Source organism: Mastigoproctus giganteus, chromosome 4 (genome assembly GCF_048544385.1).
Source record: "Mastigoproctus giganteus isolate SK-2022 chromosome 4, ASM4854438v1, whole genome shotgun sequence".
Classification (NCBI taxonomy): Eukaryota; Metazoa; Arthropoda; class Arachnida; order Uropygi; family Thelyphonidae; genus Mastigoproctus; species Mastigoproctus giganteus.
Window position 1 is genome coordinate 241,796,463 of NC_143578.1, and position 135,048 is coordinate 241,931,510.

Here is a 135,048-nt window from a genome sequence, read left to right on the forward strand (position 1 = left end):
CTGATTATCAGTCGTGATTCTTCATGCATTAAGAATCTGCAGATAAAAGAGCCACAAGCTGGTAGTGATCAAAGTGTGCTGAAGTGGGATTTACTCAAAGAGGTACCTACCATCAGGGGTAAAAAGAAAGGTTTTTGCTTGCTTAAATTTGCCTACGATGGTCTGAGACAGCATTTAAATTCTATAGGGTGGGACCAACTGATAATGTTACCAACAGCAAATTCAAAATGGAAAACATTCAGAGAATTTAACTTGGAAGCTGCTAGGCTTTGCATACCAACTAAGAAATATTGTTCAAGGTTTAGGCCTAAATGTATGTCAGATGAACCAATTAGACATGTGGCAGAGAAGAAAAATGCATGGGATACATATAAATTAATGGTTGACATGGAAGACTATGATAGATATAAGCTAGTCTATAACCAAGTCACAAAGGAGATTAGCAGGCAAAGGCATATTTTGAGGAATTCTAGGCAAAGGTTTCAAAGAAAAACAGCAAATAGTTTCTCAAAATCCCATATTTTAAGAAAACTCTTTACCTGTGTAAACTCTAGAGGAAAGGGATGAATCAGATTTGTCAACTGGATATTGATGGTTCAACTGTTGATGATGCTGCACAGGTGGCTAACAAACGAAATTGTATTTTGCATCTACATTCACACATGAGGAGTTATTCAGGGAGGGGGAATACCAGAGGTGAGTTCAACTCTGGCAGTGAGCTGGATGACTTTGTAATAACTGAGAGGAAAGTGGAGGAGAAATTGTTGAAGATAAACACAAGAAAGGCACCTGGGGTGGATGGGATCTATCCAGTTATATTAAAGTAGGCAACAATGGAAGTAAGCAAATCCTTAGCCATAATTATGACAGCTTCTTTGGACTCGGGGGAGGTACCCATGGATTGGAGATGTTCAAATGTGACCCCAATTCACAAAGGAGGATCTAAGGACAACACAAGTAATTATAGACCCGTTAGTTTAGCTTCTGTTCCAGGAATATAAATGGAGGCAATCGTTAAAGTACTGTAGGATCATCTAGATAAGACTTCAGTAATAGCTCAGACACAGCATGGTTTTTTTAAGGGAAAGTCTTCTCTGACCAATTTGATTGGATACTATGATTGGTCACAAAGGAACTGGTTGCAGAGAATAACTTTGATATCATATATTTGGATCTTAGAAAGGCTTTTGATACTGTTGCACATGGAAGACTGCTGCACAAATTGGAGCAGTGTGGAACTGGAGGCCAATAGGTGCAATGGATAAAGGGATGGTTGAGTGGGAGAAGACAGAGAGTGGTAATCAATGGACACTTCTCATCGTGGACTAATGTTATTAGTGATGTTCCTCAGGGTTCCGTGTTGGGTCCATTGTTGTTTTCTGTATTTAATAATAATATTGTTGATGGTATATCAAGCTTAATGTCCAACTTTGCATACGATACAAAGGTTGTCAGAGTTGTTAAGAACACTAATGACAGTACGCTGCTGCAACAGGATCTAGAAAAGTTGAGCAAATGGGCTGAGAGGTGGCAAATTAAGTTTAACCTTGACAAATGTAAAGTACTACATATGGAAAGCAGTAACCCCAGAGTAATGTATCAACTGTGTAGTACTGCACTGACAGTGACAGAGAATGAAAAGGACCTGGGAGTAATTGTGCAGGTAGTTATGAAGTTTTCTGGACAGTGCAGCCGGTCTACAAGAGTAGCTCATAGTGTCTTGTCAATGATATAGAGGAATTTTTCTAGCAGGGATAAGGAGGTGATTATCCCCTTATATAAGGCAATGGTCTGGTCGCGCTTTGAGTACTGTATACAGGTCTGGAGGCCTAATTTTAAGATGTATTTAGACCTGTTGGAACGAGTACAGAGAAGGGAAACAAGATTAGTGAATGGAACAAAGGGTTGCTCTTACGAAGAACGGCTTAAGTTTTGAAAATTACAGTGTCTGGAGACTACTCACCTGCGAGATGATCTGATTGAGGTGTATAAAGCGTTGAATGGTTTGAGCATGCTCAATGCTGATGGAATTCTTCCCCTTGAAGGAATAATCATTTGAGAGGGCATAAATTCAAATTGAGGAAAGACAGATGTAGGATAGATGTGCGGAATTTTGCTTTTAGCCGGCGGTTGGTTGGTTGGTGGAACAGACTTCCATCCTTTGTCGTGAAAGTTGATAGCCTAAATAAATTTAAGGCTGAGCTAGACATGTACTTGGAATGAACGGTGGGGTGAAATGGGAGTGTGTTTTTTTTTTTTTTTTTTTTGGCTGAATGCTGCATAAGCTTGTTTTCTTGCATCATATGCCTCTCCTAATGCTAATGCTAATTCTAATTTATTCCCCTTCAGGTTCATAATCTGAGCAAGCCGAAGAATCCCATCAAAATTTAGTGTGCTCAACCTATTCAAAGCCTTATACCCTTCAATCAGATCACCTCGCAGGTGCCTAGTCTCCAGACGCTGCAATTTTCAAATTTTAAACCTTTCTTGGTAAGTGCGCCAGCTGTGTTCCCCTCACCAATAATGTTGCCGTGCTATGTACACACTGAAGCAATTCTACATCCTTCCAAAAATGAGGCTTCCAGACCTGAACGCAATATTCAAGGCGTGGCCTTATACAAAAAAGGATAATGACTTCCTTTTCCCTACTAGCAAAATTCCTGTATATCATTGACAATACCCTATGACCTGCTCTGGCATCCTCTCTGCATTGCTCAAAAAACATCACATCTAACTGCACAATTACTCCAAGGTCTCTTTCGTTTTCCACCACCCTAAGTGCAGTAACCACAGTTGATACGTTTCTCTGTGATTACTTCTACCCATAAGCAGTACTTTTCATTTGTCAATGTTAAAATTCATTTGCCATTTCTCTGCCCATCTGCCCAAATTTTCTATAAATATTCAACATCAATATCATTGATAAATATTCAAAACAACAGTGTAACCAACACTGAACCTAGGGGGTACTCCAAGAAGAGCAGCCCGCATTGATTACCACTCTCTGTCGTCTCCCACTCAACCACCCTTTTATCCATTGTAGCAACTTACCCTTAGTACCATTCTGCCCCAATTTGTATTATAGCCTTTCATGCGCAACAGTGTCAAAAGCTTTCTGAAATCCAAGTATATGATATCAAAATTATTTTTGGCATCCAGTTCCTTTGTAACCAGATCAGATTATCAAATGAAATTTGTCAGACAACGCTTTCCCTTAACAAACCCAGGCTCTGTTTGAATTATTGCTGCAGTCTTGTCTAGATGATCATGCTTTGCTTCTTTGACCAGTGACTCCATTATTTTCCCTGGAACAGAAGATAAACTAACTGATCTGTAATTACTTTTGTCACCCTTAGATCTCCCTTTGTGAATTGGGGATACATTTGCACATCTCTAGTCCGTGGGGGACTTCCCTGAGTCCACGAATGCTCTCATAATTACGGCTAAGGGTTTGCTTACTCCTTCTGCCGCCCTTTAATATGACTGGATAGGTCCCATCCACCCCAGATGCCTTTCTTATGTTCAACTTCAACAATTTCTCCTACACTTTGCTCTCAGTTATTATAAAATCATTAAGCGCTCTGTTACAGTTTGATAAATTTTTAGCATTTTCCTAGCTTAAACCCTTTAAACGTTAAATGTTTAAACGCCTTAAACGTTTTATTGATTTTAAAACTTGAGGTTCGCTTGCAAAATCATGCAACCCTCGACAGTGGAGTAGGAGAGAGTTGCATGATTTACTCGCACCAGAAACCAACTAACTCATCTGAGTAATTAATGGGGGTACCCATCTTGAAATATTAAGAAATAGTTCATAAGAAAAACCTTCTTGAAAAGGTACAAACACGGGAGATACGACTGGTGAAAAAAGAATAACAAAGGGACATCCATATGAGGGAACAACTACGAAAAAGGAGGTTATGCAATCAGCGCCGGCCCCAAGCATGTTCAACCGGTTTTTTTTTTTTTTTTTTGAACAAGGCCCCACACCTAGTTCTGTAGAATAGAGCCCGGTGTAGAAATGGTCTAAATCAAAATATCATCTGCGTCTTTGCCGAATTTCTATCAAGATCCTACCGTCGTCTAAATGTCTAGTTACCCAACTTACCGTCACTCCAAGAGCACTTTCGCGAGTCGACTTGAAAATTACTCTGAGCGCATAGTTCATTCTCAATGTGTATATTTCGTTTGATTTCGAACATTTAAAATAATTTCGGTGAAAAGAAAAAAATTCCACGTAACTACGGATTATGAGAGACTTAACTGTAAACGCATTGTCCGAACCTCTGGTCTTTGGGCAATTGAGGCAGTTAGTTCTGCTGCTAAGCATGAATTAGGAGTCAAAGGGATTACCATTGTTCAACTTAGTGTTACTCTCAAAACCTATCCAACCGCCTGTCCATATACACACAGAAGTCGTGCTGGTCATCTGATTGGTTAACGTTTACCGGTATTCAACATGGCAGGCAAATAATTCATTTGAAATAAATGCAGTACACGAAATTGCAGACTTGTGTAATTTTCTTATTATCTGGATCGGTGCATCGTATTTATATTTCACAGTTACAAAATATCGTACTTTGTTTATATCATTATATTTCAATTTTTTTCTAGGTAAGCGATTTTTATAATGAAAAATATAACTGTGAAACTTATTTGTTAGCATATGCTTATAGCTTCGATTCTTTATACGATTTAAACTTTTTAGCATTGCTTTTATAAACATCACGAAACTTACCTCCTAATCCGTATGTTTAAAATATGATGAAGAAATTAAAATTGGAATTTTTTTCACGTTCTAATTTCTTTTTCTGAGGGAAAAAAGTGAACTCTTTTACTGTGATTTTAGAATTTAAAGTTCATTTCAGAATTTCAGAATTATTATTATTTTTTTTTGTTTGTTGTTTCATTGCATTATTTGTGAAATATGTTGTAATTCTTTTATTTTTCAATAAATTAATAATAATTATTTACGCCTTAAATTTTTAATCCAAATATTTTAGGCCGAAAATTTGATTTCGCTTACTGGCAGCATTAAGTCGCAGAGGCCCTGTGTTTTCTAAAATATTAAAATCACTATAAAGAATAAAAAGTCATTATTATTCTATGTATCATTTACTAAAGTGATGATATAAATGTGTAATATTTTAAAATACTTTTTTTCATTCCTTACCACAATCGACTGTTCGTATACTTTGTAGGTACACTGATAATTTTTAATAAATTAATATTTATAAAGACAAGAACATTTTTTATGCAAATAAATTACATGATATATATCTTTAATAATAACGGACACACACTTAATAATTTATGTAACATGAAAATATTGTATTTTCACCTTAATAGCTTTTAAATTAAATTAATTATTTTTAAATTTAATTATCTCTTAGTTACTGTAAAATTTGAAAAAATAAAAATTAAAAAATCACTATTACAAAAACACTCAGAATAAGTTTTGCACAGGGTCCCCGCATGTAATTCGTGAACAGGGTTCCACAAATTTTGCGGCAGATTGACATGGAAACTAGGCATCTGCAATAACGGATTAAAGCAGTCTAGGGCAACACGGGGGCACATATTTTTAGAATCCTTATTTTAAATGTTTTCCATATGCTCAAGCTCACAGTGTATTTTAATATGAATTGGACATGAAATATTGGAAGATAAAAATAGATGGATTAATCGATTTACACGCAATAAACGAAAAGAGCTATAAAATGCATTTTAAAGCTAAACCCGTTAAATACCCTCGACGATTCTCTTCTATAAGCAATATCAGTGATACCAAGCCTTCCTCCGTATCCATGGTGATCGTGGATCAACAGTTTTCTAGTTATGAAATCAAGGGCTGTTATTATAACCTTTGTTGTCATACCTAGATGTGATTCAGTTTCGCTTGTTAGTCAAATGGACCGAATTTCGGAAGAGTAATCATTCTGCAACAAATAAATTTGTAGGAAAATTACACCTAGAATACCAGTAGTGAACCGTGCCCATCATAAACACGAGTCGAAAAAGGAATTCACATCACACATATCAATTTATACCAGATGTCTCCTTTATTGCCAACAAGAAAATTCCCTATGGTTCTCGACATCTAAACATCATTTATCATGACCGGACATGGCTATTTTAACTCCAAACTCTTTCAGTTCAGAATAAGCAATGCCGATTCTTGCCTTTGTCTCCAAATCGAAGACTGGAACTACCTGCTCTATCACGGCCCTTTTTACACTGACCTACGGAAATCCCTACAAGACCGTATAAACACCTTCTCACCTGGCAAAGAAAAAGATCAAGTAGAACCTGCCTTACCCCTTGGACTCCTACAACAATTTGCTTCTAAATTATTTGCTAGAAGAAAACTTCTGTTGGTTAATCTCGCTTCGGCTTCAACTCCACCTGTATGGTGCCTCCAGCACCTCAATAATGTCGTCAGCCTCAACAGTGACTAGTGTCTTGCAAAGATAAATTATTGTCACCTTGAATAGCTCTTAGATCATTTTTTTGAAGATCCACCCCACATTGATCCAGTTTTTTTTTTTTTTTCTTTTATCCCTTCTTTTATCCTTTCTTTTATTGCTAACACCCACTGGTATATTACTACCTCCAGTGTATACGGGACTTCGCCCTCTTCAGGACAGACAAAGATTATAATGGTCTATCTACACTTAGCTAAGGACATATCTAGTTCTGGCCCACCTCCTCGTGGTGTAGACGGGCACCTGGTACGCTTTCAAGGAGATTGCCTGCTCGGTGGAAAAGTGTTCAGAAACAAGTGAACAACACAACATAAAATATACGCAAACGTAACACTACACGTTTGGGGCCATTCTATAGAGTGTTGTATCATCACAAAAACTGTTATATTATATTTAGACCACCCGAATAACTAAATTCATCTGTCGTGCTGTCTTATGTCTGTTAATTGCGTGTGTCCTATGGTCGATTTGTCTGTTTGCTGGAAGGAAAACCCCAGTTTCTGGGACAAAAACCTTGCTATCTAGGACTGAGACCGACTAACTCAGCCACGGAGTGAAACAGCCCATAAAAGTTCCTCGCGTCATTCACGGGATTCGAACCAGGGCTTTTTCCACCCGGTACGGGGAGAACGTCGACGATACCACTGTACAACCCGCGCAGGCCTTTCTATCATCACACAGAATGGCTGAGCCGCGCTCTTAGCACGCAGTACTAGATGGTACATGCCTTACATCATTGGGTGCAATGCCACCATGTTCCTTATCAGTGGCTTGAGGCAGAAAACCCATTTTTATTTACACTTTAAAGCAAAACCCCAGAAAAATCATCCCACCACCCCACCCTCTTGTACCCTGTTGTTTCAGTGAAAATTTTTCGAATTTTGTGCTATATGAGTCTCGTCCTTTGCGGTTATGATAGATATTAGGGCAAAACCAATATTTTAGAGAATGCTGGGAATCATCTCTGAACAAGTAAATACATCAGCTATGTTAGGGGTAGATAAGAATAGAACAGATGCATGTGTACACCAACGCCAGGAGTTTGGTAAATAAATTTGATGAATTTGAGATGTTGGTCAAAACATCAAAGGCAGATATTTTTGAGATATCAGAGACATGGCGTCACATAGATATAAGGAATGCAGAATTAAATTTGGTGAGTAAAATGTGTACGGAAAGGATAGACAGAATAGGAAGGGAGGAGGGGTTAGGCTATTAGTTTAAGAAACATATAAAATCTAAGGAAGTGCAGCCAGAGATAAGGGTGTACAGTTCAGTGTTGAGACAGTTTAGTGTGAAATCATGATCATCATCATCAGCCATTTTCAATCCACTGCAGGATTAAGGCCGTTCCAACAACTTTCCAGTGCCATCTGCTTTGTGCAATGCACATCCATTTATTACCCACGAACTCGTGAATTTTATCTCTCCATCTCCGTCTTTGTCTTCCAGGTTTTCTTCCAGCTCCTCTTGGGTACGATTCTGTTATTTTCTTAGTCCATCTGTCCATGCTGATGGGATTCTTCCTCTTGTTCAGATTACAAACCTAAGGAGACATGGATTCAAACTGAGGAAAGACATTTGTAGAACGGATGTGCGAAAGTTTGCTTTTAGCCAGCAGGTAGTTGATTGCTGGAATAAACTTCCATCTGTTGTTGTGGAAGTTGATAGCTTAAATAAATTCAAGGCACAACTAGACAAACATTTGGAATGAATGGATCAGTGAAATGGGAAGGGTTTTTTTATATATTTATTTATTTATATACATATATTTTTTGGCTGATGCTGTATAAGTTTGCTTTCTTGCATCATTAGCTTTAGTAGAGGTACATGATGCAAGAAAGCAAGTTTATAAAGGATCAGTCAAAAAAAAATCCCTTCCCATTTCACTGATCCATTCATTCCAAATGGTTGTCTAGTTCTGTTTTGAATTTATTTAAATAATCAAGTCACACAAAAACAGAAGAAATTTGTTCCAACAATCAACTACCCTCTGGCAAAAGGCAATTCCTTGCTCCACACACACACATAGGAGTCCGTCGGCGTATTGCACCAGTTATTTAGACTCATCCGACTAACACACTCGTTCCAGTCCTCCAGTTTCCAACCAGCATGTTATTGATACCACAGCATTCGCCATCGATGATGATCAGCGGTGAGGTGAGGAGAGGGTGTCTCTTGTGTTGTCTGTTGTGGAACCCAAGACATCTGAGTGTGCTACGCATCGTCATTTGGCATATTGGTCTTGCATTGTAATGTCAACTGCCGCACAGTGACCTGCCGTTGAGCTCGTAGAATGCGCTGCATCCTTCACTCACCGCGAACATCAACCTTATGTAATCCTTTACAGTTTTGTCGGCGGGAGTTGGTTTACCTGTTGGATATCATTCTTTGTACGCCTTAACCACTGTGGGCTGTGAGCAACCGATAAAACGTGTCGTTTCTGACATGGATTGTTCTTGTTGGTGGTTGGGTTTTAGGAGCATCGGCAACTAAAGCCATGTTGCTCCTTGTATATTGTTTGTATATTGCATGTGTTATGAGGTCAATATTCTGTTTGCTGGACGAAAAATCGGAGTTTCCAGGAGAAAAAAACCATGCAACCCTCACCTGAGACTGACTAACTCAGCCATGTTGTGAAAAAGACGCATAAAAATTCCTCCCGTCATGGACGGAATTCAAATTCAGGTCTTTTCGATCCTCCGATATGGAAGCATCCGACGCAAGAGCTCATTCCCTTTTGAAACTTCGTGATATCTTTACTACCTCCCATAACTTTATTACTTTGATTTCCAGACTAGATACAAATTCCACTGTTGTAGCGGGGGAAGCTTTTTGACTTTTTATAATGAGAGTTAAATGGCATAGTCCATTACAGAAGGGATGGTCACAATTCAGTGATCACTAAGAGTATAATCAGCGACAGCACTGATTATACACTTAATGATCACTGAATGAATAATATGGTCAATGAGATTCCAAGATCTCCAATAGAAGATAGGTATATTAAATTGTATTGTATATTATATATTGTATATTAAATATACAATATACAATTGTATATTAAATATAGACCAACTGATAGATTATAAAGAAGGCCCACCTTATGTTATGCTTATCTGTTATCCGCCTGTTATGCGCTTATAACTGTACCATACGGGATTAGTAGGTAGTCGCAGGACTTGATATATTTTCTGCCGAACTGCTGATGTAGCGAATCATGTTGATGGAAAAGCAGTTTAGAGTTGAACCAGATTTCAAGACCGCAATGCGCTGACAGTTTCTAGATGTTGTACCTTCAATAGTAGGGAAAATCAGAAGGCGATTTCTTCCAAGAAAATACATTATACTTTGATTGATTTGAGTTGATTAACAGGTTAAAATAAAAAGTAATTCACGGGACAGCCAGCTTTTTGGTTGTTATTTCTCTGAACTCGGAGTAGATCATAATGTGAGCGCAATAAAGTGATTATCGTGAAATTGTCAGTATAGGTGAAGAAGTCAAGTCTGTGATGAATGGGACCAGGTGCAGCTAATCCTTTAGCAGCTCTAAAATAACAAGTCTAAAATTGTAGAGAATGGGAGAATAAACGAATCTAAGATATATACACGTGTGAAAACCAAACGGTTTTCACACGTGTGTATATCTTAGATTTGAGAAAAGCAAATTCCACCAGGTCATATGAACAGCCCAGGGCCTAGATCTGAACTCCGAATCGAATACCTTTGGGACATGGTAAATTGCCATAGCCAATACGTCCAAACGGCACCAGGGGTTTCCCCCATCTCCGCGTAGTATACATTGTGGGTGTGGAACAGAACACTGTCAATGCCAGAGGTTTAAAAGTGTAGGGGTTTTGAATATGTGTAGTGTCGTGTACCGTTGTTCCTCTGGTCATTTAGCCGCTGGGCCCCTAATGGGTTCCAACGTTGTCCATACTCTGCCCCGTGGAGGCAGACCTGGTACACCAGTATTATAGTTATTTACTCTGGCAGATTCAGATTCTACCACCTAATTTCCTGAGATTTCAGTGTCTAGGACTTAAAAAAAAAAAACAAAAAAAAAACCGCTACAGATAGGGGTCAGCTAAAAGGATTACTGATTATGCAACTGATGTTATTAAGTTTTTGGGTGTAGGGCTCAGGCAATTTAGAGATAGTTCAGACGCTGGTTATAAGTTAGAGAAGAGGGAGGGAGACTGAAGGCAGGGGGGAAAATACAGAGATAAGGGGTCCATAGAGAAGATGACCCCCAAATGATTGGAGCAGGTCCATGCCCCACCAGAGGGAAAAGGGGGCAAGCGACCAGGGGGATAACCTCTCCCCTGCCTGGGTGGTGGAGAAAAAGAACCACGGAAGGTCACTGGGTCAGCACAGCTGCATAATATCACAACTAGTAACGAGTCTAAATCAGGAAGGTATAAAACAGTGTGCCATTTTGAGAAAACAGAGGTCCCATTTTAATTTGTAAAGAGTCTAAATCAGTAAGGTCCAAAACAGTGTTGTCATTCATGGAACACAGGTCCCATCCCAATAACGATGGTAGTCATTGACAGTCCAGCTTGAAATTGATTCAGCAGAGCTGCATAATATCACGGTTTGTAAATCAGGAAGGTCCAAAACAGTGTTGTCATTCATGGAACACAGGTCCCATCCCATTAACGATGGTAGTCGTTGACAGTCCAGCTTGAATTTGGGCAAGACGAGTTAATCAGGTGTACGTTCATTCCAGCGGTAGAGATCTTCTTGTGAAGAGCTCCTGGCAGTATTGCAAAAAAGGCCTTGTACTCTCTGTCGCTGTCCAACAGGTAATGCTCCTGGAGTTTTGGATTGAAGTTAATTCTGGTAATCAGAATTCAGCGAAGGTCCTCATACAAAGGGCAGTCATACATTAGGTGAGACCAACTCTCCAGCTCTTCACAATGGCAGAGGGGATCATCAATAATTCCAAGACTTGGGAGTTTGGCTCTGATGGATCCGTGACCTATTAGCATGAAAGTTGTGTACAGGCCGGGAGAGAACCATGAAGGAGACTTGGGATATACTTTGTTGATATGTGGAATAAATTTCCTAGTGATATCTCCTTTAGTAGAGTTAGCCCATTTATCTTGCCATATCTGCTGTAAATGGAGGCTAAGGCGTTTCTTTTCAGTAATCAAGTTATTAGTGGTATCAATGTGGTCCATGAACTTCACCGATGTGCATTTTGATAGTTGGTAGAGACGCCCGCAACGTATCACCTCCAGGTCCAAAGGAAAGGCGCCTGCTAACACCTGAAGGGTATGGATGCTGACAGTACGGCAGGCCCTGGTAATGGTGAGGAATATTTTATTATTATTATTATTATTATTATTATTATTATTATTTTAGGGTTACCCGTAATTAAATACATTAACCCGTATTTGTGTCTGTAAATTTCGTATGTTCTATGGTTGATTTGCCTGTTTTGCTGGACGAAAAAACCCCAGTAACTGGGGAGAAAAACCTTGCTATCTACGCCTGAGACCAACTAACTCAGCCACGGAGTGAAAAAAGCCCATTAAAGTTCTTCGCGTCATCGATGGGATTCGCGCAGACAATGGTGAGGAATATAAATCTTTGAATAATTTCGAGCTTCTTTCTGTTTACTGCTATTTTTGCTCTCGGATACCATATCCCTGCAGCGTATGTAATCGCCGGTAGAAATACTGCTTTGTAGAACAACGAGAGAGTGCGGCGGTTGAGGCCCCAATCCCGACGCGTAACTCTGGCGACCAAGGCAGTATAGTTCCTTAACTTTATTTGCAGGTGTTTCAAATGTGGGAGGAATGTAAGTCCTGAGTCCAGGATTATTCCTAGATATTTCAGTTCAGTAGTGAAACATATTGTGGTCTCGTTTATCTTGATTTGTGGACGTCTTCTGAAGGACCCTTTCAGTAAGATGGAATTAGTCGTCATTAAAGAGATTTGAAGATTATGATCCCTTGCCCAGTTTTGTAATATCAAGAGAGCCTGATTTGCAGAATTTTCTAGCTGCGCTCTGCAGTCTGCAGACACGGCCAGGATCAAATCATCTGCATAGGCCTGGGAGATAACTTCATTCAGGTTAGTGTTGAGGAAGTCATCAAGTACAACATTCCAAAGGAGCGGCCCCAGCACCAAGCCCTGGGGACAACTGCTGTAAATCTGGCGTTTGACTCTGCAGTATGGTGCATTGACAATTATTTCTCTGGTTGTGAGGTAGCTCTTATGGTGTTATAAAGGTTTCCGGGAAGACAGACACGTCTTAGTCGACTGAGGACGCTCGGCCACCAGAGTGAGTCGAACGCCCCAGCAAAGTCTAAGGCAATAATCAGGAAATATTTTCTATTGGAGTTTGTGGCAGTTGTAAGGATATTCTGGAGTATGTCAACTGTAGAGCATCCTTGTTTGAAACCATATTGGCTTGTAGGGGATAAATTTGCTGCATTATAATGTACTGTAATTCTATGTGTAGAAGGTATTCAAAAAGCTTGCTTAGCATAGATAACAAGGCAATCGGTCTATAAGAAGATGGGATTTCTGGAGGCTTGGTTGGGATTTTCAGAATCAGGCGTATGTTAGCTGTCTTCCAGTCGGATGGGAAGACTCCTGTCTGCAGGCAATGATTGAACAGGTCGAGGATGAGGTATGGGGAATGCTCCACAGTCTTCCTTATAATCTCTGGTTCAAGTAGGTCCGGTCCTGGACATTTATTGTTGCGGAGTCTATCAGTTGCGGTGTGCAGCTCCTCAATAATGAAGGGCGGCTCTTGATGTTCTGGACTGTATATACTGTTGTCCTGGCAGAGTTGTTGTTGTAGACTTGTACATGGGGCAGATCCATCAATATATTATTATTATTATTAGCCATAAGGTGCAAGGAAGCCTGAGGCTTATACTGCACCAGCCAAAAAAAAATTTGATTTACCCTGTGACCCAGAGAGAGAGAGAGAGAGAGAGAGAGAGAGAGAGAGAGAAATAAAAGGAAATCACAAAGAAAGAGAAGAATGATGATATCCAGCTCAGTACCCTGGGTGTGCCAAACCCAGATGTGAACCCCTGGGGTTAGATGTGAGCCCCTGGGGTTGTGCTATTGATGGATCTGTCCCATGAGATTGTTATGTTACCTTGAGGGGATTATTGTTGCTGTCATTACCTCCCCTCTTGGGAGTTTGTTAGTTGTGATTTTATAGACTACACCCCAGGGATTGGTGTTTCCAGTTGTGGAAACTAGTTATTTATTGCTGGCTGAGAGCCTCTACCTCTGCAGCTGGCCAGGACCGTCGCGCTCGTTGAAAGGCTCTTCTTCTGAAGTTGACCTTCCGCCGGAGGCGCTGGAGTTCTGGGCACCATCACGGGACAGCACCAGGGACGAGTTTCTTCCTAGGAATGGCATAGTTGTTAGCTTCTATAATTAAATTTGTGACTTTTCTCTGGTAGGCATCAGGATCAGTGGGATGGTAGTTATTAACTTGCAGCTGCTGGGCTAATGAGCGCAGCTTCTCCGCGAAAATGTCCCATTTTGCTCTGGAGATGACATACCTTTAAGGGGTGAATCTTGAAGTTAGGATTCTATACAAGGATCTTGTTATCTGGTATGTTATGGCCCTGTAGTCTGAGGTGGTCCAGGAATCCTGGACGGCCCAACCCACGATAAAGTTTGATATATTTCTCGTAGCCAAGGTGACATCAACTGTGAATTCCCACAGGGTATTACAAAAGGTGGGAAGGTTGTTCGGCCTGTTTAGAACAGTGAGCTGGGAATTTGCCAGAAGACTGTTCCGCAGGCTTTTTCTCCGTTGTAGGATGTGCTTGCCAATTTCCCACAGCTTCTCAGTTATGGTGTGGTGTGTTTGTCAGACAAGATTAGCTGTGGGCCAGACGGTCTCCGGCAAGAGCCAACACTACTATTTGTATCCAGAGAAACCTGGGTTTTATGAGTGCCTAGAGATTTTATATTAGGACAAAGATCTTGTGTTCTGACGACTTACCCGGATGGACATTGAGCAAGCTTGCAACATCGAAGATCGCGTTGTGTTTTACACCTTGGGCTCCTTTCTATATGATTGGGCTCCAAAGCGCCGCATTAACTATGGTTCTTCATCAGTAACCCGTTCAGAGAATCATGTGTCTACAGAGAATAATACCATGCAGAAACAGCAAATACAACATACTTTATTACAGCTAAACAAGATACACATACAATTAAGAGAAAGACATTGGTTAGGTATATAGTTCGGTAGAATCAGGCTTTACACCTTTGCATTTTTAGGCAACCGGTGACTTAATGTCGTTATAACATTCGGTCAGTAAAGTTTATTGTGTTCTTCATGTGGTTACATGGAATCCACTCTTGGCCGTTCTACATGTAACAGACAGAGATTGTAAAACATCAGTGAAACATGTAAGTTTAATGATGATAATTGTAATGTGACAATTATGGTGTCAGGTAGCTCTATCAATTAGATTCAATATGTTAAATAGAATAGCCACCATACTTAACATGCGTAAATGCCTATGAGAAGAGAGGTCTGTATAATAGAATACAAGAACAGGGTACATTTGCCTTTGGGCTGTTTAGTTCGGTTTATAATTAGACAATGAGGGTTGACTTACCAGAATTAATCTGCATAGCTTCCGGGGTCGTAGTTCCGGGGTAGTGATTCATAATCGGCCTCTTTGTCTCTCCTCTTCTTGTCTTTTTCCTCTCTTCTCTCACTTCTCCATCTTCTTCACATCAATGAACTCCGTGGTCTCTCAAGCGGCGATCGCACTCCTGCTTTCTCTGTCTCGCCTTCCTTTTTTCAGCGCTTCACGACCCACAACCCGAGTAACAGCAAGACAACCAAAAAACAACAACCCCTTTTACTCCCCTGTCTCCCGTATATATATCTGCCCTCTCCCTTTTTGCTTACCCCTCCTGCATTACTTTGGTTAGTTTCATCGGGTAGAACAACAACTTCGGGACTGTCCATTTCAGAGATCTGCTTCCATAAAATATTCGATTTATGAAGGTAGTAATGTCCTAACTTTATTTGGATAGGGTTGTGCTTCAGACTAGACAAAGGCGAGATGGACACAAAGTTCGTCCACTTCCACACAAGGGATTTACAAAATAACAAACACCCAGTGGATGTCTTATTCAGATTACACCAAAAGTGTCATTCGGAAGATGTACCTTCACATTTTCACTGGAGAGAATGTGAAGTTTTTGCTGTTTTTGTCAACAATGTGCCTCGACGCCTGTCCATTCCGATCGGACAAATGACCTCCGGCTGCAACGTAGCTGGCGCCCGGCGGAGGGCTGACGATCAAATTTCCCAGGGGGCTGATGATATGGATACATGCTGCCCAGGCTGTGCATAAATGAGGGATTTTGGTCACAGTTATGTCAGAGTTCCTAGTTGCTATTTCAGCCCCCCCTGGGCTGCAATAGCAACTAGGAACTTGAGTAGTTTTATATGTGAGGGGGTACCCCCTGACCTGATTTGCATAGGTGTATGGTTCCTGTAAGATCAGAATATCAAAGTTGTCTTCATCTGCCTTTATTCTTAGCTGTTCAGCTACAGCTTTTGCCCGTTGTGCATTTATTTGGAGTATGTTCAGAACGCTGGTGTTGTATGATTTAAGACGTTGGACCATAATCGGTATTTGATTGGTGTAAACTCTTCGCCTTTAAATATATCGGACATTTGTTGCCACGGACGGAGTGTTCGTGAGGCATTTTCTGTCCCTTGCAATTTGCACAGATGGGCAGTTTTTCTTTATTAGGGCACGTATTATAGTCGTGGCCCTTTTCAGCACAGTGGGCCACAAGTAGCAGCAGCCCGGGTGCAGGTGTGAGTGGTGTGCCCAAACCTGCAGCATTTAAAGCATTTGGGTACAGCCATGTGCTCTCTGAAGCAGTGACTGCCCCAGTTTATGAAAACTCTGTCTTGGTGAATGATTTTTGCCAAGCAATAGGGGAAATTTCAAAAATCCAGTTTACACTGTTTCCATTCCTAGACTTTGTAGGGTGCTTTGGAGTGATAATTTCCTACAGGTTGACGTCTGGGAGTGTTTTCTGGATATTTCTTCCATATAGCTCGTCCCGCAATTGAGTTGGGATGAGATCTTTGTTAACGTGAAAGACGATAATGGAGGGTCCTCTTTTCTTTGGTGGCACAGCTATGAGCCCAAGCATTGGTATCTTCGGGTTGTTCATAATATCAGCAGCTTCTTGGCCAGATTCAGTTTCTATGATTACCCCCACATTTCGGGTATTTCTAATTGACTTGATCCTAGTGTTTTGGAAGTCTGTGGTCAATTCTGTGATTACTGCCTGTTTTTTTTCCTCACTGATTTTTGTAGATTCTGGGTGTGTAGGCCTGAGGACAACCAAGTGTGGTTCCTTTATGAGAGTCTTCTTTCTTGTTATTGGTGCCTTATTTATGTTAGGTGAACTGGGTTTTGAATTCCTCAGCGCATCAGCATAAGAGCAGGAGCGCTGCTGGTTTTTTGATTTCCGCTCTACTTGATAGGTCTCTAACTTGGCCTGAGTCTTCTCGTTTTCAATGTGGGAATTTAGTAAAATGAGTTCCATCTTACCCCAGATTTGAATTATTTCTCCTCTGAGAGAAGTGGTGATTTGATTGTCCGATTTGGCCATTAGTGTTTCTATCTCTGACCTGAGGGAAAAAACTTGATCCATAATGGATCCCTCGAGGAGGGTGGACATATCAAAGATGATGCCAAGTAAATTCGCCTCTATTGGTTGGGTTGTCTCTGGTGGTGGTGGTTCATTGTAGTCCTTAGTACCATTCATAAGGACACCAATTCAACAATAATTTAATTCATATGTATAAATTATTTTGGATCTGCTGTTCCTCAGGTGCAAAATCTTTTATTTTGCTGCATTAATCACAGCTGCCACTTTTCTGATAATCCTTGACACTAAAGTGTCCTGAGGGAGCACTGCTTTATGCTGATTTTTAACCTTCTCCTAATCTTCAAATCATTCAAATTTTGTCATCACATCCTGTACTCTTTATGGTTGTCATGTAAGAAAATCAGAAACAACAGTGGCTCCAGAATTTATCCTTGGGAACCACGCTTTTAACCTTAGCCCTTCTGAAGAGTAACCATTAATTACAATCCTTTCCTTTCCTTCCTGTCGCGAAGCCACTTCCTATTCTATGCATCTCATATTCAGCACACACAAAGGTTAATTTTCCCAGAAAAGAGTAAGTTCTACACTCATCGGACAGACAGTACAAGTCAAAACCATGTCACGCATAGGTGAATGACCATTGACAATTTCCACATCAATTATCATATACCAAAACAAGTTATGCCAACCTTTCTAATTGAAATCATATTTATCTTCAGTTCATTACATCGATGGTCCTCGTGGGTAGCACAGTTGGTAGGATAGCCATCCTTCCCGACCTGGTGGTAAAGACCTGAGTTCCAATCCCGTTTTTATGGGATTGGAACTCAGGAATTTTTATGGGTGTTTCGCAACGTGGCTGGGTTAGACGAGCGTAGCACAGTTTTTTCCTCCCAAAAACTCGGATTTTTCGTCCAGCAGACAGAAAATCGACCTCAAAGCACACCCAATTTACAGATAATATGCAATGAGCAGCACAACCTTAGTCGCCGACGCTCCTAAAACCCAACAATAACACCAATGGGTTACTCTTAAATGTACTACTGTACAATATTAAAAATGGAACTCACTAATTATAAGCCATCGAAAACGATCGGGACTTTCGAACTTTTGATGGTTGTGAAAAATTTTGGCATAGTATTTTTATCTCATTATCCAAACTGATCATAGCTTCGAGATCAAAAACATCTCCAGTCAATAACGTGAAAATTTTTCATAGGAGTTGTTTTCACAACGTGGTTGAGTTAGCTCACCTTAGGAGAATTGCGTGCTTCATTTTTTTTTTTTTTTTTTTTTTTTATGCCCAGAAGCTCGGGTTTTCCGTCCGGACAAATCAAACAGACAAAATCGACCTCAGAATATACTCAATTTACAGACACAATACACTGGCGCCTCATATCCTTAGTTACTTTGGCGCTTAAGACACACACATTCTAAACTTAGTCTAGTTTGTCACATCCAGGTTAACATTGGTTAATTTTCTTTGGAAGTCTCGTGAGTTCAAAACGGATCCCTGAATAAATTACTATAATAAAAATGCAATTCGTACCTTTTTTTTTTAAATAAAATTTTCATATTTAATATATTCACGTGCCACTTTGCCATAGTCTACATACCACTGATGATATGATTACCACAGATTGAATTGAGAATCCCAAATCTATATAGCCGAGACCGCCTCCACGTTAAAATTAGCATTAGCATTAGTAGAAGCATATGCTGCAAGAAAGCAAGCTTATGCAGCATTAGCCCAAAAAAAAACCAAAAAAAAAACCCCTTATTTCACTCATCCACTCGCTCCAAATGTTGTCGAGTTCTGCCTTGAATCTATTTAAGCTATCAACTTCTACAACGACAGATGGAAGTTTGTTCCAGCAATCAACCACCTGCTGGCTAAAGGCAAACTTCCGCACATCTATTCTACCTCTGTCTTTCCTCAATTTGAATTTATGCCCTTTCAGGAGATTATTCTGAGCAAGAGGAAGAATCCCATCAGCATTGAGCATGCTCAAACCATTCAAGGCTTTATACACCTCTATCAGATCACCTCGCCGGTGCCTAGCCTTCAGACACTGTAATTTGCAAAACTTAAGCCTTTCTTCATAAGAGCAACCCTTTGTTCCGTTCACTAATCTTGTTGCCCTTCTCTGTACTCATTCCAGCAGTTCTACATCCTTCTTGAAATGAGCCCTCCAGACCTGTATACAGTATTCTAGGTGTGGCCTGACCATTGCCTTATATGATTATGCCAAATATGAATATGTTTATGACGAACTCAACCCTGTTCGTTGATGTTGATGACCTTCTGACACGGATAATTTGCAAATGTACTGTATATGGATAATGGGATTTCCTCTGTAGAGGAGGGAGGAGGAAATCAATAAAAAAAAATAGCCATTACCAGTTCATGGTACTAATTTACATATTGTTCACCATGGTCCATATCTAAATTTAGGTTATCTTTGGTTTCGCTCAATTAAAATATCGGTACTTCGAATCTATGAGATTAAAGATTGCGAAAAACTTTGAATCACAACCTGACGTAAAGTATCTGTTTGTAGTCTAATGAAAGTTAGCTTTTTCGCAAGAACTTCCTTCAGAGAAAGAGAGAGTCTATAAAGAAAGTGAGGACTTTAAACTTGAGTGTGTTGGCTTCGCTGTTGTAAATTCTTATTAGATTATGTTGTGCCGAGTGTCGATGTCCTGTTTATTTAGCGTGTGCATATTACCGGAAAGAATCTTTTATTTTTTCATTCATCACACGAGACATCGAGCGTGCAGGGCATGAAGGGCACCCGCTATTCACACAGATAACGTTCCGGAACGCTGATCTCATTGTGGCGCACGCACAACTGGTTTGGGGACACACGACGGAAGTGCCGATAAAAAACATCGCGACATCTGGCCATTTAAACGTTTCCTCCCAGCTGTTGAAGCATTCCCAAGAACTACCGTCACGCGATATTTTGTCAAATTATTCGGGAAAGAAGATGAAGGACTAGTGTCAGAAGGTCATCAACATTAAACGTGTATAATCTAGCAAACTGTGGTGGGAAAGCTGAAAAACTGATTATGGCCAGATCGTTGAAGCACAGTTTACAGCCGAAATTGAGATCTAGCGACATCAGAGTGACACAAGATGACAGTTTAATGTCTCCAATAACCTTTGCTGTTAGATGTCCCTAATAACATCTAATGTAGATGCCTCTCTGCAGATGTCTGTAATGATAACTAATCTCTGATCTGCTGTGGGACATTCACATTAGGGTCATCGCTTACACATAAGGACAACTCTAGCAAAGGGATGTCACATGTTTCTCCGAAAGCTTGGATTTTCACCTCGAAAAACAAGAAACCCCAATAGAATACGCTCAATTTAGAAACGTGATTTGTTGATGCTTCCTGGGCTTTAACTGTATTCGCACAAATTCTAAACTGCCCGAAAGATGTAAAAGAAGGCCGCAATGTTTGTCGATATTCACCCTGAGCGTCCACTTTATTAGGTACGCTACATTTTCATGAAATAGAGCGGTCTTTCAGTACTGTAACAGCATCATGCATTTGTGCCACGACATCTATCTGATCTGCTGTGGTAACGTAGCTGATTTGCGCTAGCATAGCGGTTATAATCACCGTCCTTCCCACGTAGTGTGCAAAACGTCTAGGTTCGTATCCCATCAAGGACGCGAAGAACTTTTACGGGACTTTTTCCATACCGTCGGTCTCAGGAGGAGATAAAAAAAAAAAAGTAAAGTGCAGCCATTATCAACCCACTGCAGGGTGGAAGCCTCCTCAACAATTCATGCTGAGGGAAATGGACCATAATCTGCCACGCTGGTCCAGTGCGGGTTGGCAGATCGACCGTATTCAGCAGTCAGGGGCTTGAACCCCGGTCTACTCAAAGAGCGTGTGCTACTGCACTCCCGCTCCTGCCCACTCGGCTACGGAGGCTACAGGAGGAGATAGCAAGGTCTTTTCTCTCGAAATACCGGGATTCTTTAATCCAGCAAAAACAAGCAAACCGACTTGAAAATGCATTCAATTTATGAACGTAATACACATGGGTTTATGAGTTTGGCTTTTCTGGTAACCCTAATCTGAACTTAATTACTGCTCATCAGGAAGTGCCTCCTCACTCTGAATATCATATTTTGGCAGAAATTTAGGACCCTCACTACTTCCACCAGTAACAGGACCACTTCTATCCTGCTGTCCACCCTCCCCCCAACCATAATAACTCATTCATATGGTGTCTCCATGCTAGTTCAACACGAAACATTACTCAAACATCCTTGGTACCTACAAACCGCCTACTTGCATATCAGAACAATGTGCACACACACCTTCTCATTTTGCATTTCTGCACATTAATTGATTCCAAAAAGTACCCAGGCACTTCTGATTTCATAGCCCATTGATAAACAAGTAACTCAGAGTGGTATACAAGGAAGGCGTACGACTACGAGCCACTCAAGTTTTGTTCTCGTCATGGCAAAAGAATCAGAAGATGTATCATGATCATCTGATTCTGAACAGTTATTGCGCAATGGCTTTTTTTTAATGGTTACGTCGTTTTGAATGGAAAAAATTTCAAAAATAATAAATAAGAACAGGCACATGTCTAGTAAATTTATTAGTATTAGGTACATGTTTGGCTACCTGTGTTTAATTTTTATTACTATTATTTTTTCCACTGAAAACTCCATAGCCATTTTTTAAAGTTCAGTAATTGCTCAGATTGGCCACAGACATAAAAAAAATATCATTTTTGGGTAACTTTAGCGTTTAACGTCTCTGTCTATACTCTAACCGTTCAGAATCAGAATCAGACAAATGTTTATGCGAAATATTTAAATAATTCATAATCATATATCGTATAAACACAAAACGCGAAGTGCAGTGACTTCTCGATAGATGGAGCTACCATCGGAAATCGATTTTTTTTTTTTTTTTCACTCAAAATTTTGAATGGATCCGTTGAATGCAACTGTTTAATTTTAGCTCGAAGATGGTTGTTGTGTGGCGATCAGCTATTTTTAAACAGTAATTTCGCTTTCACATTAATTAATGTTATTACTAAAGCCATAATTCGGTTGGTTTTGAGGCGCGTTTGCATATATGCATAAGCGCCTGTTGTCTTCACCATATCCGTCCTCATGTTATACAATACATTACTTTTGTAATGTATATAATTAATAAGTAATGTAAGTAATGTAATTAGATTGAGCGGCTAAGTTTCGAGAACGTAAAACCATAGAGTTTTAAATTATCTATAAATCTATAATCTAAATAATTAAATAAATCTTAATAAACTTTTAAAAAATTATTATTATTCTTAACATACTTCCAGTAAATCAGGTAATGTAATGCGTACATTACCTAAATTTTACTGGAAGTATGTTAGCAGTAGTATTAACTGGAGTTATTGTTATTATTATTTGGTTTTTAGGAGCATTAGCAACTAAGGCCATATTACTCCGGGATATGCGGTGGTCTTTCCCTGACCTTTCCGCATTCTCCGTATTTGGTGGTGACGGGCTCGAACCCCGGTCTAATCAAGAAGCATGTACTACGCACTGCTGCTCCTTCCCACCTGGCTACGGAGGCGCCATTAACTGGAGTAGTGGCATATGATGCAAGAAAACAACCTTACACAGCATCAGCCAAAAAAAAAAAAAAAAAACCACTTCTCATTTCACCTGTCCATTCCCTCCGATTATTTGTCCAGTTCTTCCTTGAATTTATTTAAACTATCAACTTCCACAACAACAGATGGAAGTTTTTGGCAGCAATCAACCACCTGCTGGATAAAGGTTAATTTTCGCTTATCTATTCTGTAACTGTCTTTCCTCAATTTGAATTTATGCTCCTCCTGTGTATAGTCGGAGCAAGAGGAAGAATCCCATCAGCACTAACCTTGCTCAGTCTCCAGACGCTGCAATTTGCAGAAACGAAGCCTTTCTTGGCAAGAACACCCCTTGTTCCAACAGCTCTACATCCTTCCTAAAATGAGGCCTCCAGACCTGTATGCAGTACTCAAGGTGTGGCTTGACCATTACCTTATACAAAGGAATAATCACTTCCTTATCCGAGCTAGCAAAATTCCTGTATATCATTGACAAGACCCCATGAGCTACTCTTCCCGCCTGTCTGCACTGCTCAGAAAACGTCATATCTGACTGCACAACTAATTCAGGTCTTTTTCGTTCTCCACTAACGCACAGTTGGTACATTACCCTGTAGTTACTGCTACCCATATGCAGTACTTTGCATTTGTCAATCATCTGTCATGTTATCTGATATTTAGACATTACTTTATGAGAAAAAGTTCAATAGATATCACATTTTTTGGGTCTGTTTTATTGGTCTCTAGAAAGTTTTTAAGATCAATCGTTGCCTCCCCCAACCCCCACACGCCACAGAAATTTATTCATATAAATAATTAGTATTATTATGTTTATTTCTCCTAAGAGACACCCGGTTACAGCCATTGACTTGGGGGGCGTAAGTATATATTCCATTATGTAACAGAAAATAATACTAATTTTACGTCATATGTAATGTAATAACTTGTAATCTGCTTAAGATTACAAGTTATTACATTACTCGTCTTTCTTTTTCTTCTGGTATAATTATCTCGGGCTTTTGGTGAATCCAGCCGTCCCGTTAAGATCTGAACTAGTTTCATTATATTATTTGTGGTGATTATTTGTCTCTAGGGTGTGACCTCTAGATTTAAGTATAAGCTCTTGAGATGGTGAAAGGCTTAACTGAAATTATGTTTAGTCATCTCAAGAGCTAGTATCGAATGAAAGCTTTGATTCGGCTTTCTAGAGCTGATGACCAGATTTGTGACGCATATAGGGGAACTGGCATAACACATCGATTGATGTACTGCTTCATTAAACTGAGGGTTTCTAACAGTGAGTTCTTGCCTGGTTGTCCAGAGCGCTGCGTATGGTTTCCTACGGATGTAAGCAAAGTGCGGAAGGAAGTTCAGCCCTTCATCCCAAATGAGTACAGTATACAGTATTTCGCGTATTACTGTAGAACGGAAAGTCTGATCGAGGCCAAATTTTCACCTATGTTCTTCTGTTTGTCCTTGGGAAAAATTTCAGGTCCAGTTACGATTTCACAGCCCTCGTTCCTTCCTCCCTAAAAATCGACATAAATGAAAATATGTTTTCGCAAAAGTCGACAAGAAAAATGCGATTTCGACCAAATTTTCAACGTATTTTGTTGGCCCATGTGATGGTTCTAAATTCAATTCATAGCATTGCCTTCCTAGTTTCCCCTACAGAAATAAATTTGGAGCAGAAGCTGATTCATTTCAAGCTTTCAATGCTACTTAGAATATTTCAGAAATCTTTGTAACACATTTTCATGTCGCTGGGTTGACCTTGACACCCTAATGCGAATTAATTAATGTAGTATTATCTAAATTGATATTATTAATTCATAATATTAATTAAATTATTTAGAATTTGATATGGATCTTATCTATTTAACAAATTTATTGTGTACTGAATACTGCTGTAACATGTAATCGTTAACAAAAAAAAAAAAAAAACGTTCGAAAGACATTTTGAAATTCAATGTAAGAATCGGTTTTCTTCTGTTCCTTTCTATTTCTCTTCTTGTCCAACTTCTAACATGGAGTTTCGGTGCTCCCAGCACAGACGAGTTGTTGGACTCTCACCAAAGTCCCTACGCATGCTGACACAAGATCTTCTCCTCCAAGCAACTTGACAGCCTAAGTCGTTTTTATTAATTCATAATAACAGGAAAGCTAAGGCAGATTATGAGAAGTCTCTGGCAAAGAATCAAAGATAAGCAACAAAGGCTTCTTTGCTGCTTATCTTTGCAAAAGGAAGGTTATCAATGGATTAACTGGTTGTTGATGATCCTGCTCAGATTGCTGACAAACTGAATTTTGTATTTTTCATGCACATTCACACATGAAGAACTTTTTAGGGACCGGGATGCAAGAAGTGAGTCAAAATCTAAAAGTGAGGTAAATTATATTGTGATAATTGAGAAGAAACTGTTTAAGAGGAATTGCTTAAGATAAATTTAAAAAATGCACCAGGAGTGGATAGGATCTAGCGAGTTAATTAAAGGAGGCAGAAAAAGACAAACAAAACTTTAGATTACGACAACATCCCTCGATTAGTGAAGATCCCTGTCGACTGGAGATGTACACAAAGAGAAGATCAAAAGGAGACATGAGTACTGTAATTACAGACCTATGAGCAAGACTTCCATTCCTGAGAAACTAATGAAGTTGCTGATTAAAGAAGTAGTGTAGGACCATCTATACAGGAATGTAGTTATACTATAGTCACAGCATGGATTTGTTAAGTGGAGACCTTGTGTGACCAATCTGATTGGATAATATGATGCAGTGACAAAGGAACTGAATGCAAAAAATAAATTTGACATCATATACTTAGATTTCAGAAAAGCTTTTGATAGCATTTGATAGCTTTTGATAGCATAAAATACTGCTGTATAAATTGGAGCAATATGGCATTAAGAAAGTTACTGCTATGAATAAAGAGTTGGCTGAGTGGGAGAAGACAGAATGGTTATTAATGGTCACTTTTTCTATTGGACTAATGTTGTTAGAGTCTCCAGGATTCAGTTTTGGGCCCACTGTTGTTTTCAATATTTATTAATGATATTGACGAAGGTATATCAAGCTTAACGTCTAAGTTTTCAGATGATAAGAAGGGTGGTACAGCAGGATGGTTAATCACATTAATCAGGATGTGCACTGCAACAAGATCTAGACAGATTTCGCAGATGAGCTGAGAAGTGGCAATTGAAGTTTAATATTAACAAATGCAAGATACTTCAAATAGGTAGCAGTAATCCCAGATTAACATAAAGCTGGGTGGTACTACACTCGGGGTAGTGGAAAATGAGAAAGACCTGCGGATAAATGTGCGGGTAAACCTCCGGGTTTGCGCTGTTCTCTGAGCAGCGCAAACAGGCTGCACTGGAAGCCTCATTTTATGAAGGATGTGGTCTTTTGTAATGGGTGCAGAGAAGAGTAAAGGTTAGTGAGGAGGATGAAAGGTTACTCTCACCAAGAAAAGGTTTAGTTTTGCAAATTGCAGTGCCTGCAGACTAGACACTTGTGAGTTCATCTGATTGAGATGTGTAAAGTTCTCAATGGATTGAGCAATCTAAATGCTGATAGCATTCTTCTTCTTGCTAAGACTGAACACATCGGGGAGGAATAAATTCACACTGAGGAAGAATGGCTGCAGATTATACAACCAGTAGCTGGTCGATTATGGAACAAACTTCCACCTGTTATAGAGGTGGATACTTTGAATAAATTCAAGGAAGAACTAGAAAAACTGTTAGAGGGGAACAGACAAGTGAAATGGAAGTATTGTCGGTTTTTTTTTTTTTTTTTTTGGCTGATGCTCTGATACTGCATAAGCTTGCTTTATTGTATCCTTTGTCACTACCATTATTATTTATAGTAGCGATCTTTATTATTAATAAATAATAATAATAAACTTTATTATTAATAAGTAATAATAAAGTTAATTATTATTCATAAATAATAATAAAGGGGCGCACACAATACGCAAAACATAGCACTACACTAATTTCTGGCCATTAAACAGAGTTTTGTATATCATCACAAAGAACCATGGTGGAGTTGAACTAATGTTTAGGGGCCGCCTTACATAACACACACACACACACACACACACACACACACACACACACACACACACACACACACACACAAAATAATAAAAAAATAATAATAAAGGGGCACGATGGCCCAGTGGGTACGACACTGGACTCTTGCCTGATAGACCAGGGCTCGAGTCCCGCTTTGGGGGAGGCGAACGCTTCCGCCAAAGGGAGGCCGGCATAATAATTATAATAATAAATTACAACAATAATAATAATAAACCATGTCGAAAATCGCTTCAGTGGACCTACCTCTGAAAGGTCGAAGAAATAATAATCATACTGCATTGAGTGTGGCGCAGGGTAAAGTTACCTGCGTTCAGGCTTCAGGCAGAGGGGCCGGCTCGAAAAGTCAGAGACCGTGTCTCAAGGAAGACAGTGGAGAAAGTGCACTGTCCCTCGTATGGCTACCACAAGGGAAGGGCAAGACCATCCAGCCCAACCAACTGACTGCTTCCTGCGCAACTAGTGACAACCCAGAAAGGAAGAAAAAGCCAACGCATGAAGTGGAGCATCGAAATGAATACGTTTATCATGCGAACATACTACGAAATTATCAACCTAGAGACCGATATGACAATGTACATGCTGAAATTACATGCCAAGTAGTGGGAACGATTCTTGGATATTCAGGTCACCGAACTGCGGATAGCGAACCTTTGACTTTGGTAACTCATTGGATACTGTCCAGCAAGGGAGTCAATATTCTTTGGAACTGGACTCTTTTGTTGGCAGTTCTAAATCCTTAATTTCTGTAGGTGACTTGTACATAACGTAGTGGTTCATTGCGGGATCGTTGATGTTTAGCAAATGCTGTTTGGCTCTCCAGTTTAAGAAATACATTTTAGGTGTAGGCTTGAAGTTGTGGAACGAAAGAAGAAATTAATTTTTTTTTTATTAAAGACGACTCCTGATTTTGTGGACAATTATTTCAGGAGTTTTGCGTTCCATGGATGATGGACTGAAATTTCGTGGGCCGTTTCTTTGGTCACAGTATTATTAAATCCGAGAAAATCGAAGCCGATTTTCTCGGGCTGATTCTTAGTAAGAAGGATAACAGGTAGACTGCCAGTTTTTGAAGGTCATTTGCACAGATTCTAAGTCAACTTCTCAAGCGATGGAGATCAGGAGCTTAAAAAAATACATCAGAGCAGATAAAATTGCTTCGTTGGTAGTTGAAAGGTTGGAAGACTGCTGTAAGCAAAATACTAGAGCATAGATCCTTGTGGGACAACACGAACATGAACCGGGCTGGCTTGTATTCCTGAGGAAATATACTTCTTGAGAAGATGTTTCTTTAGGAAGGTTAGCAAGTTGCTTTTAATGTGTAGTACTCCTTACAAAGGCTTAATGAATATAGAGATATACACAATACTTATGGTCAGATTTACAGAGATGCAGCAGCACAGTTACTTCAGGATTCCCGCAACCCTTATTTTAAGGCCTCTAAAAACAAGCATCTACATATGGCATTGAAAGTACTATGTTAAGAACCCAGTCAATTCCACAGACTTCAATCTCATTTGCAACCGAGGAAGAATACAGTACTGACTCGGGTGCACATGGGCATCTGTTTAGTATATAAATAAATAATCTGTTTTAGTATATCCTTCAGTTGTTAAGCGATAAAAGAGATATTCTAAAATTTAGCTATTGTGACGTCTGAAACACAGTAAAGCAATTTGTATATAGAGCAAATAATAAACAAAAATACAATTGCATTTTTTGCACATAACAAAAATAAAGTTGTACAGGGAAAAGGTCGGTACAACTTAGAGCTTACAATACCGGGATCCCGGTCATTTTTTTCCGGTATTGAAATACTGGTATTGATGCAAAAAATACCGGTTTCGCGGTACTAATTTAAATAAATAATTGTTTATAATTTAATCACATAAAGGCTATAAAATCACCTTTATGTGATTATGACATCGTTATCTCTACTAGAAAATGTTCGATAAATCATCGATAGGACACCATGCAACGTTACAACCTGTCCACAATTTTCGGACAACTTCATGTCTGACGGTATCGTAACTCCCACGTCCCATTCCTCCACTACTGACTTTAGTTCAACTTCACCAAGAGTATAAGTTATTTGCGGTTGCTGTTCCCCAGGTGTAAGACCTTGCATTTTGCTGAATTAAAGCACAGCTGCCACTTTTCTGACCATCCCGGAAGTCTATCTAGGTCACTCTGGAGATGCTCTGTTTGGCGGCGATCATTAACTACTCTACTGATCTTTACATTATCTGCAAGTCGCAAGAGCTGACGCCCTCCATCCCTTCATAGATGTCACTTAAGATAATTAAAAACAACAGTGGTCCCAATACTAATCCTTCGGGAACCCCACTTCTTACATTAATCCAATCTGAGGAATAACCATTTATCACAACCCTCTGCCTGGTGCCCTCAAGCCATCGTGCTATCCATCTAAGGATTTTCCTTATGATTCCAGCCTGCTTCAGCTTATAAAGTAATCACTCATGTGGGACTGAGTCAAATGCTTTGCTGAAATCCAAATAAACAATGTCGAAATTATTCCCAAAGTGCAGTTCTTGAGTAATCCTGTCAAAATAGCTAACCAGATTAATTAAACATGATTTTCCATTTACAAAACCATGCTGTGTATCCTACAGAATTCTATTTCCACCTAAATGATCCTGAATTCCACCCTTGATCATTGCCTCCATGATTTTCCCTACTACTGAAGTTAGACTGGCCGGTCGGTAATTTCCCGTTACACTCCTAGAACCGCTTTTATGTTCCAATTTGCACCAATCCAACGGAATCTCTCCTGAGACCAGTGATGCTCTCATAACTAGCCTTAATGGTTCAATGCACTCACTTGCCACCTCCTTTAAGATTATAGGGCATATGCCATCAACCACAGGAGCCTTACTCGCCTGAAGGCGCGAAAGTTCTCATTAAATAATCATTTGAAATTTCAACATCATTAATTACATTTTTTTCGACTTCACTTCCATAATATCTCAATTGACAGAAAGGGGTTTTTTTTAATGTAAATATCGATGCAAAGTAACTGTTTAATTCACCTGCAGCTTCAGCTATGTTATCTAATACTATCACGTCCATTGCATAAGGGTCCAATCTAATTTGCCCTTCTGTTCTTTGCATTTATATTCAAAAATACAGAGCAGAACAGAGCAGTCAAGAAGAATTCCTTAACTGCTCTGTTCTTTATTACCACTCTTTGTTCTCTCCCAGACTCAGTAAAGATACTATAGTGAAAATTATACTTCCCTTAATAAAAGGTCTTTCTCCTTCAGAAAATGATGAACATAATTCAACCATGGAAGACCAACATGGAACAGAACATCAAGTGTTCCGCTCCGAAATAAGAAATTGCCCAACTCCAATGAGATTTTAAAAGATGAACTTGAGTCGGAAATTAATTTTTGCTAAAAAAAGCTGAAAGCCTAGAAAATATGGACTGAGATCGTCTACGATTATCTCAATACCAGAATAGAATTCGAAAGGGCGTTTTCTGCCGCTAATCAAATATTGTATGTACCAATATTAGATCCGTTTTAAACGATCATACTATTTATTGCTTATGTTTGTTAATAGCTCACTTTATTCGGACAGGTAGTGTGGACGCTTAAACACAAGTAAACTTTGCAGTAACAATATGTATTTTTTTGTTTTTAGAATAACTGCAATTTAATGATTTTTCAGAATATTTATTATTGCAATAAAATATTATTTAAAACACGAATTCAAGTAATTACAGTACTTGTTTTTTCCTTTCTTTATTGCACCTAACTGTCATCAAAATTTATTAAGAAAAACGTTTGTTTTTGGAATACCGGTATCTCGGTTACATAAATTAAAAATACCGGTATTAAGATTTTGACCGGTATTGTAAGCCCTAGTACAATCACACTTGTTCCACGTAACGCTGCCTCTGGTTAAAAGTATTTTATCAGGGCCTTTTTGTTGATAACCGTATCAATCCAGAAACATTAGCATTAAATATTAAAAAATTAAAGAAAACTTCTTTGTTATTGAGGATCGTTGACCTAAAACGCAATCAAGAAATCATCTGAAATGCATGAGAGCGTTCTGAAGTCACGTGGTAGAGCAGACAACAGTAACACAGCTGTTCGCCGACGCGTTGACAACCGACCTTCACAATGCTGCCAGATCCCCCGTGCTGTGAGAATGAATGACACCCAAGATCGCCTTCAGTGTCGGGGAAGGGCCACGAGCGAAGGCTCGTGCCTAGTAAATACGACAGACATTCAAACAAATATAAACGCTCTTGTTCCAGCAGTGGTTGCGTGGTGCGTGTGTCTTGGCAAAGTTCAGCAGCGCGAGGTACCATGGGTAAGCTTCCTGCCGGAATGCTGTCAGAAGTACTGCGGTGTACACGAAGCAAACAGAAGTGATGGAAGCCAGCTGCTTTTACCTGGCCTCATCCGGGCCACCGTGAGAAACTTATTCTCTCTCTCTCTCCTCTTCTCACAACATTACAAGTAGCGACAGATTTACCAATAGGCACATAATAGTCAGGAAACTGCCTACAGGCGAACGTCTCTATTTTCGAATCTTATTCGGGTACGAACGTAAAAAGTTATCGAAATTGGGGGGGGGGGGGGGTACTGGCAGAGTTATATCTACGACCCAAATTACAACATACAATTGACAGAAAATGCATTCCAAAAATTCCCTGCAACATATCTTTTCAAATAATTTTGACACCTTTTTTTTTTTCTCATATAAAAGATAAATTCGATTCTTAAGGTCAAACACAAATTTAAAGTAGAAGTAATTTTTTTTTTGAAAAAAAAAAAAAGACCCAACTTGATCCGGTGTCATAAATATGTTGGCATCAAATCAAGATTTCTGAGAGTCGCCATTACTTCCTGGGTTAAAAAAACAGCAGTAGAGTTCTGGCAACTATAAAAATATCGTTGCAGACGTGCTGATTCCACTCAAACGAAAGAAATGGCAAACGGAATTAGGGGTCCCCCTAATTCTGTTGCTATTTTGCGTGTTGCACGTCCATTTAGATGGAATCATACGAATTCCTGAGACAATAAAATACATTGCGAGAGGCGACCGGTCGTGAATTACATAAATTACTTCAATACTGCATTACCTTGTTTCTATTCAGACACACATACAATACTTCTAAAGTCATTGAGACAGAGAAAGGGCTTTCTTCTTTAAACGGACCATACTGTATTTTTAATGAGGATTCTGAGTGAGAGTAGTTAACGTTATTGGCTTTATGGCGAATAGACATTTTAGACAATAACGTTCCAGCGTATTATGCCTGTACAAAGTGTACAAATTGTGTGCGTGTTCACCGGCCAATTTGCATATTGTACGAGCTTATTGTAAAAGTTAATTGGTCTCCTCTGCGATCAACGAACTACAACTCTGATTGAAGAGGCCTTACGTATTTTGTGGTTAGCGGCGAGAGTGCTTAGCACGCGTTCCTTGAGTGGACCGGGGGTTCAAGCCCGTGACTACTAAATACGATAAATATTTGTATTGACGATTTATTGTAAATTCTACTGACTTGGTTGTCGTGCCGGAGTATAAACAGAAATTTTAAGAACGAAAGTATAATTTTCTCAACAGCTGCTAATTGAGTTTTCCAAAATTTCGGCAGGGCAATGTATAAGCCTAGATTTATTGCCTAACCGGTGAGGGCCGATTTCTTTACTGCCTACACCTAAAATCAGGAACAGAAAGCAATCTTTCAGAGAAGTGTTTGACAACATTACACACTTCACATTTCATTGAGATCATTTTTTTGATGTTTCAAGAAAATTATCAACAAAGAAAGAAATCACAAATACATGTCGCTGATCTCTCTCTCGCTAGTGTGGAGTACTTCAAAATTTAGCTTTCTCTTTCTCCAAACTTTGCATTTACTTTGTTTTGCATGGTGGTCAGAAAATAATTTGACATATTGTTGTTCTCCAGGTCATCTCATCTCATCTCATCTAGGAAGACGAGCCGACCTGCTTAACACCCTCTGCCTTAAGGCTGTTCATTCTGTTTCCTGTTGGGGCTGAATAAATGAGATATCTTAAATTAATACAATATAGTCCTGTTTTATATTGATTGCAACATATATATATATAACTAGATCTATTTATATAGATAACTAGATTCCTTTTCGTGGTGATTGAAGAGGCCTTTCTTTGCAAACTTAAGTTCAGCCCACTTATGCGACTGATGCACGTGTCGGTCAAAGACGTCATCATAAAATGGCCACAAAAGACTTCGAAATACAGCAATAGAAGGCGAAAACCTCAAATCTTAGTCCGGATAAGGAGGACTGGCAAGTTCCAACATCTCTTCTTGCACCCTGGCGCCCCTCCCTCCCTTCTTTCGTATTCTGAGATCGACCCTGATTAGAGGTTACTCGGTGTTTTCTACAGGAAATTCAGTTCTTCCAGCAAACGGAGAAACTCCGAGAATGCACTGTGCAGTCGGTAATAGACCGCCTGAACCTGTTATTTAAGTCAATTTACGAAACATGACAGTAAAACGCATAATGGACCCAAATAAATGACCCAGTTGCAGAGATACGCTCTCTCCGTAATTAAACAAACGAATGTAGTACAAAATCTTTAATGCACGAGTTTTTAATTTAGCATAATGGCGTTATTCATAATGAATAATTCGCCATATTGGAATTATTCATCTGATCAGCGTGGCTCAAGGCAAAATACAAAAATCATGCAGTTGTGAAATTTTATTTTGGTTTGTATTTCATATTTTCGTTTAAAATATGAAATACAGAAAAAATATATATAATTCATTCATTATTTACTTCTGAAGAAACTTTACGCAACATTTTCACCACCAGCCCTACACATGACATTTTATTTGATTAGACCACCCCAACCTTCTCGCGTTTCCTAATTAGTGAATTGCTCCTTAAGGTAAATTTAATTTCTCCATCTTGTTTCAATATTTATCCTCAGAAGTGAGAATTCCCATGAATTCTCATAAATATTTTAATTGCTATTTTCAGTTTACAGATTGTTTAGAATGTCAGCTCAACTAGCAAAGAAACAAAAATGTTGAAATGAAGAGGGGCGTAGAATTTCAAGAATCTTGGAGTCAGAGATTTGGTATGATTACAGAACACAAAATGCATAATTTTATGTTCTGAAACACGAGGGCAGTTTTTTTAAAATACTTAGCCAATTTTGGCACGCGATTCCGCCAATTTTGTGTTGTGGGCACGCGATGGTAGTTTTTTTTTTTTAAAGATTTAGTCAATTTTGGCACGCACCCTTAAGAAGGTTCGTCATCCCTTACCTAGAAATTATGTTAGGCACAACTTCTTCCATTTGACCACTTTTCGTATTCTGATCGGTAGCGCTGATACTCGTACTACGCACTAGAAATTATGGTGAGAACCCCGGAACAAAAACTTTGTAGCTGCAACACACAACGTAACCCTAATAAACTAAACTTGATATTGTGCATGCAAGCGATACAACTCTGGCAGTTGTGAAAGGAAGCTACGGATTTCTTATTTCCAAGATCGTCAGAGACGTATTTAGAGTACCCTCCTACGCCGACCGACGCTGTCTACAAGCGCGTGTAACATGTGGAGCGTGCACGTAAGCTTCGCCCTTCCAAGCAGACGACAGCGCTTACCGAGCTTACAGGTGATTGAACATAAACGTTTTCGCTCGATAAATGTCTAATTTATAATATTTATTCCCTCCCGATTGTTTAGAATGTCTAGAATTAATTCCGTTAATAAAATAATTATTTAAGTCCTTATATATATATAATTATATAATGATAATAATTATTATTATTAATAATTATTTAAGTCCTTAAATAATTATGAAGCTTCGTATTAAAGTACGCCGTGTTGCGGAAATTATAGGCATAAGCGAGACAGTTTCATATTAAACGCGCATTAAAAATGTTTTTATAGATTTAAACTTTTTTAAGTTATTTAATTAAAAATAATAATTAGTTTTTAATTATTTCAACAGTACATTTACCAAATTTCACTTATGTATTTAGGAAGAGAGTGTTGGACGAGAGTGTGATTCCTTAATGGATATATTGGTAAGGAGGGAAACGTGCTTGTCAGTTTAACGTTTTCTTAGAATTTTAAGTGTGTGATTAGCTTTTCTTACCTTACCATATGTATCGCCTACTAATAGTACCTGAGCCGGAACAACGGCAAAAGAAGAAGTGGAGGGAACGCGTAAGTTTTTTTTTTTTCCCCGTTATTTTGTGTAGAATACTTATGACAAAATCCCCCTATAGAAATTGAGAGGGGACAATGGCATCTCAATTAGTTTTGGTTATTTCAGTAACCAAAACCGTGGAAAAGATTGTTAAAAAGTAATTTTTGTTTATGAATTCTTTTATTAGTTGTTTATCTTAATAAAATGTAGTCACAATTATTTAATTGAATGAATATGCTTCGTAAATAGAAATTAATAATCAGATTATTAATTTCTATTTGCAACCCCCTCCCCCCCACACAAGAATAATTTGCTTTCTTCTTTGGTATTACTGCTAATTGAATGGAAATTGCATTTCGAACTTATTAGTTTTTATTTTTGAACATTTGTATTCTGCTGCAAATGCTAATTAATCCGAGAGCTTGCCTCGCAATAGTAATGAAATCTAAATCCCGGAAATTAAAATACAGTACATATTTATAATCACCCCAGCCCCCAGTAATGACTCTTCTGCATCTATAAATGCTGTATTTAAATACAGTACTTATATACGCGGAGGTGGGCAAAGACATTATTATTATTATTAGCCATATGGTGCAAGGAAGCCTGAGGCTTATGCTGCACCGGCCAAAAAAAAAAATCCTGAGAAAGATAGAGGGGTAGAAAGGAATCACCAAGAAAGAGAAGAATGATGATATCCTTGTGAATCATTCCTCTGGTCGTTCTGAAGCGTAAAAGGAAAATTTATTTATTTACTTTGTGATCAGGAGAGGATTTGTAAAATTTTTAGTACTGCTTTAGCAGACTCCGAAAATTTACAAAAATTCGTACACCTACTCCTCGTAGGTATTCGTGTGCGATCTTCTGGGGATCATGGAAATTAAATAATGACTCTTTTTGAACTTTGGTATATTGAATGAATTGTAGAATTTCTTAGGATACCGATTTAATTGACTCAAATTAATAGCGTAGCATATTTTTTACGGTACTCACCTTTTTGTATAATCTGCAGTTGATGCTTAAGATAGGGTGGCTGCTAATTTGAATTTAAAATTGGGATTAATATGGATAAATTTTGAAAACAGTTTAAAATATACCCAAGGAAATAGAAGTACACATCTTCGTCCTTGGTTGTCAAAGAATTTAAGATTGAAATTATGGAATTATAACTGTGAACCGAGGGTATACTTTGGTATATTTAAAAAGAAAAAAAAAATGATATTCTTGCATAATTTTATCATTATGCAGGAATGTCTTCCCTCCCTCTGTCTTTTTACGCCCATAAGTTATTTCTGCGTACGCTCCCGTTTCCTGTAACTGAGGAAATTGTCACTTCCTCTATTATTTGAAAGATTCAGACATTATTGAGCGGATATTATTGGTCGCTTATAGCATTTATTTTTGTCATGGCTGAACAAGGAAATTCAAGCTGCTACTTCCAGGGTAAACTTGATCGTTTGGAGAGGGGAGAGATTTCCGACATGAAATTTTAAACTTGAAGATATTATTATTAGCCATATAGTGTAAGGAAGCCTGAGGCTTTTGCTGCACCAGCCAAAAAAAAAAACAAAAAAGAGAGAATTTCTGAGTTAGTATTAGTATTAGTAACGGCCGTATGGTGCAAGAAAGCCTATGGCTTATGCTGCACCAGCCAAAAAAAAAAAAAAAAATCCGAACAAAACAATGATAAAAACAAAAATTAAATAAATAAATAAATAATAATAATTAATAAATAAATAAAAATAATAAAATGAAATTAAAAATTAAATAAAAATGAAATTAAAAATTAAATAAAAAGGAAATTAATCCTATCATCCTATGCGCTTCCCTTACCCCCGAAAGTACTATCCAGATGACCTTTGAATTTCCCCAAACTGTCGGCCTCTACCACCCATGAGGGCAACTTATTCCAGTAATTTATAACTCGCTGGCTAAAATAAAACTTCCTGCAGTCCAATCTAAACATTTCCCCGCGTAACTTGAATTTATGTCCCCTAGTTCTAGCATCGTTTATAATCTTGAAAATTTTGTCCTCATTCATTTTACTGATGCCTCTCAGAGCCTTAAACACCTCAATCAAATCTCCCCTAAGGTGTCTAGTTTCCAAACTCTGCAACCCACATATTCGAAGTCTTTCTTCATATGGACGCCCTTTTGCCGATCTCACCAGGCGAGTTACCCTTCTTTGCACCCTTTCAAGAAGCTCGATGTCTTTCTTTAGGTGCGGTCTCCATACTTGAACACAGTATTCCAAGTGTGGTCTAACATAGGCCTTATATAATGGGATTATCACGTCCCTATCTCTACTTGCAAAAGTTCGATAGATCATCGATAGGACACCATGGGCCTTCCTTGCAACCTGTTTACAATGCTCAGAGAATTTCATGTCTGACCGTATCGTAACACCCAAGTCCCTTTCCTCCAGTACTGGGTTTAGTTGAACTCCACCAAGTGAATAGGTTATTTTGGGATTACTGTTTCCCAGGTGTAATACCTTACACTTTGTTGGATTAAAGCACAGCTGCCATTTTTCTGACCATTCTTGAAGTCTATCTAGGTCTCTCTGAAGAAGCCCAGCTTGACAGTGATCATTAACTACTCTACCAATTTTAACATCATCTGCAAATTTAGACATCACGCCCTCTATCCCTTCATCAATGTCGTTTATGAAAATTAAAAACAACAGTGGTCCTAATACTGATCCTTGGGGAACCCCACTTCTTACATCAACCCAATCTGAGGAATAGCCATTTATCACAACCCTCTGCCTCCTGCCCTGAAGCCATCCTTCTATCCATCTAAGGATTTTTCCAGTGATTCCAACCTGTTCCAGCTTATAAAGCAACCGCTCATGTGGGACTGAGTCAAAAGCTTTGCTGAAATCTAAATAAACAATGTCGAAATTATTCCCTAAATCCAGCTCGTGAGTGACCCTTTCGAAATAGCGAACCAGATTTGTTAAACATGATTTTCCCTTTACAAAACCATGCTGAGTATCCTTGAGAATTTCAATTCGATCTAAATGATCCTGAATTCCACCCTTGATCAATGCCTCCATGATTTTCCCTACTACTGAAGTCAGACTGACAGGTCGATAATTTCCCACTTCACTTTTAGAGCCACCCTTATGTATGGGAGATACATTTGCACTTTTCCAATCCAAGGGAATCTCCCCAGAGTCTAGTGATGCTCGCATAACCAGCCTCAGTGGTTCAATGCACTCGCTTGCCGCCTCTCTCAAGATTATAGGGTATATTCCATCAACTCCAGGAGCCTTACTAGTCTGTAGGCTTGAAAGTTTTTTCATTAGATAATCTTGCGAAATTTCAATATCATTAATTACATATTTTTTAACTTCGCTCCCACAATTTCCCATTGTCACAAAAGGCTTTTCATTTGTAAATATCGATGCAAAATAACTGAGTTCATCTGCAACGGCAGCTGGTGTATTTATTACTATCCCCTTTCCCTTACGTAAAGGTCCGATCTGGTTTGTCCTGCTCTTCTTGGCATTTATATATGTGAAGAATTCTTTATCCCCCCTCTTTGCTCTGTTTGCTAGTGATTTCTCATAAACTGCCTTTGCCTGTCGAACCTTTTCTGTGGCTCTATTACACATCACCTTGTAGCTGTTATAGGCTTCAGTACTTTTTAATGCTCTGTAACCTTTCCATGCCACCTTTTTCTGCTCAAGTAATGCGGCAACTTCACTATTCATCCAACTTGGAACCCTTCTCGTGGAGTATTTTTTTAATGGTATATACGCATTCAAGGCATCGGTGATTAATGTTTTAAAAGTGTACCACAGTTCAAATGTATTCATTCTCTGCGCGATATCTACCCAGTTAATAGAGGCCATGTAGTACCTTAAGGCATCGTAATTTCCTTTTCTGAAATTAAAACCCATTCCTTTGCCTTTTACTTCTGCTACCTCTCTCGTCATCATCCACCGTAGAACTCCGTGATCACTTCCTGCTACTGGTTCCTCTACTGTCAGCCCTGTTATGTCATCTGATTCATGTGTGATGATGAGGTCTAGGATATTCTTTTCTCTAGTACTTTCCCTGACATGTTGATACAAATAACAGTCATCTAGTTGATTTAAAAATTTTGTTCCCCATGTCGAGTTTCCTTCCCATTTACTCCAATCAATTAGAGGCAAATTGAAATCACCCATAATAAGACATTGACGCTTACTTGCCCATTCCATTTGCATGTAGAGGCTTTTGTCATAGTCTTCACAATCACCTGGTCTGTAGATTACTCCTACTCGCATTGTACCTTTGTTTCCAACTATCTCACACCATACAGACTCTATACTAGCATGTGAAATGTCTGAATCTGGGAAAGCTATCGTCGCACTCAGGCTGCTTCTGATAAGAAGCATTACCCCACCACCCCTTCTATCTACTCTATCCTTCCTAAATACATTATACAAGCCGTACTGAAACTCATCATCCCCAATTTCCGGGTGGCACCACGTCTCTGTAAGCCCTATTATGTCCGCGTTACTTGTTTTAACCAGCAGTTCGAATTCGCTCATTTTATTGACGACACTTCTAACGTTACTGTATAAACAATTAAGATTTACTGTTCTTGTATATTTAACAACCCTAACACAACCCTTGAAGTTTTTTAGGCTCTCTTCCCTGATATTAGCTACCTGCTCACTTGAAACGTCTTTGGCCCCAGAACATCTAGATAATACGTCCAGTTCGGGTAACAGATAAGAACTCTAAGAGTTAACAGATAAGAGTTACCCAGAGAGAGACAGAGTCAGAAGGGCATCACAAAGAAAGAGAAGAATGATGGTATCCTGCTCTGGACCCTGGGTGTGCCAAGTCAATATTCACCAGATGTGAGCCCCTAGGGTTCGCAATTCTTAATGAAAAACACGTGCTCACTTTTCTTCTAAGAAGTTTGACCCGTTTATTGGGGAGCTGTCAATCATGATGACGGAAAACCAATGAGAGATTGCTGAGTTTGATTGGCAGCAAAGGGACAAGTTGCTGAATACTGGAAAACTAGTTTCCGGTGAAAGGAAGCCAAGGCGTATTATTTATTGATCAGCGTGATCATGTCTGGTGTGATCTAAATGTCCACTATGTTTCTACAACATATTAGTGGAACGGAATAAGGAGATGATTATTCCTTTTTATAAGGTAATGGTCAGGACACACCTTGAATACTGCACTCAGGTCTGAAGGCCTCGTTTTAGGAAGGATGAATTGCTAGAACTAGAACAGAGAGGGGGGGCAACAAGAATGGTGAGGGGAATAAAGGCTTAAATTGTGCAAATTGCAGCGTCTGGAGACTAGGCACCTGCGAGGTGATCTGATTGAAGTGTACCGGTTAGGTTATGTTAGTAAGGCCTTGAATGGTTTGATAATATCTTCAAGTACAAGGCCTTGTATGGCTTGAGCAAGCTCAGTGCTGATGGGATTCTTCTGGTTGCTCAGATTACGAACCTGAAGGAGCATAAATTGAAACTATGTATATATTAAGTGCATCATTAATACACAGCCATTTCTGAATAAACAGAATATTTATAAGGCGGCATCGTTTTAAGTTATATCTCATATTGTGAATACCTTCACAACGAGTTGCCATGATATTGCACTACTTCGAATAAGTAACGCTCCACTTAAGGAGAAGACTAATGTTACTTATTCTCAGATAGGAGTGGAAGAGGAAAAGAAACGGTGTAGAAGAATGAAAGGGACAGTAACTCCTTCAACTCAAACTCCTCGAATAGGCAACGCTTCCCCAGTTGAGAAGGCTGTTGTTACCTATTCTTGGAAACTCCTGACATTATCAGGGTCCCCCTGGTGCCGTTTCAGGGCTATTTGGCCCTTCTTCGGTGGATGGGTAGGTACCCAAGTGATTCAATGATGGCAAAACAGTTATGAAACGGTGCCGTCTGGATGGTGGTACCTATCTGAGAATAAGTAACATTAGTCTTCTCCTTAGGTGACATGGACATGTGGACATGTGTTTTTGTAAAGGGCGGCTCCTAGAACGTGAGTTCAACTCCGCCTCGTATCTCTGTGAAGAACAGTATCACTACAAATGGGCCAGATGTGTGTGACGTCGGTTTGTGTGTATTATGTGTGTTCTGTTGTTATGTTCTGACCGCTTGGCTACCCAGAAGCATCAGTCACCTGGACAGATGATTCTGGGTACTCGTCCACACCACGGGAAGGTGGGCCAGTCCCAATGGAGCACGTACTGTCTCGATACGAGACTCTGAACCACCTGATGTTGCCAAAAGGTGGGCCAGATTTCTCTGGGGGCCCACTCCAGAGAGGGAAAAAAATAATAATAATAAAAAATAAATAAATAAAATAAAAATTAAACTAAAAACAGAAACAAAATGTATTTCCCGTGGTGAAAAAAAAAAAAAAAATAGAAAAATAAAAAATAATAATAATAAATAAATAAATTAAAAAAAAATAATAATAAATAAATAAAAAAAATAAAAAATATAATAATAAAATAAATAATTAAATAAAATAAGAAAAATAAAATAAATTCCCTCTGATGGGGGGGAAAAAAAAAAAAAAGAGCTGTCTGGCACCAATGATAGTCCACATCCCAGTTGTCAGAACAGAGCACGAGTTAAAAAAAAAAAAAAAAAAAAAAAATGAAGCTAAGTAAATGAAAAAAAAAATAATAATTAAAGAATAATTAAATAATTTTAATCCCACAGTGAAGAGGAAGATGTAAGTCGGGGTGCCAGCAGAGAGAGAGTAAGAGGGGAAAAAAAAATGTGAGAGTGGTTATCTATCCTGCACAGAGGGAAAAAGAAGAAAAGGTGAGCCAAGGCTGCTCCTAGTTCCAGGGCAGGACCCGGAAACAGTGCAGAATGCAGGTTTGAGGAAAAATAAAAAAGAATAAATAAAAATAATAATAAAATAAAAATAATTAAAGAATAAATAAATAATTTTAATCCCACACCCTGGCTACAGTGAAGAGAGAGATGTAAATCGGGTGCCAGCAGAGAGAGAATGAAAAAAAAAAAAAAAAAAAATGGGAGAGTGGTTATCTATCCTGCACAGAGTGGGAAAGAAGAAAAGGTGAGCCAAAGCTGCTCCTAGTTTCAGGGCAGGACCCGGAAACAATGCAGAACGGAGGTTAGGAAAAAAAAAAAAAAATAGTCAGTAGAAGGGGTGACTTTCAGTTGGCACTGGAATTGTTAATGATCGGCATTTCCACGTCGGTGATTGACGATCAGTGTCCTCCTCCAGGCAAATACCTCAGCTGCAAAGGTCTGGAAGGCTTCGAGGTTGTTTTGGGTACATATCAGTTGATGCAGATCTCCTGGATCTTATTCTGGAGACGGTTTCTGATGTCGTTGTAATGTACACACTCCAGAAGCAAGTGTTTCCAACTTTCACTTTGTCCGCAAAAGCAGTAGGGAGTGTCGATGAGTCCCAGTGTATGCAGTTTCTCATTTAGAGAACCGTGTCCGGTAAGGAGAAAGGATGATTCGAGGCTGAGGGAGAACCATCAGGCGTTATTTTTAGTGATTGCGAAGGTTACCTCCGGAAGAAAACTCCGAGTTTCAACCCCTACAGTAGAAGAATCCCATCTGGTCTGCCATACATTGAAGAGTTTATTGAGACATCGAGATTTCTCCTGCTTTATATCTGTAGTTAGTGAGAGTTCTATATCCAGGATCGTTGCCGGAATACCTTTTTTTAATTCGATAGCAGAGCCCCTTGTAGATTGTGTAAAGGTCGAGAGGGAGGGTGCCTGCTATAACTTGGAGAGCTGCTGTAGAGACTGTACGGCAGATTCGATGGGTCGCCAGTAACATAGCTCTTTGTATAGAGTTTAGCTTTTCTTTCATCTTAATGATGGGAACTCTGTGAAACCAGACCCCGGCAGCATAGGTTACTATTAGGAGAAAGACAGCTTTATAATAAAGAAGAAGGGTTCGTTTTGATAGTCCCCACTCACTTCTTGAGATCCGTATAATTGCGGCGGAGAACTTTTGGGTCTTGGAACTCAGATGCTGTAGATGGGGGAAGAAAGACAGACGGTTGTCTATTACTACTCCCAGGACTTTTGTCTGTTCTACGAAGGTTAGCTGGGTTCCGTTGATTTTGACCTGGGGAGGCCTTCGCAAGTCGAGTCGGTTTTTAAACACCATCATCTTAGTTTTGGCAGGGTTGATTTGCAATTTGTTGATTGTTCTCCAGGTAGAGAGATGGTTGAGTACTCGCTGTGCTGTGGATTCGAGGGCTGCTCTGGAATGACCAGCGACCACGATGGTGAGGTCGTCGGCGAATGCTATGATTTTCGTTTTTTCAAAACTGTTACTGAGCCAGCTCTGGAGCACCATATTCCACACCAAGGGCTCCAGGACAGAGCCCTGGGGACACCCACGGTGGATGGGTTTAAGGACTTTGTGATATTTTGACTTAACTACTATTGTACGTTGTGAGAAGTAGCTTCTGAACAGCCAGTAAAGATTGTTTGGACATTCTGCTGTGCGAAGACGTTCCAGTGCACTTTCCCACCATACATTATCGAAGGCCCCCTCGAAGTCAATAAACAGAGCGAGTTCATATTTGGATTGCGAAGTTTCCAGATGCAGGATCAAATCAGAGAGGGCATCTTCACATGATCTGCCATGGGTGAATCCATATTGGGCTGGTGAAATCATACCTTTGGAGAGAAAGAGATTCTTGATTCGGATGGCCATTAGTCTTTCCAAGGTCTTGCCCAAGTTTGCCAGCAGGGCAATTGGTCTGTATGAACGAGGGTTTGTTATTGGTTTATTTGGTTTTGGTATTAGGCGGAGAAGTGCAACCTTCCAGGGCTGGGGGAACTTTGATTTTTGGAGGCATTTATTGTACAATAATAGAAGATGTTCTGGCTTTAATTTGTGAAATCTAATGATGAAGGCATATTCAATTAAATCCAGTCCCGGGCACTTTTTCGTATTTACTTTTTTGAGGACCTGATTCAATTCCAGACCGGTGAAGGGTTCAGCTTGGGTCTGTGTTATATATTTGGAATTCTTCTTCCGGATACTTTTGTGTTCCGGCAAGTCATTCTGAGGGTTGTCGTCTGGGAAGAGCTTATTTATGATGGCACTGACAGTCAGTCCAGTTAGTGGTTTCATTTTGATCAGCCTGGACAGTGCCATAGAGGTGAATATAGTGTGCATAGTGTTAGGGTCGGGCGCCACCTGTGGTTTCCCACATCTGCGCCATATGTACACTGTGAAGAAATACAGAACACTGTAAATGCCAGAAAAAGTGTAGTGTGTTGAATGTGTAGTTTTGTGTTGGGTTCTGTTGTATGTCCTGGCATTTGGCCGCAGGGCCCCTGGTGGAACCCCACGTTGCCCGCACACACCACTAGGAGGTAGCCAGGCTGCCCATTATTCTCTGGCAGGTCTCCGTCAGAGTCGCCTGAGCTTCCTGAACGGAGACCAATTAAAAAAAAAATAAAATAAAAAAAAAAAAATAATAAATAATAAATAAAATAAATAAATAAAAAAAATAAAAATAAATAAAAAAATAAAATAATAAATAAAAAAAAATAATAATAATAAAATAAAAAATTAATAAAAAAAATAAATAAATAAAAAAAATAATAAAATAAAAAAAATAAAAAAAAATAATAAAAAAAATAAATTAAATTAAAAAAATAATAATAATAATAAAATAAAATAAAAAGTATATAAATAATAAAAATAAATAAAATATAAGGTAGAGTGCGGCAGTACAGGGTGTACGGAAGAAGATGGGGGATGAAAGTAAGAGTAAGGGGATGTAGGTAAGGGCATCCCATAAATTGACAGTGGAGCATATGCCCCACCAGGAGAAAAGGGGAGGGGATAACTCCAGAAGGGTAGAAAAACCACTCAGCGAGAGTGCTGAGTGTGACTTATATTTTGCGGTGGAGTGGTCAAGACCACTGGAGCCTACCAAACCATATGGAAAGTTAGCAGGTAATCCTACTTTGGATGTTCCAGGGTTAGCAAGTCGATACTGGTAAAACAGTCAAGTACAGATTTTTTTTTATTTCGAGTTTGAGTAAGTCCTTTACAAGTTTCTATCCCTGGCTTGAGTTGGTTGTAGAGTCCTACGCCTAGAAAAGAGGTTCTGTACGTACTCCGTTAATGATTTATAATATTGTTCTTCAGAAATCAGCAGGTGCTCCTGTCCTTGAGGTATGTGTTGTAGCCTGGTGTACAGTGTTCCTCGAAGATCGTTATAAATTGGGCAGTTATAAAGAAGATGGTCCCAATCTTCAATTTCTCCACATGTACAGTAGGGGTTATTGATGATTCCCAAGGTAGTCAACTTATGATTTATAGAGCCGTGTCCAGTTATAATATATGTACAGTAGAGGCCAGGAGAGAACCAAGGCGGCGACTTTGGATAAACTAGTTTGACATCCGGGATGAATTTCTTAGTTATTAGGCCCTTGTCCGTCTCCTCCCATCTTGTCTGCCAGATTTGTAGTAGCATGGCAGCTAGTTTTTTCTTTTCTTGCTTGCAGTCAGTGCGGGTGTCGATGGTATGTCCAAAGATGGTAGCTGGGATTCCCCGCGACAGGCAGTAGTGCAATCCTCGACGGATAACCTCCAAGTCAAGGGGGAGGACACCTGCAAGAACCTGTAGGGCCGGAGAACTTACTGTGCAACAGGCCCTGGTAATGGCAAGCAGTATACTTCGCTGAATTGTTTCCAGTTTGCTTTTATTGCGAACAATTATTGCTCTATGGTACCAAATCCCAGATCCGTATGTAATAACAGGGAGGAATATAGTGTTATACAGGAGTTTGAGTGTTCTCCGGTTCAGACCCCAGTCACACCTGCTTACTCGGACGATTAAGGCTGCATAATTTCTGATTTTTACTTGAAGGTATGAGAGGTGTGGGAAGAAGGAGAGCTTTGAATCCAGGATGATACCCAGGTGTTTTAGGGAAGTTACCAGCTTGATGGTTTTTCCTTGTACCTTGATCTGAGGTGGCCTTGATATTTGTAGGGTGCCTTTGAGAAGTATGGATTGTGTCTTCTGTGGAGAAATCCGGAGCTTGTGTAGAGTTGCCCAGTCCTGTAAGATCTGTAGTGCCTGATTTCCAGCGGCCTCGAGAGCTGCTCTGGTGTCCGCTGCGATGGAGATGGTAATATCATCTGCGAATGCTTGGATAGTAACAGAGCCCAGATCCAGATCAAGTAACTCATCAAGGACGATGTTCCAGAGGAACGGGCCGAGGACCGAACCCTGTGGGCAGCCTCTGTAGATAGATTTGGTGAGCTTCTGGTATGGTGAGGAAATGGTGATCTTCCTGTTGGAAAGGTAACTTTCTATACACCTGTATAAGTTGGCTGGTATGCGTGCCAATCTTAGCCTGCGAAGAATGCTTGGCCACCAGAGCATGTCAAAGGCCCCGGCAAAGTCAATGGTTATGAGGAGAAAGTACTTGTAATTAGTGTTGGCTGCAGCTTGGGTTATTTGGTAGAGAGCATCCTCTGTGCAGCGTCCTGGGCGAAATCCATACTGTGAATTGGATTGTAGGCCAGCTTCTGTGTAGTGTGTTAGGAGTCTGGTATGGAGGAGGCGTTCAAGTAGTTTGCTCAATGTGGACAAGAGGGCAATGGGTCGGTATGAGTTAGGCTGTTCTGGAGGCTTCGATGGATTTTTCAGTATTAACTTTAATTCAGCTATTTTCCAGCTTTCTGGGAAGGATCCCTGGGTTAGGCATTTATTGAACAGGTTAAGCAGAAATTGGGGATTTACCTGGGCGACCTTTTTTAGTATTTCTGGTTCAATGCGATCTAATCCTGGGGATTTTTTATCCTTCATTTTGCCAAGGGCTTGCTGCAGTTCTTCAGTGTTAAATTCTTCCTCCACAGAGTCAATGTGGTAATTGTCATTATCTATACAAATTTGCTGCTGTTGTGTTGTGAGATGATCGGCGTCGCCGCCATAGAGGTGAAGCGTTACTTATTCCAAGTAGTGCAATATCATGGCAACTTGTTGTGAAGGTATTCACAATATATGATATAACTTAAAACGATGCCGCCTTATAAATATTCCATTTATTCAGAAATGGCTGTGTATTAATGATGCTATTGCACTTAATATATACATAGTCTAAATTTGCTCGCAGCTTGAGGCTTTAGCCCTAAATGCATCTTAGCATAAATTGAAATTGAGGAAAGACAGTTGCAGAATAGAAGTGCGGAAATCTGCATTTGGCCAGCGAGTAGTTGATTGATGGAACAAACTTCCATCTGTCATTGTCGAAGTTGATAGCTTAAACAGTTCAAAGAAGAACTGGATAAACTTTTGGAGCGAATGGATGGGTCTAATGAGAAGCGGTTTTTTTTTTTTTTTTTTTTTTTTTGACTGAGGCTGTATAAGCTTGCTTTCTTGCATCCTATGCCTATGCTAATGTGAGTCCTGTTAAGTTTGCAACTGTTTAGCAAGTACTGAGCCCAGACTTGGACGCAGTACTCAAGATGTAGCCTTATACAAAGGGATAATCACCTCCTTGTCTCTGCTAGCAAAATTCCTAAATATCATTGACAAAACTCCATGACCTGCCCTGGCAGCCTATCTGCACTGCTCCGAGAACTTAATATCCGACTGCCAAAGAACTGGGGGTAATTGTGCAGTTGAATATGAATTTCTCTGAGCAGTGCAGACGGGTTGCCAGAGCAGGGCAAGGAGTTTTTAATTTTACATGTTTTTGTTCAAAACAAAGGAGGTTGCGTACAGTTGCATTTATCATCAACAGTTTTTGTTAAGGAAAAAAAAGAGTAGGATGTAGAATTATGTTTTGGTACGTATATTGTGTGTGTCGGCATCAGAAGTTCAGAAAACACTACATTAGACATTGCAGCACTGACCGAACGTGGGGAGTGATGAATTGGGCTACATAGTCCAGGCACCGGATTGCTTGGGCTGTGTAGCCCAATTCAAGCGGGTGTGGTGAATGCCCAAGAACAGTACAACGGTGAAATTTAGTAGATGGTTGAAAAATACATGCACCTGTTTTGCATGGTTTGACTTGTCCATTTGGTGAATTGTCAGTTCTTTGGGGAGAAGCTGATTGTACTAGTTTAGTACATCTGCGACCATGGCCATATTGTGCCTTAACATGTCTATAAATTGTGAGTGTTCTGTGTTCGGTTTGCTAGATGAAAAACCAGAGTTTCCGGGAGAAAAAATTGCTACCCTAGCCTGAGACCGACTAACTTATCCATATTGTGAAAAGGACCCATAAAAATTCCTGCGTTATTGACGGGATTCAAACTCTGTTCTTTTCCATCCTGTATGGGGAGGACGGTGACTATACGAACTGTGCTACCCAAGGGCTTGGAGAGGAGCCGTATTGGTAACACCGAAACATTACTATATATCACGGTCGTGAGAACAGCAATTTGAGGTGAATAATGGGGCGATTCCTTGGGTGTTGAGCTCCCATATGTGATGATGGGATTTGCTTGTCACTTCCGGGTCCGACAATAGAATACCTTTTGGGATATTTTGGAAAATTTCAGAGCAATCCAGAACAAGAAGGCCTAATTGAATCAGAGAACTGGCTGCAGCCTTGCTGGAGAAGCAGAGCGAGATTACGGTGTCCACAGTAGGAAGTATTCTTCAGAAGTTGATACTGTATTCAATGGTCGTACTCAATATATATAATGTTGTAAGGCAGTGTATATTTAATATTGTAGTAGAGATATTCATTTTAATTAGAAAATGACCAAAAGAATTAAATTAGTTTACATCGAAAGCGAGAAATTTCCTAATTGACTTAAATGGTTTTCTTTTTTTATGAGACCATTTCGACACAAATGATTATACTTCTCGGTATTAAAGCATACTGTAGTATGCTTTAATTCTGTAGTTGTGATTTGACTTGTAGTCAAATCACAACTACAGAAAGTCAAAAAAGACCTGTAGACTAGCCATTTCACTACTCTAGGAGTGCAGTCAGCATTGCAGCAATTAGCCTGCTTTAAATGAACTCTCCCTAATCTTCCTTTCTCTCGTTTTAATGGCGTTCGGTGGGATTCGGATCAGGACTCTGGGAGGGTCATTCGTGATTATGAAACTGGTTATGGATTGCTTTCTGCACTATAACCGATGGCCCCTCTTGAAACCCTAGAAGCCATCCTACAGCACAATATTTCCTGGAAATTTTGTTAGGACAATGCGCTGGTATTTCGGTTTCTCTGAACACTCTTCGCGCTCGTTTTTTATCTCTTGTGGATTGCCAATGTCACGTTTATTACAGGCACCTTCGGAGATAATGTAACCCTCCTCCCTCAACTGAAAAGATTGTCATCTTTTCGGTTTTCTTTTGAGGACCGTTGAAAACTTGTTTTCAGCAGTTTACCCCCAACTGAGTGTTGGTGTAACTGTTGCGTTGCTCTTCCGTCTCTTCACAGCATCCGGCACGGCGCTGACTGCTGCTGCTGACCCTTTTCGCAGTTTTATAGTTCTTTCGTCATCCGCTAGGCTTGCATCGTTCTGCTTCGGGAGTGGTGATGGTGATTACTTTTGCAACGGTAGTGGTGATCACGAGATTTGCTGTAGTGTGATGATAACACGCTTAGAATCTTATTTAATGTATTAAAGCGTACAATTGGTCTGCTAGGGTGCCGACCCTCATTGCGCTATGCTTTCGTTCCAAATAATGCAAATTTTTATTCAATGCGTTTAATGTAAGTGCGGCACCCGAATGGGAATTCATATCCTCTGTGCTGGCGTGTGATGAGAGGAAATCTAAGCCACGTAAGGATGGTTGCCGAATAGATGTGCGTGAATTTGCTTTCCGTCAGCGGGTGGTTGATTCTTGGAAATAACTTTCACCCGCTGTTGTGGAAGTGGGTAATTTTTAGTTCTCCCTTGAATAATTTCAAGGAAGAACTAGACAAACTGTTAAAAGGGATGGACGGGTTATGTGTGAATTTTTTTTGCCGATTCTGTATAAGCTTGCTTCTTTTTAAAAGCAAGTGTGGTTTGCTTTTAAAAAGCAAACTTGTAACTTTCTGTGACATCCCAAGGACTCTCACGTTGTGAGTATGGGTTTGGCACACCCAAGGTCCTGAGCTGAATATCTTGGTGATCTCCATCTCTCTCAGGGTATTTTTTTTTTTTTGGCTGGTGCAGTAAGCCTGAGGCTTCCTTGCGCCATACAACTAATAACAATAAAATGACTAATAATAATAAAACATTACACAAACCGCAATGATTGTGTAATGTTCTGTTCCATTTAGCAACCACCAGGGGAGCTGCCTCCAGGTTTCCGTCCCTGCAACAAGAAGACGGGCTACTAAAAAAAAATCCCGCACTGTCACAAAGGGTAGCAGAGTTGCGGAACTGTTTGCGGACAAAAACTTTGGGGGGAATCTTGCTATCCTCGCCTGAGACCAACTAAAAGCCTACAAGTTCTTTGCGTCGTTAAGATGGGATTCGAATCCCATCTTAATGACGAAATTTCATTCGAAATTACGAGGCAATTATTTACAGTACCTTTACAAAAGTAAATGTTCGACAGTGATTTTGTTGCTTTTTTTTCACTTTTTATAGGATATTATTTCTTAATTATAGTATTAAATCTCTTTTCATCTTCTGTATCCGAGTAGTTTCATCAAGGGTGCTCCCGTTCTATAGTTGAAGTAAACTGTGGACTTCAGAGAGGCTATTCACTCTGTATTGCTAATGAATTAAAAAAGGTTGACTGCGTTCTTTGGGAAGAAATTCTTTAGACAGCAGAGGTGGACAGTAGAGAATGTAACTATAGGTACGGGATGCCATTACTGCGTCCAGCATGTGGAGTAGAGATAAATCCTTGAATTCTTGGGGGTCATTCACACCGATAAGCGTCTTACCTTTTTTAAATCATGAGCTAACTTCGACAGCTTCCCCAACACTCCCTCGCCGTGTTGTCATGGATGCTATGTGAACTCTCCAGGGACTGATATTTAGGTTGGTATGTAAAGCAGCCCTGTAGATTGTGAATGGGTTGCCCGTGTTCCTATTCGTACAACGCATGGTCCAGTATGTACTGCCAGGAATCTGTTTACATACGATAGCGGAGTAGAAGACCAGATTGGTGATGCGTATGGTGCACTTGGTTGTAGGCACTTCTTGACATGGCTCCCAACTACATCGACGTTGAGTAATCCTGTCAGTTGTCGAATTGCCCACATCGCCGAGTAAGTCTTCGTTTTCACTTTCTTTATCTGCAATCCATTGTGAGAGGCTCTGGTGTCATTTTTGACTCTTTCGAAAGGTGACTTGAGCTGATTTAGCCGCAGACCTATTTGCAGTAGATGGGCTACAAGGCTGCTAATCAGGACACAGACTTGCTGATTTACGAAGTGAGTCTGTTCAGTGTCTTTCAATGTTATATATAATTTGGGGTCGTCCACATATGACGAAAAATCAGCGTATCGTGCGAGGAAAGGTTCAAGGGTAGTGGCATGTCTGTTTGTAGTTTAATTAAAGAAGATAGTATGGCTGAGTTATATACATCTCTTTAGGACAGTAAGCTTCTGGTATAAGAGTAGTAGGGGCAAATGATCCAAAAAAGAGAGCGTTTACAGCATCAGCCAAGGAAAAAGCCAACACTTCCCATTCCATCTGTCCATCCCTTTTAACAGTTTATCTAGTTTTTCCTTGAATTCATTTAAACTACTCACCTCACAACACCAGTAGATGGGAGTTTGTTCTAAAAATCAACCATCAGCTGGCTGAAGGCAAATTTCTACGCATCTGTCCTTCAGTTTGGATTTGCATCCCCTTATGTGTAGTCTGAGCAAGAGGGAAAAACATCATCAGCATTTATCTTGCTCAATCCTTTCAAAGCCTTAAGCATCTCAATCTGATCACCTGCAAGGTGATCAGATTCAGGTGTTTAAGGCTTTGCAGAATCCAGACCTGAAACCTTTCCTGGTAAATGACAGTGCCACCTGTTAAGAGCACTCATTTCCTCCCTTTACTATTCTCGTTGTATATTCTCTGCAGCCTAACCACTGCTTTGTACTTTTTTTTTTTTTTTTTTTATTAGGGTCACCTGGATTCAGCCACGGAGTGAAAAAAACGCCCATAAAAGTTCCACGCGTCATCGACGAGATTCGAACCTGGGCCTTTGCACATAGTGTAGGGAGGACGGTAACGATATCACTGTGCTACCCACGCAGACAATACTGCTTTCTGCAATGGGATAATCAGCCCTTATCCCAGCCTCAAAGTTCCTACATATCAGCGAACTGCCCTCGCTGCCTGTCTGCACTGCTCGGAGAAAGTCATATCTGACCTGACAGTTACCCTCGGGTCTTTTTCATTCTCTACTACCCTCAGCCCAACTTAGCAATTAATCAAGTATGTAGGACGGTTTCAACGAATGTCCTTCAGGTGATAGCTGGGGTGTTACCCCTGGATTTGCATGTGATATATAGAGGGATGGTGTATCATTTAAAGAAGGGTAGGGAAGTTAGCTTTATGGGAATAACTTCTAATACATATGTTAATATGAAAATTGAGATAAAAAGAATATTAAATGGCAATGTAGGTGGAACGATAGTACGACTGGTCTAGTCACCAAATACTTTTTGCCAGATGTTCGCTATTTGTCATTAAACAAAAAATTAGATTGGTTTTTCCCAGCTATGACGGCTTATTTTATACTGACAGGGCATGGATCATTAAAGGCAAAACAGTTTCAGTTGGGTATCCTGAGCTGGATATCATCATTCTTCTCTTTCTTGGTGATTCCTTTCTTCTCTCTCTCTCTCTCTCTCTCTCTCTCTCTCTCTCTCTCTCTCTCTCTCTCTCTCTCAGGGTAATAGGGATTTTTTTTTTTTTTGGCCGGTGCAGCATAAGCCTCAGGCTTCCTTGCACCATATGGTTAATAATAATAATAATAATAATAGCGACTGATAGTTTTTGTATTTGTGGGATTGAAGAAGATTGGAAATATGTATTATTGGGCTGTAATCTGTATACTGAAGAAAGATCTTTTGTTGTTTAAAACAGTTTTAATAAGTAATGTTAATGAGTTACTTGTTTGTCTCAGATAGATTTTAATGTTTTTCAACATTTTTGTCTTAGTGTCTTTAGAAAAAGACGACGACAATTGCTGAAAGCTACTCAGTAATGTCCCAGTCTTTTTTTTTTCCGTTCTCGTACCCATGATTTTTTTTTTTTTAGTTATTTTTGATATTACCTTTTTATATATATATATATATTTTTTTTTTTTTTTTTTTTTGATTAATTATTTTATATATATAAAAATTTATTTATATATATATGTGTCACAAAATAAAAATAGATGTAGAAGTTATTAATCACAAAATGCCAAGCCTAGTTGAAGAGAAAAAAGAGAGAAAGAATGTTAAGAACCTAAAAAAAAAAAGAATCATTAAGTAGAATTAATGCCGAATTAACAGGCTGATCATATGTACAAAAGCTGAAAGAAAAAGAGGGGAGGATAATAGAGATAAAAATTGGTACATAGATCAGGTATTTCATCAGGGGGCTACACCTGATCATGTGCCAAACACTGTTTTTGTTGAAAAACATTAAATCTATCTCTGTCTGAGACAAACAAGTGTAATTCATTAACATTACTTATTAAAACTGTTTGAAACAACAAAGATCTTTCTTCAGTATACAGAAGAAACACTGTTTCTGTTAATTCGGAATTAATTCAGACTTAATTCTACTTAATAATATATATATTTTTTTTATAGGTTCTTAACATTCTTTCTCTTTTTTTTCTCTTCAACTAGGCTTGGCATTTTGTGATTAATAACTTCTCCATCTATTTTTATTTTACTTTCATTTGTGACACTTATTTATATACATGTATCCTGTTTTGCTGCTTGGCGCATTCGGGTACACGTACTGTTCCCCCCCCCCCTTCCACTTTTTTTTCATATATATATATATACTGTGTGTGTGTGTGTGTGTGTGTGTGTGTGTGTATTTTTTTTTTTTTTTTTTTTGCTGGTACTCAGGATTGGGCACTTTCAGTGCGGGATTTGCTGGCATCCACTGGTATAGCACACCTGCAGGTGGATGCGTGATTTTGTGCTATAGCACAGACTATTGGAACAGGCCTGGCTTTACATGACGTCGAACGTGCGCCGGGAATTGGCTGTCCAGGAGGTCCAGGGACAGCTGCTCCCTGGTGGCAATACTGCTGTATTGTAGTGTAAAGTGTGTTTAGGGTCAAGCGGCACCAGGGGTTTCCCCCATCTTCGCGTAGTTTACATTGTGGGTGAACCAGTTGACTGGAAAAGCCAGAGATTTAAAAGTGTATGGACTTTGTATATATTTGATGCCTTGTACCGTTGTTCATCTGGTCATTTAGCCGCCAGACCCCTACTGAGGCCCGACGTTGTCCCACTTTGCCTCCGTGGAGGCAGACCAGGTACTCACTAGTATATAGTTCACTCTGGCAGGTCCTGCCACCTAATTTCCTAAGATTTCAGTGGCTAGGACCTTTAAAAAAAAAAAAAAAAATCGCGTACGCGTCGCGGGGAGCGCTAGAAGTCCAAAATTTTGGGCAAAATTAATTTAGATTGGTGATTTTAGATTGTGTGGGGCGTGTTCACGTTGCTATCAGATAGAGTGGGATGAAGGCTGAAGACTGGGGGGGGGGGGGGGCAAATAGACAGAAATATGGAGCCGAAAGGGAAGGCAACTCCAGTTTACAGTAGGCCATGCCCCACCAACCAGAGGGAAGAAATAGGGTGGCAGGGTGTAGTGTAGTGTGTGTGTTAATACCATGTCAGGCCCATTGAACAGGGATTATTTCCTCACAGAGACATTAGGTGGAGATAGGCATATGCCTAGGGGGCGCCATAAAGAGGGAACATATACATACCCTGAGTATGGTACCACACAGTTGGTAAGTTGATCTGGGATTACTGGTACCATATACTGTAATTTGAATTTGTCAACTTGAAACTTACTTTGCTCAGACCATCTGCCTAATTTGCTAGATCCAGCAAATATTCTTGCAGTAGCGCATTGTGATTAACAACCCCGCCACGTTTACGTGTTCCACGACTACCCATAACAGAAATTGAACTCGCTGACACTTTGCTTTACAACTACTGCATATTCCAATAGAAGCAGTACAAGAGTCTTTCACCTCTGCTTGCGGCTCTGGTTAATCTATTGCTCTGTGTTTTCCCATCTCCACACTAACAGTTTTCCAACCCGCTTATCATTGCTTCGATAGCATCAGCAAGTATTCCTGCGCCCTTCCTATTCAAGTGTATCCCATCCCTTTAAAAACAGTCTATCCTGTTAACAAGCACAGACCACGCCGAGAAAATTTCTACCCCACGAGCCTTGAAGATCCGCTCCAGGGCGAATTGATTCACAAGGCTCTCAAAACATACAGTATTCCCTCCTGTCGTCGTGTGTGGACAGAATTGCAGACACTTTCACAATTCTAATTTGTGGCTTTTTCCTAACATTGCGAGAGATTGTGCAAGGCTTAAGGGGCAGAATTTTTCTCACCCTGGTCTGTGCTTGTTAACAGGGGAGACTGCTTCTACAGGGATGGGATACCCTTAAATAGAAAGGGTGTAAGAATATTTGCTGATGCTATCGAGGCAGTGTTAGGTGTGTCGGAAAACTGCTAGCTTGGCGGGATACAAGGACTAATAGATTATCAGTAGCCACTGACAGAGGTGAAAGTGATTCTTGCACTACTTCTATTGAAATGCAATTGAGCAGCAGCCTGGAAAGCAAGGCAATGGGGATTTCCAGGACTGCCGGGAGTTCATAGTGAAACAGGTAAATACATGGGCTGTTAGGATAACTAAGGGTAGAAACAGGTGCATACTTGCATGTACACTAATGCTAGGAGTATAGTTAATAAATTCGATGTGCTTGAAGTGCTAGTCAAGACATCAAAAGCAGATATTCTTGGGATATCAGAGACATGGTGTCACACAGACATAAGCGGTGCAGAACTAGAATTTGGAGAATACAATGTGTACAGAAAGGTTAGACAGGACAGAAAGGGAGGAGAGGTTATGCTGTTAGTTAAGAAACATAAAATCTGAGGAAGTGCATCCAATTGATGTTGGTGGACAAGGCAATATTGAGTCGGTTTGGTGTGACATAAGCACTGGGAAAGGAAAAATGAGAGTAGGTGTATGTTAGAGGCCAAATGAATCTGATGAGCAATTGTGCAGAGAAATAGTGGCCCAGTAAATCAGAGCGTCTTATAATGGGGATTTTAATTTCCCAGATATTGACTGGAATTTGTGGGTTGGTTGGTCACTCACACACTAGCAAGGCTTTTGTGGATTTATTCGATCATTGCTTTCTACAGCAGCATGTTCGGAAGGCAACTAGAGGGAGAAATACTGTTGATCTGATTATCAGTAGTGATTCTTCATGCATCAAGAATCTGCAGATAAAGGAACCACTAGGTGGCAGTGATCAGTGTGCTGAAGTGGGATTTACTCAAAGAGGTAACTGTCAAGGGTAAAGGGAAGGGTTTTTGCTTTCGTAAAGGCGACCAGTGAGATCTGTGACAGTATATAAATTCTATACGGTGGGACCAACTGATGATGTTACCAACTGCAGATTCAAAATGGGAAGCATTCAAAGAATTAATCTATCTGGGAAGCTACTTGGCTTTTCATACCAACAAAGAAATATTGTTCAAGATTTAGTCCTAACGGGATGTCAGATGAACTAATTAGACATATGACAGAGAAGAAAAATGTATGGGATACATATAAATTAACAGGTGACACATAAGTCTATGATAGATATAAGCTGGTCTGTAACCAAGTTACAAAGGAGGTTAGGCAGGCGAAGGCACATTACGAGATATCTTTACCAAAGGATGCAAAGAATTCTTTACTTATATAAACTCTAGAAGGAAGTGGATGAATCAGATTGGTCCACTTGATATCGATTGCTCAACTTTTGATGATCCTGCTCAGGTAGCTAACAAACTAAATGAATATTTTGCATCGACATTCACACATGAGGAGTTATTCAGGGAGGGAAATGCCAGAGGTGTATTCAACTCTGGCAGTAAGCTAGATGATCTTGTAATAACTGAGAGTAAAGTGGAGGAGAAATTGTTGAAGATAAACATAAGAAAGGCACCTGGGATGAATAGAATCTATCTAGCCATATTAAAGGAGGCTGCAAAGGAAGTAAGCAAACCCTTAGCCATAATTATGAGAGCTTCCTTGGACTCAGGTAGGTACCCATGGACTGGAGATCTGCAAATGTGACCCCAATCCACAAAGAAGGATCAAAGGGAGACACAGGTAATTACAAACTTGTTAGTTTAACTTCTGTTCCAGGGAACCTAATGGAGGCACTAGTGAAAGAAGCATTGCAGGATCATCTAGACAAGACTTCAGTTATAGCTCGGACAGCATGGGTTTGTTAAGGGGAAGTCTTGTCTAACAAATTTGATTGGATGCTATGATGCAGTCACAAAGAAACTGGATGCAAAAAACAACTTTGACATCATATATTTGGATCTTAGAAAGGCCTTTGATACTGTTGCACCTGGAAGACTTCTGCACAAATTGGAACAGTGTGGCATTGGAGGCAAATTGCTGCTATGGATAAAGGGATGACTGAGTGGGAGAAGACAGAGTGGTAATCAATGGACACTGCTCCGTGGACTAATGTTATTAGGAGAGTCCCTCAGGGTTCAGTGTTGGGTCCATTGTTGTGTTCTGTATTTATAAATGATATTGATGATGGTATATCAGGCTTAATGTCCAAGTATGCAGAAGTCGGCAGGGTTGTTAATGACAATACACTGCTGCAACAGGATCTATAAAAGTTGACCAGATGTGCTGAAAGGTGGCAAATGAAGTTTAACCTTGACAAATGTAAAGTACTACATACGGGAAGTAGTAATCCCAGAGTAACGTATCAAGTCTGGTACCACACTGACAGTGGTAGTGAATGAAAAGGACCTGGAGGTAATTGTGCAGGCAGATATGAAGTTTTCTGATCAGCGCAGACGGTCTGCAAGAGTAGCTCATGGTATCTTGTCAGTGATATACAGGAATTTTGCTAACAGGGATAAGGAGGTGATTATCCCATTTATAAGGCAATGGTCAAGCCACACCATGAGTACTGTATACAGGTCTGAAGGCCTCATTTTAAGAAGGATGTAGAGCTGTTGGAACGAGTACAGAGAAGGGCAACAAGATTAGTGAATGGAACAAAGGGTTGCTCTTACGAAGAAAGGCTTAAATTTTGCAAATTACAGAATTACAGATTGTCTGGAAACTAGGCACCTGCGAGGTGATCTGATTGAGGTGTATAAAGCTTTTAATGGTTTGAGCATGTTCAATGCTGATGGGATTCTTCCTCTTGCTCAGAATAATCGCCTGTGAGGGCATAAATTCAAATTGAGGAAAAACGGTTGTTGGATAAATGTGTGGAAGTTTGCCTTTAGCCAGCGGGTGGTTGATTGCTGGAACAAACTTCCATCTGTCGTTGTAGAAGTTGATAGCTTAAATAGATTCAAGGCAGAACTTGACAAACATTTGGAGCGAGTGGATGGATGAAATAAGGGGTGTATTGTGTTTTTTTTTTTTTTTTATTTTTTTTAGCTGATGCTATATAAGCTTGTTTTCTTGCATCATGTGTCCTTGTTAATGCTATACTTGTTAAGGAATCCTATGATCTCCTACTCTTAATATTATTTAGTGCTAGCGTGAACAACAATATCGCCTTTTGTGCTCTTAAGAGATGGTATCTGCTCTACAAAGCCATCTACTTCAGCCTTCTGATCCTATTCGACCTGTCCTTTTTGCACAATATATTTACTTTTTTTTTTTTTTTTTTTTAAATTGAATCATAATAAGAGTTCTTGTACATTTGCATAATTTCCAAAAACTGGGATAAAATCTGTGCTTCGTTCAATCTGGAGAATAACTGTAAAGTGCTTGAGCGGATAGATCAGTAACGAGGACAGCCTTCCAGTAAATGAAGTAAATGTTAAGCGTGACAGGATCTGCATTGGGAAGAATTTTTCCCCCCAATAATAAAAATATATGCAATATTATTATGTCCAATTCTCAGTCTTGCAGGTATCACTTTCTTTCGTCTGAATCCGGAGAACCAGAGCTTTGGATCTTGTTTTTATCTGGTAAAGTTTGTTGGTATTACTTTACCAGATCTACTTTGGGGTTCTGTTGGTCTTTGTTGCTTACGTTCACTATCTAAACGATGAAATCCTCTATACTGGAAGTGAGACGAACTAAAGTTTAAACAATGTCATCCAACAGTTCTGTAAACTCTTCTACTTTGGAGCTGACATCTACGATTCTATTATTCTTGATGACTTGCTCAATTGCGATGCGCATTGAAATAAATGGTGGCTTCTGGCAAGAGGTTCTGACTCTTCTGTACCTTTGTTCGACTCCTCAGTGAGGACATGTTTGCGTTGATCATTCTATGGATAAATGTAGAAGATACATCATTTGGTTCAATTATATACACTTACACTCAGTAATAACTCCAACTATGACCACTCTCTCTGTAATGGTCTGTGCCGAACAGCATATAAAAACCGAACAGCTTCCTACGCTAGAGCAGTGGTAATTTGCATCTAGTCGAGCAAGTCAAAATGATAAAATGGCAGTTATGGTACGTAGTAAAGATATCACAGAGTTTCAAAAAGGAGTGATTGTGGGTTGCTTCCATATTGAAAATGATACCTCTCGTTGGTTACTCACAGTCCGCTGTGGTTAAGGTGCACAAAGAATAGTAGTAGTGGCATGTGATGCAACAAAGCAAGTGTATGAGCTTATGCAGCATCAGCCAAAAAAAAAAAAAATCGCACCATTCCCTCCAAATGCCTGTCCAGTTCCTCCTTAAATTTATTCAACCTATCAACTTCCACAACGACAGATGGAAGTTTGTTCCAGCAATTAACCACCCGCTGGCTAAAGGCAAATTTCCGCACATCTGTCTTTTCTTAATTTGAATTTATGCCCCCTTAGGTTCGTAATCTGAACAAGTGGAAGGATCCCATTAGAATTCAGCGTGCTCAACCCATTCAAGGCCTTATACACTTCAGTCAGATCACCGTGCAGGTGCCTAGTCTCCAGCCACAGCAATTTGCAGAACTTAAGCCTCTCTTGGTAAGAGGATCCCTTCATTCCCCTCACCAATCTTGTTGCCCTTCTCTGTACACGCTCAAGTAAATCTACATCCTTCCTAAAATGAGGCCTCCAGACCTGTACGCAGTACTCAAGGCGTGGGCTGACCATTGCCTTATACAGAGGGAAAATCGCCTCCTTCTCCCTGCTAGCAAAATTCCTATATATCATTGACAAAACCCCATGACCTGCCCTGTCAGCCTGTCTGAATTGCTCAGAAAACTTCATAACTGACTGCACAATTACTCCCAGGTCTTTCATTTTCTACCACCTTAAGTGTAGTACCACACAGTTGGTATGTTTCTCTGGGGTTACTTCTACCCATATGCAGTACTTTGCATTTGTCAAGGTTAAACTTCAGTTGCCACTTCTTAGACCATCTGCCCAAATTATCTAGATCCTATTGCATAGTACACTACCATTACTGTCATTAACAACCCTGCCAACCTTTGTATCATCTGCAAACTCGACATTAAGCCTGATATACCTTCATCAATATCATTGATAAATATATAAAACAACAGTGGGCCCAACACCGAACCCTGTGGGACTCCACTAATAACATTAGTCCACGAAGAGCAACACCCATTGATTACCACCCTCTGTCTTCTCCCACTTAACCCTCCTTTTATCCATTGTAGCAACTTACCCTTAATACCATTCTGCTCCAATTTGTACAATAGTCTTTCATGCGCAACAGTGTCAAAAACTTTCCTGAAATCCAAATATATGATATCAAAATATATGAATGGTGTACAACGGGTGAAACTTTCTCCCATAGACAGAACTGTAAAGAATTATGAAAGGTAGATGTTCGTGGTGAGTGAAGAGTGCATTCCATTCCAAGAGCTCAACGGTAAGTCACTGTTGACATCCCAATACAATATGCGGAATGCAAGACCAATATCCCAGATGATGATACGTCGCACACGCTGAGACGAATGACGTTCCACAGCAGACGACCCAAGAGCCACCCTCTCGTTACCGCTGGTTATCGTCGACGAGTGCTGTTGACACTACAGCGAATACTTTAGTGTCAACGGCACTCTGGTTTGACAGTGGAGGACTGGAACGAGTGTGTTGGTCGGATGAATCCAAATGCGGAGTGCAGCACGCCGACGGACTCTGGGTATAGCGCAAGCAACACGAGTCCATGGACCCATCGTCCATGGTGCACACTATCACCGTGTGACGGTAGTGTTTTTTTTTTTTTTTTTTTTAATATGGGGCATAATTTTCTGGCAAGAACTAGGATCCCTGGTGCGTACGGACCAACGTTTCACTGCTTAGTATATGATTGTATAAATGGCGTTCACCAGGGTTTCCCCTATACGTTCAAGAAGGAGAGATACCTTAAAAGTGATTGCTGGGTGGTTACTGTTTGTGTAGTCAGTATGTATGGTCCAATCAGAGATCCTCGAGGACATGGCGGACATTGAAATGGTTAAATCAATGTTTGATTCTTCGTGGACGGTTGGGAAAGTTGTGCAGATTTAAATTGTAAGTGAATGAAAATTCCTCGAAAACCCTACCTCTGTTGTCCAAGACACTGCTGAAGCATAAGAAAGATTTTGAGTTTGAATCAGTTGTAATTATTAAGTATGTGGGATTTAAAATAGCAAACACCTGTTCTAGATATCTTTGTGATAAATTAATATCTGCTGATGGTGGACAATATAGTGACAGTAAGTAGAACGAGAAAGTTGATGTAGAGAATAAAATACAGGTGGAATTTTGATTACACAAGCCAGAGATAACAGTGATATCCAGCTTGTTGTTGAATATGATGGCAGATTTAGGATCTGTTGCAGAGGACTGGATGATTTTTGTAGTCATGGGATAACCTTGGATGATTGCCCATAAAATGTACTTAGAGACATAAGGTTCCTGAATGCATGTAATATCAAATAAATTTTCCGTTGCAATGAGCCTGATCTCATCAGCAACGCATCTAGAGTGTTGTGCATTGATCTGCATGATTGTAAGTTAGAAGGGACAGTCTGGTTTACACTTATAACATTGTAATTAAGACGATTGTACGTATATATCATTGTATGTCTATATGTTCAAGAAGAAAATTTTTATCGTTTTCTCCAGGATTGCACGGCACATTCCTGCTATCGAATTATGGCAGCATTAACAGTAAACTGTTTAAACAGACTGTCTCCTACTGCACTTTGTCTGTCTGGGGCTGAAGAGAACGAGGATCATATCTTATTTGATTGTCTCTACTATTTGGACTATAGACAAGAACTTCAACTTGCTGCAGGACACTTCGCTAGTGAAAATAAATCTTTACTTGTTCGGTCTCAGATTGCATTTGTTGTTCTTTTGACTCTTTGTACCTCAGGGTTGGTGTACAGAAAAGTGACTAACTACGAGTTCACACAGTGATTGCTTGTATTAAGATGGTAACAATGTTATTGTTATATATTAGAACTATTGGACTTCTACTGCCCCTGAAGATTCTACTTTTTGTTCCCTGGTAATGCTACTCTATTGGCATTATCCTTTTGGACGTATTGTTTGGTGAACTGTTGAAGCCAACTAAGACTTGATATTGATTGTACATATATTTGTTAATCATGAATCTTTCCCTATTAATAGTTTGATGGGGTGAAATTTGATCCATAATATTTGGACTTTTTCCTCAACAAAGAAAAGAATGTCTCGAAGAGCTTTCTCTGTTTGTAGATTCCGATACCAGGATGGGACTTTTGATAAGATGCCTGGCGCTCGTCACGATAACAGCAGAACAGAGCACAAAATTTACACATACATGACCGGTACACAAGCCTCACCAGAAGTTTAAAAGTGGCTAATGGGGGAAACCCTGGGGTCCGCAACAACTATACTTAATACGCCGAAGTACTTGGCATAGGCCAAAGCTGGTTGTATAAATGTAGTATGGGTCTGTAAGTGTTGTGCTAGCACAACACTATCACTTGGCGACTTCGCAGCCTGGGGGGAGGCAGACACCTGGTCGGTTGTCCCCTGCCTCCCAGCCACGTGAGGCTCGCCAGGAACTATAATCCAGGACTGGTTTCGCATGCAACTTTCCAGAAAAGTCTAAAAGAAAGATTGAACAGAGGAGGAAATAGTTGTTGGTGAAGTGGGGGAAATGGAGGGGGAAGTAGATAGATGGGTAGGGGACAAAAGAAAGAGATCCCCTAGAAAAGTAGTGGTTACTAATTCATGGAAGAAAGTAAATGCGAAAGTTTCTGCAGTGGCGTCCTGTTTTTAATCTCACCCCAGTGATGGGTGTAGTGTGTTTAATGTCAAACGGCACAAGGAGTTCCTCCCCATTTCGGCGTAGTATATATTGTAGGTGTGAAACAGAATCACAGTCAATGCCAGAGGTTTAAAGGTGTATGGATTTTGTATATGTGTAGTGTCGTGTACCGTTGTTCCTCTGGTCATTTAGCCACTGGGCCCCTATTAGGTATGTTCGGGGTCTGACGGCACCTGGGATTTCTCCCATCTCCGCGTATGTTCTCTGTATCGGACAAGCCAGAGATTTAAGTGTGTGGGATATGTACTGTGTAGTTTGTGCCCATTGTTCGTCCGGCCTGTTAGCCGCCGGGTCCCTAGTGAGACCCGACGTTACCAATACCCACCACAGGGATTCCGGCTGGGTGTTACCAATATTTGTACTCTGGCTGGTCTTGCCACTTACTTTCCTGGGATTTCAGTGGCTAGGACCAAAAAAAAAAAAAAAAAAAAAAAAAAAAAATCGAGGTTGATATTAGTGATACTTAACAAGTTGGGAAGAAGGGAGAGGAGGAGACAGAAACCAGTCTCGTCTTCCCCCCCCCCTCCCTGCCTGGGGGTGGGGTTTTAAAGGGAACCGGATTAGAGTACCCAGTTCAGATCGTCAATGCCATGTTGTGTAGATTCCGGTAGTATGGTCAAACTGCCCATCCTGCTTCGGGGGGTGGGATATGTTAGCTGACATTGGGGGGGAGAGAGAAACACTTCATTCATAATCTGCATTCTCACTCTACTTACATTCTATATTTTTATACTTTTTCTTATATATAAAAAACCTAATTGTTATTTTTATTATGATATTTTTAATTTTATTTATTTTTTATATATACAGTGGGGGCCCCAACATCCGATGGCAACTCGTTCCGCAATACCCATCGTATGTTGAAAATATTGAAAGTTGAAACCAATATACATTGAGTCCCTGTGATTCGTTCCTCAAAAACACACAAAATAGGTATTTCTTATATGTTATACTTCATTTTTACATTAAAAATGAGTGTTTCATAAAGATTATTTAATAAATAGTTAAAAAAACATCTTAAAATAAAAAAACAAACAATATATTAATAAACAATACCTTAGACTTGAAGTGCCAAGCTGATGAAATCAATGGTGGTGGGACAATCAAACGTCAGGAGGCTTTTGTGGCTACTGTAAAAAGTGGACTATTTTTGACAACTCTTTTGTGGCTTCCTGAAGTAAGAAATTACTTCATCTTCCATTTGCCCATCATGAGTTCAGTGTTTTTTTTACCACTTCTCTTAAACGGTCCCAACAAGAAATGACACTCTTCAAGTGACTTTTTTTTTTTTTTTTGGGTGTCTGTTTCTTCCTCTTTCTCTCCAATATCACCCTCCGTAATTTTCTCCATGTCTTGTAGTTTCTCTATTGTTAGCTCACCCCCATGACGTCAATACAGGGGCTAACATCTGGTGAGTATGGGTTTGGCACACCCTCGGGTCCTGAGCTGGATATCATGATTCTTCTCTTTCTTGGTAATTCCCTTCCCTAGAGAAAGAGAGAGAGAGAGAAGTTCTCTCTCTTTCTCTATCAGAGTAACTTAATTTTTTTTTTTTTTTTTTGGCTGGTGCAGCATAAGTCTTAGGCTTCCTTGTACCATATGGCTAGTAATAATAACAATAATGCCCTCCACATCCTCTTCGCCATCCTCCAGACCCATTGATTTACCAAGAGTGATATCATTTGTCAAGGCACCACCATCATCAGCCATTTTTAATCCACTGCAGGATGAAAGCCTCTCCAGCAACTTTCCAGTTCTTTCTGTTTTGTGCAATGGCCATCCATTTGCTACCCACAAACTCATGAATTTCATCTGTCCATCTCCGTCGTTATCTTCTAGCTCCTCTTGGCTACCATTCAGTTATTTTCTTAGTCCATCTATCATCTTATATTGGCGCCTCCGTAGCCAGGTGGGAAGGAGCAGCAGTGCGTAGCACATGCTTCTTGATTTAGACCGGGGTTCGAGCCCGTCACCACCAAATACGGAGGATGCGGAAAGGTCAGGGAATGACCACCGCATATCCCGGAGCAATATGGCCTTAGTTGCTAATGCTCCTAAAAAAAAAAAAAAAAAAAACCAAACCAAATCATCTTATCTTCACGCTATGTGTCCTGCCCAAGATCGTTTTAGTTTTGATAAGACTGTCCTTTACTTGAGTTTGCTGCCTAATCCATGTGTTTCTCTTCTTATCTAACAGTCTAATTCCCAATATAATTCATTCCATTCTTCGCTGTGTGGTTTTCAGCTTCTTTTCCATTCTTTTGGTGAGTGCCCAAGTTTCACTTCCATAAGTCATGGTGGGGAGTATTCATTGGCTCATTGCTCCTCAGTATGTGACTATATTTCCTGAATGCTATCCTTAATGCTATCATTTCCTGAATGCTATCCTTAATGCTATCATTTCCTGAATGCTATCATTACTTTTGTTTTAGCCATATTCATCTTTAGTCCAAAATCCTTACCACGATGCCAAAGAACTAATGGAAAATCTTAATCATTAAGATTACGATTTTTCATTAATTCTGTGGTATCGTGGCTTATGACCACAATATCAACTGCAAATCGTAAATGGTTTAGGTTCTCTCCATTCACATTGATCCTTACTTCGATCAGTCTGATCTTCTGAAAGCTTCCTCAAGGGCAGCAGTAAACAACTTTGGGTATATTGTGTCTCCTAGTCGAACTCTTTTCCTAATTTTAAATTTGCTACTATCTTTGTCTAGTCTAATAAAGGAGGTTGCGTTCTCATATATTTTCTTCAAAATATATAGGATATTTATGCCTTGTCTTTCCAGTGCCCGAAACATTGCCTTATGCTGTATGGAGTCAAATGCCAGGCATAATGGTGTTTTTATATTCATTTGCTTTCTCCATTAGCTGTGATATTACGTGAAGGTGATCCATAGTTGAGAATCCTGTCCTAAAGCCAGCTTGCTCTTTCGGTTGATCCTCATCAAGTATTCTTTCTAATCTGTTAATGAATGTGAACAACTTGTAGATGTGGGATAACAAGCTAATTGGTCTATAATTTCCAATTTCTGATTTATCTCCCTTCTTATGCAGACTATGATTGCATTATTCCACTCCTCAGGCATCACACCGTTTGTAATGCATTTTGTGAATAGTCTTGCCAGTTTTTGTGCCATGTCTCTTCCTCCCAATTTTAACAACTCTACAGTAACATCATCTTCCCCTGGAGCTTTCCGATACTTCATTTTCTTCAAAGCATGTTCTGCCTCATCAGGAAGGATATCGGGTATGTTGTATGTTACTAATTTGCGATCCATCTTTCCCACTACTGGCATCATCCCTTCGCTCCTTGTATAATTATCTATAGTAGTATTCTGCCATTTGAATTATGCCTTCTCTGCGATTTATAAGTACACCATCGCTATTCTTCAGTTTCAGTATAATTTTTCTTTCTGTATTATTACTCATGGCTGCTGATTTGAGTCCTTTGGTTTTCCTTAATGCTTGTTCTACTTTTCTTCTGTTAAATCTTTTATGTCCTCTCTTAGTCTCTTTCTAATGGCTATGCATAACTCAGTATACTCAATTTTCTCCTTGTCAATGTTTATCTTGCTCTTCACTTGGCATCTTCGGTTCATCACGACAAGTGTTTCTTGACTAATTTTCTTCTTTGGATTTCTTTTCACCTATAGGTTTCTTGGGCTTTATCACTTTCAGAAAGTTGTAATATTCCTCATCGATATCTTGGTCCTGAGCAGTCTGCGGAAGTTCAGACTTGTTAAGTTCCAGTACATACTGCTTTTTCTCCTCTTCTGTTATCTCAAAGACCGTATTATTTACTCGAGTCAGTTTTTTTTCCTTTTCTTACATCAAGGCACCATCTTCAAATCAGTCCAAGTTTTTTTTTATGGATGGTTATAGGTCAGATGTTTTTCCAGGCTGAATTTAAGCACCTTGTGGAAACATTATTCCAAGAACTTACAATCAGCCTCACACAGTCCAGCATGTTGAACTTCGACCTCAAAATCTTTGAGGGCGACAGCATTTTCACCAGAGTTTGCTGCAAAGCAACTTTCGAACATTTTTGTGGAGTAGATTTTCTTTAAGTTTGAAATCACTTGCTGGTTTGGTTGAAGAAGAGGAGTGGTGTTGGGTGGCAAAAATTTGACTTGAACAAAGTCAAATTACGCCTCAAGAGATTTGAACAAGGTTGGGATTATAGCCTGGCGCATTATCGAGCAGGAGCAGTGCCTTCACAGGAAACTTATTTTATTCAAGATAACGCTTCACTGAAGGACAGAAAACTTCAAGCTCCCATTCATTGAAGACATAAATCTGTAACCCAGGCCTTATTACTGCGCCAAAATACTCACAGCATGTCTTTGTCGACCTTTGTTTAAATACCCTGGGGGGTATTAGTGCGATAAACAAGCAAATGCTTCAGCTTAAAATCTCAAGAGGCATTGGCACCCAACAAGACAGTGAGCCTATGTTTCATAGACTTATGCCTAGGTGAACTAGCCTCATCCTTAGTGGTGTAAGTTCTCCTGGGCATTCGCTTCCAGAAGAGGCCGATTTCGTCAGTGTTAAAAGCCTGCTGGGGAAGGTCAACAAATTCAATTTTAAAGGTCTCGGCTGCTTTTTTATTTTTTTTTTATCAGCACTGGATGCGTCCCCATGCATTTCAACACTTTTGATATTTGCTGTTTTTTTGAAGCGCTCGAACCAGCCTCCGATGGCTTTAAAGTCTTCAAAGCGCACAGCACTGCCACTGGTTGATGGAGCTTAAAGGTTCAGATCGTCATAGATCTGAAACCCCGGTCTACTCAAAGAGCGTGTGCTACTGCACTCCCGCACCTGCCCACTCGGCTACGGAGGCATTCCAGATAACTAATTCTTAAATCGATAAAATGTTTAAGAGATAGAATTAAAGAGTAAAAAATAGATAAGATATTTGAAGGTTAAATAAACAGGATAGGATATGGCAAATGCACTGAAGCGCGCAAAGCAGCAGCAAATATAAAAATATGACAAAGATGATGGTTGTACGAAACGTCCGGAAATCCTCAGACCAAAAAGGAAGAAAGCTGAAAATGTAGAACTTTCAAATAAAAAAAAAATGTAGTAACATTTAAAATAAAAAATCAAGTAACGGCAGCCTACATCAGATAAAGGCGGAAAAAATATTTTTCTTTATTTTTATTTGTCATCTTTCTTATAATATGCGTATACTTACATTTGCATCCATTGCTGCTGCTTTGCGCGCTTCGTTGCATTTGCCATATCCTGTCCTGTTTATTTAACCTTCAAATATCTTATCTATTTTTACTTTTTAATTCTATCTCTTAAATATTTTATAAATTTAAGAATTAGTTATCTGCTGCTTTGCGCGATACTGTTCTTAAAAATACACCTAATTTATGTTTTTCAGTCTTTTGATGGTCTTGTTTGTAACTCTGTTTGGCCTTTAATCTATAGTTAATCTACTCTTTTCCTTGTGGCCTTTAGTGTTAATAGCATTGGCATTTTTTATTATTATTATTATTTTATATATATATATATATATATATATATATAAGCTAAAATAGGATATTTGCCAGCAGCATGGCGAACCAGTAGAGTGAAAAAGAACTCAACCAAATACAATAACAGAAAATATATAGGGGTGGGTATAAAGAAGAGTAGTGTTGAAGCAACGTTCCAAAATAATTATGGTGAAAATTAAGCCAATTAAAAAAAATTTAGCGGCGCCCCCTAGTGGACACCCGTTTCCGAATTATGTGAAATCTCACTAAGGTGGAAACGTGGACCAACAAAGTTACGTGACCAAATAAATTGAAATAATTAATAACGACAGGATAGGATCAACAATAAAAGGCATTTGAGCATAAACTGAGGAACTCCATCGGCACCGGATGAGGCCGTACGTGCTAAGCTATTAATTTCGTCAATCAGCTGGTATTTGGTAAGTTGAACAGAATTTAAGGAGTCTGTCGAAATCGGATTGATTGGCCCATTGGTGTAGTGGAGTCTGGCTGAGCGGCGAACCTAGTTACGTGGTCGAGCCAACTGCTCAGATTGAGTGAGTCAACGGCGTCCTCTGGTTGGCTTCTATAGAAGGGCTTCCCCTTATTTATGGTATCCTCTAGGTGAAGTTTTATTACCTCCCTCTTTTTCCTAACGAAAAGCGCCCTAGCTCGGGAGAAGGCAGTTCAGTCCGAGGGTGAGCCGGAGTTTTTCCACTTTTATGCAAATTCTGTTTAACGTGTAAGCTTTCAGAGACTTGGATTTCACCAGGCCTTTGAATACTCTGTGATGATTAGTTTCTTCGTTGCAGCATAAAGAGAAACAGTGGCTATCCATCTTGTCGTCAGGTCAATCCCGAGTTCGGAGTCGCAGTTCTCAAGGATATCCCATGGGATTGCTTGAGCCGCATAAACGCACTTTTCAGGATTGAGGTATTTGGCCGCTGTAATTGTTTTGGTTGTGACTTTCACTTCTACCAGAAGTGATGGGCATTTCTATTTGCACAGAGAGAATGATGGGCTTATGATCAGACTGTATGTTACTTATAGGGTTTTGATTAGCCACACAATTTGCGGACACGAACGCGAGGTCTAATATGCTTTCGCCCTTTGTGGGTGGTGGCTGACCAGTTTAAGACCTAATATACCTAGACGCTGACTGTCTCCTCTCGAGGTTCCCCTGAGTATTCAGGAGATTGAAATCTCCACACACGACGTGTTTCAGTGATGAATGGAGAAGGTTAAGCAGCCAATTGAGGAGTTCATCAACAACTACTTATGCGTTTGGAACTGGTGGGATATACTCTGGCTGTTGTTGTTTTTAGGTTTTACTCTAACTAGAACTGCCTCGAAAGAGTGAGTGGAGGATAGAAAATACCTGCTCATTGAAAAAAATTTAAACTCCTCCAGTTTTCTCTAGACGTGCACACCATCTGATACCTTGCAGGCCAAGTAGAGGAAAGTGTCTTCTTCATTAGGGTCAAGCCAGGTTTCTGCGAAGCAAACCACATCCATTGAACTGGATAGCAAGAGCTTCTCAACTTCATTCAATTTATTCCTCATGGATCGTACATTTTGGAATAGGAGTTGGAATGAAGCTGTTCTCTTTACCGTGACGAGGGATGTACCGGTCTAATCCGTCTGTGATGCGTCGCTGGTCTTCAATATGTTGAGACAATGACAGGGATCGTAAAATCCGGGGAAAGAGATGACAGAGATTTTGGGTAATTTTCAATCTCATCATTTTCAATTACCGTTGGGAGCCCCCTTTCTGTGGGTACATTAAGGGCGAAGCATGGATTTACCATGTTTTTTTTTTTTTTTTCTACGGCCATTCTCATGTAGATCAGTTGGGTTGTTATTGGATAATACCCTTTGGGACACCGTTCGCTTAGATAACAGCCACTATTTGCCTAGGAAGCGACTCCATTAGATGTCCATAGGAGATCTGCAGCCATGCTACCTGCAAGGCTTTCAAAAGTGTCGGTTGCGTGTCCATACGCTGCACTTCCCTTTCCAAAACATCCCACAGGTGTTCAATTGCACTGATGTTGAAGCCTTGGAGGCCAATCAAGGTGGATGCTATCTTCACCATGTTCCTTGAACCACTTGTGCACAGTCCAGGCTCTACTGGCAGCTCGATGATGCTCTCATAAGAGCTGCCAGTAGACCTCATCAGTGAAACTTCGGTCTATACGCAATAGAAGTACCAGTTCTTCTTGCCAGAAAAACATGCCCCATATTAAGCAACTATGGCCACCTGCTTGGGCTGTATCCGACCAACACTTGTTCCTGTCCTCCAGTGTCCAACCAGCATGTTATTGACACGACAGCATTCGCCGTCGATGATGATCAGCGGTGAGGAGAAGGTGTCTCTTGGGTCGTCTTCTGTGAATCTAGCCACGTTGTGAAAAAGGACCGTGAAAATTCCTCATGCCATCGACGAGACTCTAACTCGGGTCTTTTCCACCCAGTGGGGAGGACAGTGATTCTACCAACTGTGCTACCCACGAGGGCCTTTCTGAAAGAGCTAAATGTAAAATTTAGTAAAAATCAATGTAGTGGGAGTCGAATTATTATATTGCGGATGGATGGACACAGAAATAATAATTATCAGATTTCTATTGGTTCGATTTGAATGGGATTTAGAAGGACTCGGAGTTGTAAAATTTGCTCTTTTAGAACTTTTGTAATAGAGCAAATATTAAATTTTATAAAAATCCATCCATTATGGTTGAAGGCAATTTAAGCTAAAAATTTGAGAGAGAGAACGAGAACTACGTCTATCCACACCAAAGATGTTTTATTTTATGTGAAAACTTTGACGAAAATCAAAATCTTTTTAAAATTGAGCAGTTGAACCGAAGTTATGAACGATGTAACGTGTCACGCCGGCTACTTACTCCACCGAACTAACTTTAGTGACTGAATTAGTCATTAACCAAATTATTATTTTAGGGTGACCCTAAAAATACGTAAACCCATATACGTATTTTTTCTGTAAATTGCGTATGTTCTCTGGTCGATTTGCCTGTTTTGCTAGACGAAAAACCCCAGTTTCTGGGGAGAAAAACCTTGCTATCTACTCCTGAGACCGACTAACTCAGCCACGAAGTGAAAAAAGCCCAATAAAGTTCCTCGCTTCATCGATGGGATTCGAACTCGGGCTTTTTTCACCGGGTGTGGGGAGGACTGTAACGATATCACTGTGCTACCGCGAATTAGAGAAATCGGCGTAAAATTTAGGAAGTGACGTCACTTCCGTCGCGCATTTTCGTTACCAATCGGTTTTACTTCAGTGGAAAATTTAGTAGGTGCCGCCAAAGATGTTTTCATATATTTACATTGATATGGGCTGGTGCGTTTCGCAAAGTTTCATTAAATTCACAGTTATGTGGTGTACACTGAGTGGACAGAAATCATGGGATACGTACCTAGTAATGGGTAGGCCCATCTTTCTCCCGGATAACGGCAGTCACACGGCGAGGCATTGAGTCCACTAATTCACGAAAGCGTTCCGCAGAATTTCCATCCATGCTTGCTGCATTGCTGTCCATAATTCCGTCGCATTTCTGGTTGGAGGATCCAAAGCTCAAACGGACCTTTCCACAGCATCCCAAAGATGCTCCACAGGGTTCATGTCCGGTGAACGGGGTGGCAATTCCATGGTGGTAAAACCGGCAGAATGCTCTTCGAACAATGGTCTAGTTGGCATGGCTCTGTGGTTAAGCCATTGTCCTGCTGGAAGAGTTCATTGACCTGTGGGTGCACGATTACCATGAAGGGATGTAGATGGTCTACAAGAATGGACACGTAACCTGGACAGTTGAGAGATGCGTCTGGACGTACCACATGTCCTAACGTGTGCCAGTTGAACATGCCTCAGACCATTACCGACCGATCACCTGCCGGAGAGTTCCTTGTTGACATGAGTGATGCATAGGTTAGTGTGGTTTCTGTCAGACACGCACCCTCCCGTCAGCTCGAAATGACTGGAAACGGGACTCATCGAACCAGGAGACCCGTCCCAATCATCCAATGTCTAGTGCCGATGTTCTTTCGCCCAGTTCAGGCATAAAGTTCTGTGTCGTGGTGTTAGCAATGGGACTCTGGTGCGTCGGTGGTTCCCATGACCTATTGCAGCTAATGATCGCCTGATGGTCTTGGTGGAGACGTTTCTGGCACCTCCCTCGTTTAAGTTGGCGGTGATTTGTGCCACCGTCGCTCTCCGGTTGGCTGAAATAATGAGAGGTCGACGACCACGTTCATCCACCACCTTTCTCCGCCCACAGCGCTGTCCACCATAAGATGTTATTTTATGGTGTATTCCCGATACACGCTTGATAATGTCGAACGGGAATAGTGCAATTTCTGTACCACATCCGCGAAGAGTGACCCATGCTTTGGGCACCCACTATCATCCCTCTTTCAAAGTCAGTTAACTTACGACGTTTATCCATATTGACATCTAATTACTGTCTACGTAAATGCAGTGTACCTATGTACCTGCCAAGCGGTGGATTTTTCCACTAGCGAGAGGGGTGACAGCTTTGCTTTCCCAGGAACCAGGCATTTCACGAATTCTGCCCTTTCAGTGTATATGACTGTACAAACGAACTGTGTCTATAGTTCCCTAATCGTTGATAGAATGATTCCCTTCCCACATAGGATGGAAAAGACCCGAGTTCGATTTCCGTCGATGACGTGAAGAATTTTTATGGTCATTGTGAAAAATGTGGATGTTGTTGTTATTTGGTTTTTAGGAGCATTAGCAACTAAGGCCATATTGCTCCGGGAATATGCGGTGGTCATTCCCTGACCTTTTCGCATCCACCGTATTTGGTGGTGACGGGCTCGAACCCCGGTCTAATCAAGAAGCGTGTGACGCACTGCTGCTCCTTCCCACCTGGCTACGGAGGCGCCACAATGTGGATGAGTTAGTTGGGCTCAGCCGTAGATAGCAAGGTCCCCCCCCCCAGAAACTGGAGTTTTTTCGTCTAGCGAAAAAGGCAAATCGACCGCGGACGGCACGCAATTTACAGACAATATATAAGAAGTAATTTGGCCTTAGTCGCTGATGCTCCTAAAAATCTTACACACTGAATACTCCTCGAAACCTAGTTAGTAATTTTTATTATTGCAGAGCTACACTTCAATACGTTGTAAAAGCGTCCATCGTTCTACTACCGAAGCATTATTACGCCAGAAAATAATCTTAATTTCGCAGTTAACAACACACTTGCTTTCAGACCTCAGAACACCAATTTCCATTAAATTGGACAACCAGTCCACATTCGGAGCTTCAGCCAATCTCAATTTTCCTCCCTTTCCAAATTTGCGCCTTTTTCATTTTAATCCTTCAGTGTCGGGTGGGTTTTTTTTTTTTTTTTCCCTTATGTAATTTCATAATAGGTGTTCTTTTTGATATATTCAGGGGCATTATGAACTGATTTTAAGTTTCTGGGGGAAAAATACGACCATAAATAATCATCTAATATTCAATATTGGTAGGATATTTCTATCGAGCACGATGCTGAATATTTTATGAATGACGATATAAATATTGAATATATATACAGACTATGATTATTTTATCAGTAAGTAGATAATTATTTATAAAAGGTTCATAATGAATAAGCTAATGTTACTAATACTTATTAGTATCTCATGTGCATTGAACACTGAGTGAAGATATTGGTTTCGATGATATGCGTACTTTAATTTTTTTTAAATTTATGTATGTAAAATGGGAGTAGAATTCTAACGCGATTAGTCACATGAATGACCATTGTCCTCCAGACCCATTTATGGGCAAATTATTTAGAAAACCAACCGCTAAATGACCTTGATTCACACAGAAACAATAAATCAGCTTAAGTTAGCAAGGTATTAAGAGCTGCAATGCAATTACTGTTTATTGGCATCAATTTAAAAATCTATGGATGATTGCTGTTATACAGAGACTACTGAAGAGTTAACGTTGAGTACATCTTCCTTTCTCTATAGCGTTCACTGGTTAGCCATTCATATTGGACGCTGGAAATCCTTCTTTTAGGAAGATTTTCATGTTTTGAGTGGATAGATGAAAGCACTCAGTGGCATACTTTGGTAATTACTGGAGGCTTACTAATCTAACTAATCTAGCAGCTTTGATAAAGGTTGCTAAAAATAATTCAGCAGAATACCCAAGGGGAAGTATATTCCAGGTGGACAGTTCAAATGTAGAAACAACGTTAGGAAAAAAGTCTCCACTTAGGATTAAATTCGAAAGTGTCTACAATTCTGCCCAGACAATAGGATGGAGTACACATTGAGGGCCATGCCAATCAACGTGGCGCTTAAGAAACGGTGCAAGGCTCACGCAGTTGATTTTTCTCATTGTGGTCTGTGCTTGCTAACAGAAGAGACTGTTTTTATAGGGATGGGATACGCTTAAATAAAAGTGGCGCAAAAATTTATGCAGTGATAGGTGGATCGGAACACTGATAGCTTGGAGGGATGGGGAAATCACTTTCGCCTCAGTCACAGCCAGAGATGAAAGTGATTCTTGCACTGCTTCTATTGGAACATGAAGCAGCCTGGAAAGAAAGAAAGGTATCGGGGCTTTCGAGCCCTGCTTTAAGTCATCAGGAAATAACAACAGGTCCGGGTATATTTCCGTGTTCACTAATGCTAGGAGCATAGCAAACGAATTTTATGAATTAAGTACCTGATAACTCCATCAGATGCAGACGTTGTAAGGATATCGGAGACAGTGTCAGTCAGAAGTAAGGGATGCAGAGTTTGAATATCGGTAGTATAATGTATATATAAAGAACAGACAGGACAGGTTATGCTCTTTGTTAAGAAGCTATCCTTCTTAACAAAGTCTACATAGGTGGCCAGTCAGTTTCGTGTGACCATAAGCACTGGGAAAACAATTCCAGACGGTGACTAGAATTCGTGGGTTGGTCACTCCCACACTAGCAATACCTTTTGTAGATTTCTTGGATGACTGTTTTCTACAGCAGCATGTTAGAGAGGCGACAAGAAGAGTCTGATCTTGATCTGGTTATCAGCAGCGATTCTTCGTGCAAAAAAAAAAAAAAAAAAAAAAATTGCAGGTAAAATACCCACTGGGTGGCAGTGATCATAGCGTACTGATGTGGATAGACATAACTACTGACAATGAGGGGTTTTTTGCTTTCGTAATTGTATATACGGTGGTCTCAAACAGTTTTAAATTCTATGCAGTGGGAATACTAATAATGTTACCAACAGCAAATTATAAATGGGAAGCATTCGGGGAAGTAATCATAGAAGCAACTTGCCCTTTCAGACGAATTGAGAAATACCATTCCAGGCTTAGACCTAAATGGATATCAGATGAAATGAGACTTTTGGCTGAGAAGAAAATTGCATGGCGTGCATGTAAATATCAGGTGATAAAGAAGCCTGTGGAAGATATAAAGTAGTCTTCAATGAAGTCACAAAGGAGGTTAGGCAAGTTAAGACAGATTACAAGAAATCTTTATTTGAAGAAAAGCAGCAAAGTTGACTTCATTGAATCGCAATCGTCCACTTGATGTCGTTGGTCTCTGTTGGTGATCCTGCCCAGGTCGATACCAAACTGAATAGTTACTTTGTATCTGTATTCATACGTGAAGAATTCTTTAGGGAAGGAGATGCCAGAAGCCTATGAAACTCTAACTGGAAGCGAAATTGTTGATGCTTAACATAAAAAAAAAAAAGCTCCTGAAGTGGATTGGATCTAACCAATTATTCAGTAGACTGTCAAAAAAAAAATCGGCACCCCAATAACGGAACATTCGAGCTAATGGCACATTGAGATCGGGCTTTTACACACAGCGCAGATGTCTCAGGGGCTCCCATCTGGTGAGTATGGGCTTGGCACACCCAGGGTCTTGAGCTGGATATCATCATTCTTCTCTTTCTTGGTTATTCCCTTCTGTTTCTGACTCTTGTTTTGCTCGCGCTCGCTCTCTCTCTCTCTCTCTCTCTCTCTCTCGCGAAAAAAGAAAATGGCAAGTCACGTGATCACTGTATTTGTTTATGATCGACATTTTTTAAAGTTAATTTTGTAGTGATTAATTTTGTAACGAATTATACCGCTGTTTTACGTTTATTTCAAATTAAAACTATGGCTCCTAAAGTTAATAAACCTCATACAGAGAAGTAAAGAACAACATTATGACAAGAAAGGAACAAGAACGTTAAAGCTTAGTGACAAATTTGATATAATCCAAACTATTACATTAGGGTCACCCGGAAAGTTAATTCATATACCTGTATGTATTGTGCTTGTAAATTGCGTGTGTTCTCTGGTTGACTTGCCTGTTTTGCTGGACGAATAACCCCAGTTTTGTTGGGGGGGGGAAACCTTGCCATCTACGCCTGAGACCGACTAACTCAGCCACGGAATAAAAAAAAAAAAAAGCTCACAATTTCCTCGCGTCATCGACGAGATTCAAATCCGGCCTTTTCCACCCACCGAACGATGGGGGGTGGGGGGGAAGGACAGTGACGATACCATTGTGTTACCGCGCAGACTAAACTTGATATAATAAAGAAATTAGAACGGGGCGTTAGCAGGTGTGTATTGATGACAGAATATAACATTGGATCATCAACATGTTTATGCTTTTTGTGTGCAGTTAATAAAATTGGATTCTTAATCTCTCCATTTCTTATTTAACCTCATTATTTCTGCATTAAATGTATCAAAAATAAAACTTTCTAGATAACAGAAAAATCGAAATAACGGCACCTTGAATCTCCAAAGGTGCCGTGAGTCTGAAAAGGAGCAAAGGAGGTAAGCAAACCCTTAGCCAAAATTATGAGAGTTTGTTTGGATTCAGGAGAGGTCTCTGTGGAACTGGAGGTGTGTGTGTATCCCCAATTCACAAAGGGAGTGTGAAATTGACACGAGTAATTACAGACTTGCCAGCTTAACCTCTAGTCCCGGGAAATAATAAATAAATAAATTTTCTGTTTATTTATTTCGTATGACGTGGTCAATACACGAAGGAACCAGGTTTTTTCTTGCTTCCTTCATGTATCGTGGCCGGGATATCCAACCAACCGGTTGGTTCGGCATCATCGTGATATCCAGCCCGAGGCGGGAATCGAACCCGCGACCTTTGGGTTGCCAGGCAGGCACTTTACCTACCCGGCTAGCCCGGTCGGCAATTTTTCTGTTTATACTCCGGGACGATCAAACGGTCAGAGGAATTCACAAGATAGAAGAATACAAGAAACAGCACCGTATTCAGCAGTCAAGGGTTTGAATCACGGTCACTCAAGGCACGTGTACTTATGCACCGCGCGCTTGACCACGAGGCTACGGCGGCCTTTTTTTAACCAATGATTCCTAATGGAATCATTGGTTAAACAAGGTAGTAATGCAGGACCATCCATCTGTAGCGGAATGCAATTGTACTAATTTGTGTTAAATGGGTCAGCACGATTGCTGTTCTTGAGAACAAGAAAAAAAATAATAAATAATAGTAATAAAATAAATCTTAACTGTAAAAACTGAACCTAATTTGTAAATATTTCCCCCCCCCCTATCTTGATTTGTTTGTGACAGATTATGCACGCTTAAAATTTCGAAATGAACTTATGTTAAGTTCCTGTACTGCTACATCGATATCGTTCCATTTTCAGTGCAACAGCTTTCATTTACTTTTCCTCTTTTCTTTGTTTTGTTTACTATATAACATTTTCTTTAGAGACAAGGTTGTTTTTTTTTTTTTTACCCTATTACGAAAAATCTTGAATTCGATTAAACATCTAATTTAAAAAAAAAAACTAAAATATGAATATCGGTTTAGGGTCTGTTCACAAATATATACACTGATGAGCCAAAACATTATGACCACCTACCTAATATGATGTTGATCCTCCACTTGCAGCCAAAACAGCTCGTACCCGGCGAAGCATGGACGCTACAAGATTTCTAAATGTCTTGTGGTATCTGATACCAACACGTAACCAGCAGATCCTTCAACTCCTGTAAGGTCCGTGGTTGAGACGCCGCAGATCGTAGTTGCTGTTCCAACACAAACCACAGATGCTCGATGGGATTGATGTCTGAGGAATTTGGAGGCCAGGGCAATACCTAGACGTCTTCCTCATTCTGTGAACCAGTCTCGAACAATCCGGGCTGTGTGGCATGGCGCATTATCCTGCTGAAAGACTGAACTGCCAGAAGGGAAGCTCATTGCTATGAATGGGTGTACCTGGTCAGCAATGATGTTTAGGTGTGGACATGTGTTTATGTAAGGGGCGGCTCCTAGAACGTCAGTTCAACTCCGCCTCGTATCTCTTTGAAGAGTAGTATCATTACAAATGGGCCAGATATATGTGTGACGTCGGTTTGTGTGTATTATGTGTGTTGTTATGTTCTGGCCACTTGGCTACCCAGAAGCATCAATCACCTGGACAGATGATTCTGGGTACTCGTCCACACCACGGGAAGGTGGGTCAGTTCCAGTAGATGGGACACCTATGGTCTCAGAGTATGAGACAAAAAAAAAAAAAAAATCCTTCTCTGGGGCCCACTCAAAAAAAAAGAAAAGAAAAAGGAACCCGAAAGGAAGAGAAAGAAATGAATAAAAATAATTACCTAAGCAAAATAAAAAAAAAATAATAAATAAATAAAATAAATATTTATACTAAGTGTGTGTGTGTGTGTGTATATATGTGTGTATATATATTTATTTATTTATTTATTTTATTTTTATTTTTTTTCGTATAGTTTAAGAACAATTAGTAAAATGTATTTCATATCGGATAAGCTGGTAGTTACTTAACCCTATAATAGCCATAACTGGTCCACGAGGTAAAACCTAGTAAAGGATAATCATTAGTCAAAGCAAAAGTAAAAATAAAACTTAATCAACATAATAATAATATATATCAAGTCAATTGTAGATAATAGGACACATTGAAAGGGACTTTATCAAGGGCTAACCCTCTCAATATGTCCGCTACAATTAACCCGGCTATCAGTTTCTGATATCATCTGCCTGTTTAACACAGTCAAAAGGTAATTCATGCGATAAATAGATCAGTGTAGTTAAAGTTAGACAATAATTTTGTTGTTAACAGGTATACCAAAAGGGGAAAAACCAAGGGGGGGAGAGAGAGAGAGAGATAAAGAAACGAGTAGATCTTCCAGTTGTGCAACCAGTAAGAATGGCAGCATAAAAACACTTCGGTGCCTCCAGCCAGATGGATTTGATCAACCTCGTATCACTGGAATCCACTGGATGTTTAGGTAGGTGGTAGACGTTAGAGTGCCTGGCACATGGATGACTGCATCCAGGGTATCCCAGCAGAACATCGCCCAAAGCAATGACACCGCCACCAGCAGCTTTTTTTTTTTTCCGTCCCACGTTGCATCCAATCGCCATCACTTCCCCAGGTAAATGACACACATGTACTCGACCGTCCACATGGTGCAACGGGAAACTTGATTTATCGGACCAGTCGACCTTCTTCCAATCACTCAAGTTCAGTTTCGATGCTCGCGTGTCCATTGTCGCCGTGCCCATAGACGCTGTCGCCGGTGAACTGTGGTTAGCAGTTCGCAGGCGACATGGGCACTCAGAATGGCCTGCGACCACGCAGCCCCATTTTCAGCGGGGTTCGATGTATTGTGTGTTGTGACACATTATTCCCGTCACCAGCATTCCAATTACCGGCGATTTGCGCCACGTCTCCCTTCTGTTGCCACGTACCATCCAGGAAAGCCTTCGATCATCGATGAGCCGTGGACGTCCAACACCTCGGCGGCGGTTCGTGGATTTTCCCTCCTCGGACCACTTTCGGTAGGTACTAACTTATGCTGGTGGGATGCTCACGGCTGACCGTGAGCATCCCACCAGAAGTGCCGTTTCGGATATGCTCTGACCCAGTCGTCTGACAATTTGCCCTTTGTCAAACTCGCTTAAGTCCGTTGCCTTTCCCATCTGAAGAACAAGAGTAACACTGATTAACGGAGCTCGGTATCAGGTGTTTTTTTTTTCTACCGTGTCCCGACCCGCGCACGGTCCGTAGTTCACCCGCTGTTGCTTATATTTGCATAACGATGCTGTTGCTCATCGGTGTATAAGTAGTATTGCTACATTATTTCACTTTAATATTGACTTAAACAGTGACAGAAACTCTAAATCCTTCTTCCTCCCGAGAAATTCGGCCCACATGGTGGAAAACAACTTTTTTTTTTTTTTCCTTTGGAACATATTTTTAAACAATAGCTTTTTTTTTTTTTTTTTTTTTTCCCATTGTAAAATCAACTAACTGGAAATATTATCACTTTGAAAATTCAAACCAAAACATTTGATGAAGCAAACCCGATAAACCCGAAAAAACAACTTCGTCTAACTTGTTAAGTATGAATTAAAAACAAATTCGTTTTTAATAACCCTATATTTATCAGAAAAAAACTTTAGTGAATGACTTTGTATCAGTTTCTTCCCTTCGCTCGTATTCGTAGAATACTTCAACAAGAAATCCCATTTCTGAACACTGTCAAAGTGATTGTAATCTTTGTTGATATAGTAAAGAGTGATTCTTGCCCAAGTACTTCCACCGATATGGCCTACCTGAAATTTAATTAGGCAGTTAAATACTGCCTGTTTTATTTCAGATAGACTGCCCTTCATCTGACAGGATTCGAATTCCAACTTCTCCAAAGTACTGAAAAGTGGTCAACTCAATACGGTCACGTACCGAACACAATTACTCTTATGTGAACTGCTGATGGTGTCCTTACTCTTTCGTAGATTACCAACGGTAGAGTACCAAAAAAAAAATAAATAAAAAAAAAAAATATATATATATATATATATATGCAAAATGAACATTTTATTTTCTGTGTTTCAATGTAGAACAAGCTTCCGAGTTACTATTATCTGATCTGCTTAGGGCCACATGGTGTGTCCTAGAGCCGCACTTCAAAAAATAATGTAATTAATGCAACTGAATCTCTGCCGGGAGCTGTCACAGACCCTTGCCAATTTACGCGTCCTAGACAATTGTCTAACTTAACAGATATTTATTTAAAGTATACCCAGTAAAATAAAATAAAATAAAATATTTCCAGAAGCTTTCGGAACTCGTGTCCCTTTCTCAACTGACAGAATTTTTGAATACATTACAAGCAAAGTGTGGCACGTTACTCATTCGTCATTGTTGTAGCACGGACGTGTGCTGCCTTGCGCCAGTGATCATCCATCAATAAAACGGTTGTCTCCAGGATTGGATGTATACGCATGCCTTTCTGGCGATTTAATGCCTTAGGGTTGTTCATTATGTTTAGTGACTCTAGCCATAGGCGGTGGCGAAAGTGTCGCGCGTGGTCCACTATCTCAAAGTCGCGCTTGGGGTCAAGATCGTGGTTGGTAGCCCAAAAATGTTCTGCAAGCGCGGACTGGTCAGTTTCGGCAAGCCGGATTGCTCTGTCGTGTTCCGTGAGGCGATCCTGGAGACGTCTCGATGTCTCACCTACGTAGCAACTGTTACAGGCCCTACAGGTGATACGGTACACTACATTGCTGCGTAAGACAGGTGTGACAGGGGTCTTCACACTGGAGACAAGTGAACGTAGGTTCCTACCTGGTAATTGTAAACATTTGATGTTGTAACTTCTCAGGATCTTCGAGATACGTCCTGACACTCCTGGATAGTACGGAATGTAGGCGGATGATATGCCGACTTGCTTCGGAGGTCTTGGGTTGGAAGTAAGTTCTTGTGCCTGTAACAAGCATCTGTTTAGTACATGGGATGGATAACCGCATCTGGTTAAGTCCGCCTTCACACGGGAGATCTCGTTACGTCTAATTGTGTCGGTGCTGGAATGGCTCCAGGCCCTGGAGAACAGGGTGCGGGCAGTGCTATTGAGATGGCTTGGAGCGTGGCCGGACCCGTAGTTGGTGAATTGACCGCACCACATGGGTTTGCGGTATACTGAGGTCTCTAGATGTGGGCCTACGCGATGCACTAGCACGTCCAGAAACGGGAGCGAACCGTCCACCTCTGATTCTACGGTAAACTTGATGAAATTGGATAGAGAGTTGAGGTATTCTAGTAGTACCGTTTCAGAACCACGTGGTATTATGGTAAAAATATCGTCGACATATCTACACCACGTTGTAATAGGTGTAGGTGGGTTCTGGTGTATCTGCTTCTCCAGATCTTCCATGGCGATGTTAGCTACTACGGAACTGACAGGGGCACCCATAGCAGTGCCATGTACTTGTTTGTAGAGTGAGTCTTCAAAGGTGAAGATGCTGCTAGAGAGGCATAGGTTGAGGGCGGTACAGATGTCATCAGTGGATAGTGACGTCCTGGATTGGAGGCTTAAGTCGCTCTCAAGGAGCCTTCTGGCGCAGTGCACGGCCTGTTGGACGGGAATCGAGGTGAATAAAGAAACCACGTCAAATGATGCCATGACAGAGTTATCAGGGATTGAAATGTCCTTAATGGTGTTAATGAATTCACTGCTGTTTTTAACGGTGTGAGATGTATTACCTATAAGAGGCGAGAGGAGGCTCGCGATGTGTTTGGACAGTTCATACGTTGGGGCACTGCAGCAAGACACTATAGGTCTGAGAGGAATACCCGGTTTATGGATCTTTGGTAATCCGTAGAATTGTACGGATTACCAAAGATCCATAAACCGGGTATTCCTCTCAGACCTATAGTGTCTTGCTGCAGTGCCCCAACGTATGAACTGTCCAAACACATCGCGAGCCTCCTCTCGCCTCTTATAGGTAATACATCTCACACCGTTAAAAACAGCAGTGAATTCATTAACACCATTAAGGACATTTCAATCCCTGATAACTCTGTCATGGCATCATTTGACGTGGTTTCTTTATTCACCTCGATTCCCGTCCAACAGGCCGTGCACTGCGCCAGAAGGCTCCTTGAGAGCGACTTAAGCCTCCAATCCAGGACGTCACTATCCACTGATGACATCTGTACCGCCCTCAACCTATGCCTCTCTAGCAGCATCTTCACCTTTGAAGACTCACTCTACAAACAAGTACATGGCACTGCTATGGGTGCCCCTGTCAGTTCCGTAGTAGCTAACATCGCCATGGAAGATCTGGAGAAGCAGATACACCAGAACCCACCTACACCTATTACAACGTGGTGTAGATATGTCGACGATATTTTTACCATAATACCACGTGGTTCTGAAACGGTACTACTAGAATACCTCAACTCTCTATCCAATTTCATCAAGTTTACCGTAGAATCAGAGGTGGACGGTTCGCTCCCGTTTCTGGACGTGCTAGTGCATCGCGTAGGCCCACATCTAGAGACCTCAGTATACCGCAAACCCATGTGGTGCGGTCAATTCACCAACTACGGGTCCGGCCACGCTCCAAGCCATCTCAATAGCACTGCCCGCACCCTGTTCTCCAGGGCCTGGAGCCATTCCAGCACCGACACAATTAGACGTAACGAGATCTCCCGTGTGAAGGCGGACTTAACCAGATGCGGTTATCCATCCCATGTACTAAACAGATGCTTGTTACAGGCACAAGAACTTACTTCCAACCCAAGACCTCCGAAGCAAGTCGGCATATCATCCGCCTACATTCCGTACTATCCAGGAGTGTCAGGACGTATCTCGAAGATCCTGAGAAGTTACAACATCAAATGTGTACAATTACCAGGTAGGAACCTACGTTCACTTGTCTCCAGTGTGAAGACCCCTGTCACACCTGTCTTACGCAGCAATGTAGTGTACCGTATCACCTGTAGGGCCTGTAACAGTTGCTACGTAGGTGAGACATCGAGACGTCTCCAGGATCGCCTCACGGAACACGACAGAGCAATCCGGCTTGCCGAAACTGACCAGTCCGCGCTTGCAGAACATTTTTGGGCTACCAACCACGATCTTGACCCCAAGCGCGACTTTGAGATAGTGGACCACGCGCGACACTTTCGCCACCGCCTATGGCTAGAGTCACTAAACATAATGAACAACCCTAAGGCATTAAATCGCCAGAAAGGCATGCGTATACATCCAATCCTGGAGACAACCGTTTTATTGATGGATGATCACTGGCGCAAGGCAGCACACGTCCGTGCTACAACAATGACGAATGAGTAACGTGCCACACTTTGCTTGTAATGTATTCAAAAATTCTGTCAGTTGAGAAAGGGACACGAGTTCCGAAAGCTTCTGGAAATATTTTATTTTATTTTATTTTACTGGGTATACTTTAAATAAATATCTGTTAAACTATGGACCCCAGTACTCCAGGCCCATTTGTCACAATTGTCTAACTTGTTAAGTATGAATTTGGCCTTGGATCTACTGACAAGATAGTCGGAAAGCTTTCTTTCATATTGAGGAACGAATATATGAAGCAGAAGCTGATTACTTTATATAATTTCATAAATACTCTACTTGATCTTGATTTTTTCCCCTCTTCTAGGGGTTCCGATAGTTTTCATAATAGTTAAATCGGCTGTGGCCTTATTGCTTCCATTGCATAATATTAGAGCTTCCAACTTAGATATGCACGCATACTACTATGAAGTGGAACGCGTGGAGAAAAATGTAGCAGTTAGCGTTTAAAATAATGTAATTTTTTTGTGCAACTATTTATTTATTATTATTTTTTCCAAATCGGAACTCCAATTTTTAAAAACTTGGATCTCCAAGGCTTACAGAATGCGAATAAAATATTCGCTGCTGGAGTTGCATGTTCAACCATGAGTAACAGAGAAAAGAAGAGAGAAGGGAAAAAAAAAACTTTAACTCGAAGCAGTCAAAATAAAATTAATTTTGTAACTTCAACTCAAAAGAGCATTCGTAAAGAAATACTTGCATTCGACCTTCTCTCATTTCATAATTTAGGCTTTTGAAAATTCAGAATCTTTACTCGAAGAAATGCACGTTATCAATCTTTGATGTTCACTTTCCACGCTAAGTTGGAAGCCTGGGATACACCCACTAACGTTCCTCTCCTACCGCACCAGCTGTCAGTTGTCCCGACACATAAACATTCCTTCTCAGCACTACCTATTTCGAGAGGTAGGGACAGAAGATGGAGTTGATTCATTGAATTGGTGCCGCTCTTCCGGAAGATGTACGCATGCATGCGTCTTTCATTAGCAGGTGAGATTGCAACTTTTAATCAGCCCCTGTCTCCTTGTAGTAACGTTTTGTAAGTGGAACTGAATGAATAGTATTATTAGCGCATCCTTTTCAGCTTCTCACCGAATTTCTGTTGGTTAATAAGAATAACAAGTCACTGGCTCAGAGGTTTCCAGATCGCTTAGAGGTTTTCAGTAACGTCTAAATTTAGCTGTGCGGTCTGCTTGAAGGCCGCCAGTACGGCAGTCTCACATGTGTCACCGAACGCATAGGAATACATTCCTAGGAAGATGGCAGCTTCTGGGAAAGATAATTCTTCTCACACACGTACTATCAGAAGGGTTCTAACTAAGGTAAAGTAGATATTTATGCACCCGATATACGCTTTTTGATTTTTTAAAAAAGAGCAGTTTATCCAGTGAATATTAAAATCGGCACTAAAGGTATATCAAATGGAAAATAACTTTAAAAATTTATAAAAAATCGCGCCAGACATTTCGGGTCCCCAAAATACAAGATACAAAGTTTTAATGGAAAAACTCGGTAGGTGGACAGTTTGTATATTACCAATAAAAACATTTGAAAAAAAATATTTCCCGAAAAGCGCTCACCTCACTTGTGAAAGTTAGTTTATAGCAAAAGATGTCTTTAGATAATACGCGTTAACGCGGAATCAGGTTTGAGTGATTGATACGTATTTCGGATAGAGTGATAAAGTTATCCATCTTTTCCTTACGTGCGTGCCTGGACCAGTTACATTTGCTAAAGATGCTCTTCTGTTTTTCCTAGATATCCCATGAATCCGTTCGAAGAGTGAGCTCGCCAGAACGAAGCGGTAACAACATGGCAACGGACGGACGTTACATGGATTATAATCGCACTTCTTTTCGTTCGTCCAATGTGTCACAGTCGGATAATTCGGACAGACTATTTCATCGTGCCGATTCAGTTCCTCATGTTACGAACAGACTGATCGAAATGTTAGATCACATCGAGAAGAGAGTGGAAATGTTCAGAGAACACGCTTGTGCCATGGAGCAAGAAAGAGATTCCTTGCTATCAATGATCACCACAATCCAGACAAATAAGGACTTGCGGCTAGTTAGCGAAGGTAAGCGTGTTTGTGAACCTTCTACGGTGTATTTTCTCTAAAATGCAACGTTACTTCTTTATTTATCCGAGGAATTTTTCCTATATGTGCCCTGCTTAGTGGTTATCGTTTGCTTCACGTGTGAAGTGAGAGGGGGAAATGTGTATTATTATTTCCAGTTTACTTTTTAAGCTTTTTGTTTTTTTTTTATTTTTTTGTTAGCCAGGTAAGGTAATTTTAGCATTTTGTCGGCTCTCTATGATATATGTATATTATGTGTGCCAAAACAGCTACCGGCATTAATTGATCATCTAATGATAATTATCACAAGCCGACGTCACACACATTCCTCTGCTGATAAACTGGTGATATTAATGCGGACTCGTGAGAACGTCAGAGCAAAAAAAAAAAAAAAAAAAAAAATCTTCCAGTAACAGTTTTATTTATTTATTTTTTTAAATTCATGAATACCTATTTTGTGAAGTCCTGATTTATTCATGATCTTGTATAAAGTGGCTTGTATAAACCACTTGAAATTTTGTTATCGGAGGTAGAGGTGTGCTGCCAAAACTGACTAGCGTTTCACATGTGTAGCTGTCATTTGCATTTTTTTAAACCTCCTTTCTTTTTACATAGTCCTTTATTGTATTTTATTATTTAGAAAAAATACGATAGAAAAGAATTTAATCAATGGTAGTATAAATGTAATACGAAAGCAATGCAAAATAAATTGTTAGGGAGACCCTGGTGGCTAAAGCAGTCTCTTTAGGGGAGAAAAAATCAACATTTATTTTGATCATAGGGTCGGGGGGGGGTATAGCCCCTACCCAGGACCATCTCTGACATTCATAACACATGTTCATATATCGAGTAGCCTCTCAGAATGGTAAAGGTTTTCCCCAAGAGCATCAGCTTTGGGATGTGCCAAATGAGTAGTATAAAAAAATATATACACTGATGTATGTTTTGAATGAGATTGAAGAGCAGCTTTTGATAATAATCAGATTCTTTTCCAAACATAAATGACTAAAGCAATATTTAAAAAAAAAAAAAAAATGATTTTTTTTTTTTATCATACCTGTGAATTCCTCTACTATAAAAATGTTCATACAATGCTGGATGTGCTTGCCAAACAGGTTTAGCTAGGGGTGCTTTTTGGGGGCTTGCATATTCCCCTTGTTAACTTTTGGGGAATATCCAAACCCCTTATTAAAATTAGTGTGGAAAAATTTAGCAAAATATTTTAAGCAGGGATAGACTTCAGCTGAAATTCTTGATTGAGCCCCCATGTCAACAAATTGACTAGGCACCTCCGTAGCCAGGTGGGAAGGAGCAGCAGTGCGTAGCACACGCTTCTTGATTAGGCTGGGGTTCGAGCCAGTCACCACCAAATATGGAGGATGCGGAAAGGTCAGGGAATGACAACCGCATATCCCGGAGCAATATGGCCTTAGTTGCTAATGCTCCTAAAAAACAGCCGACCGGGCTAGCCGAGTGGGTAAAGTACCTGCCCAGCAACCCAAAGGTCGCGGGTTCGATTCCTGCCTCGGGCTTGGATCAAAGTACTGCAAAAACCTTGGGAGGTGCAATATGGCCACAGAAGCCGATGCGCCAACAACTACCAAATCAATCAATCCTAAAAAACAAAACAAACAAATTGACAGCACACCATCTGGCTTAGGCAGCTCTCAAGATGAAAGCTATGCCCATCTTGGGCACCAAGGATGGCCAGTTTTAATGAGATTTACTTCTGAACCTGAGGCAAGGCTCATAGCATTACACTTGGACCAGTAGAAAATATAAAATTTGTCCATAAAAAATTAAGTGTTTTGCTGTTTAAATGTTGTTAACAGTAATTCAGTAAGAGCTGCATTATGCAATTCAAACCCAGTCAAATTGGGGAGAATTCTTTAACTTAAGGTTGTGATGAGTTTCACACATAATAGATATACAATTAAAGCACTTTACTTGCAAATTGTTTATGCCTTTATTTATTATAGCAAGAGTTTGAAACCTAATCAGTAATTCTCTTGAACATGTTTTTAAAAATATGAGTGGCAAAATATCTTGATGCAGACAGTTTGGACTGGCTGTGGTCCAGTGGTTAGCATGTGTAGTCAGAAGTAAGAAGGCTGTGCGTTTGATTCTGTATGCTGTCACGAAAGACGTACTATGATGCTGGAAGTGTGGCTGTCCTTAATTACTCAATTTAGCATTAATAGAGGCATATGATGCAAGAAACCAAGCTTATACTTCATCAGCCAAAAAAAATCTTCCCATTTCACCTATCTGTTCACTCCAAATGTCTAGTTCTGCCTTAAATTTATTTAAGCTGTCAACTTCCACAAATTGATTGCTGGAACAGATGAAAGTTTGTTCCAGCAATTAACCGCCCACTGGCTAAAGGCAAATTTCTGCACATCTATTTTACAACTGTCTTTCCTCAATTGAAATTTATGTCCCCTCAGGTGAATAATCTGAGCAAGATGAAGAATTGCATCATCATTAAGCTTACTCAAACCATTCAAAGCCTTATACACCTCAATCAGATCATCTTGCAGGTGCCTAGTCTCTAAACCAGTGGTTCTCAAACATTTTTAATGTGAAGGCACCCTAAATCCATTGTGAAAAATGCCTGGCACCCCAGCACCAGGTGCAGTGGGTACTGGCAGAATATTTTGTAAGGTGGTGTTGTTTCAAATACAGTGTACACGATGGACGGCTTGGCTGTTCTGTATATGTAGGTGTATGTACATAAACACTGCGATATTGTCAGCAATTATTTCATGACGACTTCTAATTTACACAGTTGCATAAAATTCAACGACTTTTGTAGCAACGGCCACGATGTAAGCCAATGCTAAATTTGACGTCGCGGCACCCCTATAAAGAGTAAGTGGCACTCACTTTGAGAACCACTGCTCTAGACACTGCAATTTCCAGAAATTAAGCCTTTCTTGGTGACAGCAACCCTTTCTTCCATTAACCAATCATCTCATTACACTTCTCTGTACTCGTTCCAGCAGCTCTACATCCTTCATAAAATGAGGCCTCCAAACCTGCATGCAGAACTCAAGGTGTGCCCTGACCATTGCCTTATACATGGGGATAATCACCTCCTTATCCCTATATATCATTGACAAGACACCATGGAGCTACTCTTGCAGCTTGTTTGCACTGTTCAGAAAACTTCACACCTGACTACACAATTATTCCTCCCCCAGGTCTTTTTCATTGTCTAGTGCAGCATTTCCCAAACTTTTAGTCATGGTACACTTTTGATCTCACAACATATTCACGGAACACTTCATCTCTCCAATATATTCATGGAACACTTGGAAAACAAGTTTAGTCAAAGAACTGTTGCCAATATTTTATTACATACTTATTACATTATATTACACTGAATCACGAGCATCTTTATTTCCAACATATGTAAAGCCGAAATTTAAATAACTGTCATCATACTTTCGTTTGGTCTTTCATTAGTTGGTTCCTGTTTTTTTCACTTCAGATTTCTGGGGAACAAAATGCTGGATTTTTCATCCTCACTTTGAAGTGTGACAATATTGTGTTCATTTTCATCGACTGCAGTTGTGCTACTAGAAGTACTTTGCTTCTTGTTTTAAAGTTCCTTTTTTCAACCACAAACCCATGGTCATTTATTTTAATAATAATGTTTCGAAATACTAATAATTATCAAAAATAAAATTTATACAAGGAAGTGAGTTTAGTTATGATATTGGTTTGCTTCCTCCTCTCCTTCAACTTGTGTACTCCAGGCTAAATGGCATACATGCCATACTAGATCACTACATTGCTACCTTTTCGTAGGTGTCATTACCTCTATGCATACTTCTTTATACTTCGCAACTGAGATGGCATATTGTATTACCTACCCGCCCACTGATGACGAAGCCAAAAAGCTTCGAAACGATCGTCTGGGTGGTGGTACGCTGAAAATAAATAACAGTAGTCTTCTCTACTAGAGAAGCATTATTTATTTGAAGTAATTCAATAGTAGCTATCTTGTTGTGAAGGCAACCACATTATGAGATACAATTAAAGCGATGCCTTCTATGCTACAATCGTAGCTCAAATATATGGGTTAACTATGGTGTATTTACACCGATATTATATAGTTAATTATCAAAACCCATAAGGATTATGCCTAGTGAATTTAATTTTCCAAATACTTCTTTATGCAAAGCCCGCCAAAATAAAGTGTTCCGAGGTCTGTTTGATTATAAATCTATGCCAGTATATTAATAACAGAAAAAAAAATTGTTATAATGATATTAAGTGGTGTATGCTACAAATATGCAAAATTTATTTATTTTTTAAAAATTATTAATTAGATTTTTCGTGGCACACTTGTTCACATCTCATGGAACACAGTTTAAGAAACTCTGGTCTAGTGCCCTGAGTGTAGTACCATACAATTGGCACTTTACTCTGGGGTTACTGCTTCCCATATGCAGTACTTTACAGTTGTGAATGTTAAACTTCAGTTGTTAAACTTGGACATTAATCCTGATATACCTTCGTCAATATCATTGATAAATACAGAAAACAATGGTCCGAACCCTGGGGGACTTCGCTAATAACATTGGTCCACAAAGAGCAGTTGATTACCACTCTTGTCTTCTCCCAATCGACCATCCCTTTATCCATAGCAGCAGTTTGCCCTTAATGCCATACAGCTCCAATTTGTACAGTTCCATGTGCAGCAGTATCAAAAGCTCTCGTGATATCCAAGTATATGATATCAAAATTATATTTTGCATCCAGTTCCTTTTGTGACCACATCATAGTATCCAATTAAATTGGTCGGACAAGATTTGCCCTTAACAAACCTGTGCTGTGTCTGAACTATAACTGTAGTTTTGTCTAGATGATCCTGCAGTGCTTCTTTAACCATTGGCTCCACAATTTTCCTAGAACAGAAGTTAAACTACCATGTTTATAATTACTTGTGTTACATGTTTATAATTACTTGTGTCACCTATAATTACTTGTGTCACCCCATTTTGTGAATTGGGGATACAATTGCACATCTGCAGTTCATGGGGACCTCTTATGAGTCCAAGGAAGTTCTCATAATTATGGCTACTGGTTTGCTTACTTCCTTTGCTGCCTCCTTTAATATAACTGGATAGATCCCATCCACTCCAGGTGCCTTATGTTCAATTTCAACAACTTATTCTCCAGTTTTCTCTCAGTTATTACAAAATCCTTTAGCTCCCTGCTAGAGTTTGATAAACTTATGGCATTCTCCTCCCTAAATAACTTGTCATATGTGGATGCAAAATACTCATTCAGTTTGTCCACTACCTGAGTAGGATCATCTACAGTGAAACCATCGATATCAAGTGGACCAATCTGATTCCTCCCCTTCCTGAGTTTACCTAGGAAGTCTTTTTTGCATCCTTTGCCAAAGATTTTTTTTAATCTACCTTCACTTACCTAACCTCCTTTGTGACTTTATTACAGAATTTCTTATATCTACCATAATCCTCAGTGTCACCTGATAATTTATACATTTCGGCCTTGGCCAGAAGCATTTATTTATCATAAATCTTGAAAATGACTAAATTTATTTTAATTCCTTATACTAATTCTACCCTGCATTTGTGAATGTTGAACTTCAACTGCTATTTCTCAGCCCATAGGCCTAATTTTTCTAGCTCTTGTTGCAACAGCATACCTTCATTACTGTCATTAACCCCCCCCCTGCCAATCTTTGTAACATCTGTATACTTAGACATTAAGCCTGATATATCTCATAAATAAATACAGTAAACAGCAATAGGCCCAGTACCAAACACTTCGTGGACTAATGTTATTAGTCAACAAAGGGCAGTGTCCTAATATAATCTTTTCCCACTCTAATCATCCATAGCAGTAATTTCCCTTAATGCCACATTGCACCAATTTGTACAGCAGTTTGTTATCAAAAGCTTTCCCAAAATCCAAGTATATGATATCAGAATTATTTTTTGCATCCAGTTCCTTTTGTTACTGGATCTCAGTATCCAGTTAAATTGGTTAGACAAGATTACCCCTTGATAAACCCATTTTGTGACTAAAGTATAACTGCACTTCTGTCAAGACGGTCCTGCATTGACTTCATTATTTTCCTTGGAACAGAAGTTAGGCTAAGATCTGTAATTACTCATGCCACTCTTTGATCCCCATTTGCAAACTGGGGATACATTTACTAATCTCCAGTCTATGGTGTTTTCCCCCTGAATCCAAGGATGCTCTCATAAATATGGCTAAGGGTTTGCTTACCTCCTTTGCTGCCGCTCTTAATAGAATTGGATAGTTTACATTCACTCCAGGTGCCTTTTTATGTTTAACTTCAACAGTTTCTCTGCTACTTTGCTCTTGGTTATCACAAAATAGTTTAGTTTTCTGTTATAGTTATGTGTGAATATAGATGCAGAATACATATTCAGTCTGTCAGCAACCTGAGCAGGATCATCCATAATTAAACCATTGACATCAAGTGGGACAATGATTCATCCACCTTCCTTCTACTGTTCATATAAGTAAAGAAGTCTGCTGCTTTTCTTGGCATTCTTTGCTAGAGACTTCTTGTAATCTACCTTGACTTGCCTAACCACCTTTTAATTTGATTGCAGACTAGTTTATATCTACCACAGGCTTCTGTCTTCTGATAATTTATATGCATCACGTGCATTTTTCTTCTTTGCCACTTATCTCAATAGTTCCTCTGACATCTATTTAGGCCTTGCGCTGTATTTTTTAGTTGGTATGAAAAGCCTATTAGCTTCTAAGATTATTTCCCTGAATGCTTCCCATTTAGAATTTGCTGATGGTAACATCATCAGGAGGTCCCACTGTATTCTTATGAAAGCAAAAATCCTTCCCTTTACCCTTGATGGTAGGTGCATGTCTAAGTAAATCCCACATCATCGTAGAACTGCCACCTTGCCACCTAGTTGTTCATTTATCTGTGGATCCTTAATGCACAAAGAATCACTATAATCAGATCAGTAGTCTCTCACTCCCTCATGCTGTTGTATAAAACAGTCATCTAATAAATCCACAAAAGTTGTGTGGATTTATTAGTTCTAATCAAGATCTGGAAAGTTAAAATCCCCTGTTATAAGACAGTCTGATTTACTGCCCCATTTTATTTCTCTGCACAGTTGTTCTTTGTACTCATCAGTCATTTGGTTAATTAACACTCCAACTGTCATTTTTGCTTTCCCTGTGCTTATATTACACCAAACTAACCCATAATTGCACTAGCCATGTCACTGGATGCCCTCCTTAGATTTAGTGCTTTTTATAACTCCTGTCCTTTATGTATATGCTTCCAAAAATTCAAATTCTGCATCCCTTATATCTGAGTGACACCACATCTCTGATATCATCATGTCTGCATTTGATTCACTTGTAGAGACATCTATGAGAATGTTTAGATATGTAGAAGCTAATGTTATATAAATAATACCAATAACAGATTAAGGTTCATGATATGATGTCAGATAAAGGTTGATTCCTTTTCCAAATAACGCATAATGGCCTTTAGCTACCATTGCACCGTAAAACCTCCAACAACCTATTCCAAAAATTTGATCTAAAATTCTTGTTGGAGCTTCAACCTCTCCCCCATATTCAAAATGCCTGCTAACTTGTGTGCTTGGATGATGAATGTTAATTTATTTATTTATTTTTTTTTTTTCCCTTCAGTGAACCTCGTCTGCTTTCCTTTTACACTAAAAGAACAATAAATTCATAAGATGTTCTGAGGGCAGCATTTTTTTTCAAATGAGGGTGAGGATAAAGCTTGGGATACAAACCTAAATAACTTCAAGGGGTGTGTCAAGGTAGTAAACTATAGAAGATTACTTAGTCTTAACTACAGCAGTGTTAGGAGTGTTGTCAATAAAATGGCTGAATTTGAATTCCTGGTTAGAACAACTAATGCTGATATAACAGGGCTAACAGAAACATGGTGCCACCCAGAAATTAGGGGTAATGAATTCCAATATGGTATGTATAATGTATTTAGGGAAGACAGAAGGGGTGGAGGGGTCATGCTTATCAAAAGAAGCAGCCTGAGTACAGAAAGAGCTTTTGCTAGGTCTGAAGTTATGCTTGCCAGCATAGAATCAGTGGTGTATGTTAGAAACAAAGGTATAATGAGAGTGGGAGTTATCTACAGAGACCAGAAGATTATAAAGAATATAACAAGTCTTTACATGCAGATGGAATGGGCAAGCCAGTGTGAATATCTTATGGGCGGACTTTAATCTGCCCCAGATTGATTGGAATAAGTGGGAGGGGAAACTATCACCATGGGGCAAAATTTTTTAAAAAATAAACTAGATGATTATTTGTACCAGCATGTTAGAGAAAGTACTAGGGGTGAGAATATTCTTGACCTCATCACTACTAATGAATCAGATGACATCAGAGTTTAAATTACAGGAACTATTGCAATTGTCAGTTGGAACCACAAATTTAAACATACACCAACCGTTTATAACTGATTTAATAATAAAATAAAATAAAATGATACAAAAGACTGTAAAATAATATTTACAAAAATGATTATTTACAACAAAAATAAAATACTTTATTTTATTTATATAAAATTAATATTAATTTTATATTTTAATGCATTAAAATATAAATTTAAAATCGATAAAAACACTATTAAAGCTTTTGGAGGTGTCTGCCTTCTTCCTCAGCAATAATGAAATTTAAGCGACACATCCTTATGAAGGATGTGTCGCTTAAATTTTAAAAGGAGACAGCAAAGGAACTAAGCAAATCCTTGGCCATAATTATGAGAGCATTCTTGGACTCGGATAAAGTCCCCACGGACTGGAGATGTGCGAATGTATCCCTAATTCGCAAAAGGGGATTGAAGGGTGACGCGAGTAATTATAGACCAGTCAGTTTAACTTCTGTTCCGGGTAAAATAATGGAGCCACTAGCTAAAGATGCATTGCAGGATCATCTAGACCAGTGGTTCTCAATGGGAGCCATATGTTCCCCCAGTGGGCCATTACTTATTTCTCAGGGGCCACAGGTAAAAGTCGTTAAATCTGAGGGCCATGGAAACTTAAGTGGGCCACGAAAAGTTCACTTCTAAAATTAAAATTATTAATGATATAAGAAAGAAATTAGTGAGATCATTGCTGATCTCACTAAACTAAGGGACAATAATATTATTGTAATATTTTTTGTTAGGAGCATAATTGTATATTGTGAATAAACAAAATATAAGTAAAATTTATTGTAAATAAAGATTGTAGCTAATAAACCCCATTTTTATTATTAATATTCCTTATATTATAAACAAATACATGTTATAAATAAAAAGTGCAGTGATAAAGTACATATTTATTATAAATATTACATTTATTATAATTAAACAATATGAGGAGTGGAACCACAGAGGTGAATGAAACTCAGTGGGCCACGAGCATAAAACTGTTGAGAACTACTGATCTAGACAAGACTGCAGCAATAATTCAGACAGCATGGGTTTGATACTGTTGCACATGGAAGACTACTTAGATAGTATGAATCAGAGCTGTAATACTCAATATGTTCTACGTTGATAATAATATTAGTAAATTAATAAGAGGAGTTTACCTCAATATAGTACGTGGAACACTTCCGTATGATACCCTCCAGAAATTAAAACGGAAAAAACGAAAAAAATCGACAACTTACCGGTACATTAAAGTAAAATATAAATAATTAAAGTAAAATATAAATAATTAAATAATCAATTTAACACAATTCAAAATCAATTCAAAACAATTAAAATTCAAAATAACGCAATTAAAAGAATCTAACGAAAATATTCAAAACGATTTTCCTTCCTGAAGCTGACAATGCTTTTCGACCGACTGTCGTCGGTCGAAAAGCATTGTCAGCTGAAAAGAATTTTTCATTCCTGTGATCACGACAGTCGGTCAAAGCATTGTCAGCTTCAGGAAGGAAAATCGTTTTGAATATTTTCGTTAGATTCTTTTAATTGCGTTAATTTGAATTTTAATTGTTTTGAATTGTGTTAAATTGATTATTTAATTATTTATATTTTACTTTAATGTACCGGTAAGTTGTCGTTTTTTCCGTTTTAATTTCTGGAGGGTATCATACGGAAGTGTTCCACGTACTATATTGAGGTAAACTCCTCTTATTAATTTACTAATGGAAGACTACTGTACAAATTGGAGCAGAATGGTATTAAATGTAAGTTTCTACAATGGATAAAAGGGTGGTTGAGTGGGAGAAGACAGAGTGGAAATCAGTGGACACTGCTCTTCGTGGACTAATGTTTTTAGTGGAGTCCCACAGGGTTTGGTGTTGGGCTCACTTTTGTTTTGTATATTTATCAATGATATTGATGAAGGTATATCAGACTTAGTGTTGCAGATAATACAAAGGTTGGTAGGGTTGTTAATGGCAGTGTGCTACTGCAACAGGATCTAGAAAATTTTGGGTAGATGGGCTGAGAAGTGACAACTGAAGTTTAACATTGACCAATGCAAAGTACTGCATATAGTAGAAGTAACCCCAGAGGAACGTACCAGCATTGTGATTACTACACTTAGGGTGGTAGAAAATGAAAGAGACCTGGGAGTAATTGTGCAGTCAGATATGAAGTTTTCTGAGAAATACAGACAGGCTGCCAGAGCAGGTCATGAGGGTTTGTCAATGATATACAGGAATTTTGCTAGCAGGGAATAGGTGATTATCCCTTTGTATAAGGCAATGGTCAGACCACATCTTGAGTACTGTATACAGGTCTAGAGGAAGGATGTAGATTTGTTTGAGCATGTACAGAGAAGGGCAAGATTGGTGAGGGGAATGAAGAGGTCCTTTTACCAAGAGAGGCTTAAGTTCTGTAAAATGCAGTGGCTGGAGACTAGGCACGTGTGAGGTGATATGATTGAGGTATATAAGGCCTTGAATGGGTTGCACATGCTGAATTCTGATGGGATTCTTCTGATTGTTCAGATTACAAACATAAGGGGGCAATAAATTCAAATTGAGGAAAAACAGCTGTAGAATAGATATGCAGAAATTTGCCTTTAGCCATTGGGTGGTTTGTTCCATCAACAACAGATGGAACAAACTTCCATGTGTCGTTGTGGAAGTTGATATCTTAAATGAATTTAAGGAGGAACTGGACAAACAACCCCAGGAGTTCACATCTGGTGAGTATGGGCTTGGCACACCCAGGGTCCTGAGCTGGATATCATCATTCTTCTCTTTTTTTGGTGATTCCCTCCTACTTTCTACTTCTCTCTCTCTCTCTCTCTCTCTCTGTCTCTCTCTCTCTCTCTCTCTGGGTGATTCAGAATTTTTTTTTTTTTTTTTGGCTGATACTACATAAGCTCATACACTTGCTTTCTTGTATCACATGCCACTATTACTGTAACTATGTGAATAACCTTCAATAGTTCTTTATATAATTTAATAATTCCATCCACAGCTAATAAGAGTTGCTCTAATAGGTCTGACAGGAACATAGGAGAAAATCAAATGGATATGACTAGCTGACACCTTTGTCACTGTAGTAGTATAAATTGACAGATAAAGTTGAAATAAATTCCTATATGATTCTATAGATAAAAGTTTGGAAAAAATGTGGGAATTTAAATTTATTGCTAAAAATAAGCCCTTGTTATAGAGTTAATTGCATACATAATTATAGTTATGCTGTATTATTTTATTAAAAATATGTATTATTTTATGGGGAGGATTATCATAATGACATAAGTAGATAAATCTATGGAGAATGCATAAGTGAAATATGTTACATATACAGGGTGTTTCAGTTAAACGTTTCAGAACTTCTAAGAGGGGTAGGGTACATCCTGACAACTCGAAATCATATAGCAATGTGGGGTCGGAAATGCTTTCCTGAAGCGGTGTTGTACACAGAAGCACCATAAAAAGAAAAGAGACCGTAAGTGAGAAATCGTTTTAATAATACATGAAAAGAAGCAAAAGGTACATGGATTAAAGTAAGTGTTCGAAGTTTCTTCCACGGGCTACAATGCACGCCTCACATCTCCGACGCATGGACATCCGAACATTCTGGAATACTCCAGGCGAATTTCGAATTTCTTGAACAAGAACGCCAAGTTAGTAGGATGGATGATTACACGAACGCAGAGTTAGCCGATATGCATTTGGCGTACGGGGCTGCAAATTGTAGTGGGCCAGCCGCACAGCGTTTGTACGCGGAACGATATCCGACGAGGCGTATTCCCAGTCATAATTTCTTTGCAAGACTGCACCAGAGGTTAGCTGAGAGAGGTTCATTTGAAAGAGCTGACAGGGACAGGGTAAGAACAGCACGGACTCCAGCCGTCGAACAGAATGTGCTGCAGCATGTACAGGGGAATCCAAGAACGAGAACACGAAGTCTAGCAAACGCAGTCGGGGTTTCCCATTGCAGCGTCTGGAGGATTCTCCGAGAACAAGACATGCATCCGTTTCACGTGCAGCGTGTCCAGACACAGCAACCGGAGGATTATGCACCTCGTATTGCTTTCGCACAGTGGTACCTTGGAAAATGTGCTACAAATCCCCTTTTTCCTGCTGAAGTGTTGTTTTCCGATGAGGCATCCTTCACAAGGGAAGGAATTTTCAACACGCATAACGACCATATCTGGGCGGTCGAGAACCCGCATGCAATACGACGTCGTGCAGCACAGATTCGACTTTCGGTCAATGTACGGGCCGGTATTATGGGAGATCACCTCATCGGACCTTACCTGTTACCGTGTCGTCTAACCGGACCTATCTACTTTATCTTTCTGCAGCAAGTATTGCCACAACTTTTGAGAGATGAACAGATTTCTGCATCGACGCAACAGACAATGTGGTTCCAACACGATGGAGCCCCTGCCCATTATAGCGGAGTTGTTCGTAACTACCTGGATGTCACATTTGGTCAACAGTGGATCGGACGTGGTGGTCCCGTGCGTTGGCCTGCTCGGTCACCCGACCTATCATGTCTTAATTTTTATTTCTGGGGTCATATGAAATCGCTAGTTTATGACACCCCTGTTGACAATGCTGAGGAGCTGGTTGCAAGAATCGCAGTAGCTGCCGAAGAAATTCGAAATTCGCCTGGAGTATTCCAGAATGTTCGGATGTCCATGCGTCGGAGATGTGAGGCGTGCATTGTAGCCCGTGGAAGAAACTTCGAACACTTACTTTAATCCATGTACCTTTTGCTTCTTTTCATGTATTATTAAAAGTAAGTGTTCGAAGTTTCTTCGAACACTTACTTTTAATAATTTTTCTCACTTACGGTCTCTTTTCTTTATGGTGCTTCTGTGTACAACACCGCTTCAGGAAAGCATTTCCGACCCCACATTGCTATATGATTTCGAGTTGTCAGGATGTACCCTACCCCTCTTAGAAGTTTTGAAACGTTTAACTGAAACACCCTGTATACATAGATCATATACACGACTGGATCAACATCCAAATTGAAAGGAAAAAACAACAATAAGGGGTTCTATTTCTGTAATGATTAATATGCATTGGAAAAATCAACGTTGTGGTTATATAACAAAATATAATAGAAATTAAGAAGTTTCCAATTTATATAATGCGCATAGTGCACATTGAGTATCGTTAACCTGACAGAGAATGAAGAATATAACATAATCGTAGTTTTATATAGTAACAATTCTTATTATTTCGATTGTATCAAATGCCCTAAAATAGAACCGATAAAACAGTCTGTCAGTGTACTGTATTCCTTTTTTCATACTAGTAGACAGATGTCTTGGTAATGTGTTGTAGTAGAAATGGCAAATGATATAAGAAAGCAAGCTTATATAGCATCAGCCAAAAAAAAAACCAGTTCACCCATCTGTATGTACTCTCCAAGGATTTGTCTAGCTCTCCCCTGAATTTATTTAACCCATCCACTTCCACAACAACAGATACTGTTAACCACCCTGCCAACTTTTGTATCACTTGCAACCTTAGACATTAAGCCTGATATACCTTCCACATCATTGATAAATATTGAAAACAATGGAACCAGCACTGAACCTTGGGGAACTCCACTACTAGCATTAGTCCACAAAGAGCAGTGCCTATTGATAACCACTTGCTGTCTTCTTCCACTTAACCATCCCTTTATCCATAGCAGTAACTTGCCCTTAAATGCCACATTGTCCCAGTTTGTATAGCAGTCTTATGTGTAACAGTATCAAAAGCCTTCCTGAAATCCAAGTGTATAATGTCAAAATTATTTTTTTCATCCAGTTCCTTGGTCACTGCTCATAGTAATGTCAGATTGGTTAGACAAGACTGCCCCTTGATAAATCCATGCTGTGGTTGCAGAATTTAAAAACTGTCCGAGGCCCTTGCAATCACCCTTATGAAAACAGTGAACTTCCATTTACCCTTGACAGTAGTTATGCCTTTTAATTAAATTCCACCTTAAAAACACTCACTGCAAACCAGTGAGTGTTTAACTGCAGATTAGTAATAAATGTAAAATCAGTGCTGATAACCAGATCAAGAATATTGCTTCCTTATTGTTACTCTCTAACATGCTACTGTAGAAAACAATCATCCAAGAAATCTATAAAAGTTGTGCTAGTTGTGTGAGTGACCAGCCCACAAATTGCAGTCAACTTGTGGAAAAGTTAGTCCTCCATTATGAGACATTCTGATTTCTGGCTCACTCTATTTTCCTGTATAGCTGTTTGGTAGATGCATCACAGTCATTTGGGCTATAATAGGATCCTACTCTCAATTTTGTTTTCCCAGTGCTTATATCACATCAAACTGACTCTGCTTTTTAACTAAGGAAACATCCAGTTGAAATGGATGGACAGTGCAATGTTGAGTCAATTTGGCATGACATAAGCACTGGGAAAACAAAATTGAGAGTAGGAGTGTGTTTTAGGCCTACTGACCCTGATGAATACAATGAACAGCTGTACAGAGAAATAGCGTGGGCCAGTATATCAGATCATCTTTATAATGGGGGATTTTAATTTCTCAGATGTGACTGACAATTACAACTATTTAAGGACTACAATTTAGTATGTTAAGTTAAAGGTAAAACAAAAAAAAAAAAAAAAATAATAATTATTTCAAAAATTTATTTCATCATTTATATATATGCTCCAAAAGATAGCATTGACTGGAATTTTTGGGTTGGGCACTTGCACACCAACAAGACTTCTGTGGATTTATTCGATGATTGTTTTCTACAGCAGCATGTTTGAGAGGCAGCCAGAGGGAGTAATACTCTTGATCTGATTATCAGCAGTGATTATTCATACATTAAGAATCTGCAGGTAAAGGAACAACTAGGTGGCAGTGATCACAGTGTACTTATGTAGGATCTTACTCAAAGATGTAACCACCATCAGGGGTAAAGAGCAGGGTTTTTGCTTTTGTAAAGGTGACTACAGTGGTCTCAGACAGTTTTTAAATTCTATACTGTGGGACCAACTGATGATGTTACCAACAGCAAATCCTAAATGGGAAGAATTCATGGAATTAATCTTGGAAGCTACTAGGCTTTTCATGTCAACTAAGAAATACTGTTCAAGGTTTAGGCTTAAGTGGATGTCAGATGAACTAATGAGACTCATTGCAGAAAAGAAAAGTGAATGGGATGCACACATATATATATATATATATATATGTATAAATAAATAAAAATAAATATATTTTTATTTATTTATTTTTTTTTTTGTATAGTTTAAGTACAATTAGTAAAATAGGTAAGATATATTTCGTATAGGATAAGCTGGTAGCTACTTAACCCTATAATAGCCATAACTGGTCCACGAGGCCAAACCTAGTAAAGGATGATCATTAGTCAAAGCAAAAGTAAAAATAAAACAATTAATAAACATAATAATAATATATATCAAGTCAATTATAGGTAATAGGACACATCGAAAGGGACTTTATTGAGGGCTAACCCTTTCAATATGTCCCCTACAATTAACCCGGCTATCAGTTTCTGATATCATATGCCTGTTTAACACGGTCAAAAGGTAATTCATGTGCCCTATTACCTATAATTGACTTGATATATATTATTATGTTTATTAATTGTTTTACTTTTGCTTTGACTAAGGATCATCCTTTACTAGGTTTGGCCTCGTGGACCTGTTATGGCTATTATAGGGTTAAGTAGCTACCAGCTTATCCTATATGAAATATATCTTATCTATTTTACTAATTATACTTAAACTATACAAAAATATATAATAAGACTGATGTAATGTTCTATCTAGATATGTATAGATGGCATTAATTAGTTCTTGTTTAGTTAACTTTACATAAGTTATTAATTTTCTATATTTTATATACACACACACACACACACACACACACACACACACACACACACACACACACACAGAAATAATCTAACCTACGTGACTGGCAATTACAACTACTTAAGGACATACAATTTAGTATGTTAAGTTAAAGTTAAAAAAAAAAACCCCAATTATTTAAAAAATTATTTCATCATTTATATATGTGCTCCAACAGATGGCATATTATCAGATATACATAAGCCTATGGTAGTTATAAGCTAGTCTGTAATTAAGACACAAAGGAAGTCAGGCAAGCAAAGGCAGACTACAAGAAATCTTTGGCAAAGGATGCAAAGAGGAACAGGAAGGACTTCTATACTTATGTAAAATCTAGGAGAGGATGAATCAGATTGGTCCACTTGATATCAATGGTTTGTCTGTTGATCCTGCTCAGGTAGGTGACAAACTGAATGAGTATTTTGCATCCACATTCAGACATGAGGAGTTATTTACGGAAGAGAAGGCCAGAAGTTTATCAAACTGTAACAGGGAGCTAAAGGATTTTATAATAATTGAGAGCAAAGTGAAGGAGAAATTGTTGAAGTTAAACATAGTCACCAGGGGTGGATGAGATCTATCCCGTTATATTAAAGGAGGCAGCAAAGGAAGTAAGCACACTCCTAGTTATTATGAGAGCATCCTTGGACTTAGATGAGGTGGACACAGACTGGAAATGTGCTACTGTAACCCCAATTCACAAAGGGAATCAAAGGATGACACGAGTAATTACAAACCTGTTAGTTTAACTTCTGTTCCATGGAAAATAATGGAGTCTCTGTTTAAAGAAGCACTGCAAGTTCATCTATACAAGACTGCAGTTATAGTTCAGACACAGCATAGATTTGTTAAGGAAAAGTCTCTTGTCTGATCAATATGATTGGATACGATGATGTGGTCACAAAGGAACTGGATGCAAAAAATAATTTTGATATCATACTTGGATTTCAGGAAAGCTTTTGATACTGTTGCACATGGAGGACTAATGTAAAAATTGGAGCAGTATGGCATTAAGGGCAAGTTGCTGCTATGGATAAAGGGATGGTTGAGTGGGAGAAGACAGAGTGGTAATAAATGGACACTGCTCTTCGTGGAGTAATGTTATTAGTGGAATTCCTCAGTGTTCAGTGTTGGGTCCATTGTTGTTGTTTTGTATATTTATCAGATGATACAAATGTTGACAGGATTGTTAATGACAGTATGTGGGTTCAGCTGAGAAGTTGTGACTGAAGATTGAACATTGACAAATACAAAGTACTGCATATGGGTAGCATTAACCCCAGAGAAATGTACCAACTGTGTGGTGTTACATTCGGGCATCTCACCTATTCACTCCAAAATTCTAGACAGACTTTTGGAGTGAATAGGTGGAGGAAATGATAAGGGTGGTTTTTTTTTTTTTTTTTTGCTGGTGCCTTACAAGCTTGCTCAGAGTAGTGTTGAATGAAAGAGACTCGGGGTAATTGTGCAGTCAGATATGAAGTTTTCTGAGTAGTGCAGACAGGCTGCAAGAGCAAGTCATGGGGTCTGGTGAATGACATACAGGAATTTTGCTAGCAGGGATAAGATGGTGATTATTCCCTTGTATAAGGTAATGGTCAGGCCATACCTTGAGTACTGCGTACAGGTCTGGAGACCTCATTTTATGAACGATGTAAAGCTGCTGAATGAATACATTGGAGGCAATGGGATTGGCGAGCGAAGCAAATGGTTTTTCTTATGAAGTTTAAGTTCTGCAAATTGCAACGTCTGGAGACTAGGCACCTGCAAGGTGATCTGATTACGGTTTACAAGGCTTCGAATGGTGTGAGCAAATTTAATGTTGATGGGATTCTTCCTCTTGCTGAGGGAGCATAAATTCAAGTTGAGGAAAGACAGTTGTAGAGTAGATGTGTGGAAATTTGCCTTTAGCCAGCGCATGGTTGATTGCTGGAACAAGCTTCCATCAGTCGTTGAAGTTGACATCTTAAATAAATTCAGGGCAGAATTAGACCAACTTTTTGAGTGAATAGGTGGATGAAATGATAAGGTTTTTTTTTTTTTTTTTGCTGATGCTGTACAAGCTTGTGTTTTTTCATCATATGCTATCTAAGAGCATAACTTCTCACCTGTTTGTTCTTCCTGTTTACATTGTAATCCTGATATTTCAAATTCAGCATCACTTATGTCTGAGTTATCAAATGCAGAGACACTGTCTCTGCATTTGATAACTTAACTGCTTCAAACTGATCACGTTTATTCACAATGCTGCTGGCATTGTGAATAAACATCAGTGTATGTGCAAGTATACATGCACATTTCTTACTCTTAGGTGCCTAACACAGCCCATGTATTCATTTTTTTCCATGATGACCCACAGCAGGGCCTGAAATCCCAAAAATCTTGCTTTCCAGGTTGCTGCATTTTCCAATAGAAACAGTGCAAGAATCACCTTCACCTCTGCCTGCAGCTCTGTTTAATCTATTATCCCGTGTATCCCCCCCTCCCAAGCTAGCAGTTTTCTGAACCACATATCACACTGCCTTGATAGCATCAGTAAATATTCTTGCAACCTTTCTATTTAAGTGTATCCCATCCCTGTAGAAGCAGTCTCTCCTGTTAACAAGCACAGACTAAGCTGTGAAAAATCTACCACAGGAGTCTTGCATATTCTCTTCAGGGCTGAATTGATTGACTGGGCTCTCAACATGTACTCCCTCCTATCTTTTCTGGGCGACTTGCAGACACTTTCAAATTCAATCCTAACTTGCAGATTTTTTCCAGCATTGCCCTGTATTTGCTAAGTAAGTCCTCACATCTACTGTTAATATTAGTTCCAAGGTGTTAATATTAGTTCCAACATTATCACCTTTTGTGCCCTTAAAAGATTATATATGCTCTACAATGTCATCTACTTTTGCCCTGGTCCTATTCTATCTATCCTTTTTGCACAATATATTTCCTGTTTCCCCTCTACAAATAGTAGCACAGCAGTTCCCAAACTACTGAGATTTACGGACCCCTTCAAAAATCAAAACAAGCTTGCCAATCCCTTTCAAAAAAGTTTGCTTCTATGAATTTTACCATATGCAGAGGATATACTATGCTTATTACTCTAACTCTAGAGGGTAGAGGGGGGGGTGGCATATTTACATATATTTGGCAAATATATAATAAAATTGTAAGTATTGCCTAAGAATCAAATATTAATAAATTTATTTTTTAATTTTCAGTAAATATTTTAATAATATGTTAAACCCTCTATTTAACTGACTAATAAGGGAGAAGGGGTGTCCATTAATGCCGAAAGTCCGTTAAATCGAATGTAACCTGGGAGGGGAATTTTTTATTGTTCTTAATGTAAAAATTGTACAGTACTGTACTGTACAATATAAAATTATGTTGCAATTTGGCCTTTGATTTATGGATATTAGAAACAGTTTTTTTTTTTTTTTTATGCCGTAAATTTTGCAAACACTTGCTACTGAGACACCTTGTTCTAATTTCTCAATTAACTCTAATTTCTGTGCCACATTTAAGTTCACTTGCTTTCTTTTAACTCCTCTATCACTTGATGCCATTTTTTTAAATTGTAAGGATTGCAAAATTATTTAATAAATCAAGTCACAATTCAGAAATCACAAAAATACTCTGTATACGAGACTGAAACAAAGAGTCGGTAGACCTGCAGTCACATTCAGCTTGCAAGTCATTGCCTGCTCTTATCTGTAATCTGAGAAAACAGCTATTTGAACACGCTTTCAGAAAGAATAAAACACATTTCCTGACTACAATTTCCTGAATTTGATTATAAAAATAAGTAGGTAATTATCAAAACAATAATGGAAATAGGTAAATATTATTAATTTTAATTAATAATAACACTAAAATTTTGTATAACTTAAAAATAATATGGTTGAGATTAATAATGCACACAAATGTATTATTATTTGTACCGTCTGTGAAATCCATTATATCCAGGGTCCGTTAAATCGAGGGTTTACTGTATTTTTTTTTTTTTTTTTTTTTTCATTCAATATTTCAAAAACCAGAAGGTATACACTTTTTGCCTTAAAAAAAATCCAGAGGATATATGGTGTATACCCTCCACTACAGCCCTTTAGAAGCAGTGCAAGAATCACCTTGCACTGCTTTATTACTTTGATGATAAATAAAGTGCATGTGTGTACACACTTTATTTATCATCAATTTGCTATACATAGAATGAATAATTTGAAATACGTATACAATTATATATACTAATCGTATCAAAAATAGGTAATGTTCTATAACGAAATTCATTGTGATTCTATCAGTAATTTTTTAAGAAAATTAAACGTTTCTGAATGTTTCCCAGACCCTCTGTAACTGGTCCATGGACCCCCAGGGGTCTGCAGATCCCAATTTGGGAAATGCTAGAGTAGTGGACAATGATGCCTTCTGAGATGTGGGGGGGGGGATGTTTATGGTAAAGCACTAATTTCACTAAGAAAGAGAAAAAAAACTATATCTCTTCAACTAGATTATATATATATATATAGGATTTAGGACAAAAAGCATCAGACTGCGAGAATTGTTTACTCTCAAAAGATGTAGCCTGACCATTGCCTCTCATAAGGCACCTCTGTAGCCAGGTGAGCAGGAGCAGCAGTGCATAGCACACGCTTCTTGATTAGACCGGGGTTCGATCCCGTGACCACCAAATACAGAGGTGCGGAAAGGTCAGGGAATGACCACTGCATATCCCTGGAGCAATATGGCCTTAGTTGCTAATGCTCCTAAAAACCAAATTACAAACAAACAAACAGCTTCTCATAAGTTAGTGCAATAACATCATTTATATTACACAGTAAACCAACAAAAGTTGTGCAGTGGTATTATTACATAATTTCATTGTGAAATAAATAATAGAGATGACTATTCTAATAGAGATGACTATTCACTGATAGAGATGACTATTGTTACTTATTCTCAGGGAGTACCACCACCCAGACAGCCATTTCAGTGCTATTTCCCCACATTGGTGAGTGGGTAGATACCCCAATGGTGGTAGTACTCACTGAGGATAAGTAACCATAGTCTTCTCTACTGGAGAAGCATTACTTATTTGAGGTATAATGAGATAAGCAACTTGTGAAGGAATTAATGATATGAGATTAGCTGTATTGTGCATCATATGCCTTAGTAGAGGCATATGATGCAAGAAGGTAAGCTTTTTTTAGCATCACTCAAAAAAAAACCTTTCTCATTTCACCCATCCACTCGCTCCAGATGTTTGTCTAGTTCGGCCTTGAATCTATTTAAGCTATCGCTTATACAACAACAGATGGAAGTTTGTTCCAACTTCCGCACATCTATCCTACAACTGTCTTTCCTCAATTTGAATTTGTGCCCTCTCAGGTGATTATTCTGAGCAAGAGGAAGAATCCCATCAGCATTGAGCTTGCTCAAACCATTCAAGGCCTTATACACCTCAGTCAGATCATCTCTCAGATGCCTAGTCTCCAGATGCTGCAATTTATAGAACTTAAGCTCATCTTCATAACAGCAACCCTTCATTCCACTCGCTAATCTCGCTGCCCTTCTCTGTACTTGTTCTAGTAGCTCCTAATTTTGCCTAAAATGAGGCCTCCAGACCTGTATGCAGTACTCAAGATGTAGCCTGACCATTGCCCTATACAAGGGGATAATCACCTTCTTATCCTTGCTACCAAAATTACTATATATCATTGACAAGACTCTGAGCTACTATTGTAGCTTGTCTGCACTGCTCAGAAAACGTCATGACTGCACAATTCCCCCAGGTCTTTTTCATTCTCCGCTATCCTGAGTGTAGTACTGCACAATTGGTATGTTACTCTAGGGTTACTGCTACCCATATGCGGTACTTTGCATTTGTTAATGTTAAACTTCAGTTGCCACCTCTCAAGCCATTTGCTCAACTTTTCTAGATCCTGTTGCAGTAGGGTACTGTCCTTACTATCATTAACAACCCTGCCAACCTTTGTATCATCTGCAAACTTGGACATTAAGCCTGATATACCTTTATCAATATCATTGATAAATACAGAAAACAACGAGCCCAACACCGACACCTGGGGAACTCCACTAATAACATTAGTCCATGAAGAGCAATATCCATTGATTTGCACTCTGTCTTGTCCCACTCAACCATCCTTTTATCCATTGTAGCAACTTCCCTTTAATGCCATACTGCTCCAACTTGTACAGTAGTCTACAATGTGCAACAGTATCAGAAGCTTTCCTAAAATCCAAGTATACAATATAAAAATTATCTTTTGCATCCAGTTCCTTTGTGACCATGTGCTGTGAGGTGTTATGTAATGTTGGCACAACTTCAGTTGGTTTACTGTTCAGAAATGATGCTATTGATAGCAATCAATTATTCAAAGTGGGGTACAATAAAAGTGTTGCTAACATAAGGGGTAAGATTTCAGAGTTTGTAATCCTACTATCATATTCTCTAGCAGGTGCTATATTTACTTTCTTCAATATATTTAATTAGAAGTAAATTTTTATAAACAGGACTTATTTGAGACTGATTACTGTAGCTTTCTACTTTCTTCCTTGTCTCTGCTCAGCCAGATACGCAATAAAAATACATCGCTGAAGCACTGATTACATAGAATTCTCAAAAGTATTTGCCTCTAAGAAGGAACAAGTTGCCATATTTGTTAATCACAGCTTATTTGGTTGTAAACATGACTATTTTTATTATGAAATTACATTTAGAATAGCGAAAACAGTATCTAAAGAAACACTTTATATATACAAACATGATATAATACTCACAATATTCTGAAAGGTATATTGAAAATATTTACATCTTATATAGAATTATGAAATAAATCAAGAAATGGGGAGGTGGTAATAATAACAGTAAGGCTTCTGACAGTGAGTAATGTGCATTTCATTTGTACAATTTCTTTATACACAAAACCCAAACAGTTTAAAAGGTTCACTTGTTGAAGGCCATGGAGTCTTCACTGGATGGTGAAGAGGCAACCTGCTTTGTTCCACCCATCTTTTGAGATGGGCAAAAGTTATTCTGGATCTGTGGATGTAGAGTTTGAGTAGGCTTCTGTTCTGCAGATAAAATCAACAACACAATTCTACTTTATGGACATTTAAGATGTAAGTGTAATGAAGTGAGCATACTCCTTTCTGAATCAACTCTTATTGATGTAACATGTGGAGGCTTTGTGCATCTGAGCTCTTTTTGTTGCCGACCATGGTGCTACTATTATATTGGAGGATATACTAAAAGTCACGCTAATGTTATTCTAACAGATATATTTAATTTTGTTTTACTGTTTTCGGTGTATAAAATGCACCAATCATGCCAGCTAGAGGATTAATAGAGCAAGGTCATCAGAATGTATACATACTGTTTAAATTTGCAGATGATACAAAGGTTGGCAGGGTTAATGACAGTAAGGATAGTATGCTACTGAAACAGTAACTAGAAAAGTTAGGCAGATGAGCTGAGAAGTGGTGACTGAAGTTTAACATTGACATGCAAAGTACTGCATATGGGTAGCAGTAACCCAAGAGAAAAGTATCAACTGTGTGGTACTACACTCAGGGAGGTAGAGAATGAAAAAGACCTGGGGATAATTGTGCTGCCAGAGCAGGTCATGGAGTTTTGTCAATGATATATATAGGAATTTTGCTAGCAGAGACAAGGAGGTGATTATCCCTTTGTATAAGGCAATGGTCAGGCCACACCTTGATTACTGCATACAGATCTGGAGGCCTTATTTTAGGAAGGATGTAGAGTTGTTGGAAAGAGTACAAAGAAGGGCAACAAGATTGGTGAGAGGAACAAAGGGGTGTTCTTACAAAGAAAGGCTTAAGTGCTGCAAGTTGCACCATCTGGAGACTAGGCACTTGCGAGGTGATCTGATTGAGGTGTATAAGGGTTTGAGCAGAGCTGTACCATCAGTGCTGATGGTACACTTCTGCTTGCTCAGATTAAGAACCTGAGGGGGAATACATTCAAATTGAGGAAAAGCAGTTGTAGAATAGATGTATGGAAGTTTGCCTTTAGCCAGCAAGTAGTTGATTGCTGGAACAGACTTCCATCTGTTGTTGTGGAAGTTGATTAGCCTTAAATAAATTTAAGGTTGAACTAGACAAACACTTGGAGTGACAGGATGGGTGAAATGGGAAGGTTTTTTTTCTTTTTGGCTGATGCTGTATAAGCTTGCTTTCTTGCATCATATGCCTCAACTAATGCTAATGCTAGTCTTCAGCTGATAAAGTATATCACAAGCATCCAAAATCTGACTGATTTTTGTCAGATTTTAATTGCTTTTGTTTTTCAAATTTTAAAATAATTTGCCATGACATTTAGTTAGTGCATTTCATCATTACTACATAGTTATTATTTTTTTTTTTTAGACAAACTGAAGTTTATACATTGGCATCATTATTGTTACACCTCACATTGTGAAATCCTTCACAAGTTGCTCTCTTTATACTTCAAATAAGTAATACTCCAGTTCAATGCCGCCACTCAGGCAGCACTATTTTGAAGCTTTTGGTTTCTCATCAGTGAGTGGATAGGTACCAGTGGTAAGGGTTGACAACCCAGTTATGACTTATTTATGCAATATGAGAGATGTCAAAAAGTGTGCTTATTAGACATGATATTTTAGGGCAGACACCTCAAACTGTTTAAAATTAAAATTTTGACATTAGTTAGTGCCTTTGCATTATTACTACATAGTTGAATTTTTTAGACAAACTGAAGTTTATAGATTATTGTAACATCTCATTGTGAAATCCCTGACAATATGAGATGGGTTGTCAACCCTTGTTCCAAGAAGTACAAGGGTTGACAACCCATGGTACCTACCTGCTCTCTGATGAGAAACTGCTTGGCTTCTCATCAGTATGCCTATTGGGTGACCTTTTCATTTGATTTGTGTGCATGTGCTTTGGCCTATACTTTCTTATATATTTTGGATGTTGCATCTTTTTTTTTTTTTCATATATATATATATATATGCAAAAGTTTGGTTTTGCTTTTAATCAAGGTGCTGATAAAATACTGGAATAAATTTCAACTTGGTGGCGTGGTGGAAGAAGTCCATCCATCTTTAATAAGTTTAAAGAAGTTGGATGAACTTAAAAGAGATAAGCAAATGAAGGTTTTTATTTGTATCATTATAATAGCTGCTAATACCTAAAAAGCACTGTTAAACAGTTCATATTTGTTTGTAGTCATTTTAATATTAGAAAACTTTATTCTAATTCAGTTATTTTAAGTTAATTTTTTTTATTTCATCTCTAACCAAAATCAGTTACATGGAGAGACTAAAGATGGTTTATTGCTATAAATACGGCGCCTCCATAGCCAGGTGGGCAGGAGCAGCAGTGCGTAGCACACGCTTCTTGATTAGACAGGGGTTAGAGCTCGTGACCACCAAATACAGATGATGTGGAAAGGTCAGGGAATGACCACCACATATCCCGGAGCAATATGGCCTTAGTTGCTAATGCTCCTAAAAAAAACCAAATAACAGCTATAAATACACTAGTGTTCAAAGAAAGTGCATCAAGTGCTCTCTTTATTGCTATAAATACGCCGCCTCCATAGCCAGGTGGGCAGGAGCAGCAGTGCGTAGCACACGCTTCTTGATTAGACAGGGGTTAGAGCCCGTGACCACCAAATACAGAGGATGTGGAAAGGTCAGGGAATGACCACCACATATCCCGGAGCAATATGGCCTTAGTTGCTAATGCTCCTAAAAAAAACCAAATAACAGCTATAAATACACTAGTGTTCAAAGAAAGTGCATCAAGTGCTCTCAAAATATTCCAAAATGAGCATTTGCAACCTTTATACAACAGCTTTGGTAAATAAAACAATTATGGCTGAAATGTTATCAGAAGCCTTCAATTTATCATTTTAAATGGAAAACAAAATGAAAAGTTCACCAGGTGCAAACTAATATTTAGTTGAACCACCTCTAGCCCTGATGACAGCAGCACACCGTTGAGGCATTGACAAGATAAATTTCTGAAAATAATCAGCTGATAGTTTGTGGTTCCAAACTCTAATTATGGCTTCCTGAAGTTCACAAGGGTCTTTGGTTTCTTTCTGGCAACAGCAGATTCCACATGATGCACAGTTCTCTACAGAATTCAGGTCCAGCCGGGCTGTTTCCTGGCCAGCTAAGAGTTGTAATGTACCGTTCTTCCAACCATTTTCTCACCTGTAACAAATGTAAACACATTACTGTCAAACCTCTAATGCAGAAATGAAACTAAAGTAACTACACGTGCCTACTTACGCTTTTTGCCCGATGACAAGGAGCAGAGTTGTCCTGAAAGATGCAGTTACTTGGCAGGTTGAAATGGTCTTTAATGGTTGGCAGCAATTTGCCTTCCAATATAGCCAGGTATTCATTGGCATTTATGGAACCTTTTGTAAACTGCAGGTGACCTACTCCACAATACGAAATGCACCCCCATATCATTTGGCTGGTAGGGAATTTCACTGTAGACACCATACAGTCTGAATGGTATTCTTCACCACATCTATGGCGAATCGTTTGTCTCCCATCAGAGCCATGCAGGTTGAATTTCTTTTCATTCAAGAAAATAACTGACTTCCACTGCTTGAGGGTCCATTTGACATGCTCCTTGCACCAAATTAATCGGGCCTTTTTCATTTTTTGTGTGAGGAGGGGCTTCTTTTTAGGACAACGGGCTACAAGTCCATTTTTGAAGAGGCGTCTTCTGACTGTTTACTGCATTTGCTACCACTCCTGTATGTTCTTCGAAGAGGTTTTACAGTTTTTAAGGCATAAGCACTTCAAAACACGGTCCTGTTTTGGCGTAGAGACTTGTTTGCATCCAGTTCCTTTTTTCCTATCAGCAGAACCAGTATTCTTGAGTTTGGAAAGAAATCTACTCACTGTCAACTGATTACAAGACACGCTATAAGCAATATGACGGGAAGAACATCCTTCCTCACGTAAAGCAACAATAGCACTTTCTTCATGGCATCAACTGCACGTAACTTGCCATCCTAACACAGTCAAGGAATGACTGCAACTCTTGCAGAGCGTGCTTGTATAGCTGAAAGTAACAGCTAATGCAATATTACGTCATCACCTACATGTGTCAATCTTATCTGATGCAATCTGGAAGAAATATTGCCATATACTTACATTATGTGGACGACAATTATAATTTTAAGGGGTGATGCACTTTCTTCGAATACCAGTGTGTGTTATATATAAATAAACACTAGGCATATTATGTATCATCATAATTGTTTTCCCCCCACCCAAAGTATTGTTATATTTATTAAAATATTCCTGGATATCATTAAAGGTAAACATAACTGAGCTTTATGCTAGAATTAAGATAGGTAAGTTACATGACTTTGACTTTATTATGAACACAGTGACCAGGCACAAGCATTTATGTATTTATAGGTAGATGCAAATTACTAAGTTTTTTTCTAACAAATATAGGTTGAGAACCTGCAAATAGAGGCATACATTCATTTAGTTAAATACTTATCAATGTCATGGACAGGACAAGGATGTCTCTTATTTGTGAACAGCTATAGCAGACAGTACACCTGTTGATTGTTGTAGTAATCTGAGATGGATTTGTCTGGGTTTAGCCCATCAAGCTATTGTGACTGTCCTGCCTCCAGTCACAATGGTTTGATGTGCCACAATTTGGCACTCTCAACAATTCTAATGAACAGACCATTTGTAGATGTTTGTATCAGGGCTGTGAGAAATGACACAGTGATCCTTGCATATCAGACAAGGTACAGCCTTCTGTTGGATTGCCATAGTGTAGCATGAAAGAGGGGGAAAAAAAAAAAAATCCCTGTGTCCCTATAATGATGATATACATACAAGATATGTATATCATTATATTTATGCCGAAATTATTTGTACATACTGTAATCCTCTAATGTTTTGACCGGTATATGTGTATATAACTATTTTACAATAGGAAAGATCTTCTTGGGTAGAACAAAAATGACAATCACTGCATTTCCATAATCTGTGGAAAAGGATTTGTGTTTGAATCCCACAAAGGTGGGGGAGACTTTTGGCTCTTTTCATACCTGGCTAAGTTTCTCGGCAAGAATGCAGTGTTTTCTGAGAAATTTTTTATTTTTTTTTTCCCCCTGGGAAAGAAACAGAATACATGCAATAAACTGATATTTCATAGCTTTAGTTCTTGAAAAAACCAACAATAAAACATTCTATAGTGGATGTAAAATAAACATGAAAAAATCTTCTATAAATCATAACACAAATGTGCAGAAACATAAATGAATAATTTCCACATTTGAATTAATTAATTGGATTTAAATTTATACTTTATTACATTTGGAACATCAAAAAAAAAAAAGAAAGGTTATTTTTTTTAATAGGAAACTTGAATCACTTCAGAAAAAGTTACTCTTCTAATTAAATAAATTGATTGCAGTGCCTTGGAGATATGTTATTTTTGCCAGACTTCTGACTTTCCTACTATATTCTCTCCCTAATATATTGCATACAGTGGTACAGAAGAGTTTAACACTAGATTGTGAAGAAAGTTTGTTCCAGAAAATAGAATTTGAAGGGATTCACCACAGTTTAACTTAAAAAAAAAAACAACCCAAAAGTGTGTAAAGATGGAAAAGAAAAAGTATTAGTGGTACCTTTTTCCTCCATGTAATGGAGAAGAGACATTTTCTTATTTGTTTTGGAGTATTTAAGTGCCAATATGCCATTTTTACATCTAACAAATGAAAACTCTGAATTTTGACATTTTCAGAACTTGTAAATCTGAAATTTTGTTGCCTAATTTATCACCCATTGTGGAAATAAATTGAATTTTTACAGGAAGTCTCCAGTTGTGGAAGTATTGTTTCAAAATTTGCAGTTTGACTATTCTGAACTATATGAATTTTCCCATAGAAACAAAGCAACAGTTATTTTAACTTGTTATTAGCAACATGAAGCAAAGCTTATATATCACCAGCAAAAAAAAAAAAAAAAAACCCACCTTCATTTCCAATTATTTGTTCTTTAAATTAATTAAATTATTCACTTCCACAATACTGTCCAGGTCAGATTCCAGTTGGAGGAGTAGTATACTGCGATTATTATCATTAGCCCATTCTGATATCTGTCCTATGAGAAACCCCAACAGGCCTTGTAATTCCCCACCTGCATGCCTGAATAGTACTGCAATAATCATTCACCTCTGCTTACAGCTGCTATTAATCTTTTTGTGTATAACCTCCAAAACTAGCATTTTTCTGACCACTTACATTGCCTTGGTAGCATCAGCAAATATTCATAATCTAATTTAAATATACCTAATCCCTGTAAAAAAACAATCCACTCTATTAACAAGTATAGGCTATGCTGTGAAAAATTCTGTTTCCTGAGTCGTATGCAATTTCTGAGGCCACGTCAGTTAACATGGCTCTCATCATGTACTCCCTCCTATCATGCAGGGGCAAAATTCTAGACACTTCCAAGGAAAATTTTAACTAAATCCTCCAATCATTTACCTATGTTTAATATTAGTAGTGCAAATATGTACATTACCTTTTGTACTCTTAAAAGATAACTGAGCTAAAACTAACTTTTGCTAGGCAGATACACCCTATTCCACTTATCCTTTCGTCATAGCATATTTCTCCATTTTCCCTGACTGTGGTCACCAAAAATACCACTTTTGTGGTACCAATGCCTTTGGAGATTGCACTATGCCATGATACATGAGTGTAGGCCCTTGAATTAGGCAGATGAGTGCTTTGTGTCCCATCTTCTGTTTCCTTTGAAGGTATGAACTTTGTTCTTCAAGCACTCATACTATTATCAAAACACTGAATTTTCACTTAATCTCATCACATACTTTGCAATTAAAGCACATTGATCTCTTGTGGCTTTGGTTCCTGGCAAAGTGAAATTCTGCAGTGCAAACAGTAAGCTCTGTTTATATAACTGTCACCACCTTTCGTGCTAGAGCATTCTTGTTGTGCTTGTCTGAGACAATTTAATTAAAAAAATTAAAGACTACGGCACTATACTCTCACCATAATTCTGTGAGATACACAAGTATGATAATAATGCTGCACCCATTTAATTCAGCAGTATGTTATGTTGCTTGTTACTTTATAAAGCCACTTATAGTATTGATTGTATATCTAATTATAGTATTAAATATACATTTTCCAGAAAATAATATTCAAGGGTGTTGGGGGAACCCACTGAGGTTGGTACAATTATCGTATTAAAGATAAGAGTATTTACAAAGCAGACTTGGACATCCAAGGAAAATCTATACCAAAAATATTGTATAAGAGATTGTATAAAGTAATACGTTCTAGTGAAAGATGTTGCTTATAACCAAAAAGGCGCCTCCGTAGCCAGGTGGGAAGGAGCAGCAGTGCGTAGCACACGCTTCTTGATTAGACCGGGGTTCAAGCCCGCCACCACCAAATACAGAGGGTGCGGAAAGGTCAGGGAATGACCACCGCATATCCCGGAGCAATATAGCCTTAATTGCTAATGCTCCTAAAAAAAAAACCAAACAACAAACAAACAGTTTATAACCAAACTAAACTAAAATTCAAGTATCATATGTTCAGTCACTGTAATTCTTACTTAAAAATAACTGTTTTATTTTATTGATTAGAATAATACTCATATATTTAATTTGATAATAAAATATTTTTGAAAATTTGACATTGAAAGATATATTTGAGAATGTGTTCTGGTACTGTAGTTTTGATTTATTTTTTTATTATTTTTTTTTAAAAATTGCCCACATGCACAGGCAGTATGTTGAATCTTATCTGGTGGTACGCTGGATTAGGTGAAGTTGTATTATTATACACCGATGAGCCAAAACATTGACCATCTACCTAATATGATGTTGGTCCTCCACGTGCAACCAAAACAGCTTGTACCCTGTGAGGCATGGATGCTACAAGATTTCTTAATGTGTTTTGTGGTATCTAGTACCAACATGTAACCAGCAGATCCGTTAACTCCTGTAAGGTCCGTGGTTGAGATACTGCAGATTGGAGTTGCTGTTCTAACACAAACCACAGATGCTCGATGGGACTGGTGGCCTGGGCAATACCTGGAAGTCTTCTTCACGTTCCGCCAACCAGTCTCAAACTATCTGGGCGGTGTGACATGGTGCATTATCCTGCTGAAAGGCAGCACTGCCAGAGGGGAAGACTGTTGCCATGAAAGGGTGTACCTGGCCAGCAATGATGTTTAGGTAGGTGGTAGACTTCAGAGTGCCTGGCACATGGATGACTGGACCCACATCATCCAAAGCATAACCCGCCACCACTGGCTTGTTTTTGTCCCACAGTGAATCTAGGTGCTATCACTTACCAGGTAAACGATGCACACGTACTCGGCTGTCCACATGGTGCAACAGGAAATGTGATTCGTCGGACCAGGTGACCTTCTTCCAATCACTTGAGGTCCAGTTTCGATGCTCGTGTGCTCGTTGTAGGCACTGTCACCAGCAAACCGTGGTTAGCATGGGCACTCAGAGCAGCCTGCGGCTATGCAGCACCATTTTCAGCAGGGTTCGGTGTATTGCGGCACATTACTCTCGTCACCAACATTCCAATTACCAGCGAGTTGCAGCACAATTGCCCTTCTGTTGCCATGTACCATCTGGGAGAGCCTTTGCTTACCTTGAGCATCGATGAGCCATGGTTGTCCAACCATGGCCAACCTCGCTGGTGGTTCATGAGTTCCCCCTCCCTTGGACCACTTTGGTTAGGTACTAACCATGGCTGACCATGAGCACCCCACCAGCCATGCCATTTCGGATATGCTCTGACCCAATCGTTTGGCCATTACAATTTGGCCTTTGTCAAACTCGCTCAAATCCGCTGCCTTTCCCCTCTGAAGAACAAGAGTAACACTGATTAACGGGGCTCAGTATCAGGTGTTTTTTTTATATTTGCATAATGACTCGCTGGTCATAATGTTTTGGCTCGTCGGTGTATATCTCTATTTCTCCCCAAGTAAGACCTAAGTTTAGGTGAATTGTAGATTCTGTTTATAGATCTAACTGCATATTTTGCTTTTTTCTTACACAGGAGAAAGAGAAGAAATTGAAGTAACTGCCCAAAGGCTGATGGGACGTACACTGACAGTGGAAGTGTCTGTGACTACTCCTCGTAATGAAATTCAACAGAGAGCACTAGATATGGTGAATCGTTACATAGATGACTTGCTTATTAGAATTCGAACAGACTTAGAAGTTGCAAAACGAACTTGCCAAGAATACTTAAATGCTTGTTTATCTGAAGCAGGAGGTCCTATAGATCAAAAGTTTCAGGCAGCAATAATAGAATGTACAGCAGATGATCAAAAGAAAACAAGAAAACGTTTGGAATCATTGTTAACTACCATAGTTCATGCTGAAGGAAATACGCATCGCTAAGAAATTAAGATTTCTTTTTGAGAGCAAAAGTTATCACAGATCCTGAATTTATTTCTGGAAATAGGAATTTTTGAAATGAAACTTTTCTGAAAAGAATCTTATGTTGCATTGCATTCTCTGCTGTTCATGGAATTTGTGAATACTCTCGGTTCCCTGCACAGGATACGATCACTCAAGACCATCTCACTGTGTGAGATGACATTTGATGGGTGTACCATTATCATTAACAGTTGTAATAAATAATTGAATACATCTGTGGTTACAACAGTGGAATATTTTAATCTCTGTATATAAACTTGTAAGGTAGTAGTTCTACCATGTTCATAGCTTCTTAACATACTTTGATTAAATTTATTTTAGAATTTCTTGTATTTACTTGAGTTTGATTGCTCCATAAAAACCAGTGAGATTGTTTCACCAGAATACATTTTAATGAGCTTACTAAACATTGTTATTAAATTTTTAAATTTCTAAATGAGACTGGTTCATCGATGTCATAGTGGCTGTGATGAAATTTGTTGGTTCAAGTAGAATTCCATAACTTTCACAAAAGAATTTCCTTGAAGCATCTTGTCTGTTTTGATGGACAGGATAAGATCTGAGATACCATGTTCTGGCATCTTAATATTAACAAACCTCATTTTTTCAGGAGAGAAATAGTATGAATTATTAAAAAAAAAAAAAAAAAAAAAAAAGTTTTCAATATCCGAAAGAAAATGCAGTTGTGATACGCTTATCCTAAGAAAAGGACTAAGTTACTTCAAGGCAGCTTTCAACTGGTGTTCTATGAGGATTACTCAGGCATTCAGCAAAATGTCCCTCCAAACAATAACTTATCTACATTTCAGTGCAGTTTAAAGTAAAAATAAAATATTTTTTGTTGGTATTAAAAGAAAATTAAGTAATAATGTAATTTGAATTTTCATTTATATCTGTGAATGAACAAAAGTTTTTCTGCCAATTTCTTACCTATTTAAAAATGTTCCATTAGTCAAAAGTTGAAAAACACTGCTGTGAGCTGAAAAAAAAAACTTATCTTGGGATCTAGTTATTAATGATAAATGCAGATGGTGGGGGAACCTTTTTGCAATAAAGGCATGATTCAGCTTTATTAAATCTTATTAAGTTATTGGAACTGCATTAGAGAATAGACTGGAAATCAGGAATACAAACAAAATGATCTGGATTTATCCAGAGACCTCCATAAGCTTTTTAATATCTTTTTAGTTTCTTATCTTCTTAATTTCATTTAGTATTGTTGTTACTACAATGCTTCAAATAAGCATTTTATTATTAATGGAACTAGCTTTTTGAAAAAGTGTTTACTTATGATCCTGATGTTTTTAAGGCAATTTTATTCTTTTAAGATCATTTTAGGATTAATATCCATTAATATGTTCTTTAAAATGCAAACCAAACAGGTAGGCAAGGTTTTGATATTAATGCAATATTAAAGAATTAGGTAAATATATAAAACTGGGCATGTTGAATATGAAATATCCAAACACAACATAAAAAAAAAAAAAAAAAACACTGAAGCTGTACTAATTCCCCCCCCCCTCCCAAATTATAGATTGTTTGTCCTTTCTTTAACTTATTGCTGGTAGTGCAAAGAATTTTTACTTCTCTAAATGCTGGTGTGTAAGTGACCCCAGTGTACATGCAGTTTTAAAAATCAGCAAGAAATTCAAAATTGTTCACATTTTTTGATGCCACCTTTATTTTCAATGTTTTCTGAATGCATGAAAGATATATATATATTTTTTTTTTTTTTTAATACAGTATTAAAAAAAATTTTATTTTTGAAATTAAACCTCCCTTCAGACCTGTTGGTAAGTGAAATTAATTAAAATTGGGTGCCAGCCTATCAATAACATGAGTGCTTCAACAGTTTGATTCCAGACAATGTCGTTTGGAATGATAAGTGTGGAGAAAAGCACACTTCAATAAAGCTAACTCACTGTCAATAATTGTACATGACAGATGCCATTGAATCTGTGCATATAATTAAGTTGAACTTAATTCATGAATTCTTCATAATTGTGCCATAATTAACAAGGATTTCGGGAATTTTCAGTGGAGAAATACTCCATGTACACGGCTGAATCTCCTAATAGCTGGTCCCCCCCCCCCCCCCCGGCAAAAAAAAAATAAAAAAAACCGATGTGCTTGGAATAGATGAAGAGATGACTTATTGAAATATTTCCTGGGGATCTCTCATCTGACCCCCCCATGCAGCTGAATTGATTTCCAAAAACCATAAAGCAGTTTATGGTTTCTGTCTCTTTTAAAAATGAGACAGAAACCAAAAACTGGTTTCTGTCTCATTTTTAAATGAGACAGAAACCAGTTTTTCTCATTCTTATTTTTCTGTCTCATTAATTTCAGGAACTTTTGCTACCCAAAAGTTCCCTAAATTAATTTATAAAATAAATTAGACTCAACCTGGGTCTTATTCGCCACCATCACCTTCAAAGCTGCTTCTTGTGATAAGTCCCCTTGAGAGTGTAAATACTGATCCCATGATTTGAATGCGTCCTGAAAGTCTTTCTTCGTCATAGTGTTCAGCACCGCCTGTGATTCAGTTTGGATATCCTCTATGCTGTCAAATCTCTGACCCTCCAGCTTGATTTTCATTCTTGGGAAAAGAAAGAAGTCGCAGGGGGCCAGGTCTGAATAAGGGGGGGTGAGGGACCATTGTCGTGTAATTGGATGCCAACAACTGCACCACAGCAAGAGATGTGTGGGCCAGTGCATAGTCGAGATGGACCCAGTTCTTTGTTCAGCACTGCTTTGGATGTTTCCTCCTGCTGGCTTCCCTTAACTGCCTCAGGACATTGCAGTAGAACTCTGCATTGACCTTTGCGACATTTTCCGGGGTAGTGCTCGATGATGGATGCCCGGAGTAATCTTCATCATCAATCGACCATTTTTAAAATGGTTAAACCAGTAGTAGGTCTGCATCTCCGCTAAAGCTTTGTCATCAAAAGCTTGTTTCAACTTCTTATGGGTTTCTGTTGCTGTACTGTTAAGAAGGAAACAAAACTCGATGCAAGCACGTTGCTCTCTCACCAGCCATCGCAACAATTGCAAACTACGCAAAACACACTGCCAAAGAACTACTCATAAATATTCAGTGACTCTATCCAGTCCGACACCATGTGGTACACTGATTCACAAAGGGTGCACGCAGCTTTACCTAGCACTACAAGTCTGTACTAGACATAGTTCCTGCACAACGTTCAAGTTTCAGGTACATTTGGGTAGCACCTTGTACAGTGGATGCTGCTTCTTGTGATAAGTGGGACTCAGCTAAAGTGATAACAATAATTGATGGAACAAGAATGCAGCTATTCAGCTTTACTATTTACTGATGCAGAATGAAAATGTGTGCATAAAAAAGGTAGAAGTGGACAGAAAGAAAACATGAAAGTCAAATATTATAAAATACTTAATTTTACTGTCTATTATTTCTTTGAGAAAGTCATCAATAAAAATGAAACTTGTGTTTCTGGAAATGCATTAAAAGCAAACAAAGAAAACATTAAAATCAAGAATTAGAAAAGGGTTAATGCAGTGCTGTAAAACAGCCAGATTGGTAGGAGTAGACACACAGTGGAGTTCAAGAACAAATTGCGATGTTATGTAATCACTTCCACTGCATGTGTAAAATGTGATAAGGCAAAAAAGTGTTAACATAAACAGCAGCATGTGCTGTATTTTTAATACATTAATGTAATAAAATGTCATGCTATTCTGACACATCACTTTTAATTTATACTTCCAAAGACAGAAGCTGTGTAAAGGTGGGTGAATTAGTACGCAAGTAGACTTAAAATATTTGTTATGGTGACAAACATTTCTTGAGAAATAATGCACTTTTCACTGCATTACAAAAAAATTTTTGTTTTACTGTCCATTATCAGACAGTTGTATAAATAGTTGAAATTCAGTAACTAGATGAAAATGAGTGCATAGGTCATGTGGCTTCTGTACAAAGCTGGCAAGGATAAAATTTGCCTTTATGTATGTTAGTGAATGAATATATAGAGGGGTTGTATCAATAGTGACTGATTTAGATTGGTCAGGCATTTAGACTGAGGGAAGATAGGATCTGGAAAGCTCCTCTTAGTCAGAATAGTTAATTAGGGGAGTGAGATTTTGGGACAAAGGAGCCCTGGATATGAAGACTTTTCTATAAGAAATAGGAAAAATATTGAAAATGGATTGAAATCTGGGAATGTTATAAATGTCAACTTCTGAATAATCAATTTCACCAAGTTTATTTACTTTATTTAGAGACCACAAGTTGAGCCTTCTGGTCTCTAGCTTTTGTTCATCCATCCTTCCATATGTTACAACTTGATGATTCTGTTGAATCCTTAGCTAAAGATAAAGCTCACTTATTTGTGAACCCTATTGTTTTCCAATAACTTTTGTGTCAGTGATCTTTGTATATCATCTCATAACTTTACCAAACATGTTCTGCTCACTGCCACGTGTGGATTTTATGATGCAAGGATATCAAAAGTAAACCTGTATCATGGTTGTCTGAACAACCTTTTAGCATTAGTAGAGGCATATGATGCAAGAAAGCAAGCTTATGCAGCATCAACCAAAAAAAAAACCGCTTCCATTTCACCCCTCCGTTCGTTCCAAATAACTGTCCAGCTCAGCCTTAAATTTATTTAGGCTATCAACTTCCACAACAAAAGATGCAAGTCTGTTCCACCAATGAACTACCCACTGGCTAAAGGCAAACTTCCACAGATCTATCCTACAACTGTCTTTCCTCAATTTGAATTTATGCCCTCTCAGGCAATTATTCTAAGCCTTGTGATGCAGGTGATGGTAGGTAGCTGTCATTTAACTTCTCAATTGGTAGTGTTCCCCAATGTTCTTTGTTGTCCTGCTTATTTTCTCTTACTCTGTGCAAACAGCTACAACTTCAACTGCCAATTCCTTAAATGCCGATTTCCAGGTAATTCTCCATTAAGGAAGTGAAAGCTCAGTTAACTTAATCCCTCTAAATTTGGTTCTATCTTATTTTCTTTTTTGCAAGAAATACAAAAGTATTTCTTGCAAAAATTTTCTTTTGTACTTGCTTTCAATAACCCACTGATTTCTAGACAAGACCATTTATCTTTATTTGGTGTAGCCCTGACTCCTAACATCTTTTGGTATAAGCATATTAAAAATATTGCTTGTCCTCCATCAAAACTGAGTTTTTTTTTTTTTTTTTTTTTTTTTTACTCAAATTCCTTTACAACTCAATAATCTAAGCACTCAAGTGCTTAGATTATTGAGTTAATGACTCTTCTCTTACAAACTCTTATCATTCAGTTTCTGCAGAATTCTGAATTGGTATCCAAATATACCTTAGAAAAGGTGGTTGCTGGCCCTTACCAAGGACAGTACATTAAACAACCCTGATTAATTTGCAGAACTTCGTCTAATGTCAAGAAGTATCTTCTGTCTTAGCAGCTTTCAACCTATCATCATCAGCCATTTTCAATCCACTGCAGGATGAAGGCCTCTCTAGCAACTTTCCAGTTCCTTCTGTTTTGTGCAATGGCCATCCATTTACCACCCACAGACTCATGAATTTCATCTGTCCATTTCCGTCGTTGTCTTCCAGGTTTTCTTCTAGCTCCTCTTGGATACCATTCTGTTATTTTCTTAGTCCATCTGTCATTATGTCTTCGAGCTGTGTCCTGCCCAAGACCATTTTAGTTTTGGTAGGAATGTCTTTTACTCAAGTTTGCTGCCTAATCCATGTGTTTCTCTTCTTATCTAACAGTTTGATTCCCAATATAATTCGTTCCATTCTTCTCTGTGTAGTTCTCAGCTTCTCTTCAATTCTTTTGGTGAGTGCCCAAGTTTCACTTCCATAAGTCATGGTGGGGGGTATACATTGGTTCGTTATTTTACGTTTCAGACAAATTGTGATATTGCTCCTCAGTATGTGACTATATTTCCTGAATGCTATCCATCCAAAATTTATTCTTCTCTTGACTTCCAGCCATTTATCATTATTAGAGCTAATGACTTGTCCCAGATAAGTATATGACTCCACCTTTTCAATTACTGCTCCTTCAATCATTATATCCCTTTCTGTGGCATACTTTTTCATCATTATTTTTGTTTTAGTCATGTTCATCTTTAGTCCAAAATCCTTACTAACTCTACATAACTGATTAAGATTTTCCTCTAATTCTTTGGGATCATTGCTTATGACTACAATGTCATCTGCAAACCGCAAAGTGTGCATCTTGCCATTCTGTGATCACTTCCAACATTTTTACCTTGTTCAGGATGGTAACATCATTCACGATATATCTTCTGTTAGTGAGGATGAAGTCAATTTTATTAATTGTTAATCCATGTGGGCCTTCCATGTCCAATTTCTGTTCACCCTTTTCTTGAAAAAAGTGTTCATTACTGACAATCCTTGAAATTCTGCAAATTCTACAAGTCTTTCATTTCTTTCACCAATTCCAAAATTTCCTATAGTTCCCCTTTCTGCACTATTTTGTCTCTTTCCAGCCTTAGCATTGAAGTCCCCCGTAATGATAGTCTAGTGGGTTTTCTGCTCATCTATAAGACTCTCAAATTCAGTGTACATTTCTTCAACCTCTTCATCATCATGGCTCGATGTTGGTGCATAAATCATTATAACCTTTAGCTTGTACCTCTTAGAAATGCTGAGTAGTAGTAGCCTTGACACCCTTGGTGATGTACTTTTGAATTCCAAAATGTTTTTTGTTATATATTTTTATGGACCAGAAAGCCCACTCCACCTTTGCTCCTTTCACTGTTTCCATTGGTGTACAGCAGATTTCCACTTAATAAACTTGTAAGTGATTCAACCCATACAAAAGTACTATGGGTGCCACAAGAACCTGCAATAGAACATTCGATTTTGGTCACCACACCACAGACTTTTCTCCCTAGTGGAGATGGCCTTCATAATCCCAGATAAACTCAGTCATCAGTGTTTTCCTCTTTCTGCAACTTTTTACTTCCTCCCAATCCCTTTTTAATAAAAAGGGTTGAAAGTAAAATTCCTCATTCCTTTACATGCAAACGAATGAGGGTTTCCTTTTGCTTTATTTAGCAGCTGCTACCTAAATCATCATTCTATCTTTCTTTGAATTACATAGATTCAAATTTATCTAAAGTAGTGGTGTCCAGCCTGTGGGCCGTATCTGGCACAAGAATAATTTTTGTGCAGAAAGTGAATTAAAACTTAATTTTGTTAATTATTTCAAGAACCGTATACATTCAATGCTAAAATAAGTGGAAATAAATGAATTTAAAAGACTGTGCTGCTCGTTGTGCCAATTATCTGAGTGTTGATGTTATGAATTCTTTCTTTCATGTCAGACTGGAAATGTGTGTATATGCGAGGTATTATCAAAATGCTCCAGGACTCCAATTATGGCAAGCTTTCTGCTTGACCTTGGTGGCTGCGCAAAAGTGTATGCACATTATGCTTCATCGAAAATGAAACACACTAATTTTTATCGAATCACTCAGTGCAGCCTGTGAAACAAATCTAACTTTGAATATGGCCCCTGTATGGGAAAAGGTTAGACAACTGATCAACTGCATTACAACAGTTAGGCCTTGGCTAACATTGTTGCACAACACTACTGTGTCCAATAATCCAGTGAACAAAATTGTGGTCATGGTGAGATTGTTATAAAATTGCCGTAGTATTTTTAGTTTTCCTGAGTTTGTAATATTTTAAAGGACTGCCAAACATTTCTTATCGGTTTTAACATTCATTCCCACTTTTCAGTTTTTTTTTTTTTTTTTAACACCTCACAATCTTGCTCCCCTTTGTTACCTCTCTTTTTCACTTACCCAATATAAGTTTTTTTTGTAAGAATGCTGAAGTATTATTTCACCCACATAGGTGAAACTTCTTTTAAAGAATCATGTATGATTTAACAGACAGTAAACAATAGAGTACTACTATTGGCAGAACTAAATGGGGTTTGTAGACATAGGAATAGATGTGATTTGTGAAAGGGAAGCTGTAAACAGCTTTGTAGTTCCATTGTTAGTTGATAAATGTGAAGATTGAGCCATTTGTGATTGCAGAAAACTGGCTGTCCAAGTGCAGAAAAAAAGCATTTGAAAATATATCCAGCTGCTTGACTTCCTCAGAATTTTGCCTGTGCTGTTTGTCCAAAGACTAACTTCAGCAAGAACTGCTGTAGGAAAAACAATCATTAAGTGGGATATTTCAGTATTATTATTTATTTATTTTTATTATTTTTTTAACTATTATTATTTATTTAATTTTTTTTTATCAGGATAGATTAATATTTTTCTAAGCATAGATTTCTATTTTTAAGGGTTGCCTCTTTAATTTTAATTCATATTTTAAATTCAGTACTAATAACATTTTTCTTCTTTGGAGTGGGGAGGAAATTTAGACAACCTATTGTTTTTTGATTTTTTTTTTTTAGTTCAATTCTGACTTAAACAGTTTTGTTATTTAATTCTTGAATTGATATTTATGTGTACACTGAAAGGACAGAATTCATGGGGTTCCTGGGCAACGGAAATGCTGTCACCCTCTCGCTAGCAGACGAACACACCACTTGGCAGGTATATAGATACAATGCATCACTGCATTCATGTAGGCAGTAATCTGATGTCAGTATGGACAAACGGCGTGAGTTAGCAGACTTCGAAAGAGGAGTGATCGGGAATATGCCATTTTGAGAATAACATCTCATCTTGGACAGCACTATGGGCAGAGAAAGGTGGTGGATGAATGTGGCCATCGACATCTGTCTTGCATTGTTTCAACTAGCCAAAGAGCAACAGTGGCACAAATCACTGCAGACTACTCCAAAGAGGGAGGTGCCACAAAAGTCTCCGCCAAGACCATCAGGCAGTCATTAGCCGCAATAGGTTATGGGACCTGCCAACCCACCAGAGTTCCATTGTTAACACCACGACACAAGACTCTACGCCTCAACTGGGCGAAAGAACATTGGCACTGGACCTTGGATGATACTTGTGAAACTCTCACAAACTATTGGACTCAATGCCTCACCGTGTGACAGCCCTTATCTGGGCATAAGGTGAGCCTACCAATTACTAGGTAGGTATCCCATGATTTCTGTCCACTCAGTGTAATTTGTAATCGCCATTTTCTTAGTGCAGTTTTTTATAGTGAAATTAATAAAATGCTTTTCCTGAACAAATTTTGATGATAAATTTAATTTTAGCAAGTTAGAACATGCAAGTAGACATCTTACCAAATTTAAAATCAGTAGACCTATTTTCAGTTAGTCAACATTCTGAAGGACTGTTGTACCTTTCCCAGTACTACTGTCCACTTTGAATTTTGTGTCAATGGTCTATCCTGTGTGACATGTTATAGTCATGGTTCATGAAGTTTTTTTTTTCTACCTGCAACCTAAGCATGCTCATGTCCAGTTGAAATTGAATTTTCGCTGTTGTTATTTTTTGGGTGGAGTTGATGTTGCCAGTAGCAATAAGATGAAGTTGCTACACTGAATAACCTCCAAGTCATTGTGAGACTGGAAAGATGTAACTATACCTCATATTGATACCTCATCATTGATAATAAATGGCTTTCTCAACAACCTAATGTAAGTTTTTCTGTGAGTGCACTTCAATATTAGAGAATATATTTAATGTAATTTTTTTTTTTTTTTTTGGAAGAGTGTAAAAATACAATGGTTGGAGTTATTGAGGATAACACACTTGGCCCTTGTCACTTTGTTGTTACTGGAATTCTGTATGGGTTAACAGCATAAAAAAATGATGTTAATATACAGTGAGCTCTTTTCTTTCCCATGAAATACCTTCAGCTACTGTACTGTATTTAACAGATTATACTTTACCAGGATACAATTTTTTTGGTGAATATGTAATATCAAGTACAGGTGATGAAAGTGCAAATTACAAAGTTCATCACTTGAGTTAACTTTGTAATTTGTAAAGTGTTTGGAATAGTTTAATTTAGTGTATGGGGGAAAAGGTGTTTGCTATTCTCTGTGGTCATTTCTAATGAGCAGCAGTAGCTTTTTAAATTAAAAATATTTTATTGCGGCTGTACAAAGTGCAAAGTTTCCGTTAGGTTTCTCACACTCCAATTTGACTTGACGGAGGTTTTTGAGGACTGTTCGGGTAGGGCAAAATTAGCAGTCCTCTTAACATTACAATAGAAGGGCTTTATAACATCAGAAAAAATAACAGTTAAAACATTGAATTGTATATGAAGCACATACTGATAGCAATAAGAATACTAAAAGGATCAAAAAGTGACGTCGCTATGAATGCTTCTCTGCCACAAGCCAGTTATCCCTGTGGTAACTTTTCTGACACCTCTTTCTCACTGTCAGAAAAAAATACTAAAAGCTGGACTAAAAGAAAGTAAGTAAAAAGTACTGAATTCTCTTTTTAGAGGATTGGTATTTTAGAAACTTTGTCCAAAATCATTTACTTTTTTTGTTGCATCTTATTAAGCAAAACAAAAGCCCAATAAGAACAGTGAACTCTATATCAAAGTAAAGTTTTGGTCTGATACCTCAAATTAACTAAGGAAGCCAGCTCCTGGTATGTTTAAGTATTGAAGCTACTGAACAAGTTAGTGCATAGCATCATCCTAGTTTGTAGTAAATCACTGAAATGGCATTGTTTTTTGTTATACCTCATTGTGAATGCCTTCACAACAAGTTTCCCTGATATTGCACTACACTGAATAAGCAATGCTTCACCACTGGGGAAGACTGTTACTTATTCCTGGCAGACTGGCACCTTTCAAGGCTTTTTGGCCTCTCCAGTTTGTCAGTGGGTGGGTAGGTGTTACAACAAATGACAATCTGGTTATGAAATATAACTCCACAATATGAGAGATGCCAGATGTACAGCAGTATAGATTAAAAAGGTTTTAGGGCTAAAAGCATTTTAGTATTGAAGCTACTGATATATATATATATATATTTTTAATCTTTTCTTGCTTTCCCTAACATAATTTATCTTTAAACTGTCACTTTATTTTAGGAAATTGGGAATAAGTTAGGAGTTTATATTCCTAATTAGCAGTTAAAAAAATGGTGCATTTGCTTGACAGCATGTTTTACGAAACTAACAAATGTAATGGATTGCAATTTTCTGTGTGTGCATTAAACAGAACAGCTGAGCACATGAAACTGATGAGTGATTCCCTGCTGTATCTCAGTAGTCCTCAAAAAGTCTCCTGTTAGAAGTAGGAGCTTGAAAAGTGTTACTACTGCAACTGTTTATCTGTTTAACATGTACAGTGCTCCCTTGTGCAAATGTGACTTCAGATTTTTAATCAATTTGGAGAGGAAACCACCCTACTTTTAGAATTTTCTTCTAATTTAACAAAAGAAAAACCAGATATTTTTATCAACCAACCTTCACTGGAGGCTGATTAATTCATAGTGAGAAGAAAGTTGCAGAATGTCTGTCCTTTACAATTCATCAGAAAAGTTGGCAGCAAAAGTGTTAAATTGTGCAGTGTAAAAGTGTTATATATAAAACTTTATAGATATCTCCAAAGTGTTGGAGTGAGTTTTCTGGCCAAAAACATTTTGTATTCTTGATTTTATTAACTCATGAGTATGGCTCCTCAAATGCAATGCACCTCTATTGGATTTTAGATATTATTTATAAACCTTGAATGATATCCTCATAAATATAAATGGTAAAAAACAGGATGTATCCCCCCCCCCCCAAATATCTACTTCTAAAACTTTTATTTATATATTTTTTGGATATATCTTACATAAATCGCCCAGTTATGCATTTTTGAAGCTGAAATTTTATTCTTTGGAACATCTCCTCTTGTACCATTTATATCTATGACAAAATCATTCATTATTTATGAACTATTGATTAATAAACACTTCTGATTTGTCTGAAAGCCATTAGCTATTCTAGGTTAAAAGTACATTTAGATGTTTCAATTAAAAACCATTTTGGATCTATCCTGTTTAGTTTTAGGTTATTTGTTGGCTTCACTTTTTTTTTTTTTCATATTTGAAGTGAAATTTGAATTTGTCAACCCACCATCTCTTCAATCATACTGCATGATGGATGTCTTTTGAGGTTATGATGGGTGGTAACATGGCAAAATCCAATGTTCCTTACATTTCAAGGGTAGAGCCCTGAAATGGTGTTTACAGCAGGTTGGCTGCTAGATAATCCACTGGACCGCATATATCGGTAAGTCTCTAGGAAGGAGATCATCTAGTGTATAATCTTGCTGCTGCTGCTCTGCCAGTGACTGTAGGGAGTCGAGTATTGTGATTGTAGGAGAGGCATTGTTGAGAACCTGTTATGCTAATGTCCCCCCACATACCTTTTCATTACTAGCCGATGCATCATGCATAGTTAAAATAATAGAATATATGTATCTGTGAAAAGGTCTAAACCTACCAAACATTTCCTCATTCATTTCACAAACATTGGTGATGACCATTTCCACTTAGTCTGCCAAGTCCCCTTTACTTCTCTTTACAGAATCCCAATTAGTGGTTGTTTTGACCACTGTTCATCTAATTATTTGCAGTATGATTCTGTTAGTTTCAAAGGTGGTACTTGTGCATATGCCCACTCTGATATTCCCTGTCAGAAACTTAGTAATTTGGAATCATTTTCAAATATCTGGCTTAAAATCTCTAATTCATCTGCTAGCTCTATCATTCTCCCAGTTCCACTAATTACTTGGAATTCTTTGACTTCCTTTTTTTGAAACTACTTTCACCAGTCCAACTTTCCAAACAGTGAGGTAATTTTCCTTATTGATTTTAATGTTCACAACTCCAGCTGGTTTCAGTTTTATAATCACATGGATTGAGCTGTGGAGGCCTTTGCAATTACTGATGATCTCACACAGTTTGTTCATTTAACTACCACAGTACTAGACAATCCTATTCACACAACACTTTTTCCCCCCCTCATGAACAACCCTAAGTGCACAGTTCAAGTAGTGGCATCTCAGATCACGAGCCTTTCCCTTGTGGTCATTCTCAGCCTCGAAGAATAGAAATCTTGCAGAGACTTCTTTTCCTTGGATGGCTGTTTCAAATCCTACAATGTCAATGGTTGCTTAGATTGGATCAAAATTTATCTAAACCTTATTTTTCTAATAAATATGCTAAGGCTGTTCCAAGATAAGCATATCAAAATTGGCATATATCTAAATCTCCAGGTTCACTTTCTGAGTAAACAAAAACTTGCAACAATTGTAAAGCAATTGTTAATCCTGTCCAAATTAGATTTGAACAGGCTAAGAATAGAAAACTTGCTTCTTGTCCAAATGGTAGTTGGGCAGTCTGGTCTCTTGCTAAAACTACTGGCCACAACCTGTGCCCATATGTACTCCCACCTCTGTTAAAATTTAATGGTTCTATTGCCACTTCAGCTAAAGATAAAGCTGACCTACTAATGTCCTACTTTTCTTCTGTCTCTTGTATTGACAATCTTAGTAAATATCCAAACATTCCCAGTAGACCTCAACACCTCACTGTGGTTTTCTGTCAAAAGGATGTCAAGAATTTTTGAACAATCTTTGATGCCAAGAAAGCCACTTTTTCTTTCACAACCTGTACTTGTGAACTTCTGTTGTGTTGCCTTTTTAAGTAACAAATCCTTCCCACTCACTTATCATCCCATTGCACTTACCTCTACTCTTTTCAGCATGTGGGGGGGGGGGCATTGGCACGGCCACACCATGAATTGTCAAACTAATAGAGGAAGCTTATCTGTGAAACTGCCAAACCCCATGTACCTTTTCTGACAGAATCTCAGTTATTGGTTGATTCAACTACTGCTCATCTCAGTTGCCAAAATTATTTGCTGTATGATTCCTTTCGCTTCAAAGGTGGTACTTGTGCATATGTCCATTCTGATATTCCCTGTCAGAGACTTGGTAATTTGGAATCTTCTCTGGCTTAAAATCTCTACCTCATTTTGTCAAATTCATCTGTTGTCTCTACCGTTCTCCCAACTTCACTAATCACTTGGAGCTCTGTGACTTCCTCTCTTTGCAACTTGACTTTCTCCAGTCCAACTTTCCTAACAGTGAGGTAATTTTCCTTGGTGACTTTAATGTTCACAACTCCAGCTGGCTTCCGTTTTCTAGTCGCACCAACTCAGCTGGTCGAGATAGTGAGGCTTTGCAATTACTAATGACCTTGCACAGATTGTTCATTTACCTACAAGAATACCAGACAATCATTAACCATACAGCCAACACGCTTGATCTTTTTCCCACAAACAACCTTTCTAAGTACACAGTCGAAGTGAGTGGTCCTTTAGGCACCTCAGATCACAACTTGGTGATTGTCTCTTCTCCAATGGAGCCTTTATCGCATGGCAATTCCCAACCCTAGTGTTTGGCATTCCAAGAATGCAAAATGGATGACCTGCGAGATTACTTTTCCTTGGTCGGACTACTGTTTCAAAACTGATGTCAACATTTGCTGAGATCGTGTCAGTGAAATTATTCTTGTAGGAATGGAATCCTTTATCCCACACTCACTTTAAAATCTCGTCCCTCATCTAAACCTTTGTTTTACAATAAATGTGCTAAGGTCGTTCAAGAGAAGAATGTTGCATGTTGTAATTGGCTTGTATCCAATTCTTCAGTTTCATTTTCTGCCTACATCTAAGCTCGAAACAATTGTAAAGCAGTTATTAATCAGTCCAAACTAGAGTTTGAACAGGCTAAGAGTAGAAAACTTGCTTCTTGCCCTAATGGTAGCCAAGCATTCTGGTCTCTTGCCAAAGCTAATGGCCACAACTTTTGCCCATCTCTGCTCCCACCTCTGTCAAAACTAGATGGTTCTGTTGTTACTTCAGCTAAGGATAAAGCTGACCTACTAGCATCCCACTTTTCTTCCAGCCCATGTATTAATGAATTAACTTGGTAAAACACATCCCACCATT

The 135,048-nt window shown here is 38.9% G+C and overlaps 1 protein-coding gene across 2 annotated transcripts; it reads left to right on the top strand.

The window, feature by feature from the left end:
* The first annotated feature begins 34,965 nt into the window (after positions 1-34,965).
* On the top strand, positions 34,966-120,336 carry LOC150087568 (BAG family molecular chaperone regulator 2). 2 transcript variants are annotated; one of them, XM_090372131.1, is made up of 3 exons: positions 34,966-35,076; positions 86,932-87,253; positions 119,732-120,336. In XM_090372131.1, the coding sequence occupies exons 1-3, from the start codon at positions 35,014-35,016 to the stop codon at positions 120,076-120,078; spliced, it is 732 nt and encodes a 243-aa protein (XP_090228257.1). In that variant the 5' UTR covers positions 34,966-35,013; the 3' UTR covers positions 120,079-120,336. The 2 variants fall into 2 exon arrangements, with proteins under 2 accessions (XP_090228257.1, XP_090228258.1); XM_090372132.1 differs by lacking the exon at positions 34,966-35,076 and adding an exon at positions 86,403-86,495.
* The last annotated feature ends 14,712 nt before the right edge of the window (positions 120,337-135,048 follow it).

What these genes read in the sequence shown, in the direction of transcription:
- LOC150087568 (XM_090372131.1), top strand. Translation starts at nt 35,014, where the DNA reads ATGTATCGCCTACTAATAGTACCTGAGCCGGAACAACGGCAAAAGAAG. An exon ending in AGAAGAAGTGGAGGGAACGC is followed by an intron (nt 35,077 to 86,931) that starts GTAAGTTTTTTT and finishes TGTTTTTCCTAG; the next exon opens with ATATCCCATGAATCCGTTCG. An exon ending in CTTGCGGCTAGTTAGCGAAG is followed by an intron (nt 87,254 to 119,731) that starts GTAAGCGTGTTT and finishes TTTCTTACACAG; the next exon opens with GAGAAAGAGAAGAAATTGAA.